The sequence below is a fragment of the Centropristis striata genome, chromosome 11 (assembly GCF_030273125.1).
Source record: "Centropristis striata isolate RG_2023a ecotype Rhode Island chromosome 11, C.striata_1.0, whole genome shotgun sequence".
Taxonomy (NCBI): Eukaryota; Metazoa; Chordata; class Actinopteri; order Perciformes; family Serranidae; genus Centropristis; species Centropristis striata.
The window spans coordinates 15,922,758-16,066,936 of NC_081527.1; the positions used below are offsets into that span (position 1 = coordinate 15,922,758).

Consider the following 144,179-nt stretch of genomic DNA (forward strand, 5'->3'; position numbering starts at 1 on the left):
ACACTGCTGTGTCCGCCATACAAATATGATTCAAAGACGTGCATGGTGTGGCTTTTGCCGTGATATAGATCATTGCTGCAATTAGACAAAAAAATGCAAGACGTTGCTAGTTGCAATTATGATGCTAATCATAGGAGCACTGGGCCTTTGCAGGGAGCACACACAAAATTATGCATATTCTATTTTTTGCTCTGCACATAAAAAAAGAATACAGAAAAAAAGCGCTACATGACAGCAGTGTTTCTGCTTTTGTGTACATTTCTGTTCTGCTACACTTTTCCAAAGTCACAGACTGTCAATCCGTTGCTGTGACGGCAATCTTAAACCGACACCCCCCCCCCCCCCCCCCCCCCCCAGTTCCACATACAGTGCTCTATAGTGGGCTGTCATCTGAGACCTGGCCCGGCCCAGCATGTGTCTTGCTTACACCAGACTCTCGAGTTGATCCTACACAGCCAGCAGGCTCTGGAGAGAGAGGGAGATCTGCCCCAGCAGGGGGAATGTAGGGATGAGTGGATGGATGGATGGAGTGGCGGATGGGTCATGTTACTCTCACATTAGATGATCATGTCAGTGTGAATGTGATCGTGGCTATTATTACAGCTTACATGATGAAATGGCAAAAAGTGCTGATGCGGCGTGCTCGCATCCTCGCTGTGACAGAGTGTGTGTAAGTGTAATGATACCGTGAGGCTTACTGCATTAAGAGGTCTGCTGGGTCGTGCTGCCCAGATTATCCTCCTTTAAAAGTCATCAATATTGTATATCATTTAGGTTTGTGGTTTGTGTATATTTTCTATAAATATTGGGGAGTGGTTAAACCACTCTGGGGTCTGTTGTGAGTTATTGAATAATAAATAATTCTACTGAACACAAGTGCTCTTTAAAGGAGTGGAATAACAAATATATGTATCGAGCGCCACTGCAAAGCCCCATTCTCCCTCTCCACATGGTGTCAACACCAACATACTGTTAGCAATATAGTCTTACACATGTCTTAGGTACAGATATAATCTCAGAGAACCCAAACACCAGAAACAAAACATTAGAAGATGCGAAAAGACCAGCTCTAATGGTGTCATAATATAGCAAGAATAAAAGAAAAGAGCAGAACCAAAACATTTATGAATACTCGTAATTCCATTTTGTTCTAATCCAAAACCAAAAGGAAGTCCATCCAAGTGATTTTTTTTTCTGTTGTCGGTTCCTTATACTTTTTTAGTTTTGGCAACGTAACTAATCCCCAACATCTCCTCCCTCCCCTTTCAGACTCTCCCCCAACCTCCATGTCCCAAACTCAGTCCCAGTTGGTAGATTCCTCCGTCAATTATCGCCGCAGCAGCAAAATGAGCAGTGAAAGCAGGTAAATGGCGATGCAGGGGAGGTTCTGGTTGGCGCTGGAGCCTTTAACCTTCTTGTTTTCTGGAGGATAAGGGTAGAGTATGGGTCGGTCGGTGACGGGGACGATGTGCGGGTCATTGGAACACATACCATCAGCGCACATGCCACTTCCTGAACCGCTGGCATCATCGCCTAAAGACAGAGGACATCACCACTTACATGCAATTTACGAATAGTGTTCCCTATGTATTCATAGTATGAACATATTAAGACCACTGCCACATACTTATTAAACATACTGTGTGCAGGCAGTGATATGAGACTCACTGTACAGGGGCAGGCCCCAGAAAAAGGATGAGAATTTCCCCTCCAGCATCACCTTATGTTACTTGCATTTTGTGGTACAAAATATGACCTAGATTATTCAAAAAGGCACTTCAATTTAGGCCAAGCATACTTCATTTTCCTTTTTCCTAGAGTTTGAAGCTAAGAAAGAAGTGTGCCGCCTCCTCAGATGAATAGAATTAGAGTTACTTCCCTTAATCTAGAACTTGTTAAAAAGCTTTTAATCATCAGTGAGTCATCTGGGATGAAGTTTCTTGTGAATGTTCTTCAGAAACGTGTGGGATGAAATGGTAGAAGTACTCACTGGTGTCTTGAAAGTCCACATCCTGGCCGTTGAGAGCGTTCCGCAGGCGGTGCATCATGATCTTCAGCTGCATTATCTGTTGGCGTATTGTCATGTCTGGTTTGGTGATGTCGATTTCCACTTCAGGGTTGTTGATCTGGCTGGCGAGGCCATCACCCATGACCTCAGGAAGGTACCTGGCATGCATTAACATTTGATTAACATATGAAGCATGCACATTTTATTTTATCTGTGACTGTGTGACTGTGGAATCTGCTGAAAGGTAGACCCTGTGGCCAAAAGTGCCGATGGCAGGGTAAAAGCAAACTGACTTTTGTCTTTTTGTTGTGCTAATTTAATGGTGTGACTCTGTAAAGCTCCGACAGCCATGTTGGTTACTGGGCTGATGATGGCCAGCTGGAAAATTTTAACATATCACCAAACTATCTGTAACAAGCTACAACCCTGATGAAATACCCTAATAAAAACAGAATTCAATGATTTGCAAAACCTTTGTAAACTATTCAGTTGAATATAGTACAAAGACAAAATATTGAATGTTCAAACTGGGAAACTTTTTTTTTTTTAGGAAATATATACACTCATTCTGTTATTATTTAGGTTTTACAAAGTGTCCTTTGGAATCAGGGTTATATGACGTTGTGTCAAAGGAATCGTTAAGTCAGCAAACCATCGCAATAATGTAGGAAACAATATCTCTCGAAATGCAGCTGAAACAGCAAAACCCCAGATTAAATTGAATTGAGCATGGGTGTTGTTGTATTGCTTATGATATTTTTTTAATGTAAGTGGATATGTTTCATGAGTTGTACTTTTGTATCTTATTTTGAAATGCATTTCTTTCGAGGTTTAACATGGCTCACCTGGCACGACTCATGCCGTTCCAACACTTCTCCTCGGCCCCTGTTCCAGTGGCCACTCTGTCGCTGCAGAGAACACTTGGGAGAGAAACCCAGTATGGCTGCATGTCCTTCAGTCTCATGGTTACATCAGAAACCTGAAGAAGGATTGGCAAGATTACATTTGTGAGCTTTTATACTTTTTTTCAAAATCACAGCATGGTGGTACACTCAAACAGGAGAGTAAGAAAAACTCCTGCTTCCTCAATAACCAACTGCAGTGTTCAGTCATCTGACTCATCCAAGCATTCATCCTCATCTAATCACACCATAGTTGTCTACGTAAAGGTGAAATGAACAGCAAAAAGGGTTTAATTGCCCATGATGAGCAATGGCTCTTGCGTCATAAACCATCAGTATGAATGGACCAGATTAGGCCATCAGAGAGCAATAACAAGGACACAGAATCAGTCAGGTAAATACTAACCAGTTTTTCCATTTTGTTAGAGCTGGTTCCCAACCTGTCCTCCACTGTCACCTTCCCTCTTTTCATGATGTCGTCGCCTCCTGTGCTGCTGGTTCCTCCCTCTCGGATGTTGCCACATGCCTGGAACAACTGGGGCGGAAGACAGTGAAGGAAACATGAATAAACAAAATGGACAGAGTGGATACATGAAAGGGGGACAAGTTACCAAAAGGGTGAAATGAGGCTCTTTTCTGAAAAATATTTCAGAAGTTAACGCAGCTTTCAAAACACTGCAAGAGCCAAAACAGATCTAAAAGCTTTAACAGATAATTCATCTTCAACTAAAGCTATGCAGTGAGGTTTCAGACTAAACCTGACTTTCCTACTGTATGTAGTTCATGTGTTGGTGTTAACTTATAGACTGTGTATAAGAAGTAGACATCCACTGTGATGCCAACCATTGGTTTGTGGACTTTGAAGCCTCAAGTTTGTCATTTTGACTGCCATCTTGTTTTTTTTGGAGCCAGAAGTGTTTATACTTGGACGAGCTAGCAGCTAGCTTTAGCATAAACTAGCTAGCTTTGTTACCAAGGTAAAAAAAATTAAGTTTATGAAGAGTTTATTTTTAGTACAAGCAAACAATGAACAAGGCACTTTTGGGTGACCAACATGTTACCATTAATTTTCATGAACTGAAAAACACTGTTAAAAGGGTTGAGTTCACACAGTGCACTGTGGTGGCAACTTCTCAATCACCAGATAGCCATGCCCTAAAGCTTTATCGTCCACTTTACTCTAAATGGGGTCATCATTTACAAAATCTGCTGTATTGAAGAAGACCTGAAACAAACATTAGACCATAAAGTCATTAGGAAAAGGTTTACTGAGGTAATAAATCAAGTGCGAGGTAGGGTCATTTTTTAAACAGACTTTTATACAATATGATAAATTTTTGCAACCAGTGGAGCCGCCCCCTATTGACCATTAGAATGAATGCAGGTTTAAGGCACTTCTGTATTGGCTTCACTTTTCAGGCCTGGAGGTTGCATCTTAGTGTTAGCAAGTCTGAAATCTGATGATGCTGAAACCACCTCTCAGAATAGACCTAAACTTACACTCACATTGCATCAGCAAACATTTCCTATGACCAAGTTATTTATAAAAACACAAAGAACCTTTGAGCATATTAGAACATACAAATCTCTACCTTTGAAAGCCAACAGCGACAAGTTGTATTGGTTATTCGCATGACCCCAAGTGTCAATCACAGCGTTGCTCCAGCAGAATGATTCACAGCTCAGAAAGCACTACTTGTCCCTGTGGGGCTTAGATTTTATAAATGGAGCCCAGGGAATACAGTAAGACTGCAGTCAATCTGTCATCCAATCTGGCCTGCTTAGAGGAGCCTCAAGCCTTTGAACCTTCACACATAACTATAAAATAATCCTGTTTTAAGCTTCCAGTCATGTCTGTCAGCAGTAGTGTTGTGCGGTTCGTAGGAGACTGAATGATGGACATGAAAACATGGACTCTGTTACAACGGAGTAGTGGCAGATAGACCTCAAGTGCATTTACTTACGAGCACTACAGTTTCTATATCTGTATGTGGGATGGTTTTATGGGGAAAATACACAACACAACATATGGCTTTCGATGTCAACAGATTATGTAAATAGGGGATAATCTGTCCTACACTGTGTCTACCATAATATTAGACTGCAGACATGAATTGACTTCTATGGGATCAACACAGCACTTTTCCCTAGAGATCTAGATCAGAAGCTGAAGCTGTGTGTGATTACCATACTGAACCAGGTCAGAGGCAGTCGGCCAGGCTCTATAACTGCTAACCAGCACAGAGGAAGCTTTGTCTTTCCTCTCATCATCTACACGGTTTTCCGCCTTCACCAAACAACTCAGTCAGATTTCCACTGCTGCCAGTGCCTTTTAAGGGTCGTATAAAACCGTTGCTCGAACACCATTAAACAGTGAGTAAACGCTTGGCTTGCAGGTTCTGTCATGACTCACATCCTTTTATTTTAAATCTGGTATATGGAGCATTGCAACAGCATTAATGCAGTGGTAGGATAGGTGTTAATTGTAAGATCCAATGAATGCAAGAGCAATAGGGTGGCGTAGTGAGAGGAGAGTATGAGTTTGCACCAAGATTTTTTGACTTCCTTACCACTTCTTTTACTGATTTACCAAGTGGTATAAATATTTTAAAGCCCCTGAAAACTTTTTCTCTTTTACATTAAATATGCATGACTAAATAAGCAACAATCGGCTAATCTGCTTCAGTGGGACTATGTGGGTGTGCTTTGAACAGATCTGATTGACAGTCGCCTGGCTACATAAGTAAATAATGGCAACTGTCATCCAATTTTTGTTCCAATATTGCTTAATTCTGATTGGTGTGTTGATTTGTGCGAGATCACTTTTTTTCCCAATGGAGACCCACCCACTTCAAACCACTGAGAAGAGCAGAGAGAAAAACACAAATACAGAAATCTTTCTTGTGAAAAAACAAAGCAGTAACTTTGGGAGAAACTTGAGTGTGTGTTTATGAAATCCCACCTGGCTCATAGACAGAAGCGAGAAATTGTTTTAAGGGCCTTTTAAAATACAGTGCCAGCCATTTTATGGATATATGTTGGCAAATTTGACTTGATTTACATCCCCCAAGGCAGAAAAAGACACACACATTTAAGTCTAACTGGAGATGATACGTTTCAGTTTATGCCATGAAGCTGCCATCCATCAGCTGGCTGATGGATGTTCTCACCTGTTATCACCTGGATACACTTTCTGCAGTTTGCAGTGAACATCTGTTTGTTTTTTTACACTGGGTAATCATTCTAATATGACAAGTGCAAACATACAGAAATACACAGTCCCGATATAAATCAATCTCTTTCAATATCACAATGAAAATGAATTGTGATTGTGTCTGAAAACAATTTTTTTTCCAACTTTATGGGTGCTCCAGTAGTTATATTTAGGGGTGTCACAATTCTCAAAATTCAAAATTTCATTACACTCTCAATTTATAGTTTGAGCTTTGATTCAATTTTATTCAATTATTTTTTTCCAGCACTGAAGGCCATGCCATTATTAGACTATTGTATCTTGATTTATAAAGAATAAATCATTGGTTTTGTCATTTACATTTTCAGATTCTTCTTTAAAAAGACATGGTTTGAAGTGTGATGTAACTTACCATATTTTTGTGGAATGTGCCAGACTAAGGCCACATGGTCAAATGTTTGAAGTTATTCGATCCTGCTTTTGATTTTGATTGAAAAACACTTTTTGATCGCTTATCCATCTACCTTGTGTATAAAGCAACCTGTTATCTTGTCTCATATTTATTCCAAAACCCTTTTGCAATCTAAATCATTGCATTACTGTAATACTGTTTTTAAATTGTAGCACATTATTGTTTCATATACATTTTCAGTCATAGAAATATTAGATCACCCTTGTTTTTGTTCAATGTATTGCTCATTTTAATGCCTGGTACATCTAAAGGTACATTTGTTTGGACAAATATAATGACAACAACAAAAATAGCTCATAAGAGTTTAATTTAAGAGCTGATATCTAGCCATTTCCCATGGTTTTCTTGATGATGATTTTGGTTATTATCAAGAAAACCATGGAAAATGGCTAGATATCAGCTCTTAAATTAAATTCTTATGAGCTATTTTTGTTGATATCATTATATTTGTCCAAAAAGTGTACCTTTAGTTGTGCCAGGTATTAAAATGAACAAGAAATTGAAGAAAACAATGGTCTAATATTTTTTCCCATGACTGTATAGTATACATAGTACTCAAATGTTTATAGCCATAAGTCTGTTTCTGTGAATGTGCCTCGAGTCAAATGCCTTGTATGTGTACATATACTTAACTGACCATTAAAGCTGATTCTCATTCAGATTCAGAAATCTGCCATTATCACCTTATTTGAAAATGGCATACATTCAGCACCGAATGAACTGGTACATTAGTTTCCTCTCAGAAAAAGCTTTTATGATAGAACCAGAGTGTTCTCCTCCATTAGTAAATTATCACGGTTGTGGCACAGAGTGAACTGCTTTAATAATCAAGGAAATGGGTGATTTGATTGGTCATGACTGAAGCAAGAGCACCACCTACGAATACTGTACAGTATGTTCCAGTGATGGTGAAATCTTGTTGTATGTCTGAAAGTGATTATTTAATTTTAAATCAGTAATAGTCAATATATATTTTGATACCGGGGATATTCACTGGCTATGATGGTTTTGTCATACATTCATGGAAAACATTATTAGACCATTGTTTTTTTTTCAATTTCTTGTTCATTTTAATGCCTGGTACAACTAAATGTATATTTGTTTGGACAAATATAATAATAACAACAAAAATAGCTCCTAAGAGTTTAATTTAAGAGCTTATATATAGCCATTTTCCATGGTTTTATTGATAAAAAACAAAATCATTTTCAAGAAAACCATGAAAAATGGCTATATATCAGCTCTTAAATTAAACTCTTATGAGCTATTTTTGGTGTGATATTTTTTTCCATGACTTTATGTTTGGAACATTGTGGTTAAACTCACATTATCATTTGATGTCTTTTTCATCAACTTTTTATTGCATTCTGTGTAGTAAAACAGTATTCTTTATTTAGCTGTGTACTGCTGTATATGTGTGCTCTCACCTTGCTGTTGATGGTCTCTATATTCTCTATCATAGTAGACATGGCTTCTGATATGCGATTGGGGAGGGAGAGGACAACGCTTTCCACGCCAGATGGGCCATCAAAGCGACCAGCCACCTGCATCATTGTGTCTACAAAGACAGGAGGTACAGTCAGTGTGAAGAATGTGTGAAATATTTCATATGCCGTACAACGTTAGAACAATCCTGCTGTATTTTAAGTAACATCATGTGTGGGGTGAGCCTTTGACCAAACATATGGCCGAGTTGGATGCATGTGAGAAATGTGTGTGTGCTCCCCACCTGCCAGATTCCTCCACTCGGAGTTGAGGTCAGCCTGGTTGGCCAGACAGCCCTTCATGACGTTGCTGCAGTAGTTGGCACAAGGTCTGGCCGAGGCCATGCCGCGGCAGTGGGGACAGTAAGTCATCCTCATCATGGCCCGCATGCACTCCTGGCTCAGCTGCACCTGGGGTAGGCCACGGACAAAAATAAACATCATGCATATATGATCTAATAGTTTAAAAGGTAAAAATGACAGCAGCAGTTGATCAAACTATATGCTGACCACTATCACAGTTAAAAATCCACTGCTTATACAGGATAAATAAATATATGTCATACTAAACTGTTTTAATAAGATGTGAGGATAGAAATTTCTTTTCCAGACAATGACAGTGGCAGAACCGTGGGAGGTCACCTCCCATGGTGACCTTTTTTTTCAGTTTGCACCAGACTTTCATTCAGCACAGTTTCCTTGGAAACCACTTTGGGAGAATTCGCTTTTTGTTTCACATGCGATGAAAAGGCCCTGACATTCATACAGTATTCTCAGTCCCTCACTCCATCCTTCCTGCTCCTTCCATTTCTCCCTCTATCCCACAAGACTGTTCCCGTAGGAAAGGGCCTTGGTGCGTGAAAAGTGAAACTGGGTTAATACCAGTAAGCTCTGTTCACAAGAGAGTACAGCTATGCATACAAAACCTCAGGAAGTGTGTGTGTGCATATGAGAGAGAGAGAGAGAGAGAGAGAGAGAGAGAGAGAGAGAGAGAGAGAGAGAGAGAGAGAGAGAGAGAGAGAGAGGTGGAACGAGCCCAGCTACGCATACAAAGCTCCTCTAAGCTGACATCTGGGCCAGCCTGATGCTTTTCCTGGAAACAGTTCTTCCAACAGCAAAGTCACAGTTAAAACCAGATTTTAACAAATATACTGAGGAAATGGGACAACAATAAGGATCAGGTGGGAAAACAAATCATAGAAACTTTGAACTCTTAGTAAGGATGGTCTGCTTGGCAAAAAAAAAGACCATTCTCAAATCATGGACAGTAGCCTTGTCCCCTGATTAATACTATCAGCACTAACAAACGCAGCTCCTCTTTGTCCTTCATGGTGTAATTCTTGTGTGCATCTTGGCATTGTATGCAGTTTATAGCTCCTATCAGAATGTCTATTGTGATCCACACTTTCTCTCACTTTTTAAATATGTTCTTTCATCAGCTCTAATGTTTAAATTCAGTTATAAACTTTCAAACAACCTTCACTATGTTTTGTTTTTAGTCTTTTTTTTCCCTTGGCTGTATTCAAGGACTATTTATGGCTGTATCAACCCAGTTTCCCCACAAGGATCATTAAAATTTAATCTAATCATATTTGAACCACACAAGGCAAAAGTAATTTATTATGACACTGTTTCAACTCTAAATGAAATCTTAAACCACATTAAAAAATACATAATACGCCTACATTAGTAAATGCATCTCTTATGTATAAAAGAGATCAATACAATTTGATAATTATTGCCAGTTGCACAGGGAGGACAGTATAAAGTGAAATAAGTGACAGGGAAAAGCAATAACCACACCACATTCCCAGGCTTAATCTCAAGTCATATGAGACATGAGTCAGATCCTCACTCCTGCCCTCCTTTTCTCCCCTCCTCCCATCCTTACCCTACCACTCATTAGCCAGGGATGAGTCAGACGAATGCTTCTTCGGTGAGGGAAAAGAGTGAGGGAAGGGTGTGTGCAGGGATGAGTGGAGAGAAAGACTGAATATGGGAGAGATAGGGGGATGTTAAAAAAGCTGCAGGATTCACCAAGGGCGTTGGCAGGGGAGTAAAAAAAAACACAGGGTGATGTTAATGAAATACTTATTAAGGGGAGACAGTCGTTAATCTTGTTTCTGTTACATCATCCATACAGTATTAATGCTGGGAATCCCAGGCCAAGCACAACAGACATGAAACAGTGTGTAACTCCTCCATGGGGCTAATTGGAGGTTGATGTTGACAACTTCCTCGGTAACCTTGGAACTGCAGTGCACCAGGCACTGTGAAGGAGGGGCTGTCAAATTAGAAACAGTAATAGGAGTCACTGACCTAGGGCTGCAACTAAAGATTGATATCATTATTGATGAATCATTTGATTATTTTTCTGATAAACTAAAAATGCCTATCCCAATTACACAGGGCATAAGGGGATTTCTCAAATTGTTCTTATTCTTGTTTATATAACTGAAATTAATCCAAAATCCACAAACGTGCTTTAAAGAAAATGTTGGTGGTTTATTGTTATTAGCTTATTTAAACTGTAACCACAGACGGTAAAAAAATAAGTCGACATAGCTTCTGGTTTGGAAAAGTGAAGCCAACTTAGAAGTGCCTGAAACCTGTACTCTTTCTAATTGCCAGAGGGGGCGACTTCAGCAGTTGCAAAACGATTCTGATTGTATAGAATTCTATGAGAAAATGACTCTACTTCTCACTTGATTTATTACCTCAGTAAACATTTTCATAATGAGTTTATAGTCTCAATCGCTCGGTTCAAGTGTTCTACAACACAGCATGATGTTCATTTTGTAAATTATGGTCACATTTAGAGTAAAATAGGCAATAACGCAGTATGCTTGAGGTTGTGTACCTTGTGAATGACAAGTCGCTACTGTGGCACCTATAAATATTTATGGCACTGTATATATTTAAAAAGCCATGAACTTGTTTTTGGGGTGCTTTTTTCGTCTTAGAACTTTGACCCTTTCAAAGTGTGTTTTTACACTCCAAAGTGCGTTTTGTTCATTAAAGTTAATTGTAATAAAACATTTTGGTCACCCTTAAACATCTTGTAGGCCTACTAAAAAAAGTACTTGGAGTCAGTTGCTTTTTCCGGTAAGTACCTTTAGTTTTAAGCCTGTTTTTCACGAGCTGAAATTAGCATTGCATTGCTAACCAAGCTAACTGCCAAGTGCCAGTGCTAGCTAGCTACCTAGCACTGCCATCAGTTGGTGACTTAGTGTTTTCTGTGGGGTGTTTGCGAGATGGTGACGGCCAAAATGCCAAACTCATAAAACCAGTGCTATATCCACTTCTTTATCGCGTCTGTGTTACTGATACAATTTCTGATGATCAACTGAGCACTTGATCAAAAAAATGCTTTTATGCTTATGCAGGCACTTTAAAACACACATATATACACACACACTCACACTCTGACCTGATTAGAATCATCTCCATACTGGCCTATCAAGAAATATCAAAAGAAACTTTTGGGTTTGAAATACTTTCTTTGAAGTTTGCACTAGTAGCTCTTTGACACGACTGTGTTACATTTTAAACACCCATACCCTTACTTGTCCTTGCTTCACCTTCACAACATGCTCCCCACACCTGTCAGTACTTTCTATATTGCTCGTGGCGATCGAGCCAAAGACTCTTCTCTCTCTCTCCCTCCCTCTCCCTCTCTCTCTGCTTGTCTTTCCTGTGTAATTAGTAAGGATATATGAGCGACCTCTCCCCCTTGTGTTATAGAGCAAGACAATCCAGACTCCTTGCCTCCAGAGAGAGCTATGTGGCGCGTGGCCTACTTCCTCCACTCCCTTACCCAGGGGAATAAAACAGTCCGGAAAAGTTAGGGACACGGCAACTGGTGCAGCCGGGAGCGAAGCAAGGGAGGAATGAATACTATTCCAGAGAACAAATTTTTTTTTTTTTTTTAACAGTCTCTTTTTCTGTCTCACATCTTGGTGTCTTGCTGTATTAATCCCCTTTCTCTGTAGTCCCTATTTTTCATGGCTAATCCAACTCAAACACAGCAGGGGCATACACAATGTTTCTTTGGTAGCAAACACTTCCTCGGAAGACAACTGAAGCACAGAGAGAATTTTATTTTCCCAGTGTTATACAGTGTAATACCTCCCCAAGAATCTTGTGGAAAACATCTTCAGTCACTGGGCCCTTTAAGCGGCGATACATAGCTATAAATAGGAGCGGTTGTCTCATTAGGAACCAATCAATCGTAGATAGAATTACAGGGGTAAGGAGGGGAACGCAATGATCCAAATTAGTATACCAAGATATTCACACAAAGGAGACAGAGGGCAGCGTAAAGGCACAGCTCTAGGAAATATCAACAGAAATGTTTACAATTTAGTACAATTTACTTGGAAATTAAAAGAGAGCTTTCTGGAGTTTGTCACAGTCTTTTTTCTCCTCGCTTGCTTTTCTCACTGTGTCATTTGTTCCCATCAAAGCACAGTGCTGTTCCAATCTGCATAAATACAGCACAGTGCTGATTGTGTGCTGGGGAAGACAGCGACACAGGCTGACACACAAATTATGAATTTGTAATTAAACAGTTGGTGAAAGTCTGTACTTCTTTCAGTCAAATTGTATCAAATGGGCCTTGACTTAGATGAAAAAAAATAAAATTAGACTTCTGTCTTCTTGCACAGTTCAGTGAACCTAAATCCTTCTTAACAGAGATTGACCAAGTGTGTCCATAGTGACCATTCTCGCAAAGCATTGCACTTTTTGCTTCAGTCTTAAGACTTTTGATGAGTGTGTGCAAAGAGGGCACAAGGCAATCCATGACCTTATTCAGAGTGGCAGCAGCTCCAGTGCCCTGGTATTAGCGCTGGGATGACATTTTGTAATTTTGTAAAAGCTGTGCTAATTATTAATACGGTTTCCCCAGCCAGCCATGTTTAATGAAGACAGCAGTCACTGTCTTTCAGCACCAACAAAACGGCATCACTCAGGAAATGTGTATTAAGAAGTAGTCACACAGGGGAAATGTGCATCACCGTTGGAGGGGAATGATCGAATTATGAGGTGTGTGTGTGTTCCTGTATCATTAAGCACTTGTGCGCTCGTGTACTTTAGTGTGTATATGAATGTTTGTCTAATAGAGATGCTTATCAGTTTAGAGTCCTGCTGGCAGCGCTCTGCGGGGATCATAAGCTACTCTAGCTGGTCCAGGGGAACACCCATGTGACACAAATCATTAACAGCATTTCCAACACAGTGTGCCACCCATGCTAATTCTGATACTTACTCACATTTGCTTGCTTGAGTCAAAGCTAGATACTAGTAGGTGTTGGGAAGGTTACTTTTGAAATGAAATAGGCTAGGCATTACCAGAAAGAAATGTAAGTACTGCAGCTGTTTTAATTACTTCATCAACTTAATGTTACTTATTACATTTTCTACAAATCATTTTGGATCATTATAATTATTATTACTGTAAATAATACCCCGAAAAATTAAGACAAAACCCTCTATTCATTAGATTAGATATCTTTACTGTCATTGTATACTGTCAAGTATAACGTTATTGAGTTTGTAACTCTCGTACACTGAGCAGTAAACCAATAGACATTAGTCATCAATATTATCCTTGTAGAACCTGATAATGTAATAAATTCCCGATAATGTAATAACCCCGTTAATGTATTCAAAATCTGCACTTAAGTCCATTGAAAATGTAATAAAACCTGATAATGTAATGACTTCCCGATAATGTAATAAAGTGCATTTCCCAATAATGTAATACACTTTTTACCAATAATGTAATAAAGTATAACATTAATGGGAGGTTATTACATTATCAGGTTAGCCTTCATTTCGCAAGTCCTGATAATGTAATAATTCCCCAATATTGTAATAATTTAACAGCAGACCACCCATTACTTGGGTTCAAGTGGTGATACTGTGTAGGCAACTCTAGCTCAAGAGCTCTAGCGCCACCAACAGGTCAAAGTTGAATGTTTATTAACTTTTGACCCGTTCATCCGTTTTTCACAAACGAGGTATCCATGACACACAAATGCATTCAACAGCTTCTTGAAATCTAAAGGTGCTTGGCCGTGACAACCAATCAAACTTAATGGCTAAGTTGCCAAACAGGAAGTTAACCCATTTCTCAGCAACCCTTTAACATATCTTAACCAAACTTGGTATATAGAGTCATGACGTCATCCTGGGAAGACCTAACCAATTTGGTAACCTTTGACATCTAGGGGGCAGTGCAATATCGAAAATGTGTTTTAACTCCTTTATCTTCATATACGTAAGTGGATTGCAAACTTATTTTTCAATGTCTGGTGATATTGCCAGACCTCTCCAAATAGCTCCAAAACTATTTTGCACATCAGAATTTGTCTGCCATTGTGATCTTTGAGCATCCTGGTGTTAAACTTTAACTCTTATTGACATTAAACCTGAAAAAAACCTGATCTCAACCTGGTGCCATCCACTATACATGCCCCCCCCCCCCCCCCCCCCCCGAGATGTCATAGGTCACCAAACTGTTTAGCTGTTCCCAGGATGACGTCATGACTCTATATACCAAGTTTGGTTAAGATATGTTAAAGGGTAGCTGAGAAATGGGCTAACTTCCTGTTTGGCGACTTAGCCATTAAGTTTGATTGGTTGTCACAGCCAAGCACCTTTAGATTTCAAGAAGCTGTTGAATGCTCAAGTGCAGATTTTTATTACATTATTGGGTATATTACATTATCAGGAATTTATTACATTATCAGGTTCTACAATCCTTAACACTTATCCGCACTCGGGTCGCGTGGGGCTGGAGCCGATCCCAGCTGTCATTAAGCGAGAGGCGGGGTACACCCTGAGACAGACAATCAAGCTCTCATTCACACCTACGGGCAATTTAGAGTCACCAATTAAACCTAAGTGCATGTTTTTGGACTGTGGGAGGAAGCCGGAGTACCCGGTGAGAACCCACACTGACACAGGGAGAACATGGACATTAATTATAGTTGAATGATTATAATAATATAATTCATTATAATAATAATAATAATAATAATAATAATGATAGCCTAGACTCTGAACACGCCTCCCATTTTTCTCAGCTCTAGGACACCTGAACCAGCTGATGTTTAAGCCCTTATCCAACAGTAAGAGCTGGTGAGTTGCATCAGTGTTTAAAAGACAACTCGAAGAATATGTTATTAACTACTATTGTTGCATCATTGATTTATTTTCCACTGCCCAGGGCCAATAACCTGATGACAATGACAGCATTATATTCGGTAGAGGGGCTACCTTGAAAACAATTGAATGTTATTGACTCGCAGTGTATAGAAAATTAACATTTATGCAGGCACATAACAAATAAGCGACAGTCTTCTTGAATGCTACATTTTTAGACTAGCTGCATCATCGCTTAGCTCCAGGTCACAAAGTTATAGTTGTCACAGTCACTGTCTGTGTCTTGTTATTCACTAACTACCTACTACAGCAGTCTAGCTGTGTTCATGGTTATTCCTGATTTTACTCCCCTGTGGCTGTGGATCTGCAACGCCTTGTGATGTTCAGGCTCTTAATTGAGACATCCTCGGGTCCCTTTGTGTAGGTGTGAGACGTTGCACCTATTTTCTGGGCCAAAGCGAGACAGAGAGAGATATGCTAGTCCAGGCTATCTCACTCTGGTGCTAGCAAACAGTACAGTATGTGCCACCCATAGCGCTAACCAGAACACATATATCAGAGTGAAAGGGAGAAGGATTATATAGATTCTTTCTTTGACGTGCAACCAAATGTGTGGCCTTGGAGTCATGTAATAGCACAAAAGACCTATTTTGTCATTCTTTTTCCTTTTCTTTGCTCTTTGTCTCTTCATGCTTACACACAGCCTGACCTCATAATATTTCTTCAAAGAAAGAATTGTATTGTAATATTCATCTCTGGTGAAGCTTCTTTTTTTTCCTCAAAGGATGCGTATATTTCTCATGGGGCCACTGCTCTCAACACCCTCCTTGCCCAGTGTCTGACAGGAGATATTTTTCACTGGTCTGGCATCAATACTGGCCAGCTCCCTCTCAGGAGCTGAAATGATTCCTCAGTCTTGCTCTGATCTTAACCTTACTCTTGTCTTATACACAGAGGGGGCCATTTCTCTTGGGAGATATTAACCCTCCCCGCGGCCTAGGGAGACATTTTTCAGCATGGAGCTGACATTAACTGTTGTTGCAGGGGCTGATTGTCTGAGCTGGGGGCCATACTTTACGGAGCCTCTCGTTTCCACCAACATTGATCTTCCACTGCGTTATACTATGCGCACAGACTGGTAAAAACCAGCCTGTGTGTGTATGTGTGTGTGTCTGGGTGTTCGTATCAAGAAAAAGAAATGGTGTTTACCAAGGGGAGATGAATACACGCCCTTTAACACAAGAATGCCATGTAGTGTGAGCTGAGAATATTAGCTTTGCAGGAGATTAGACACCAATAAAAAGGTAAGCGAGGCAGTTGGTCGTTTCCATAAAAAACAATAAACCTAACCAGCATGACCAAATGGGACTATAATTTTAAAGGAAAGAGACTAATTACAATTATTAGATGGAGGCTTTTAAAAAAAAAAGGGAAGAAAATTGGAGAGAAAATAACTGTGAGGTGGGAGGAGAAGTTTTACCTGGGAGGCTTTGCGCACCACCTCCCCGCTGACCACCAGTCCCTGAACAAAGGAACGTGCTGCCACAAAAGTGCGCGTGACCATCATCTTCATCACGCGGGGCGTGTCTCCGAAGGGCCGTAATGTCTCTATCTGCTTGGACACACACTCCAGGTAGTCCTCACCTGCAATCAACATACGGTTTCATTAGAGGGGACATATTTTTCCTAATTTTGTTCAAAAAACACATTGTTTTTCTCATACTGTCTGACTGAGTATACCTGTATTCATCCACTGTCTGTAAAGCTGTGTTTAAGCACCTGTCTCTTTAAGCCCCTCTCCTAAAAAGATGCCCAGCCTGCTCTTGGCCTTTGAGAAACATAGGTGACCCTTTGCAAAGGTAGTTCTCAAGCTGTGGGTCGAGATACTTAGATAGGAAGTGATATATTCTAGGAACATAGGAACATGTTTTCTGATCAAGGCAGTCAACAAAAAAACTGACTGTGTGGTCCTATTTCACAGTTTGTGGCACTCTGTACTCCAGTTTTGCTAAAATCAAATACAAATTAATCCTATAATCTTTACAACGTGCAAAAATACCATATAATCGTTGACATTGTCAATCACTGCACTATAAACACTGTACAATATTTCTTTAATTTAATTTATATGTCCAATACTCTCTGTGCAATGGTCCATATCAAACTGCTGACTCTGTCTACATTGTATATAATGTTCTTAAAGTTTTTTATTTTATTTTTGTTTTAATTGTAAATACTTTTTATATTTCTAGTTGTTTATAATGTAAATTGATAATACTTAAATATATTTTTACTTGTTTATTTGCTTATATTTCTAGTTTATACTGCTGTTTACTATTTATTGTTTTTTGCTATCCTCTTTATTGCTGTAACTCTTGAAATTTCCCTACTGTGGAATAAAGGAAATCTTAATCTTAATCTTAATTTTAGTCATTTCACATTTTCTACACTTATACTGTATGATATTACTACTGACTCAGGCAATAAATATGTGTTTCTAATACAACCCTGATGCATGAATGCTCTTGGTTGTTAAATGGTGGGCTACAAAGAGAGCTGGATGTACCTATGTAATATTGCTTGTTTGCCTGGTAGAAGAGCTTCTCCAGCAGCCTGGCCCAGAATTCGTTGAGCACCTCTTCCAGGTTGACATTGGAGCCTCGGTAGTAGTGCCTCAAATCCGTGTACAAGTCAGTGAAGACCTGCAAATTCTGGGAGTAGACAGCCCCCCAGGTTGTTGTGAAAGTCTCCTGTAGACTAATCGCTGAGCGGTTCAGCAACTCCATGAAGTAACCTAAAATGTAAAAAACAGCAAAACAATGGTTTAAAATACATATTTACTGTGTCAGCAATCACACAAAGTTTTATTTTGTTCTCACATTGTCGCTCTCACCCACTGTTATGTGTTGCTCAATATAAAGTCATTAATACAAGATGTATCAGCCTCTCAGAGCCATACAGCTGTCTCTAATGTTCCCAAAAAAAACTATTACAGCAAAAACACTTATGATTTTTTCCACAATTTCTCTCTCATTCTTACTGCTTTGTGCTGCATACCAACACTACCTCGTACTGTCAGTGAACCTGAAGCTGAAGTATGTGAGAGTGTCCCTCTAGGGGATGTAAGAGAATTGACAGCGCTTCAGGGTGCAGTATATACTGCTCCGAGTGAGGATTTACAGATATACGGTACAGACAGACAGACAGGAAGGCAGACTGTCAGTCTTGGAGAAAAAACAGGTAGAAGATTGTTGAGGTCTGACAGAGAAAGAACATAACAAAAAAGCAAATGGAAACAGAGAGGCAGACTGCAAATCTTCACTAATGGTCGAAATGCTTTGTCCAAATCATTTACATTCATGAGGAGGACAGGAAATTACCAATACTATAATAGGGCTGGGAGAAAAAAAGTTTTATTTTCAGTTACGATTTTGGCTTATAATAATTAGGGGAATAGGATAATAAAGATGAAATGATTATTGTGCTGCATTACATTTCATAATGATGCCGTCCTTTTGTATTGTGTTATAAATCCATTGCTCCCCTTCTGTCCTTTACTTTGCTGCACTTTCACCTATTTTTTTTACTTTTACTGATTGGAAAATGTTGGGTAGTTACAGAAAATGTTATGTTTACTTATATATATTTCACTATGTTCTGGGATACAGAATATACACGGTTGCTCATAAAGTTGGAATAAAATATTCTTTACCTCTTTCCATGACGATATGATTCTTGACAGATAAAGTGTATATCCTCTCAAAACTTTATAAATCAATCTCTATCAAACATATCACAATGAAAATGAAAAACCACGATTATATATATATATTATATAGTTCGAACTTTATGGGCAACTGTGTTTTTGATATAATTTTTTTGGTGTATTTTTTAAAATAATTTAATATTAATATTGTCATTTTTCAGTAGATTGTGGATGGGCACTAACATGACAACAAAGCTGATCTTATTGATAGTGATATATTTATATTTTATTTTATATTTTATATTATCTAAAATATATATATATATATATATATATATATATATATATATATATATATGAAATTATATATATATATTTTTACATTTTTATATTCATTTTGCTATTCGTTTTTCAGTTGAATAATATTTAAATTATGATATTTAAAAATCCAATATTTAAAAAAAGAGTTCAATAAATCGTTAAAGTTAATGAATAACTGTGTAAATAATCGCAATCATGATTTTTGCCATAATCTAGCACCTACTGTATATATACTATATATGTATTCAAGATAGAACTCCAATACTTATATATAAGTTATATTGTAATATAACTTCCGCCTCAGAAAAACAACAACACTGTGCTAATAAAAAATGTAACATTTTAAGTCGAAGAAGCTGTTGTAGCTAAAGCTGGTTACTCACTGTATTGCGGTTCATGGGTCATGGGTGAGTCTCCGTCAAGGCACATACATTTACATAACTGGTTTGTTTGCGAATTTCTGTGGCAGTTGCATAAACATTTTTACATCCATCTTGTGTGCAAACAATGTTTATAAATGAGGCCCCTGTACTGCCAAGTGTACGGCAGCAGAAGGTTCAGCACAACAACGCCATCCCCGAACCACCCATCCATTCAGGGCCAACATTTGCTCTGCATCCCCACGTACACAATGGGTTCAAACCTGGTGCATGTATGTGTGTGTGTTTATCTGTTTGTCTGTCTGTGTGCGTATGCATGTGTGTTTCTGCAGCGGGGAGATGGGAAGCTGCAGACAGTGTTTACTTTGTAGGTGTCTTATCTCTGCCTGCCACCACCCCAGATCAGGAGGAGACGAGAAAAGGGGAGGTTGCGGCCTCCACAGGGGACACTCTGCTTGGAGTTAGTTTATTCCCCTAATGAAGCATTTTTTAAAAGCATCACACAAACATCCACCACACACACTCCAGTATATTTAAGACAAAATGCAAACACACCCCGTCTTCTAACAGTTTCCCTGACGACAATATATGGAAAAGCCAAGCCAAGTTATACAGTAGCAAAACTTCAACACCCACATGTGCAGGGCCTGAAGAAAATGACTGCACTTGGACTTACATAACATTTTAATATGCTAAGCTCATCCTGACCCATCTGCGTGGCATTATCTAAGCACTGGCCTTGTTGGATACTGTATCTCTGTTCTGCTTTCCCACTCATTAATAAACACCAGCCGGCCTGCTTCACCGCTGCTGTTATTTGCTGCTTTCTTCTGGCATTTCACACACTGAAAGCTAAAAGGTCTTCTCTCATCAGAGCAGTTGATTTGCAAAGATGTATTTAGCACTTTATGTTAACAGAAATGTGCTCCTGTGAAGACTCATTTTTAATTCCACTCGCGGACGGCCAGTCTGACACATAAATCTCTTTATATTCTTGCTTAAGCTGCGTTTATTGGTCATTCTGTGTGCTGTTTCCAAAGGCTTACAGTGTATCAGAAAAATGTACCTTTAAAACATGAAGGAACACAAGTTCTAGCCAACTTTGTTTTGGTTTGGAAGGCTGTACACTCTGACATGTCAGGTCATGTTCCTTCCCCTATAACCACCAGTCTTGTTTGATGCTACGACCAATTGCACTTTGACATTTCCCTCAGTTGGGTTCACGCCCAGAATAATGTCAGTGTACATTATTTTTGAACTCGAGTTATAGCAATGTTGTCAGTTGTACGCTTTTTGATGCACACTCATGTTCGAAACATGAGCACTGGGCATTAATGTCTGCTTTTAGGGGGTTCAAAGATACAATAAAGGAGTGATATCCCTGATAACTAGACATGGGATCATATGAAAATGACAAGATGATCCTGGCAGAAACTTTTCAAAACACTGGAGGAAACAAACCAATCCAAGTAACAAGACAAGAATGGTGAGAGGGCAGGTTCAAATTGTGTGATATATTCTTTATAAATAAATAAAGGTAAAGGAAACAAGTCAATTTTCTAAATAGGGAAGGCTTGTGGAAATGTTTTCACCAAGATAGAGGAAAGCTTTCTAGTAAGCTCCTCATTATAGCTATAGACCTCAGAGTGCACAGCAAATGGCAACTTAATGAGTGGTGTACAGCCTACGTCTTTGTGCGTGACGTAAATCATTTCATAGATTATAACTCTCGGTGAGATAAATGCTTCTGACAGGCAGCAGCCGTGTGTCCGGCCAGCATTTGTTTAGCAGCGAGTCTTCCTAGCTGAATGACACATCATTCCCCTGTTCGCTGACCTCTTCTCACTCAAACAATCTTGGAAACACAGCTCAGGGCCAGCCTCAAAGTACCACAAGAGCTGCATCTGTGTCACTCACACGGGCATGCGCATTTGTGCAGGCCAATACACAAAGCATACTTCCAGGAGTCAGCAGAACAACATGTGCACACACATGTGCATGGAGAGACTTCAAAGTGACAGCACACACACAAGGATCAGAGACCAGCACACAAATACACACTATACAGGGTACACAGTGGCAGACAGACAGACAGACGGAGAGCTGCAGTGACAGGTGCAGCTTTGCTTTTAATCCCCATTAGAATTCATTCCTGCTGTGTACTGTCAGCCATACTGTACAAATGCCTTAAGTCTGGCAAAGAGAAATGAGTTCCAGCAGAAATATTTTTCTTCAGGTGATGGAGAAGTTATTTTTTATCCATTAAATTAATTATTCACTTTTCTATTTACAGTCTTTACGTGGTTAGGGCATGTTTAAAAGTGCTCTGGGATCACCACATGTGGAGGGCAGATCTTTGTAAATGGTATCATGCTGTCCAGTTCTCCTCTGCCCTTCAGCTCAAGTGAATAATGATCATCATTAGTATGACACAAAGCCCCCTGTGCATGTGTGTGCGCATGTGCTTTTGTGTGTGGACATGACCTTTCTCATTCTTCATCTGTTTGTGTCTCCATGATACAGGGGGGCTACACGCTCATCCCTTTCCCTCACCCCTCCTTCCTGTTACTCGCTCCCTCAATCTTCTATCATCCCGTAAAGCCTAACCTCCACCTTTTCTCCCGCCAGCATCTGCTCTCCAGGGAGGGAGCGATGGGAGAGGGCACCTAATTGCTTATATCCCAGCACATTGGCTGTGGAGGAGACAAAGAGGGGACAAACAATAGCTGGACAGTTTACTCACTTTCAGTGTATTAATCATGTGGACATTTTATCGCTCCTTAATGCAACCATTTAAAAAGTAATTTCGAGGAAATTATCATAGATTTCCTTTGAGGTGTTCAATAGGAGATAGTTCTTGTGAGTCCAGTCACTGAAGGCTTTTATCAGATCCCTATATTCAGATTCCTGTCCATTTCTGACACACGCCACAATAGCAGTGTCGTCCGAGTACTTCTGGATGTGGCAGGGCTCAGAGTTTTGAAGTCCGCTGTGTACAGTGTAAACAGGAATGGGGCCAGAACAGTCCCTTGTGGAGCCCCTGTGCTGCTCATCAATGTCCCAGACACACAGTTCCCCAACCTGACATACTGTGGTCTACCTGTCAGATAGTCTGGAGATCCAGGAGATGAAGGAAAGATCCACTCCCATCTCTGTCAGCTTGATTTTGAGTATGTTGGGTTGGATGGTGTTGAATGCGCTTGAAAAATCAAAGAACATGATTTTCACATAACCACCAGTTTGTCTTTGACTTCAGCTCTCAGTAGGCGTAGAATCAGCCGCTCCAAGGTCTTCATGATGTGAGAAGTGAGGGCTACTGATCTGTAGTCATTAAGTTCAGCTGGACATTTTATTTTTGGTACCGGCACAACACAGGAAATCTTCCACAGTGCCGGCACTCGCCCCAACTGTAGACTGAGGTTGAAGATCTGGTGGAGAGGTTGACACAGTTGGGCAGCACAGTCCTTGAGCAGCCTCGGACACAGAACATCTGGGCCAGCAGCCTTCCTAGAGCAAAGTCTTCCCAGTTCCAACCTCACCCCCATCTCTGTGACAGACAATGGTGGAGTCTCAGGTGTAAGAGGGTGGATGCTGCTTTGGAGATGTACACATGTTGAAGAGGAGGAGGAGGAGGAGGAGGAGGAGGAGGAGGAGGAGGAGGAGGAGGAGGAGGAGGAGGAGGAGGAGGAGGATTGGCATTGGGTGATGCCGCTGTATTGAATCTGTTGAAGAACTGGTTGAGCTCATCAGGTCTTTCGACATCACCCCACACTGTCTTTTCTTGTTGTTGTAACCAGAGATGGTGTTGATTCCTCTCCACATTTCTGTAGATTTCTCTCCAGTTTCTTCTTGTAAAACAAAACCTTAATACAAGTAATGTCAGTTATTTATGAGAATTGACATTTGCTATTTTCTATGTATAATTTCTTTTTAATGGTCTTATTAGAAATTAGAAATTTTATTTTTTTATTTTTTATTTGTAAAAATGTAAAATAGTTAGATAGCTTTCTGTGCACTTTTTCTTTTCACTGAATGGGATTGTCCAAAAATGTCGTACTTTGTAAAATGACATTAAAGATTCTGATCCTGATGTTTACTACAGGTTCCATGTGTTCAAAACTGAAGCACAGCAGTCCAGAAATGTCTGTAATTTAATATAATAACTTCAAGCCTAAAGCCAGAGCAATCTGTGTCACATGGTTATTTTTTGGCAAATTATGCTGCAGACCAAACCTAGTTTTGTTCTGAGTGTCGACTTGAAATCACAGAAGAACCTTTTGCTAATCAGCATTGCTATAGCCAATAAACTGATCCTCAACTGAGGAAATGCATTTCATATGCAAACTTGTTGAGCCATAACGTTACATTAGTAATGCCACCAATAAAGCCGTGGAATTACAGTGAACCTACAAGCATTCAGTCGGTGTTGTAAAAAAATCTCAGCAACCCTTTGCTCAGCCTTGTAACGGAGAGCAACCATATGGACGGTGTACTCTAATAATAAACATCAAAAGTTTTTTTTTTCAATATGACAGATTAGGTAAATCTCTCCTGTCACCCTCTACCTCCATCACATTCTGCCTTTCATTATTTCCTCACTCTAACACACACACCTAGAATAAGCTAAGTCAAGCATGTGTGTCTTAATGACTTTCTTCCTGCGGTGAGACGGGAGTTAATGATTTCATTTGTAATCACTCTGAGCTTCACATCCAGGCCACCTTGACATGTCAGAGGCTTATTTTAACTCTATTCCTACATTCACTTATCCCACTGCTTATAAACCTGATTAAACACAACGCACACACACATTTAAGTGTCCACAAACCCTTACGTAAAATTACACTCAAGTATTTCACCCTCTTCTACACTCTCTTGGTCTTATATCAATCAATACGGTGCTTTAAACCAGACAAGTAGCTGCTACCTCCACATGCCCTCTGTCTTTGTCTCTGTGGTGTCTCTCTATCCTCAATCCCCCCCACCCCCCACCCCCCTGACTCCTCACTCTGTCTCTCGTGTCAAATTGTGTTATTGACAAGAGATTCTGTGTAACACAGAGGTAGCATCGATGTTCCTCCACCTGCCAATCACTATTGGACTGATCCTGAGTTCCTTTCTCACACAGAGGTATTAACTGACCGAGGCTTGTGCTACTCATTCGAGGATAATCTAGATCCAGGGATCTCATACAGAGGGCTTAGCAGGTCTGGCAACATCTGCCGCTTTCCAATAAAGTAGCAAGTCACACCATCTGATTGAATAATCTGATCTAAAACAGGTTGGTGATTAAGTAATCACAGGCTGACAAGAAATCGCTGAATCTTTAACGACTTGTCTGTTCTCACCTAACTCTCTGGTCTCTCGTGAAAACTCATTTTGGTGTTTGTTTCCTCCAATTGGCAGTTAACATTGTCTTGAATGTGCAGGAAATGTTTCAAAGCACTAGGGACCATGCTGGAGGACTGAAAAAACTTGTAAAATATACAATCCAAATTATGGGAAAAGCTATAATTCTGAATTACAGGAGCAGCAGAATGACAACCCACACATTGAAATAGAAGAAAAATGAAAGTGCATACTTGCACACTGAATGCTTGTTAATGACCATAAATAGAAAAACTAGCTGAGAAACATGACAGATCAACTGAATTATGGCAGTGCGCCAGATACTGACATGGGAGGATAGAATAGAAAAGGAAGATGAGTGAAAGAATGGGAGGGAGTAAGACAGGAAAACAGGGCTGCAAAAAGCAGCAATTGTATATCTCTTTCATATCTGACAGCCTTAATTCTATTTGTCCATTTGGCAAGTGCTGAATGATCATATTAGCTGGATGGTTCTTTGGCAGGGAGGAGAAAGGCAGAGAGACGGAGAGTAAAAGATGCACCATATGCCAAGAAGAGAGGAGGAGAAAATCAGGTGCTTTGGTGCATTAAAAAAATAAAATTATAAAGTACTCAAAGAGCAAATACAGTCCCTCCATTGAGCCTTTACACTGCTCTCAATTTGTTATTTCAATCATGGGACATTTTAGGCTGCATCTGGATCTGGTCTGCATCAAAATACATAATCAAGTTTATTGGCTGGTGGCAGCCAGAACTTTTGGGCAACAGCCAAATCGTGTCTGGGAATATTAGGCGTTTTAAAACGGATGAATTGTGCAACATTCATGTGACTGGAACACAGGACGAGTGATTTATAGCTGTTTTGCTTAATCTTGTTGCCACTTGTTGCCAAGCTTAATGCCATCACATTTGTCAGGTATGCTCAGACTGTCACTGCAAAAGTACACAACACATATAATCAGCATTGAACAGTTTGACCAAAAAAATCTAAATGCCAAAAAATCATTTTTGGTCCATACAGATAGATTTGTCTTACAGCAAGGAATCCTATTTATCCCTACTGGTTAAGGAATTATTATCCAAAATTCACATCTTTTCATAAAGGGAAATATGGCAAAGGTAGTTTGTGGAAAAAGCTTTGAACTTCACACTTATTGTTAGGCGGCAACCTCTTGTGGCCATAGTAATTATGATGACTTAAAGAGGAAGTCAGATGATACAGAATAAAGAGCAATAAAGTCTGCTAAACAAACATACCTAGGACCTTGACCCAAAAGTCAGCACTGACTTATCTGAAGTTGCCGGAACTATGTAAGTAACGTAACTAATGAAAAAAATGTTAAGTAGTTAAGTACATCACATGCATTGCTAAATCACCTATTTATATATGGAAGTAAAGTAATGTAACAAGCATACTTACTTATCCTTCTTATAACCAAGTAGTTTTGTTGCTTAAACCTAACCGAGCTACAACCGCTTCACAACATTAAGCACATATTTGCACTGTAACATTTACTGTAAGTATGAGGATGTGTTGAACTTCTGCCAAAGCTACTGGTGATAGTTTAAGAACCTCTTTTGTGGCTCCCATAAGAGGGTAGGAAGAAACAGCCTATGTGGTCGTATAGGTTGCTTGACTTGTTGCAATATGATGATCCAATTTACACAAAAATGGCCCTTAATTTTAACCAAAATATGTTAATATGGTTCTGAGATATCCCATTAGTAACAAAACAGCTAGGAAAACATCTAAACAGAAACCAAATCCTCTCAGTATGAGGACGAAAGAGTACACTGTACCCATCTATTGTCTCTTCAGCTTTTGTGATCTCTACATTTTCTACCTGAACTACTCCTCATCCACAAGTACCCAGGATACTTTCCTTTCCTTTTGTTAGTTTTCCATCTGTGCAAGGACAATGCAGATATAAACGCAACCAGAACAAAAAAACAAAACTGCTGTCCTGGGTGCCCTGAATGCACAAATGATGATATGGGAGCCATTAGACTGTTTATGTGTCAGTCTGACTCTCCATCAATAACAACACTTATCACACACATTCGGTGCCCCAGGAGCACTGCAAGCCCCTTAGCCAGCATTTAGATGCTATTAAAAGGTCCCTTATATTAAACAAGCCGACACATCACATAATGCATGTCATTTATCAACAGGCTCTCTGTGGAAGCTTTTCTTCCACTTTCTCTCTTTCTCTCCACTGACTTTCCCTTGCTAACATTATGCACCATTTACCCATGCATATTTTTTTCAATCCATCTGGTTCTCTTTTCAGCTGTTTTCCCTTGCTTGTTACCTCCAAAACTCCATGCCATTCCTTACCCTCACTATCATTTGGTTCTCTTTTTCCCTCTATCTCATCTTACTTTCCATTGCTTGCCCCAATGCCATCCTCTCTATCACTGCATTATTTTTTCTTTTTCTCTCTTTCTTGTTTTCTCTCTCTTTCATTTTATCCTTCCAAGGCACCATCGCTCCTAGTGAGTAATGTGTTTGGCATAATTAGGCCAATGTACTCCAGGTCCCCACCGACGTGATTTGCATGCAGATAACATGAGCCAATCAAGCACCACAATGGGAGCAGATGTCCTTGTCTCTCATGACATCATCAGAGGTGACCCTGAAAGCAGGAAATTAGAAGGTGGGCGGCGGGAGGTGGGAGTGAATCAAATCTGTTGCTTAATTGTAGGAATATTGCAAGACAGATGTAGAATGCGCCACCAGTGTCCAATCTCAGTAAACATGGGTTAGTGATTTGGAGGTGAAAAGAAAGGAACACTGGGCTAAATGTTGTTGAAAACGATAAGTGGCCAGTTTATTAGGTAAAACCGCAGACTGTATAAAAGAAGGGGATATAGCCACCAGGAAGTCAACCATTGATTTGTGGACTACTATTTCGAAGCTTTGAGTTTGGCATTGTGGTCGTCACCATCTTGTTCTTTTTGGAGCCAGGAGTGACCATATTTGGACAAAAGGGTGGAGCTCTGGAGGAGCAAGGGGCATATCTGACTGAGAACCCAAGGACAAGATGCACACCCACCTATACCAGGAACCTGATGGCACCTGGCTCCTCGATATGCCATGCAATGTCAGAATGAGAATCCGAATCCGAATCTGAATCATGTTGCTGCTAACAAAGTCAGCTTCAATTTTTCAAGGTAAAACAAGCTGGATGTATGAATTTATCTAAATGTGATTCGCAGGTCGTAATGGTGGCGACATGTCAATTTCAAAATAGCCAAACCCTGACACATATCCTGCTTTATGTCTATTTTAATATAAATGGAACCATAATTTACAGAATGAACATCATATTGTATTAAAGAGGACTTGAAACTAGCGATTGGGACCATCAACTCATTAGGAAAATGTTTTCTGGATATTATAAATCAAGTGAGATGTAGAGTAATTTTCTCATAACCCTCTATGCAATCAAACTTCTTTTGCAACTAGTGGAGTCGCCATTGTAAATAATGCAGGTTTCAGGGTATTGGCTTCACTTTTCAGACCAGGAGGCTATGTCCACTTCTTTTATAAAGTCGACAGGTACACCTAGCTAAAACCAATTCAATCAAATACAACAACCTACAATAATCCTCTACTTATAACATTAGAAAGGTCTTGATTTACCTTTAAGGTCATTTGTTGAGTTCTGTCATTATTCTCAAATGCAAATCACCCAAACAGTATTTTCTCTGTAACAGAACTCCCAATAAGCTGACAGACTAAAGAGAAACAGCAGGCTGCTGCTTGCTATCGGCTGATGGTGATACAGACTTGTCCTTTGATCCAAGTTTAGGGCCTGTTTCCTCAATCTGATAGGATACAATTGAGAGTGCTTGATGTCATTCTCATGGATTGCTCCCCCTCAGTTTTTTTCCATGAGAGGAGATGGAATTACTTAACAGTCCAGCTGGGAGATGTTCAGAGGAGCTCTACTTAAATGAATAAATAAGCGAGTCCTGCTTGGTCATCTAGAAATGAGTGTACCCATAACCCAGCCAGCCAGCCAGGACTCTTCAAATCAGATTAAGCTCTACGACCACTGATCTGCCTTGGACTGAAATGGACTGGAACACACTGGCCAATAAGCACTGGGCTGCTCATAAGTACTGTCTGCCAGTGCATGAATGTGTGTGTAGCCTGTTGGTGTTGATGATTCAAGACCAGAGTCAAGAGTTAAGTTTCTCTGACTTGTGCTCTCTGTATCTACATTTGAATCTATCTGGTCGAAAGAAATAACAAAAGACTGTTAAATAGGCCTTATAAATTGTTTGATCTATAAATGATTCCCAAGATATTCACCAGAAAATGTTTGGCTTTTTCCCATGAAAAATGACTTTGATGAAGAATCGATTGTCAAAATAGTTCCAGTCAATTGAATTACATTTCAGCCGCTTTCTGAAGTCATGCTGCCATAGCCTTATACACAATTTAAACAAGAGGTCAGGCACAGTTTAAATGTGTTTGAAGTTATTTCTTAACATTAAACGACTGAGAAAATCAAATAGAAAGATGGATAGGTTTCCATCATTTTTAGCCAAATATAAAAGCTGTGTCCCATTTTGACCTTTTATTTCTAATCAAGGCAGAGACACAAGCCTGGTGTTAGAGGGAGTTAAGGACAGAATTTTGCCAAACTTCCTCCAACCCGTTAGCTTAGAAACCAATTGAATCAATGTTTCATTTGCTACATTCACAACCGTTTATCTCACATAAGGCGGGTTTGATCTGATGATTGGCATGTAGCACATCACATGGAATTCTGATGAAATTGTCACACTAGGCAGCACTGATCAAATCTGAATTAAGATTCTGTTACTGCATTGCATATTCATTCAAGTCTACATGAAGGTTTTCTAAATAAGCTCCCCTATCGGTGGTTGGAACACATAGTTAACATTGTGAAACAGTCACAGTTTGGTTAGGTTTGGGCAACAAAGTACTTGGTTAGTTTTAGGGAAATCAGGATAAGATCTTGTTTGTGTTAAAATAAATACATTTGTTAAATTTCTTTACTTTGTTACGTATTGTAGGTATATGTTGTAGAACATGACAAAGTTACGTGAAATGTAGTAATGTTAAGTTATCCATGTGACTTAAATTAAGTACATTACTGAAGGTAACTTATGTATGCAAGTTCAAATAATGTAACATTTAGTTTCAAATGGAGCACAACCAGCAGTCTATTGGGTAAATGTCTGTGTTTGTTTGACTCATCCCGCCAACTAGAGGTCGTCATCCTACAAAATACATAAGGATGTCATAATAAGCTGCTTGTACGCATTACCTAGGGTGTCATTTTTTTGGGGGGAGGACAGTCTTGAATTTTCATTTGAATGTAGAATCATACAGTGCCAAATCTAATCTTTAATTTTACTCTCTAAAGTAACAGGTATGGACGTTGAACATTATATTTTCTCATCTTGTTATTGTGTTTCAAGTCTGAACAAGTATCCCTGACAAAGCAAAAAAGTATGCTTTTGCATAAAGCTATATGTGGCAGCAGAACCAGTGAACACACACACACACACACACACACACACACATGAATCCAGATGCTAGTGATGGCACCATTAGGCCAAACACCACCTGCCAGGTCTAAGGCTTCCGTCTGTCTAACACACCTGGTTGCCATCTAACACAGAGCTCCCTTTGGTGCCATCACTCTCTGTGTCCTCTTTGACCTTTTCCCTCTCACTTTCATATGTAACCCCATCTCTCTTTCTCTGTTTATCCTTTTCTTACTCTGTCTCTCTTCCAGTTCCACCTGTTTATCTGTTGCCTTCGTCCTTGCTCTGTTGGCGTCCCTTTTACTCGGTATCTTTTGTCCTTCCATCTGTCTCGTTTTCCCTCTGTCCTCTCCTTCACTCTCCTTTCTCCTCCTCTGCATCATACACCACATCTTTGTTTTGTTTAATGTAATATATTATTTAGTTTGTAGCTCTCCATACAATATGAAAGACAAGAGATTGGGAGTACCAAGCGCAAACCACATACACACATACTGTATACAGAGACCAATCTAATTTTCACTCACTCACAGAGTGACACACACTAAATCACAAACTTAAAAACACTTGCATATAAACACACATCTGCATGCTCACATATACACACTCAGGCCCAGAGCCAGCTGTATGTGAGCATGCTGGTCCTTTAATCTGTGGCTTGGTTGGGGCTTCTTCCAAAGTCCATGGAACTAAAAAGGCCTAGTCTGCCTGGGCTGGAACAGTAACACCCTACACTTAGCTACATGGCGCTAGCTAGCCCACACCCTGCTAAACACAGCCAGATGTGCAGGGACTGGCAGAATGGTACAATGTCACTCTACTCTCCTTCAGCCATATGAACAAAAACCTCTCCTCTAAATGTGGTTTGGAAACAACTAATCCTCACCTATTTTTAACCATAAATATCAAACATCCTGAATATTTTTCCAAGTTACAAAAACCAATCCACTTTTAAAGGTTAAATGTCGTTTACCAAAGCCTGGAACAGAAGTGACTCATCTTAATTTGCACTTTTAAACAGCTTAGGATAACAACAGGATGTCTTTAGTAAAAATCGCTGGATCCTCCCAAATTGTGCTGATCATGTGGCAGCAAATGTAACGTATTATGGTCTAATTAACCCCAGTCTATTGCTCCGCTCTGGCCTTCAGAGGACGCCGTCAACAACAGATGGTTTTTAGACCTCGAGGTCTCAACACACATATACTTCTCTCCTCCCTCTGTCAGTTCTGCCATCCCCATCTGATGCTCACTGGGGTGAGATAAGGGGAGATGAAAAAGAGGAACAAAAAAATTGAAGTTGAGGAGAGGAGAGGAGAGGAGAGGAGAGGAGAGGAGAGGAGAGGAGAGGAGAGGAGAGGAGAGGAGAGGAGAGGAGAGGAGAGGAGAGGAATTTCAGAAATTTGTAAGAACACATCTGGCCAGCACACAGGAACAAAAACAAGCTTCAAATGGTTTCATTATGAGGCAACACAAGTTACCACGTTTGTCACGCGTCTGTGTATTTAACTACGGGTTTTTGGATGCAGATTAGAATGTTTAGAGGTCATAGCTGAGTGCTGCTTGAATGTGTATGTCTGTTGTCCGTGTTGTTTACTTGCACGCTGTGCTAAATGAGGTGTTTTCCTGAATAATGGGGAAGCTCAAGAACTGAAGGATGACATAAACTCCCTTGGAGACAATTTGGATGTCCTGGACAGGTTTGTATATGCATCTATGCATTTATATATGTGTGTGTGTGTGTGTGTGTGTGTGTGTGTGTGTCCTGCTTGGCAGGGTGATTGTATCCCTTTGGCACAGCAAACAGCCCCCTGTGTGAAAAGGAGGGACTATGAGAAAGAAGGACACAGAGCAATAGAAGAAGAGTAAAGAAATGTCACTCTGCCACTAATCACTGTGATCTGAAAAGGTCAGGCTAACTAGCCAAACTCAGAGCCCCGGCTGACAGATCCATTGTCACCGACTGGCCAAGGGGAACAAGTGGAGCACAGAGACACCCTTCTATTAACTGGAGCAGGTCATTAGACACAAATAATTGCCTTGGTGCGCCAGTGTTCTTAGATTGAAAATCTCTCTCTCTCTCTCTGTCTCTCTCTCTCATTTCGTCTCTAACATTCTGCAATTAAGTCCTGATTTTATATTCTAGTATTAAGAGCTTAAACAATATTTTGCTTTGCTGTGGAATAGATTTAGTGATTCAGACTCTTGCTCCATGTCACTACAACATTGAAACCCCAGTGCAATAAATGTTAACATCTTACTGGAAAATGTTAACATATTTTTAAATAGTAATGCATCATGGGACCAAGAGGCAACCTCCAGGCCTTAAAAGTGAAGCCAATTAACCAGATTGTTTCAAATGGCCGACAGGGGGCGGCTCCAATGGCTGCCAAAGAAAGTCTGTATGTCTGAGAGAATGACCCCACTTCTCACTGCATTTATTACCTCAGTCAAATACATGATAAAGGAAGGTATGCTTTGGGGACAGTTCACTTCCACTGTGCTTTCACATAACTAATTTTGAATAATGATTGTCCCTTGCTAATTAAGATAGCTAGTTAGCACTTGTGTCAGTTTATCCAAAGCGCCATTCCGGCTCCCAATCCAGCGCTGGTCGCAAAAAAAACCAATATGGTAATGGCCATAAACCAAGTTGGCGACTACCAGAGTGTCAAACTCAAGGTAGTGGTGGAAAAAGCATTCTGCATAACAAGCATTTTGATGCTGCTACTTTTGAGGCATCAAAATTCTCATTATGCAGAATGGACCAACTCAGATTGTTTCACATGCTAAATATATTTTCGGATTATTTATTTATTTATTTATGTAAGCAGCATTTACATTTTCTCAAAGTAGGGCTCATTTTAACTACGTAATATACTGTTGTGAAGTTTAATTTAAAAAAAATGTCTAATCATTTTAAATTGATTTGTGTTAAATCTGAAAAATTTAAATTTGTGTTTTTTTATGTTAAATCTTGAAAGAATCTGGTTGTTAAATGTACTTGAGTAAAAAGTACAGTATTTGCCTTAAAATTAAGTGGAGTAGAAGTAAAAGTTACATAAAATGTAAAAGTACAAGTACCTCAAAATTGTACTTAAGTACAGTACTTGAGTAAATGTACTTAGTTACATTCCACCACTGCCAATCGGTGACATCATTGTGACTCCCCCATTTATTTTTTATACAGTCTATGCATGGGAATAAGAATTTTGTTTAATGTAACTAAAGCCTTACTTGACTCAGTAGAAGGAATTCAAATAATGTCAAAATCCTTCCATGAAAGGAGTAAGTATTGATGAGTTGGATCACATTTCTGAGGATTTTCTGTAGATCTGACTTAAAACTCAACAACTTGGCATTCTGACAACAGCCCTGCAAGGCATTACCAACTCCTCTGTTGAAGCATGACAGCAGATCGATGCTCTTCATCGGTCTGTGGACTGTATGATAAAAGCACTTTGACTTATCTCTTACACTTATTGTCAGTCCGAATGTTTGTGTATGTCTGCATTTCTTTGTCGGCTGGGTATGTGAAAGGAAAACATCACAGCTGGAGAGACAATGTACTGTCAGAACTGAAACAAAAACACCCAGACTTGGTCCTTGTACATGTCAAAATGTGATGAGCTGATTATGTTTGTGCTCTCATCACATTCCCTCACTCACTCATACACTTATAGTGAATATACAAAGTCACCATCGAAGGCCTTGTACTGTCCAGTGAGGGAGGTCTGCAAGGATCGGCCAGCCTCTTTGAGTACTCCCTCCATCTCCCTGCGGCTCAGCATGGCCAAGCTGTCCTCCATGTCACTGGTGCAGCAGGTGTAACCCTGGGGACAGATGCGCAGGTGCTCCCCTGGAAAGGAGGACAGGTGGAGACAAAGGGGGGGGGGGGGGGGGGGGGGGGGGGGGGGGGGGTGGAGCAGCAGGAGAAAGGGAACAAATATGGCATTAGCATTTACAGGTTCCATCAATTCAGTCAACACTCAACGAAATTGAGATTAATAGTTCTTATGTTGCTGCTGTACAAAATACTCAGCAGCGAACATGAACATGACAGAGTGAATTAGCTGCAGTGGCTGTTTTTATGGCCTTACACTCCAAGCTGTTGGCAGTTGAGGTGGCAGAGCTGCATGTGCTCGCCCGCCTGATTACCTGGCAAGATGTGGAGAACTTTGAGGAAACGAGAGCAGTGGAGCACGAGTATAGCATCAGCTCCCATACAATTTTAATGAGCACTCCTGACACGCATGCCTGTGCATGCATTTGCAAACATGTGCATACACACACTGATACACAAACTCCCAGGCAAATAAAACAGATCTGTAAGCTCAGGATTTGTGCAAGTACACACACACACACACACACACACACACACACAAATACCATATGAGAGAATTTAAACAAGGGCTATCAAAGCTGGTTAAAACAGCAGTCAAGCTGCGGCTAAAATGTAAAAGAAATTATGTAAGATGCAAATACCGTCATCCACATCAACTCAAATTAGCCTAAGGCGAACAAAATTCATGTGATGTTCTGTTGCAGGTGAAGTGAGCAGATAATGCACATAATGATTCATCACTATTATACATTTCCAGACACAATATGAATTCTCAGGGAAACACGCAAGCTCACAAATGATTTTAAAAAAACAAATATGTCGAGTAGGGCACAACAATTTGAGACATTTGTGGTGGGAAGACAAGAGAAGGCTTTAGATAATTCTGTCAAAAGAACATAGACAAACAATCAAAAGACTGTAGTGAGTATGCAGATAAAATATACTATATAAATATACTAATATGAAATACTATTTTTTCTAACAAAAAGCCTCTATTGTGTCACACTGGGGCTGTTCGGAAATCCCTTTCCTCCTTCCTTTTTTTTTTAATCACGTGTTTTCCAAAATGTATAGAATTTACTTATCTTTAAAGGACATTTTCAAAAAATGAGTTTATTTCTCATACTCTGAGCCAGAAATCTCCACTTCAGCAACACTTACAAACACTTAACTTTCCAGTTATCTGTATTCTGAAGGTTTTTGCAGAGGGGCTTGTTCATGTATCATTCATGGCCTGATTCATGTAACCTTTAATCCCTAAAATCATAGCAAAAACTTTTTCGATTTCGTGGCTGTTGACAGTATTTTCCTATTTATTGAGTGATACAAAGAAATACACAAAATCAGCTCTGTAAAAACCTTTGACCTTGTAAAACAAGGATTTTGAACATGGCTTTATCCAAAGCAGATTCAAGATTAGCACATATTTAATCATAAAACATGTAATACAACATAATTGTCTAAATGCAAGAATCAACTAGGGAGGATTAATGGTGATTTATGTTTCAAAAGATACATTCAAACCCATAAAATATAACAATTATTGTCAAAAGGATTTACCTTGCTATTCTTTGTCTGGCTCAAGTGGGAATGTTAGATTCACAGGTCAAAACCAGGTGATAACAATAACAGTAGGTGTTATTGACTCGTCCATAGTCTGTATTACAGAAGCCAACATCTCATTTGTATTTAATATCAGTGTGCACTTTGTTGAGCAGTGTTTATAGATGGAGTGCAGGTTGTAGCATTTCCATTCTGATTGCATTACTCCCTCTATAGAGAAGGCACCTAACTGAATCTCTCTGAGTCTACCTTCCCACCCAAAGGCACTGCAGTGACAAGCATTCTAACTGCCTCTCTGTAATTCCCACCACACCAAACATTCCTTTCCCTTTCTTCTCTTCCCTGCTTGAGGGCCCTCTGAAATCCTCCTGCTTTCACCAGTCTCTCACTGTAGACTACATGGGTTTACTCAGATTTACATCAAAACATACAGACGGACACACATACAAATATATGGCAACAAACTGCTTTTGATCAGTTTTTAACTTGGAAAGGTTTTTCTTTATTATTTTTTGTGTGTTTTTTTCTGTATCACAGTGTCAAAGTTAATATGAAGCAGGCCACTGCCATGTATTTTAAAGGCCCCATATTGTAAAAACTGAGATTTCTGTCTTTTTTTTAATTATAAATCAGATCCAGTATCCAGTATCCAGTATCGATATACTCAATCCACACAGTTGAGTTTTCATTCTATTGTATTTTCCACTTCCCACGCAGTTTAAATGAAGAAATAATTCAGAAAGACTTTTATTGGAAATTGTGCGTCGTACAAAGAAGTGTATGATTCAAATGTTTCCAATGGTCTCGTGTTGAAAACTAAACAAAAATCGGCATACATCTTCACACAATATCGTAGTTATAAAAATAAAATAAAAATACATATTGAATAGTCACGCAAAAAATGATGGGGTTTTTTTAACATTAAAGCACGAAAAAATAATCCAGTGGCAACCTAAAATATGAAAAAGTATGAACCTAAAACGATCCTAATATGTCTTCTTTAAGCAAGTAAACGGCAAAATGATATCATGAAAAACTAACAAACTTTATTTTTTTTTTGTAATTTAGTGTTCTAATACCTTACTACAAAAGTTATATATATATTTGCCACATAAAAACTGACAATGTTTTTTCATGTACATAACATGGACAGTAACAATCTCAAGATCTTTGTCCCAATTTTACCTTTTTTAATAGATCTTATATAAGGTCTAAGTCTCAGTGGGATCCTCAGAACTCTGCAGTCAAGTCATTTTAAGTCAAGTCTCGAAAGGTGTAAATGTTTAATCACTGTAATATGTCCGCATCATTGTCACATCACTGAGCTTTGGCAAATACAAAGGCAGGATTAATGATTAAATGTCCCTCAGGCTGTTATTAGCATGCACCTGGTAAAGGTTCCACTGAGGTTAAGTCTAAAGGCACAGCGCTGCCATCGATAGGATTGATCCTGCCATCCTTTTCATCGTTAGCTAGTGATTTTTGTGTGCACTGGCTCAACGGTTACAAGCTAGCATTTCAGCTTCATTTACTGTAGCTGTAGGCTGAGTTAATCACTGTGTATGCCCCCCATCCAGTCTGCCATCTCAGCTGTATTTTTATAGTCAATGCGTGTATGACAAGAATCCATGCACTTCACTGATTATGTGTCAACCAAGTTTCTGTAACTGTCCTTTAAGTGCTTCGTCGAGGCCAACTCTAAAGTGCAGCAATTAAAGGCGATTTTCCTCTTCGAACACCAAAGTGGAGGACGGGCTGCCCAGCTCGGAGGAGAAGGTGACATTGAGCATCTCTCAGCACCCTCTCACTGGTCATGGTGTGACTCACATCCATGCACCGAGTGAGAGAGAGTGTTTGGACCTAGAGAAGGGCACTCGTATGTAAGTCTGTGGGATCTGTGCGTGTCGCTGGGAGGAAAAATAAATTGAATGAGAGGGTGAGAAAGTACAAAGAAATGGAGAAGAAGGGAAAAAAGGGAGGGAGGATTGGAAGAGTGAGAGAGATGCTTGATGGAGGAATAGCATACGGTGCTATCAGGGGTCAGCTGCAATCTGTCAGCCCCTGGGACGGCCGTTTGAATGCCTGGACTGGTTTTAGTGTGTATGTGTATTATGGGCCTGTGGCCATTTCTTCCAGTGCAATCTGCTTGCTGCCTGCCATTTGAAGGACATCTGTGCAAAGACAATACACACAAGAAGCACAATATGCACACACACACACACACACACAGATAGTAGGAGGTGTTAGGCTTCCAGATGCAGCCAGGCAAAAACAGCCTCTTCAGAGAGACTTTTTTTTTGTTATAAAAACATGATGATTTTCCATTTAGACTCACAACATCTGCAGAGTGGACAACAAACGTGCAGTTTTAAACACACACACACACACACACACACGCATGCGCACATGCACACACACAAATACACACAGACACACAGACACACACACGGTGCTGGACACACATCTGGGACACAGCAGGAAAGGTCACCTGTAACAGAGCATTACGTTTCCAGTTGGTTAACCTAACAGTTGGCTAATGTTACAAACAGGGCACTCTCGTCCATTTGACTCGGTAAACTGGAGTAAGTGTGTGTGTGTGTGTGTTTGTGTAAATCCGCATGTGTCTATTTGGGTGAGAGCAACAGTAAGCCACTCTTGATCAAAGTGTAGAGGAAATGTATCCTTAACAAGCAGTCATGGCTCTCCCTTTAACACTAAGACTTTTTTTTATTCTCTCCTTCTCTCTTTGACACACACGCACACACACACACACACACACACACACCCACACACATTTTCAGTCTCATAGCCAGAGGATACTAGAGTAATCAGCAGAGGAGGACAGCTCAATCTGGAGAAGAGCTGTTTTAGTGGGAGGCTCCAGCAGTAGCATCTAAAGGGCCACAACAGAGAGGGCAGCTAATGCTAATGCTTGAGACGTCCAATTTTCTGAGCTTACAATACCAGACACAACCCATTTTCTGTACTTAGAGATAGCTAAAAAAAACATTCTTTCATTACATACCACAAGACCACTCTTCGTACATTAGAGATTTACTCTGCATTAACCAATTTCCAGCCTTCCCTCGCCATTTCCTGTCTCTATTGTTCCCGAATTGTTCCTGCAGTCTGAATAAACTCCATGGAATGCATGATAAACTTGAAAAATACGGTTGTAATAATAATATGGTATGTGTCCCGCGAGAGGAGAAGAATTACAGAGTTAAAACTGATTGCACAGAGATGGAATAAAACCACACATGAATAAGATCTGCTCAAAAATTAAATGATCTATTCAAATATATTCAAATTGACAGAGTAGGTGTTCTGCATTAATCAGCCACCTTCTGCGAGGCCAATCAGCACAGAGGTAGCAAGCCAATTACATGGCCTCTCCTAAAATTACACATATGCATAAACCAACCACCCACACAACAATTAATCCATGCGTGGGTCAAAATTAGGGGAAACTGTACACCCTGTAACATTCCGCCATCACTTCTTTCCCTCTTTCTTTGACAGACACGGCTGCTGAATGGTGAGCAATTCCCGAACCATTAGCTTATCACTGTTCACCAGGGAGGAAGGCTCCTATTAAACAGCAATCTGGGAAGGCAGAATAAGGTCGCGGACAGTGTGATAAAGCATGGGAGAGACCGACAGCCAGCGGCTTTAAGAGATGGTGGGAAACACAGAGAGAGGAGAGGGCAACAGGAAATTAAGAATGACTCAAAGCCAAAGTGTCTTCGTCATTCGTCTGGGAGTCTGTGAACAAAACAGGACAAGTGAAAATGCTGGCCTCTTTTTCCAGTTATGTCAGCATCACACTACTTAGTGAGCTTTGTTTCTTTCTGGTCCATGGGGACTAAAAAGGATGACAATAAAATAAACACTCGGGTCTCAAAAACATAATGCAAAGCCATTGCAGCAGTTTATTTTCAGGCAATTTCACGCCTGTGGTGAGTTTTGATGCAACATTGGTTCCATCTATTCAGAATATGTTAACCTGTGCAGGTGTTATGCTGATTGAGATATGCAATTTTGAGCTGGGCAATTCAGACTTGGCACTATTCAATGTGTTTATGGAGGATTTTGAGCATGCCCCCAGTTGTGCACCATTTATTCAAAACCCTGGTTTCTTTGTCCTTCACGTTGGTATGTTGGAAAATTGGAATACATAATACTATCTTTTCATTGTCGTCGGCTGAGAATTTTATTTAATAGTCAACTATTACCACAGTGGCAGAGCAGTAAACACAAATGCCTCACATGAGGAAAAAAAGGCTTCCTAAAACTTTACATTTTTGCATGAAACTTGAATAATTTCCTTTGTGCTTGCAGGTAGACTGGATAGACTGTATTCTACACCCTGACCATTTGTGGCAACAGTTTGCATTAGATTTAGGGGGGCAGATTGCCAGGAAAAAAGAGGTTACAGTTTACCTGGAGTAAACCAAGGTAGTGGATACTGCTTGCTCTGCAAATACACAAAAGAGCTCAATAATCAAGTCCCCAATCAGCCCGAGCGCAGTAGGAATCTATTAAACTGAGCTTTCAAATATTTCTTGTCCTTAATAGCACTTTCTCATTTCTTGGTTATTATTTTTTGAATAAGCATATCAATAGTACAGCATGAAGTGATTACATGAATTTATCCCATTCTAGCTCTAGTGGTGTCACTAAGGTATTATTCACTTTTTTGTACTTTGGTATTTCACATCCTATTTGTTGTTGGCATCATGGTAGGGATTTGGAATCGAAAACCTATTACAAGTTGTCCAATACATTGGAATGGTATGCCACTGAGCTTATCAATTCCTTTTATTGATGCATGGGCATGTTTTTCTGACAGACACTTTGCAAAACAATGATGTCAAACTCCTGCGAGAAGAAGAAATAGCTTTTTTTCACAAAGCAAAGCAGTGCTGCTCTTGAGGTCTGTAAAAATGACAATTTTTGAAATGCCAGCATTCTGATGAAACATCTTTCCACACAACATGGGCTTAAATTCCAAGAATGCCATGCATTTGACACTCTACATATGAATACCACTGCTTTCCAACCAAGCAGCTGTCATGAAAAAAGACAGTAATGAATGCTAGATTTCACAGTGAAGCTAACTAGACCGGAGTTGTGGTTGTGTTTTTCCAGTCTGACACTGCTGCCTCTGAAGCTTTGGAGAAGTATGCATCTAGGCATTTAGGACACATTACATGTGAACAGCTGGTAAATGGCCATACTTTCCTTCTGAAGCACATTTGACAAAATGGCCTGATGGCGACCACTCTGATATGCTGACACACATAACTGAATGCCATTGCATAACTGACTGTTTCAAAGCACACTGTACAGTATGTGTGTGTGTGTGTGTGTGTGTGTGTGTGTGTGTGTGCGTGCATGTGCGCGTGCGTGTGTGTGTGTGTGTGTGTGTGTGTGTGTGTGTGTGTGTGATTGCACGCATGCATACGTGTGCACACATGCAGCGTGATCTAAGAGATTAACAGTCTAATCCATTCATTGGTGAGAGTGTGTGGGTGTGTGTCCACAGCTAGGTGGATTATTGCCAGTGCCAAGGAAAACACCCATGGACACCAGGAATCACACACATGCACACACACCCACACTTGAGCAGTGGATTAGGGTTAAACAGATGAAAAATAACAGGGCTATCTGGCAACACAGCAAAACATGCCTCATGCACCAACTGTACACACTGAAAATTCACATACCGAGAAAACAAATGCTCAATACAGGCAACACAGTGGCCTCTGTTTAACTGCTACCACCCTGCATTCGTGTTTGCTGTCAGCCTGTCTTTGTGCTCCTAACTTTCTCACACACAGGATGACCTATGGGCGACCCAGGCTTTAACCTAGACCCTAGATGCTCACCAGTCTGGTAATGTGAGCCAGGCAGAAAGTCACATAAATAGCTTCCTTGAGCCAGACAAGGTGGCGGCCACACAACATGTTAATAACACACAACTCCATGGTGCTTCCTTCATACCCACACTTGCTATCTGGCTAGCTGCACTGCTGGCTGAAATGATTGTGACAATGTGATTTATTCTTGACCGATAAAGTGTATACCTTCTCAAAACTTTATTAATTGATCTCTTCCGAACATATTACAACGAAAATGAAAACACAATTAACAGAGGATTGTGACTGAAAACAAAATTATTCCAACTTTATGGGCAACCTTGTATAAAAAAGTTTTCATAATGGCACATATCGGACAGCATATAGTCAAAAACGATATTCCTTTGATAGGCCAATATCTGCCGATAATATCAGTCAACTGATATATCTGTCGGGCTGTAACGTTAATATTATAGGCCTACTACTGTGGTAGCAGACTCATGAATAACAACTGTTAATACTGCTTTTGACTTTTACACTAATCAAACTTGGATCTGACTCATTTTAATGGGCTGGGAAAAGCTGGAAGAGCAACTCATTGGAGAGAAGAAGAATGGCTAAAGGAATAACGTAATAAAGTAATTATATGGGCCATGGGGAGGAGAATACTGGGTTAGAGTTAAATAGCTCTGGTTATGAGTCAATGGTCAGTCTGTTCACAATTGGGCTGAAGAGAAAGGAGTTTAGTCGGGAAGAAGAGTATAGCAAAGGACAGGGCAGGTTGAGACAGGATTGTGACAACAATGTACATACAGGAATCACAAGCCCCATACCTTGAAAAATACCAATATTCAATACCATAATCAATACAAATAGGAAAAACGGACACATTGCGGGCACCACACTGGTTGTGGCTGTAGCTGTCGCAGTTAACACAGCAGTTTTACAACAGTTTGCTGAATGAAAGGTTGTTGTGGAAAAGTCAGGAGTTCACCGTTCACAGTTTAAGTTCACCATAAAGTAAAGCGTGTGAACTGAAGCTGTGGTTCCCAAGGTATTAAGTATAAAACCACCTTTAATAAGGTTGCACCATCACAAAACCCGAAGATTATTACATTGAAACTGAGCCAATGAGATGAGAGATGAGAAGATAAAGATGTGAGTAAGTCAGAGAAGGTGGGGCTATGTTGGCACTGCTTAGTGTGTGTGTGTATCAAATGAACTGACTGTCAGTGAGAGGAGAGCAGAAAGTGCAGATGGGACCCGTGCAGGGTTTTTACTATCGTTATCTGCAGCACACAAGCCAGCTGAATCGTTGTAAAATCAATGTGAAGAGAAAACTAACTAAATAACTTTTACAACAAGTTTTGTTTCAGTCTTTTTATACAGAGATATCATAACATAAATGGTTCAAAATTAATTGAAATTGAATATTATTATTGGGAAAAACTTAACCCCCTGCCAAATATGCATACCAAAATATTCTACAGACCTTAAAGCTGTGTTATTAGACCAGAATATGTATTGGGGGAAAACAATATTTTTAACAACACTATTTGACAAGATAAGACAGGATGCTGCATCATGTCATACTATGAATAAGGTCCCTACATGGTGTGTATGACCACCTACAATTTTTTTTGTTATTTTTACCAAAAAATATGTGCACATGGTGAAGCACCATTCACATCAACTTTTGTCCTATCCCAAAGGGAAAATACAATACCTGCTTTATTACATAAAAAACGCCAATACAACAATTTAGCTCTTAAATAAATCAGAAGGAGTGACCTTTCAAAGTAAAAACAAATAGATTTAGTGTGAGGCTGAAAAGTGACGAATGTATGATTAGGTGTGAATTGTGTCCATGTTTATAATATCTCCCATAGCAACAGATGTGAACCAGATGTTTGACTGAAAAACAACAGTGATAGTGTCATTGTTTACATATCAGAATGGATTAGTGATGGCAATTTCTAACATGACAAGAAAGGGAGGGAATGTGAGTAAACTTACTGAAACTGAGTTTGTGTTTGTTAATTGGAGGCACAAAGTTAAGTGGAAGAAAATGCAAAAGATTAGAGGATTGTGATGCTGCGACATTGGCGCTGGGCTGTTCAGAACCTGCAGGATTCTGTTGCAGCTCTCTAATGGGAGTTGTGATTTATAAGGAACATGATGGATTACAACAGGTTTTGTAATTAAGTTGCTGTAGCTCTGAGAAACATGCTTGACTGCTCACTCTGATAAGACATTCACAAAGTGACGCACACACAAATGCGCACAACTGCATTTGCTCTTTGTCCTCTCTCCTTCTGTGTCTCTCCTTTTCACACACACACACACACACACACACACACACACACACACATATATAAAGCCCCACACAGACACTCAAGTCCCAGTGGCCAATGAATAACCAAAGAGTGTGAGAGCTTTAAATGCTGGCAGCGGCCTGTCCCATTCACTTAGCAGGTACAGTCACAGTGCTGTCAAAGAGGCTGATGTGGTGTTGTAGCTTTCCAACCCGGCCTGCCAGCTTGCCCAACCATATCCTGCCTTGTTTAGTGTCATCTCCACTCTTTATCCATTCCCATCATTTCTTTTTGTGTTGACTGCGATTAAATCAGACTGACCTGGAATGCAGGAGAATGTAATTTACTCAGACAAGAATAACATATCCAACAATATACTGTACAGTCACACACTGTCCTAGTTACACCCTAAAACCCACCCTTCTCCTGTCTCTTACAGACATGCCTTAACTTGAGCTTGTCTCTGTGTTGACATCTTCGCTGAATCTCAATGTGTGTGAGGAAAAAATAAAGGAGACAAGGAGTGGAAAAAAGTCTGCGAAAAAGTTATTCTAAAGAAAGTTCTCCTGCTGATGTGTATCCGAAACCATATCTTAGACACACACTGTATCGTCGGCCATCTCAAAATAAAAAGGAGGAACTACAGGCTGCAGAGAGCTGACCTCATTTCTGTGTCTGGAGGTATGTGGTGTGTTGATTCGGAGCGCATGTGTGTGGGTGAGTTTCCACGGATGATCTAGCAAAGGTCTTTGACAGGAAGTGTCAACAGTTGACACACGTCAGGCGGAACATCCCGTCACATGATGCAGACTGACGCCCCTGCCTCCTGTGCAACTGCACGCAATGAAGTCAAGAAGCTTGACAAAAACTCTTCGAGATGAGGGAGGGATAACAGAAAGCTCTTTCCACACAATAAGACTGCAACATTTCTGGCTTCAGACATACCTGAAAAAGTGTCAGACTTTTTGGCATTCACAGTTTCCCAGAGAGGAACAGAGGGAAAGTATGTTCAGGAAAAGATTTGGTTGCAACACTGCACAAGAATAATTTGGATTAAAGCACATGAGCATTGTAAGATCTCAGAGTTGATAATCTTCTTTTTTATTGCTACTGAATGTTTATCTCTCCAGTTTGATTGCTGTACGCTGGTGGTGGTAGGGAACAGTGCACCACTTCATTTTTCCAACATTCTTTCAAAGCTCCACGTTGATTGTGCGCAAAACAAATCTTAAATGCGATTGCAAATAAAGTCAATGCAAAGACACAAATAGACTTCGAGTCATCCAGCATTAATAACACAAATATGTGAAACTCATCTCAAGGAAGTCATTTGTTGAGCAGTGTTAATACTCTCATGCATAGGTCATACAGAAAAGAAGAAGTGCTTTTGTGAATTTGCTTGTCTGCTTCTCGACAGACCTGGTGCATCAACCATGACTTTATTTGATGATGTACAGTACTGTGCAAAAGTTTTAGGGAGGTGTGAAAAAATGCTGTAAAATAAGAATGCTTTCAAAAATAGAAATGTTAATAATTTATTTTAATTAAAAAAAATGAGTGAACAGAAGCAAAATCTAAATCAAATCAATATTTGGTGTGACCACCCTTTGCCTTCAAACATGCCACAATTCTTCTAGGCATTTTTTCACACCTGCCTAAGACTTTCGCACAGTACTATAGATATAAGGGCATACTTTTGACTCATTTATTGCAATTAAAACACAGCAAAATCTGATGCCACTGTAGTAGAGACAGCCATCCAAATGCAGCTTCTGGAGGAGGTGCTGAAATTCACCAGGTGACGTTATTAAACATAACAGATTTCCTGATATATCTAGGACTTACACAACAGTTACAAAGCAGGGGTGGCTTGGTCATTTCAGCCATGATTAATGACAGAAAGAAAGGGTGGAAAAAAACACTGACGTGTCTTGCATGACTCATATGAGTAAACGTGGTTCAGCAGTCAAACTCCAGCAGATAAAATTGTCTTTGCATATGGTCTGAACAAACCACAATGCACTTCATTATCAGCTATGTAAGATATAGACATGTTTTTCACATAATCAGACAAACCCCAAGCCATTAACTGAGACTTTTCCCTATATGTTGCTCATAGTTAAGCATTAAGTAGCTAAAGAGCCACATAGGTTAAAAATGTTATAAGGTTCTTAATAGACAGAGCAACAAAACCTATTTAAGAATCATGTTGACATGTAAAATTGTTACAATTGCATGTGTGAAAGGGTCTAGACAAACAAAGAATGGGAGAGCTTTTACAGTAAAGTATATATGTGCCTGTGCCTGTATGCAGGTATTCGTGCATGTGCGTGAGAGGGAGCTCACGGCTTGACTTCTATAAACGCGCAAGCTTCCCTTTTGTGGCAGGGCTGTCTCCTGATGGTGAAAGAACAAACAAAGCAGCCAGTTCCCCCTCTGCTCTGTGCTGCGAAGAGGTGGAGAGGCTGACAGATAGAAGCTGACCTGCCGTTGTCAGGGCCTGTCAAAGCAACAAGAGCTAGAAACACATTGAGCCAGGACTGAGTCAGAGCCACGGACACAGCAGGTGGTGGGTGATGCAGCTGAGAGAGATGCACGTAGGAGAGGAATGGGAAGGTGAGCACATGAAAGAGCCGTGGCAATGTGAGAGAAAAAGGCAGAGAGGATGAAAAGTTTTCACAAAGGAATCAAAGACACGCTGAGAGAGATGGAGAGCAAACAAATGCTGGGCAGAGTAACGGAGGGAGAAGGCTGAGGAAACAAAAGTGACCTTCTACTAACAATTGTTTTCATTATAAGTTAAAGTGGCTATAATCCATTTTTCTCTACCGAGCCTTGTAGCATATTTCAAATCACTGTTTTGGTTTTTACAGCCTGCAACTATTTTGGTTCTCTCTTAAGGCTTTCATCAATGTTGACAGGCAATGTATCCTCGTTAATTGGTTTGTTTGATATCTTGTTAAATGTGACTATTTAAAGCACACTGTTAACTCCGTGAGCCGGCACTACATTGTTAGTTTTAAGCATCAAAATGACCTAGTTGAGTTCGGGGAAAAATCAGAATCTGAAATACTTTTGATCCCTTGAGGGAAATTTGGTTTCAATCCAGTTACTCCAACAAATAAAATAAATAAATACAAGTGTGTATATACACTACTGTGCAAAAGTCTTGTGGAAAAAATGCTGTAAAATAAAAATGCTTTCAAAATAGAAATGTTAATAGTTTATTTTTATCAATTAACAAAAGTGCAAAGTGAGTAAACAGAAGAAATCCAATCAATAATTGGTGTGACCACCCTTTGCCTTCAAACCAGCATTTTTTCCACACCTCAGTGTTTTTGCACAGTACTGTATATAAAAATAATAGAAACATATAGAGACTTAAGAAAAAAACTGTTATTGCACAAGTAAGCATTTGACATAATACATGATATACCTACATACAGATCTTTATTTACAGGTTAGCTTATGACAAGCCCATGACAAAGTCCCATTACTACCCACAAAGCCCTAATGTGATGTCTCAAGATTGCCAACTTTCCCTGACAAGCAGCCAAAAGCAGTCATAAAAATGTTTAATATCATACTGAAACAATAGTCTCTTTGAAGCCCTAAACATCAAATATATAAAACATTCTGCCAGACGTCTAAACAACTGGTTATAAAATCTCAATCTTGTAATTTTCTGCCAGTTGATAAATGATTAATGAGAGAATCTTCTCAGCAGCACAGCTGTTATCTGCCAAGACCTTTAATACTTTAAAGTCACCTCTTTGTTCTCACCCTGTTTCTCACATGAAGAGTTCTTAAAATTGCACAATGCACAATGTAGCAGTGCAATTTCACGCATTGTGCAAAATCACATTGTCTCTGCATCTCGTAGTGAGAGATTTACTGCTAGTACTATGATTACTCCTTTATAGAGAGTAAATATGAATTGCTACATAAAAATAACAATAATAATGATAATAATTATAATTATACCACTTAGCCCTCCTGCATTTACATGCTGTCAGTTAAGACGGATGCTTTCAGCTACCACTCCACGGAAAGAATGAACAGGCTGTTCTCTCACTCTCATTCTTTGGATTGAAATGCATTTTTAACAGAACACAAGCGGCACGTATGATGGAAGTCTCGAACGTAATTCTACTATTTAATCCGGCTCTTTTCTCACTACTGCCATAGTACAAAGGCCCCCACAAAAGCCATCAATCATCAGCTTTTAACCCACAGGCACACACCCCTGCCACTCCCATCCAATCGCTTTCAAAGCGTAGAAAGTAGAAAGGTTGTCGAATCCTCGATCAGATCTTCTTTAATCCTCGATAATGAGTCAGATAAGTATTAAATGTTGGCTGATCTGATTATAGATCAGTGCTCGGAGAAAATATGACAGACGCTCTCTGCCCCGGCGACCAGATCAAAGCACAGACAAGTCTCTCAGTCCATCCCTTAGTTCACTCATCTCTACCCCCCCACCCCACCCCTCGCACTCTCTTCCCCCCTTTCCTTCCTTCGCCTCTGGCTGGGAATCTGGCCAGGGAATCTGGGCTTCCAAAGAGCAGATCCACACTTGCCCAGATCCTCAAACACTGGCATGTTTTATTTATGGCTGAGACTAGACATCACTCTTCACCTTAGGGGCTTTTCTCTTATCTGTATTAGTTTGTCATTTGTCTAAGTTTAATATAAATCAAGATAAATAGTATCATTAGCTGTCAATTGGTGGCATTGTTGGTTTGATGGGCGTTAAATTGCACAACTTACTGGTTATGAAGTTAGATTGCATCAATGAATGCAATAAATGAACTGCAATAAAATAAACAGTCTAGCTTTGGTCTGATCACTCAACAAAGCACCAACAGCAGCACTTTAATCAGTGAACCAAAAGACAGAGCGGTGTATTCCAGTGTGTTTGTTCCTGTTAACTGACAGTCACGCATTATGACTGTGGGCCTCAATGATTGTTCTCAAACGATCGCTCATAACTCTCATTACCAAGTGAGTCATATCAAAAGCCAGATCCAGAACAGGGGCTGACATGGGAACTGACGCTGTACAAGGAAAGCCCTGTTTTGGCGATGTTGTGTGTGCATGGTGTGCGTGCCAAGCTGTCTATTTTGAAGTCAGGTCAGAACAGGCTAGCACTTCAGGCCTCACTTAGTCACTGTGAGTCAGTTAGATGCCTTGACAACAGACAGATAGATGAGGCTAACTGACAGCCAGGCCAAGAGAGCGAAAGGCAAACAAACAGAAACATGAAAGTCACATGGCAAGTGGGCAGCGGGACACCAGATTGGAAGGGATTTTCTAGAGAGGCAGGCAGGCAGGTAGGGAGACAAAGCAAACAAAGACTGATGGAGATGACAGTCAACACATATACAAGCCACTGGAAAGCAACAGCACTGCCAAGGCAAGATAAAGATGCTTAGAGAATGTCAGAACTATTAAGCCTGTGGTCTCTGTTTTTCCTCCTCGCCTCCAACCAGCCCGTTCTCTCAACAAACCACAATGACACTCCATGAAACATCACAGAGCGCCATTCGCCACAGTAGCTCATTTCAGAAAACCAGGACACCAAATCATTGTTCTATGTAGGCCACCATCGCTGATGTCACACACTTCTCCTGCCTGATGCAAAACAGCATGGGCCTTGACCATTCACAAATAATGACTGAAGAACCACCACCCCCAGCTGTGCCTGTGCTCATTGGGTGGGAAAAGGGGCATTATGGGAAGATGTCATCTTCAGGATGTTAGTGGTGCACCAACAGTGATGCAGTAAAGATCGTTATGCAGCTTGGTTAAGGTACAAAGCAAAGCATCATATATTTGTTGGTATTCCATTGTGCCTGCATTGGAAAACATCTTGTTAACAAGGAACACATATTACATTTCATTACATACAATCATTATATCTTCCAGCACAAAACATTTGGCTGCCAACTGTTGCTTGCTGTGTGACTGCAGGGTAGACTTAACAAAGGGCTTGTGGTTTTGAGCGTGCGCATGCAAAAAAGAAAGGCCTGATAATCATCTGAGAGCATAAAGTTTGTCAGCGATGCAGAGAAAGGAAAAAAAATAAAATCATATCAGATATTGGGCTGATATTGCCTGGAATAGCTGGATCAGGTAATCGGTGACAATGAATAGCTGATCTATCCTATCAGTTTTACTTTTATGTCTGATTAAACATACTTCCTCATGTGTCAACAGCGCCACGGTATACAACATATTTGAGGGAGCTAACAACAAACATGGCAGCTGTTTGGAGGCATTTCCCGCTACGCCAACAAGTGTTGTATCTGCCAAGCCAATGTTTCATTATACACGGATGCCCATAAATTTGGAATAATTTTGTTTTCAGGCACAATCTTCTGGTAACCCTCCTGTTATGTTTATCTCTTCAGGAACAGCAATAACCTGGTTCATGATCAATTATCCAAAAGTGTCAGAAACTAAAAAGTCTCAATAAACATTGTTTATATTTCATTAATAACTCCATTACTAACCATTCAAATCAATATTTAGTGCAACGGTGTTTGATACCTCTCAAAGATCATGGTTCAATGAGGATAACTCGTTTTTTATTTAAAAAATGCATGTGTGCAATTTTTTTATGTACACTGGAAAGACCTTCATATAAAATGCAATGGTTTTACATGACATTGATTTTTTTTAATTTTATTTTTATTTAATTTAATTTTAATTTATTTTTTTATGAAAAATACTTTTACCTACTACTTTTAGATTTTTAAACTTTTAAACAACATAACAGGAGTGTTAATTGTGGTTTCATTATCATTGTGATATGTCTGGAAGAGATTGATTATTGAAGTTTTGAGAAGATATACACTTTATCCGTCAAGAATAAATCATATTGTCACAATCATTTCATGGAAAGAAAAATGTAACCAAACAACGTGTAACATGTAAAAGGTTTACACTTAATTCCTCCTAATTTTGAAGTTTGCAGGTGCATGTGTTATTATTTTAATAATAAATACAAATTCAGTAAATGTGCATCTATGTATGTATTGGTTACATTTTGTGAAGAAAGTTAGGAAAGTAATGTTTAAGTCATGCTTGATGTTGCCTTATATATAAAAAGGAATTATGCCAGTCACACAGTGAGGCATACTGTCTGGTATCTGATCGGTATCAGGACTAAAAAAGTCATAAGGCTGCATCCATGAATAGTTACAGAATACTGTACTTGTCCTTCATTCTCATCACACAAAGCTGAGCATAATTACACTGCCAACTATAAATGACCCCTGTTATCACTGGGAGAAACTGCCTGCAAGACTAAATTGTGCCTTTACATATTAGATCAAACATTCAGTCAAATACAAATGCACCAAATGGATGCTGTATATACTGCCCTACAAAGTCTAACTGCAGTAATTACACAAAGGGTAAAATTGAGAAAAACTGCTTTAAAGATTTTTAACGTTTTTTAACTGGCCAGCCAAATGGGTTGTAAGTGATATGACACTTATTTCTATTGATGATGTCATTTAATGCTCAAAAACATGACAAATTAGTTGACCATTGATCCCAAAAATGATGCTCAAACAGAGTGCAGTTACTACAATTTTGTTGTCGTCTTTCAGCTTTTATATTTTGTTTTCAGTGAATAAACATTTTCAAATTGATTTTGTTATACGAGTATTCAAAAGTGTTAAACAACTCTATTCAAAGACTTGAATATTTTAGACTTAACACTATGAAGTTATATTATATTTTAGTTTTAATCTCATATTATCTCTTTTTTTTTTATTTAAATCACTATGTAGATGTATAATAATAATAATAATAATAATAATAATAATAATTTCCCTATCAAACAAACTCATAACTTCTATTCACTATTCAACACAATGAAGAAATACAAGGCTACTCTGTACCACAGTCAAAGTGGACTGTGCAATTAGTCTGTATTAGACTGTAGGTAAGTGCAAGTTCATTTTAAGTTATAACTAAATTTCGACCAAAAATGTAGTTACTGCAGATAGGCTTTGTAGGGCAGAACAACCACCTTTAAAGAGACAAATAAAATATGAATAAAGTAAAGCAGATGCCTTACAGTGTTAAATAAAGAAAACCCAGATATTGATATGTTGACTACATTAGCTGCCATGTTGTGTCCATTTGCTATACTGGCTGGCCTTGATGGCCTCACAAATGCTTTCATAATAATCTTTGACTGGAACCAACAATGAAGTCCTTTCCTGGAAGAAAGTCCATTTAGACTGTAGGTCAGGCTGGACCACTTGATCTCTATCAAACCGCGAGTTTAAAAAAAAAAAAAAAACATAAAAAAGACTCTCACACATTCCACTGTTGATAGCCAAAACTCTAAATACTACTGAATTTGTCATGGGTTAGTACTTGTTAGCGTGACAGTGCAAGGCTGACTGGTCACACAATGACCCCTCAAGTGCTGGAACAAGCTTAATGATGTAAAAATCATTAGTTCTCTCACTCCGCTGACAGGGACCGTGGACAGTTTATGTGCAGTTTGAGAATTTATGTTTCGCGCAGCACAGTCCAAGCATTCTTCACAGATGGATCAGCGAGAACCACAGCAAATTATTCTTCACCATAGCTGCAAGGGAATTACATCCAGAAGGGCTTGGAACTGATGTACAACTCTGAAGCTGAAAGGTCAGACTAGAATGTAACAGTCAGAGGGAGAGGAGAAGATATGCATCAGGCTCCAAAGACTGTGATTTACTCTATTTATGATTTACATTTTAAAATAATATCTGCAGATTGAAATATCTAAAAATGACATAACCTATGTCATGAATTTTGTTGAACTGTGTACTTACATTATCCCAAATGTTTCCAACAATTTTCAAACCCAGAGAAATCTGTTATTTGAATTAAGGTAATGGCCCATTTCACTTGGTTGCCTGTCAATGGCTTGATATCCCCTTTATATCCAACTTTTTATCCAGTTTAAAGCCACAATTTTTATGATACACTTTTCAGATCTTGTTCCTTTTACTATACATTATAACCGGATGAACAATTTTAGTAATTGAATGTCTGGACCTTAAGTTATCACAGAAACTAGCTGAGCAAAAGTTATCTGCAGCTCAGCTCCAGCCCCACTGCCGGTGTGCCGAACAGCATAGGAGAAAAGTTTATTTTTAGCATCAAATTGCTTTATTCAGTGTTTGTACTGGTTTAAATCACAGAGTCCATTTATTATGGAGAGGAGGAGACCTCAGCAGATAATTCGGCTCTCAGTAAAAACCTCCTGAATGTCTGGATGATAAGTTATCAGAGCAATGAGCTGAGCAAACATGAGCAGAAGTTCAGCCGCTCAAACACTGAAGGTGAAACTGTTTTATTAAGTGTTTTCACCAGTTTTATTCACCTGTTCTATTTATTTTGGAGAGGAGGAGACCTCTATAGGTAATTCTGCTCCTGGTAAAAACTCCCTGAACAATGAGCACTGAGTAGATTTGCAACCAAGAGAAACTGCCTGCAATGACTGATTGCCTCATCTTTTAGCTGTTTTTGATTGAGAGACCCCTAGGGGCACGTTTAAATAGTCAGTGTATTGAATTGAAGATCAGAGGTGTGTACATATTACAGAAAAATCATTGCTATTTGGTTATAATCGAAAATTATTTCCCTTAACAAAGACACAGTCCCTCTGGTGTTAAAATTTTCCCAGACAGCTCTTAAGACCTTTAGAATTTCACATCTTGGCATATTGCCCATGTTGGAGCGGCTTTATTGCAGCGCTCTGACAGGTAAATGCACTAGATGTGTAAAGGAATGTTTGTGTCTTTCACTCGCTATGCCTCTGTCTAATCCCTCTTTCAGTCAGGGCCTGAAAGAGGGCTTTTCATGGGTTCTCTTTTGAAAAAAGAAAACCTAAATGCTTGTCAAATCTGCACTCCTGAACTTGGATATTGCAGCAGTTCTTGCCTTCCTCTTGTCCTGCTTTCTGTCTGCCTCTGCCGCGCTCTCATTCCTTCACTCACTCGCTCTGTCATAAACTCACACTAATGTTATTCCTCTCAGAGCTCATGTGCCTGTTGACTTCAAAGTTTCAGATGTTTTCTCGTCGCTTGTCACAATCTTGTGGTTTTCTGCCTAGCTTTGCTTTAGACATTGAGCTTGAAACTCCGTCTTTCTCCTCTCAGGTCCCTTTATCCCCACATTTTGTTAGTCTTTTATCATTTCTACAAACATCCGATTTTCTAAAACATCCCTTTTTTGAGTTTCTGTCTTTGTCAAGACCTCCAACTTCCTCTTCTTTCTGAATTTGACTCCTCGTTCTTGACATCAAAACTTTCCCACCTGCAGTGTTACATCTTGCACACTGTTACATCTTGCATGCTTGGTCTGATGGAAAATATGGTATTTCATCATTCGGTGCAAGAACAAAAAAAACAATGCTAGGCTGATGGCTCCAATGCAGCGGCAGCTTCTTTTCCATTTTGAAAGGACCATTGACATTTGACTTTAGCTCGAAGTCAAAGTTTAAATTCTCTTAAATTGTAGTTAATTATAATCATTGAACTCAACCTGCCGCCCTTTAAAACAGCTCCACAAAACTATCAAATTAGCAAACATATTGAGCCATGTAAGCACTGGTATCAGATTAGCTGACATATAATTTTGACAAGCCAGGGTCAAATTTAAAGAGGCAGGAATCTTATCTCATCTCATCTTGCCAACACATTAAATTAAATGTCATTCTCTGTGGTGCTGTCGAGACATTAAAAAATGGTATAGGTTTCCCCCTTTTTACCCTCGGGCTGCTGAAATGCACAAGAGTGATTGGGACAAAGCTTCTCCACTGTCCTCCCTCACTGGAAACGGTCATTAGAAAGAGCTGGCCTGTGCTGAAAGGCTAGATGGTTATCCTCCCAGAGTGAGATGAAGGCAGAGGAGAAGGAGGGAGAGAGAGAGCTGAGAGGGAGGCCACAGGGAGACAGATAGGGCACTGGCTTTTGCTGAAAGGGTAGATGGTTATCCCTCCGAGCAGGGAGGGAGGAGGAGAATCGAGTAGAAAAAGAAATTGAGAATTTACAGAGCACGGGGGCAGACAGAAAGGGAGAGAGAGAAAAAGAGAGAGACAGTAAGAGACAATAAGAAAGAGAGAAGGACTGAAGGGCTCTCTGTGGTTATCTGTGCCACTCCTCTGCGACTCTGGGTCTTATCTGCAGTCCAGATGCCAGTCAAAAACAGCCACACGATGGTTTGGAGTCTGCAGCATCACTGCACAACCACCAGGCTAATAGTACAAGGAGGCATGATCTACTGAATTAGCAGAATTGGTATCTTTATTGTAATATGAGACTATTATTCATTATCTCAGTCCTGAGCAATTAAAAGGAAATCTGTTCATTCTACAAATGCATTTTCCAGGAAACAGACAGGCATAATTTTCTACTTCATTATTGTCCCAATAATCACAATAATTAGTTTTAATAGACAGACAATTGCACAGTTTTGGTCCCTTATAATGAAAGGTTTCTTATTCATCCAACATATTTTGTTTTTTATTTTTTGGTAATATTCTTATTTGCATTCTTGCAGAGAGTTAGGTGTTATCATTATGTCATATCATATGATTGATAGCATTCTCATGTCTGTAAGGTTAATATTAGGTTAGTTAGCGTATTGCAAAGACAGGACACAGATGGAAAGAGCTAGCTTGTGTCTAATCTCTAAAAACTAGTGTAATGCAGAATATCAAGATTTGGTAATGGAACATTTTTGGCTCTTGTTTATAGTCTGCTTGTAGATTGTGTTTGAGTGGGTCCTGCTTAAATGCAGGTAAACAGTCTGTGTGGAGAGCAAAGAGGAGAACCCATTGATTAGAGTCTCATAATAATTTTTTTAAATTCTTTTATTTCAGATTTCGTCTCTCAACTCCAACTCCAATCTCCTGTCTCAAGTTGCTAATCAGACTGTAAAAAAGTGAGTGAAGAGAAGAGAAACGTTTGGCCAGGCCACTGTCTGTCCAAAGATAACAAATCCATCTACCTGCTCTAAAGCCCACTATCTAAATTATATGTTATTTTGTTTATTATGTACAAAAACCAAAGTGTAATCATTAAAACTTGTCATTCATGGCAACCTCACAATTACAAGCCTCCAGGAAGTTACTGCACCCAGTCAGAAAACAGTCCAACATAGTTTGAGCCAGGATTGCTGTGGTTCTTTGTTTCTTTGGCTCTTTGAAAAAAAAAAGCTATCTGGCTTCTTGTAATAGCCTCATATTTAGCTTATAGATATGAGACTGTTATCATCCAACATCTTTTGATGGTGTAGAATAGAGGAAGGAATATTAAACTACGTATGGGGGTTCTTAATTATTCAGTGCACTGAAAGTAGAATAAAATGTTTACGTTTGCTCTAAAAGGAATAGTGACAAAGATCTTAACATTTTTTTTTTACTTGTTTTGGTTAAAACTCAGGCAGCTGCACTGTGTGAGAGCTTAAGTCTTCTTACTGATTTCTTGGCCCTGTTGAATGATTTAATCTAATTTAATCTCCGATGCAGCTGCAAAGTGTATGAGTCTGACATATAACCCTCTTTGAAAATACATCTGACTTTTAAAATTACCCTCCACCGTAGTATTCACAAGGAATGCACTGCAGCTCCTCCTGCAGGATAGATTTACACCACCTGCTCTTCCCACTCCTCCTCATCCAGCTGTGCGAAGGTGTTGTACATGCTTTGAGGAGGACCACTGGTCTAGCATATATGGACCGAAGCCAGCACTTCCCTGACATCATGTAGCCTCTCCCTACATCACAGCCACCTACAAAGCCCACCATTGTGTCAGCCAGCCCATGCCCTCCACCCACGCCCGTCACACCACCCAGATCCCGCTGCACTGGCATCAGTCAACGGACAAAAGAGCACTTTTAATTAACTTCAAATCTGTCAGCTACCACTGAGCCATGCCAAAGCAGACATGTCAGATCATGCCCCATTTGATCTTTATGGGGATTTTTTCCCCCCAGAATTAAAAGTAGGGGAAAAATCCAACATAAAAAGTAACATATGTGCTACTATATACAACAGGTGTGTGTGTGTGTGTGTGTGTGTGTGTGTGTGTGTGTGTGTGTGTGTGTTCCTGAGGTATTGTGTGTACAGTAAGCTTCTGAGCAAAAAGTCCTGGCTAGAGAGGAATGGGTCGAGTCTGACAGATCTATTCTCCATAATGCAAAAGGAGGAAAAGGTCAAAATGTCGAACTGTTTTCACAACTAATAATCCAAAATACCAAGAACAGTTTTTCCGTCTGCACAGAAAAAAAAAGAAAAACCTGTGTGAAGCAGAAAATAGAATGCGGCAAAAATTAAAAACATATTCATATTCCCTCACTGCATTTTTATATCACACTGGTGAGAAATGACTTTACGACATGGTTTTATTATGTTAAAATGTTGGATGTTGTTCTGATTTATCTATTTTTTATGAATCAAGAACAACTATGGTAAATGTTGGGATGTGATGATGTTAACATATTTACAAGCTTCATCTCCTGTTTGTTGTGACAGATTTGGGAGTGGAAACAATCTTCTACGGATTAATTAGTCTTTACAGCTTTAAAATGCAATTAAAAGTAAAGGTGCATGTCTGCAATAACTTAGTTTAATGTGCGTTCTTGTGTTCCTTATATTAACCTTAATGTATAAAGTTATTTTTATTACCCCCTGTCACTGGAGGTGAAAATATAATAAAGTGAGCTTGGAAACGACCTTTTCTCCTAATTACCTGTCTCCTTAGCTTTGCAAGTGTTAATCGCAAGCCAAGGTTGCGATTCAAGCCACAAGCTGAAAAATGGGGACAAAAAAAGGAGAACCTCACTTTAACGCAGAGAGAAATATAAGCTGTAATAATCTAACAGCTGGCTGAACACAGTTGTCACACAAAAAAAATAGCAGGGTGTGAAGAGCAGGTTTTATTTTCACCTGCAGTGGTTAAAAAAAAAAAGAAGGAGAGAGGGGAAATAGATGGGGTGTTTCTTTTGCAGCAGAGCAGCCTTATTTCAGAGAGTAAAGACACTGAACATCAAAGCCGGCTTTGGGCTAGATATAGTGAGAAAGAAAAAAGGAGGGTGGAGGGGCAGCACGGACTTACAGCCAATGGTCCCTAGAAAAAGGGAAAAGAAGGAGGAAAGAAAGAGAAGGTCCTTTTAGAGAAAGGAACATGAACTTGACAGAGTCTTATTAAGGTGGCTGTCTCCAGACAGTGTGAGAGGTTCCCTTTACAGACTACTATAATAACTACAGGGGTAGTCGCCAGTTAACTGCCAGGGCAGATGTCTGTATCGGCAACTACTGCTGCAGTGCACGACCAAGTGCTACAGGGCGCTTTAACTACAAGGACAGACTTGCTCATAAAAGTAGGTATCTCCTCCACGTCATTCCACACAAACACACACACACACACAAAAACTACATACAGACCGCAAAAACACCTTGAGGTACAATGAAAATCCTAAACCGTGACAGATTCTGTTTGCTAAACAAGGCAGAGACAATATAATTCTGACAAGAAGACAGACGAGTTTCCGACGCATCTCCACAAGGACACAGCCTTGAATTGCATTCATCTATTTCCTCTTTCCCAACCAGGAAAAAAAAATCATTAAAAGCTCAAGGGTTCAGACGTAAGGAATTCATGGGGTCTCTGGGAGACCGGAGTTGCATTTGTGGACAGGCTATGAGTGTGCCAATCCCAGGGAACTCAATTAGAGCAGATAGGGATCTAATCTGTGAGTAAACAGTCAATGGCTAGAGTAAAGCCGCAGTTTCCTTGGCTGTCTTTTTTTTTTTTTTTTGCTTTGTTTATCTGTTATTTGCCACCTCAGCTACCGAGGAGGGGAGATCTTGAGGAGGATATTCTACTTCCTGACTAGAATCAACACAATTAAACAGCAGACTTAACTCTACGCTGGGTTTGCAAATGATGATGCCCTAATGTGGCCATCTAATTGTGTAAATCCTTTTACTGGTACAGAAATGACATCATTTGAACCTATAACAAACAACATGATTAAGAAAATGTCCTGGTTTTATCATTAAGTTTATTTGATCTCACTGGGATGAAAATCTTTTTAAAAATCTGACCATGAGAGCAAAAAAAGTAGAATGAAATGAAAAGTGACACATTGTTTATTTTTGCAAATTTCCAAAAAATGTAAGTCCCCCTCCAGGCATGCTTTAAAATTTCTCTGCAATGATTAATTTTTTGTTCAACAGGGTTTTCCCATATAAAAAGTAAAAAGTCTGGAAAGAGGCTGGAACGTCTGGGCTTTCTTCTCCTTCATTGAGAAAGTCTTCCAAACTATACGACCATGAAGCTTGTTTTTTACTATCAGATATAACCCACAAAAGAGTTTCCAAAATTAGCACCGCTACTGCTGGCAGGAGATCAACACCTCCTCATACCTAAACATAACAGTTGCTAATGTCAGTAACGTTGTGAAATGATTGCGGTTTCGTTAAGTTTAAGCAAAACACACAGGCAACACACGGAAGTTTAGTTACGTTACGTTACAAATGGTTTTACATGGGACACAAACCGGTCTTCTGGGTCAAAGTCCTGTGTTTGACCATAAACGGACCTTGTTATTCTTTATACTAATTTCTGCATTTGTTCTTACACTCAGTAACACTCACTTTCACCCAAGCATCCTTAAAATTAAAGTATTATGGCCAGTAGAGGCCACTAACTACAAATGTACATTAATTTTAAGCTGCTGCATAAAAAAAATTGGGGGCACTTTTGGGGTGGAGGACAATCCCAAAATTTTAACTCGGGTGACAAACTTTTCAGAGACATTGTCAGTATGGTCAAGGTCAAAGATTTAATGGGCGATAAGCACATTTTTGAGTGGAGGTGGACTTTAAATGCAGGACATTATTCATTTGAAGTACAATTTTAATTTAATCAACATCTTAAACAAGCACATGTGTGTAATGTGGAGAAAATGACTCACTCCTTTTCCAAAAAAATGAAAGGTCCAATGGGCCAAAACCTCTTTGAATTTTTTAGGAATGAGAATATATAGTACCATGTTGGGTTTGAAAAGAAAACCGTATTTGTTTAAGTACCCACTTTCACCAATGACAGCTTCTTTTTTGGCTTTAGCAATAAAAATAATTTGAACAGAACTACACAAACACATAAAGACGGCATTTCAGCAGAACATTGATCAAAACAGCTTCTGTTCTGGGGGCAATTAGGCAAACAATTGTGCAAAAACACTTACAGCTTAGGCGGCCATATCTTCATGTTAAACAAACTGTACTGGCACATTATCCATTGTTTTTCACTTTGGTAATAATCAGACACACGGGACAAAATTATAACTGCCTGTCTAGGACCATTCGGAACAGCAAGACTCTACTTTCACTCTCATGATGCCCATGACAGTAGGTGGAAATAAAATAATAATCACATAACAATGGAAGTGTGAGCATGGTCTATGGGAAAGAGAGTATTTATAGCAGTGTAATGGTGCATTAGGCACCGTGTTCCCAGGAGAGATGGAGGCCTAGCTACAATTTGCAAAATGGGTGATGTGGGAGGTTGAAACCGTTAAAGCAGCCTCTTCTAAGGACTGCTGCATGTCATTTAGCTTCAGAAGAGCTGGTAGGCTACCACATAGAATAACTTTCTATGCCTGTTTGAGGGAAGCAAACTGGGAGAGTAAGAGAGCAAAGTGCTTTTAGAAAAGGTAACAATATAGTGAAAGGGAGGGTACGGCAACTTGACAGTAAATGCATCACATCAGAAGAAGCGGAGTGCTTTCCTATCACAATGGGGCGATGTCCTTGGTGGGTTCTCTGAGATACATTTAGCTTTCTTTAACATTATTCTGCCCATCCATGGTACTTTAGAGAAAGCCTGACAACTATAACAGTCATGACAGTCAAGTGTTGTTCTTGCCAGATACATTGTGTAAGTGTGTATGCGCTATTGTTCAATGGGTGTCAGTGTACAGGTATGTGTTCACACATATTTATCAAAGCGTACAGTCCTCGTAAGCATGTTCATATTACCATGACTGATGGATAAGTACCTCATACAACTCCACTTCAAACTATCTCTTTAACTAAGCAAGGAAATGTGTACCATTTCCAGCTTCTTTAATGTGAGAATTTGCCACTATCCTCTGTTTTATGTGATGGTATTGTAAATCCCTTTAGGTTTTAGAGGACATCACCTTGGGTTCTGGGGATATTGTGAAGGACATTTATCACTGTTTCATAGAAAAAACAATAAATTAATCAAGAAAATAACCAACTAGTCAATAATTGTTCATTTGTGGGGACGTAGTCTTGCAGTGAGTATAAATGGTGGATATTACAGTCAGGGCGAGAGGGGGGTGGAGGACAAGGGTTCCTGTCCGTGTGAAAACCAAAGTAAATTACTTTTCATGTAACTTAGGTTTTTTACGTAATTTCCGCAGCTCACATCACCCTTGTAACTACTTCAGTTCCTGCATTTACGTACATTTATTTGCACATTTAAACTTTCCTTTATAACGTCTTACCAGGACATTTTTTGCCCGAAACCTAGGTCAGTGGTTTTGTAGCCTAAATTCACCCAAACTGCAGCATTTTTACAATTGCAAACCGTGTGTGAGTGTGTGTGTGTGTGTACTGTGAGCGGCGAAACGCTCATTTTGAGAAACGCTCATATGTGTCGTAACAGGAGGTATTTACAAACTGTCTATTCTGTCATTTAGATTGGAGATCCTGTTTGTAATTTCACAAGGGTTTGGTATTTTTGCTTCCAAAAATATTTTATGTGATTATCCAATTTGTAAAACTGTAGATTATCTCTCTTTTTCTATTTGATTCTCTGATTAATCATTTTAAGACACATACGCCACATCCTGCATACCACACCACAAAAAATATTCCACGCAACCCATATTGGCTGCATTGTGTTACCACATAATACAGCAAAAATATACAACTAACCATTTTTTTTTCTTCTTGGTATAATGTTTGCTGGAATCCAAATGTATTGGTTTTATCAGGCTTGGAGCAGTTAAAGCATATGGTATGCTCAGTGAGTATACAGATATTGAAAATTGAGGGCCAACAAGTACAAGTGTGCAAGTGTGTGTGTGTGTGTGTGTGTGTGTGTCACAGCATACTGTCCCATTGCAGAGGTCATCTCACCCTTCAGCTCTACTCCTGCCCAGCTAGCAGTGGATAAACACAGACAATGGCGAATGATTAAAGTTCCCGTCACCTCAATGTCACAGCCCGGTCTGCCATGGCCTCGGCCGCCTCCGTACCCCGCAGGTACACATCTCTGCCTCACAGAGTGATTCAGAGGAGACAGTGCTCCAGTGCCAGTCACATGTATTAGTTTCCTCCTCATCCAGCCAGCAGACACTACCATTAATAAGAATTTCATCTCATTCGGCTGCCAGAAGATAAAAAGATAATAATCGAGTCCGTTATAAGAAACCGAGGGGAGGGATGTGTTTGGAGAAGCAATTTGTGATTGATTTTAATTTAACGAGTATGCCTCGTCACTGCATACTTGAATAAACATGCACACTCACACATGCATGTATTGCTTGAATGACCCGAGTCGAAGCAGTCAGAAGAGACAGCAGAATCGCCTCTGTGTCCAAGGAATAAACAACAGTTATTGACGTCACCCAAAAAATCAACAGGGCCAGGGCCTGAGAAAGACAGCCAGCCAATTTATATAACAATGTGAAAAAAAGAGGGGCTTTGCGATGAGCGCGACAGCTGTGCTTAATCACGGGAACTAAGCCAAGAGAGATGTGAAGGGACACAGAAGGCCTGAAAGAAGGTGAAGAAAGCTGGAGAGAGGAAGCGTGAGCTTGAGGGAAGAGAGGAAGATGGGATATAAGACTGGAGAAAGGGAACAAAGTCTGAACTTTCAAACTCATATCTCAAACACTGAGAGCTTGAAAACGGGATGGAAGATTTAAGAAGAGGAGGGCTGTTGCACTGAGAGTTCATCCCAGTGAGCGCAAAACTCTCCTGACAAAACACCCCAATATGAAACATCAAAGAGCTGATGCTTCTCTTTATGCATCACCGTCACATTGCAAAGAAGTGCTTATTTGCCAGAACCAAGACAGGGATAGAAGGCTGTTGTTTTCCTTCACCAAACTGCTGTACCTTGAATATAAAAAGTTTACTTTTCTCACCTCTATTCCATGGGGAAGATCCTCTATTCTATAAATATGACAAGATGATAGACTTTAAATGTAGCCTTTGTTTAAAAAAAGATCTTTACTTTTTGATAAAGTGATGTCAAGTTTTCAAATAAAATGACCTACAACAAACTATAATCAATACATAATTACATAGAGCCCAGGGAAAAATCTGAATTTCCAAGTTCATAGTTCAGGAAGAAACTGAAAGAAACTCATAGATTTTAGTGGTTAAGCACATAGTTCCACTTTGGAAGGGTGGATCAACCTCATCACACCACAGATGCTTGCTGTGTATTATGTCTGCATGGATGACCTAATCAAATTATACTTGGCAATCAGATGTAGCATTAAGAAAGTACTCATGATTTTAGCCTAGAAAAATCGATTATTATCACAAGCATCTGTAAGTTGAACTGACTGAGTTCTTTCTCATAAATGTATCACTTGAATCTTTAAAAAAGGCAAGATTTGTCTTATAAATGTACAGCTTTGTTCTTTGAAAGTTTTTCTTACACTTTTCTGTTATAGGAGAGCACTCTACACTGCAATTCCTCCTGTGAAGAGACCTACAACAGACCCACTTTCCTTGGTTCAGTCCATCCTGTCCTCTAGACCCTGGCCATTCATCAGCAGACATCACATGACAGAGCTGAGCCATTCATCCTGAGCCTCACAGTCTCCTCTGCCCAACAGGATTTGTGATTCAATTTGACTGAGTGATGCCCTGGGCCCCATGACTGCAACTGAGGCTACTGGGGTTTGCTGGGAAAGTAGGGTGCAGGGAACAGGGACACTCAGGACACAAGCAGCCTACCAGGGGTGCTAATACTTCTGCTTCACAGCTCGGATGTGCATAACCAGCAAACATTAACACAGACATACAGAAAAAGAAGCGTGAGAGGAAAATTGATATTTAAAATGCCGCACTAAATATGCACTGAAAAAATGAAGCGCTAGCGTGGATATAACATGTCATATATCAAACAATGCCAATATCATGTTTTTTATTGTTGTCGTTTTTTTTGGGAGGGGGGGTTGCGCATCTGAAAAAGTATAACAATGTAATAATAGTAACAAATGAGGCACAGAATTATTAAACCCAAAATAACATTTATAAAAATGTATTTTCTGCACTGTCTCTTTAAGTAAACCTGCGGTCCACTTATTTTTAATTTTTTTTTTAAATGTAACAACTAAATAAATGTCCACAGGTAAACAAAATACTTTATTTATTTAATTTAAAAAAACATATCAAAAACCCCTTATGAATGAAAAAAATAATTACAGTTCTCATTAAGTTATTTTTTAAATGGCAATAATTTGCCTAAATAATTGTTGGATCAATTAATCAGCCTACCGCTGGTACTAAGAGAAAAAGTAATCATGGTGAGGTAAAATACAAACGAAGCAAGGCATCTATAAATATAAAGAATGAAAGGATGAAAGAGAAAGTGGGCGAATGTTACTATTATTTTATAAGCCTTCGCATCATTTCTGTCTCTCACATCATCTCAGCAGGACCGTAGCAAGAGCATGAAAGATTTACAGAGAAGGCTTTTAGTTTAAACCAGAGCCAGGCCCAAAGACGCACACTCTCACACAAAACAGAGAAGAGAGATAGTGGACTACGCCTGAGGAAGCTTACTCTTACAATCACTATATAAAGTCAGTGGATATAAAACTGGAACATCCAAACACAGAGACAGTTGCGAGCACCGAGCATGCCTCAGGTCCAAACAATCCTAATATGACACTGTTGAGTCAGGGATTCCAGGTGAAATCCAGTGCTGCGAGATGCTGCACTTACTATATCACCTGGTGCAGCTCAGACACATTTAAAAAATGTATAAGGGGTAAAGACATGCACTGCCTTAAAACAATATGATGTCCCTCCTGCAGATCTGTGTTGTGTTCAGTGAGCGGAGGAGGAATTTCTGCAGGTGACATTTGGTCTCGGATTGAAATGTTCACGATAAAAGCTTTCGCCTTTCCTCACCAGCTACTGTCGAACTGACCTTGAATGGCACTTAGCATCCAACTATTTAAATGAAATTGCTTATAATTATACTGTAGCTCTCACTGATTGGCATAGTGTTCAGCGTGCTCCCAGAATATATAACCAGCATGTATATTATGTACAGCATGTAATTCTGCACAAGCCTGCAGGTCGTTGCAGTAAATAACATGTTCTGAGTCGCCTCGTCTGATGGAATAACAGTCGAATAAACAAATGATAAACATTATGCAAACAGGTCTTATGTGCGTACTTATGAGGAATATTCACGCAGAAACGGTATTCGAGTGATGCAGCAAGACACATTTCTACATGGTATTCAAATACACAGTCAAACACACATACTATACATAAACACATTATACGCATTAGAAACACACAAGGCAGCCAGCCATGCGCTAAGCCTGAGTTGACAGAGTTCATTTGGAAGATGTAAAATATTTATGAGAGAATACTCTGCAGAGGAGGAAGAAGAGATGAAAATAGTGAGGGAGCAACGGAGGAGGGATGGCAAATAACAAGACGAATGAAAAGATGACGAGCGGGGCCCAACTGAAATGCCCTCTGTTACGGCTGAGTGGAAGAAATGCAAGCTAAATAAGTCATTGTCATTTCAAGTTCATTAGCTCACTGCGTGACATCCCCTCCTGGGAGGAAGGAGAGAAGGGGGAAAGGTATATTTGTACAGCAGTGGAAATCCCTGAGCTCTTGTACAAAGGAAAACAAACTCATATTTATAATCGCTTTATGACTTTTAGGCTTATACTTTTAATACGCTTTTTCTTACACGAGAAAACACAGCATTTACATTTCTTTATGGCAAATCCTTTATTGTTCATTTCCAGTTCCATAAATAAAGCCATGTGGAATTTAGTCAATTGCTGCAAGACGTGTGGAGTTAAACACAGTCACAAATGCAGTGAAATATAATAATAATAATAATAATAATAATAATAATAATAATAATAATAATAATAATAATAATAATAATAATAAGTTGAAACAACTATGGCTACTTGAGTGTGAAAAAAAATCATAATGGCAACTATTTTAGTCAATATTCGAATAATGATTTTTTTTTTTTAATCACAAATACTCTGGGCTTCGGAGAGTCGATTTTCTTAAAATTTTAATCCAATTCAGCTTAATAACAACAAAATAAATGTAAAATATGGCATATAACATAAAACATAAAAAAATTAAAATAAATATATGAAAAATTATAAAATATAAAAAATAATTATATTTATAAAATATAAAATAAATATATAATACGGTGTGTGCTATATTTATAACACAAGACAATTTTTTTTTTAACTTTTTCTATTTTTCATATTTTAGCTGCTGTTTTTGACTTAAGTACTTGTCCTGATCTACATCTACATATAAGTACTTCCTTTGTTCTTATGCACCAAAACACCACAGCTAATTACTTTGTATGTGAGAACTTGGAAATAAAAATATTCAGATTCTGATCCTGAAAACAAGAGCAGCATTGCAAAATCAAATGTGGCACAATAATAATTTTGTCTTTATTATATTGTTTTCATATTCGTTGGAAGCAAAAATCATATTGAACATATACTTTGATTAATCCCTTGAAAGAACATTTCCTTCCATGCTTCCTTTCCACTATTCGTCCATCTTTTAAGGTCAACAGATATACAGAATGCATACCATCATCTATATTCGGGATGGGCGTTTGGAAGAAACCTGCCAGCTCGAGCATCTATAACGTTAACAATCAATTAATCAATTAATCACTATGTATAAAAACATGCATTTATGGGCAAAATAATATATATATATATATATATATATATATATATATATATATATATATATATATATATATAGATAGATAGATAGATATATATATATATATATATATATATATATATATATATATATATATAGATAGATAGATAGATAGATAGATAGATAGATATACAGTACTATGCAAAAGCCTGTTTTGATAACGAATGCTTTTATTTTAAAAGGACGAAAAGAGACTTCCTGTCGATCGTAACTAACTCACTTGAGATGATTCTGTAAAGATAACGTCAAGGAGTTCAGTGCTTTATGTTTTAGCCCCCAAAGAGGTATGAAGTTAGTTTTCACAGTAACCTTGCATATTTAAGTGTGTTTTGTGTGTTTTATTATTATTGTCATTATTGTTATTGCAATTTTCCGTTTGCAAACTGTAGCTTTATCCAACTTAATTCTCAGCTCATTGGCTTATTCATGTACGGCCGCAGAACTGAACGTTTGGCCGTGCGTTTCAGTTCAGTGAGTACTGATACGTGGTCATAGATGAAATTCAAATAAAAAAAAATACAGATCAAATGAAAATTCCATGTGATCGACCAAATTCTTAATTACCATTAATCAATCATCGATTAGTTATTCCCATCACTAATGCCAATAACTGGTTGAAATGGTAGATGTATGTGGAAGATATGATGCTAATATATGTATATATATCTATAAATGGCTTCCAGAAAGTTGCTCTTATAAAATGGGACATGCATTAAAAAACGGACTAGAATTAGTAAAAGGGCTCCTACAGGGAGTGGAAAATGGAAATAACAAAAAATAAATAAAGATTTAGGTAATAAAAAGCTAATCCTGTCCCAGCAAACAGGATGACAATTGACAGTAATTACATATTGCCCCCTGTAATTATGAGCTTTTTTTATGCGCCCCTCTTCTCATACGGCTTAAGTAATCCTCTGGTCATTCCCGCTCCTCCATCTTCAGACAGTCACTCTACCTCCAGATCTAAATAGCCCAGCGTGGTCAAGCCAAATAAGCAAACCACCATGAAGTACATGGGGCTTTCCTTTACCACAAATAACGCTTGAGAAAAAATGATGTCACATAAAACCAGATCTCACTATCTAATTACAGAAAAATGTGCGTAGAAAGCAGAAAATCCAACAGGAGATGAGAGTTGGAGTGGACTCAGAGAGAATTGAAGAAAGCTGCTTCACCACAAACTGGGAGAGGGAGATATAAAGAGGCTGCAGTGCACAGCGAGAACAACCCATTTGGGTATTCTGGTTGCGAGAACTAATGTTACGGAGGGGGCCAAGGATCTCTGCAGTTTAAGCCAATTATATAGTGGAGATCCTGAAAATGTACCGGATGGAGAAGGAGAGATGCAGTGGGATTGCAGAGCACTGAAGCCTGGAAAAACTGTGCTCGCTTTGGCCTCCAGGAAGCCAATAAAACAACACAGAGATTTCACTGTAATTACATTCAAACTCAGAGGGAAAGGAAGTTGGGGGACGGCTAAAGTGAGTGTGAGAAAATGTATTCCCACAGGAGGATTTTAAAAGAAAACTAACAAGATGCTCCGTAATTCTACAGAATCTTTCAATGGCAACATTTTAAGAACTTATTCATCTTATTCCCACACGACTATCCCGAAGCCCAGAAGACAAGAGGAGTCCCAGGATGCTGCCATGTGTAGCTCCATAAACAATGACAATTTTTTTTTTGTAGATCTTTGAATTGTATTCTTGAAACATATGGTTTTAATATTCAGACTATAAAATGCATGGTAAAATTAGATCGCAAAAATATGGAGTCATAAAAATCATAGACAAGCAGCAGAAACAAACTAGCAGTGTTTTTAAGGGAGCATCTGTGAGTATGCAGTAAATTTCACATGAAAAATAAATGAATTCACAACTTCCTCTGCAGGAGCAGATAGGGGAAGAATGAGAGATAAAGCCTCAAAGGCAGAAACGACTTAGGGAGAGAGAGAAAGAGGGGAGGAAATAATTACGATAATGGAAACTAGTGTGAAACAGTTTATCTAGATGAGAGAAGACCTTCAGGAAATTATGAACGCCAAGTAACAATAAAGCAAAAATAACTATTGTGTGGAACCACTTGCCTGCAGCGGCTAAAAACAAAATCCTCCAAAATGACCAATTTAAAAAGCCAATGAGGGGACTGACAGAGAGCGGCAGATTTGATAGAGATGGGGAGAAAGTGGCGAGTGTTCTGCATCCCAAGTGTGGAAACATGGTTCTAGTTTGGGATGAGATTGTGGAGAATAATGCTGACACCTCACAGGAGAGGGGGGGAAACTGGAGACAAAGAAGATATTCACGAGTCTTGAAACACCTGGGATAGATGCCTCACACCCACATGCAGCAACATATACACATAACAGAAGGCTTGATAACTCGCAGTCCAATTTTTGTTCTGCTACTCCTGCACCGTTTTATTCTGCAGATGCAAGCTATAGTGTTTTTTAATAAAACCCTATGTGTGGAAGAAAGGGCTACTGTTGCACAGAGCAGAACAGAAATGATTGCTTATCAAAGGGAAGTGTGTAGTTGAGGGATATGTGTACCACAGCGCCTGTGTGTCCTATCTTTATTAAATCTGTATTGTGTGTGCCAGGCATCTGAGCGGCGAGGTGCTGGACACATTTCAGGCATTCAACAGTTAGACGACACCTTACTGATTTTATCATCCGTTCCAATCTTTTTATATACAGGCCCAATCTCTCATCTCTTCAATTCCTATTTCCTCTTTTTTTATACGTGGGAGATAGGATTCCGAAGGCTGTCTCCATCAGAGAAAGTCCATCTATTTTGGCAATTATATTGGGTATCGAAAACTGGATCAGAAGTGGGGGAAGCACTTAAAAGTGTGGCGGGGATTCACAAAAGATGTAGATGGTGGTGTGGAAAAAGTATTTGCTGAATACAAATTGTTTCGAAACAATAGAGGACATGGCAAAAGTATTTCCAAAATAAATGGCCCAGAATCAGCAGATGCTAGATCTTCTCCTATTAGTCCATAAAAAGGTCATGGTTTGGATTCAATAAGTAAGTGAGCTGCTGAATGATGACCTATATGACCGTTTTGTTCTGCTTTTTTCCATTATAGATGAACCCTTTGCAAATTTTCTTGATTAATCGTTAGGTCTTCAACATATCAGAAAATAGTGAAGAATTCTATTCCAATTTTTTTTTATGTTCTCAAATGTCTTGGTTTGTCTGGCCATCACTTCAAAACTAAAAAAAAGCTTAGTTTCTGGTCACATCTAGCATAGAAAAGCATATATATGATTAAGAAAAAATAATCACGAGTTAAAGCTCTATACAAAAAAAAAACAACACAAGATATAGAATATTAATGTTCTTCTTCAGAATCTACGGCAAAATACCCTTTTTTCCATGAAGAATGACTAAATGGCAGCCTAAATCTGACAAAAATGTGCCTTTATGAAAATAACTAGAAAAGTGTTTAACAAGAACCAGAATCAATAATCCGAATCAGAGTCAGTAAAATCTACAAGCCCATATACGGGTGTTTGTCTGTCCCTGCGGGCCTGCTGAATTTGTTGCCATAGTGCCATAGCCACAGGATTTCTCAACAAATATTCCGGTCCACAGCTGCAGACAGTGCGTGTGTGTGTGTGTTGGTGTTGGGCGTGTCACCCAGTAAAATTCATACTGCATGCCCTCACTTAATATGGTAGTGGGCGTCCTGGCTTGGGTCTGTACCATCTGTCAAGCAGCGGGAGGGCAAGAGGAGAGGTAGCTGGAGCAGAAGCGGAGCCACGCTGAGAGCTAAAGCCAGTTCCTTGTCACTTCAGATACTCACCTAGTCTACAGAAAGTACTGCTGGAGGGGACATGAGCCACAACAGCTTGCCATGGCACACGTATGCATTTACATAACAGACTTCAAAAAAAAAGGGGGGGGGGGGGGGGGGGGGGGCAAGACAAGAACGCCAGAGATCATGCACGCACACACAATGACAGCAAATGGAAAGGAAGCGGTTTATTAACATTCTCACTCGACTTCAGAAGTCATGCAGAGTCCACACACATATGTGGCACACACACACAGATGAATACTCGCTCGTTTGCTTATGGACACATCGGGCACATGCACACACATCTGCGCCCAACCACACACACACACACACACACACACACACAATGAGAGACATTGAAGGGTCTCGCTGTGACGAGGGAATAATTCTCCTTTTGACACAACCAATTCCTCTGAAGACAAAAGAGGAGTCATACACCAACACACTGCAGCCCTCAGAGGAACAACGCACAGGCCCCCCTACCACCGCTACACACACACTTATACGAACACACACACACACACACACGCCTGTTGCAATGACACTGCAAACCCCTGTGGTGACATAAAAAGACTGGCCTATGCTGTCATCTGCGTGTCTCTGTGTGTGTGCTTGCCAACGGAGGGCTGTACGTGTGAACTCCTACTCTCACATTAGACAAGTGACAGGGAACAAAAGACACGAGGAGTGTGAGAGAACAGAGAGGGGTGGCAGCAGCTGAAGTGCATGCTGGTCAGAGAAATGGCAGCTGATACTTGTCAAGGTAGTGCACTATATTCCAAAAAGGAATCTTTCTTGGAAGTCAATTTCCTACTTTTGCCGCACTGCGATAAATTACTGCAATTTTTATCTAATCCCTTAGAGGAAATACAAAGGAAAATAACGACTTTATCAGCACTTACATTGTTCTGTCCAAAAATGAGTTATTGTGATTATCTGACTGTTTTCTTGTGATTTGTGAAAGTAAATAAGATGGTTGGATTTTAGTCTGACCTTAAATCGTTTTCTCAAAAAGGATTCTTAAAATGATTTTTTGAAGTGTGTTAGCTATAGAAGCCAATTTAATATAATTTTATGTTTACGATATAGTAAGGATATTTTTACCACTTCATGGGGAATTGAAGCCATTACATCCGTCTAAGCCACCAGACTCCTTTGACATAAACACTTATTTTAAATTGCATAGCACAAAAGTTGCAGGTCTACCACTGCCTCGATCAGTTAGGTTATTGATGTTATTTAGTGACTCAGATGTGTTAGTCCGGATTCACCAAAGTCAGACAATGATACAAAAACTAACAGAACATGGGAGGTGCTGGTCTACCGCTGCCCCCATCGGAGAGGTACAATTACTGCTTTTATCAAAGGAGTTTGGTAGCATAGCTTGGATGGCTAACATATGTTTTGCTGCTGCCCCTGTCCAAAGCAGTACATTATTTAGCTTCTGTGCCAGTACTCCTGTCCACTTCTCCAAACCGGAGGCTTGCCCACAGCCATCCAATGCAGGTAATACACTGATTACAGAAATGCATCTCATAACTCCACTTCAAAAAAATCTGAACTATCCCTTGAAGGTGACTACTTCATCGTCTGTGCTTTACTCGAAAAACGGGTAAGTTTGGAATCTGTAGAAAGGTTTCTCCATCAACACACTATGCAGAGTTCAGAGCAGCTGAACATGTTTGGGCAGACTGTCATCCAGATTTCCATGTTTCCAACAGACCTGAGACTGAAATCGATTACATAAGAAAATGCAGTGCAGGAAACACATCTTAAAAGGAGCTATTTGCTTTAAACCACTCCAAATTTTCTCTTTTCTTTGTGTGGTTCTTTCCTACATATAGCCCGTCAGAGGGCGGAGAGGGGACTAGCAAAACCAAGCAGACCAGAGCAGCCCAAGTCATAGTCAGCAGTCCATGCCATGGGTTCTCTCTCTCTTTCTCTCTCTGTCTCTCTCCCTCTCTCTCTCTCTCTATGGTGGACATCAAACACACTGTGGTCTGTTTCATGCTCCCTGCAGCCCATTATGGCTTAATGCTTCAAGAGGCTTCTTACTGACTTCAGCATTTTAACAACTCCAGCATATTCAGTTGGTAGGCAAACACACGTACACAAAGACACGTGCACGCTCGCAATGACACACACACACAGACACACACACAGATACACATAAACAGGCACAGACAGGAGCCCAGATGCAGGGATTCACACACTTTAAACTGCAGCAGAGTTATGAGCCTGCACACTGTGATACTGCAACAACTGTTGCTTTTGCTTTAATCTGGCTGGAGAGGAAGACCAACACATGGATGGGGGCTTTATGCTGACATTAACCTTCAAATAAGCCTTGGTCCTCTTATCTCCACATTGGTTAATGAGTTCCATTCACAAGGCGGCAATATGTAATTCAGTGCGATCAATTAGTTATCCACCATATGGAGAATAAGAAAACCACATCAGCGGGGATATTAATGGGGTGGAGATAAGGCCACAATGACAACACTGCAGGCTTATCTCTACAGACACACACACACACACACACACACACACACACACAGTATTTACTATTTATGGTTAAAAGTTCGGTCTGTCCAAATGGAATACACAACATCTTTTGCTCTATGTGTTGACGTGCTGTGAGTCAGACATATGGTAGGTTTGCAATTTGGAAATGCTGGTTTGGTTTCTGGGTTGTGCTTTATAAGCATTCAATCACCCATAAAGCTGGCATGAATGAAAATGTCTGTCCTTTCTCAACAACTTTCTGTGATTCGTGGAGATACACTTTTTATTTTCTTTGAGGATAAAAACTCATAAATTTATTTTTGCTCCCATTTAACCTTGCTCTGTTGTAACCTATGCATTCAATGTGGCATTCAATTCAGATTTATGTAATGTTGGAAGCGTTTTGAATGAGTCCTATGACATCCAACTAAGTAAGAATTTAATTTACAAAAATAAAATGGCCATGACATGGGTGGTCCTCGTCCAACGATCCAATACTGGTATGACTATAGGGCCAATTCATTCTATTTTATTCTATGTTTTACACGATATGCATTCTATACTGGACTTGATGTCTTTCCAATTTGCTGGTGCATGAAAAATTTGTAATTGATTGAGTGGCTGCTAGATTTTGGAAACTACTCACTAAAGTAGTAGGTTGACAAAAAAGTTTATTTCCAACCATGGTTGCCAATGACACTGTCAACATGGAGGAAAGCCAAACATCGTTCATCTGCATATAAATATACACCATTTGTCTTCATATACTGCCCACGCTTCAATGACAGAAAGCTGGTTTTACTTTTAGTCCCCATGCCAGTTGTTATGGAGTCGTTATCATTCTGCACAGACAAATAAACTAAGTTTTAAGGTTACTAAATAATTGATAACACCGTGAACATATTTTTTATAATCCTAACTGGCGAGAGATTACATTGCTGAGGGGACAAGAATGAAGTGCCACCACAGGTCAAGCAGCCTCGCAGGGAAGCTGGAGGGTCTTAAGCTAACACCAACTGGTGGTAGATATAGAGATATGGTATAAGTATGTCCACAGAGATTAAGAGCTTAAATACGTAAGGCATTGTACATGGTCTGCATTTTACTCTGGATAGACTGTAAACTTTCAAGTCGATGGGCCATTGGGATTGCAGATCATGCAGATTCTGAGAGTTGGGTGTTTGTATAAACATGAGGGTGAGATAAAAAGTAAAATTAGTATGACCCCTTCATATTTTTGCTGTTGTGTTGTTGGTTTTGCAGCCTCTCCCTGGCTAGCCGGCTATGTTTTATTCTGGCAGTGGACTCCTATCTCCATTTAACCCTCGGCTGGAAAGTAGTGTAGGGGGCAGCAAACACACCAGCAGCCATTATCTTATCATTACCCTGAGTCAAAGGGGTGAGAGAGTTGCCCGAGGAGAATTCCTACCCAGTGTGTGAAAACACATGCTTTGTTTTTTCGCTACAATGCTGCTATTATACAACTCAAGACTTTTACCCAAATTCACAGGCAAACTGCTCACTTCAAAACATTCCCATACTTTTTCACTGTGGGCTGCCATACTGATCAGCCCATATTTCCAGCCACAAGCCAGTCTTTAGTCGACAACAGTTCCTAGCAAGCCTGGTGAGCTGCAATCCCACTGTATCATTAGCCAAACACTGGTTAGAGATGACACTTCAGAGCACTGAGCGTTTCGCAGTGAGCCTGTAGCAACCAGCAATCAACAACAACACAAATACAGCATGGGAAAAGCCAATGCCATACCAAAATGTTACCAGCCTTCCTGCAGATGTCTCATGCAGCTTGTCTCTTTGTATAGGCTTATATGTCATTGAGCATCTAACACTCATTGGCTGCCAGCTGCTTTCAAAGAGCGTCTGGCGCCTCTCTCTTTTTAAGAGCCGATGAGAGAGAGAAACAGAGAGATGAAGAATGTCATCCCCTGAAAGACAAAAAGATAAGTTATCAAGACTGTAATGATGGGGTGGGACAGGGAGGGGGCAGCACAGGGAGGAGACAAATGAGCCCCATAAAAATCAATCACCCATTTTTGGTAAATACCAACAAAAAAGCTGTTTCCAAAACTGATTACACTTGACGGAGTTAAACTAGCATCATCACACTCATTTTTGATTACTGGAGAATCATCGCTTTCCATTTCTGCACAACTGATACTGTTCCCATGGTCCAGTAGACACCGCTTCAGCACAATAACAAACAGCTCACCCTTAACTCAATAGCTTTCTTCCGCGTGGCTTTTTCTCTAGGGCAAATTACTTAAGAACAGGGGACTATCTAAGTTGTTATATGAGGCGTATCGATGTGAAAGCAATATCTAGGAATCTTCTTTCATCGCTGACTGAACATAATCAAACAGGGACTGTGATGAGGGATGGGGCTGTGTAGCTGGGTTTTTTCTTTCTTTTTCTTTTTACCTCACACGTTCATATTTCAAATGTACTGAGCAGAGGCAAATGTAAAGTAAAAAGTATATATATTTTTATAACACAAAAAATTAAATGGCAATACATTATGAGCTTTAATAACTTTTTAATTGCACACTTTCATATGCATATGCTTCCACAGTGTGTACATCTATAAATGAGGATATAATGTGCTTATTTTTAGGTTAATGCTTGTATTTTGAGTTTCTACTAGAATATGTCTAAAAGCACATTATTTTTCTCATATGGTCTTCCTGAACATACCTGTATTCAACATCTCTCTGAAATATTTTGTTCAGTCATGTGTCTCTTTACACCTAGACTAGAAAAGTCAATGTAACCTCATGAGCAAATTCATATGAATTTTAATGAAAACATATTCAACACTGTTCTAGGATATCCTATTAAACAATGGTTTCTGTTGAAACATGTGATGGCTGCTGTTTTAAACAGGTTGGTAACATTTTCATTGTGAAAGTTAGGGTTCAGCAACAAACCCACTTGTTTGAGGTTAGGAAAAAAGAACAGGGTTCGGCTTAAAATAATCACTTTTGTACAGAACTACAAACTTTAGGACTGAAGTTTCCGATGTGACATGAATACACATCCCATAGGTCCACCACCCGGACCAGCTCTGGTCTGTATGTTACATAAACAGAGACAATTTTGTGGGATTTCTACGAAATTCAGTGCATTAATTTAATAAGAATGACTAACAGTCAAACTTGCAGAGGCTCTGGTGGTTGTTTAAAGGCACAGTTTGGATTGAGAGTTTTGCTTTATCTGCTTTATAATAAAAAAAACACATAGAAATCTCACTTTTTACAACATGGGAGCATTAAGTTCAGAAGTATATTTACTACTTTGTGTGCCAAGGAACTTTATCTCATATATTGTGCGGCGGCATTGAAAAGGGTTTGAAGGTGCTGCTGCTCATTGGTAGAGTTGTGATGCGGCCCTCTTTCTCTGTCCTCGCACACTGGGTCGGGGGTGATGTACTCAGCATGTGACCTTGAGTCAGGCCCAGCCAATACATTCAGTTGATCAAGCCCTGGTGTCACAGCAGGAAATATCCTTCTGCAAATGTCTGGGATCATGTACAACATTCAGGTGGCTCATCATTTGGAGGCATAAATTAAAGCTTTCATATTTTACTAAGGTGTTTAATATGCCAGACTGGAGCAGATGAGCGGTTATTTATGCTTGAAAGCAAAGAGACGGGGACATGGCCAGAAATATTGTTGAAACCAAACCCCCTCCTCCTTTCCTCTATCTCTTTCTGTCCCACATCTATCCACTTCTGCATCTCTCCTTTTCTCCCTCAGTTTTCTATCTATCTCTTCCTGGCACTCAGTGTCTGTCTCACTCCCTTATTTTCTCTCTTACTAAGAATGCATTGACCCCAGACTTAAGTAAGCTCCACATCATTGATTGAAACAAGAGGAATAGCTGGTGTCATGACAAGACAGATTTTTATCTTTAAAGCATTATGGATTACAGACATTTGGAAGAAAGGGGGATTTCTAAGGGGCCGGGGCTGGCGTTAATTCTGTCAAATGATTTATTCAGTATGGTCGATCAATTAAATTAGAAGTGTCCAGTTACTACTTGGCCCTCACTGCCTTATGATGTATGGCGTGATGACATGAGCTAACAATTTCATCACATTACCGCCCCACCCTCAAATCTTATAATCTCTCCTATCCTATCAGTGATATCAAAGGGAAAGATCTAGTGTATATCTTTGCATCGGTTATCATGTTCTCAATGTTAATACTCGATTTATGCATCTTAGTGGGAGCTCTATATATGAAGAAACCAGGGTGATATCATGAGGAAACACCTTGAATCTGTTGGGTGAAAAGCAAACCCTACACACGTTGTATAGATGCTATTTCTGTCACGACACAATGCTTTTTCTGCAACTGTGCTGTGCCGTGAGCCCATACACTTTCAGAAAATAGAGCACTATCTACTTTAGGATCATTCTGAGCGTGTGACCTTTAGGTGAATACTGCAGAAAGTCACCCTTGTACGTCTCAGCACCATTCGGCCAGTGCTAATGGACAAACATCTCCGTCTTCACAGGGGAAGGAGAGTTTATCTGCTGTCACAGTAGTGTAGCACTCTGTGGAAAATGAATTGGACAACATGGAGAAGGTGACTGACGCAGAGTCTGGAGGGGCTTTTAGAGGAAAGGGTATGTTATCAGATTGGGAGGAACTGTGGCAGTGTTACAGTAAGAATCATAACACATGTCCACACTCATTTCTTGCTGGAAAAATGCTGCAGATTACTTCAAATATAAGGGTTGTGCTTTCTGCTCTTTACTACTGGAAAATAATTCTTTATATTCACTAATTTGACAGTTTTAGGACAGTGAAAGTACAACATTTCCTTTTAATATGTTTGCGGGAAAGTGGGTGTGTGAGCATGCAGTCTCCTGTCTTGTTCATGCATGTACGGTACTGTAACTGTAGAACCTGAAATTGCAGTAAACTGCGTGTGTGTTTGTGTGTGTGTGTGTGTGTGTTTGTGTGTGTGTGTGTGTGTGTGTGTGTTCATGTGTGTGAAAGCCCTGCACTGAATTCCAGAGGAGGCACACGTGTAATCATCTGAACTGCAAGAGGGGCTTGTGACTGTCTGACATCAGACCATGAATGACACAGTGAGCAACATTATATTTGCGTGGTTACGGCATATGGTCAAGTGACTGTCTGGCAATCTGTAAGAAAGAAGTCCGAACACATAAAGAACCAGACAGTTTAAGGAAGAGCAAAGATTAAGGAGTGTCTTCAGGAGAAGCGGCTCAGTTTAGAGGCAAACTGAGGAACAAGATCAGAAAGAAGAGTTGCTGATCCTGCATCTGTCTATCTAAAGATGTCAAGTGTGGGAGAATTTAAAGGGACTTTCTTTCTCGTATTTCTGATCAGCGATCAAACAGCCAGATTGTCTGTGGCGTGTTTGTGCTGTCTTAATATCTTTTCAAAGCAGTGTTTCATCTTGAGAAATAGCCCAGAGCTAGAGCTCCTCTGCTTTACCATGTGACGTGAAATCAGTGTGACTACAGGTTCAAAAAGGTATAAAGATAGAAACTGGGTTTACTCACTCTCATAACAAAACACAAGACAAAAATACATCCTTTTAAGCTTGCGGGTAACGAGACATATTTATAAGTTACAGTTTCCTGCGGTGATGTGTGCGGTTTGTGAACCAAATTAACAACAATCCTTCATTTTCTGGATCATTCACTTCTACAGGAAAGGTCAGATCTACTGTACACACCAATACAATAAATGGTGCTACTGCAGGTGCGACTTTGGCCCCAAAATAGACTAACATTCCTAGGGGGGACTTGCAGAGGGATTATGGTTCTCAGTGGCAATGAGTTTATAGCAACTGTATGGGGCCTCACTGTGTGCTGAACATTTTAAGCCATGATTCAAAACAAAATGTTGTATAAGGACAGGTATGATCCTGAAAGTGTGTTTGGGTTAAGGGGTAAAGATCACAGATATTTTTGTGCGCACAACAGACTTTAGTCTTTTAATGGAGCTTACCTGATATCTCAGACTGAGGGACACCATCCAGAGCGAATCCTTTCCCGCTATAAAACTGCCTGATATCCGAACAACTCCGGGCTTTGCTGGTCCCTTTGTCCCCATAGGCTGGTGCCGTTAGAGAGCACACCGCCAGAGCCACTATGATGAAGGAATCCATCCCAGCCGACTGCTGTATGTGGACTTAGTCAAGTGCAAATCCGACCAAGAAAGGAAGCGACTGTGTTGAGTCCGAAACGGAGCAGGAGACTCCCGCGTGTCAGACAGGGCTACTGACTGCTGCTGTGCGTAAAATATCGTCCACCTTCCTATATCCCTCCTGCCCCTTTGGTGCGTCTGCTGAGGCTGCTCTCCGCGCACTGCTGCACGGCACAGGAGCGACTCTTCACAGCGCAGAGGTCCCGAGTACTTCCCACTCCTAGGGGCAGCTGTGGACAGGACAGGAGCTTTAATATTTTTCCCCAAACAGTTGAATGCAGATCTCCTGATTCATATATCCACTGTTGTTGTTGTTGTTGTTGTTGGGCTTTTTTAGTTCACCTAGAGAGAGAGAGAAAGAGAGAGGCAAGAGATGAAATAATTAGGTTACGGCTGAAATTATTTAGGTCGTGTCAGAAAATAGCACAAGTATTGCGCTGACGCGGTGCAGCCAGGTTTCTGTCGCCGCACGCCTACCGGCTATGACGGCCCGGTGGGATCTGAGTAAGGAGGTGCGCACAGGCAGCTACCGCAGCTCAGGATATTCTGAACGATGCTATGCCAGCGCTGCCACTCTGTGGAAAGAGGAGGAGGCGGGAGGGGAAGAGAGAGAGGCAGACAGAGAGTGAAAGAGAGAGAGAGTAGACGAGGTTTCGTATTTATTAGTTCCTCCTCCGTTTCATTGTGTCTCATCTATATGTTATTTTTAGACATAAGTCAGAATAAAAACAGGTTTGAATCGTGGGTTTGGAAAACATTTGTCATTTTCATTTCACTCCATGTGCTGTTTTGTATCGTCTGGTTCTGAGTGAAAGAATGCGCCCTACGCGTCCTAACAGCGTGATCTCCAGCAGCCAGGTGTCACAGGTGAACTGTGGGCGTGTCCTCGACCCCCAGGAACCAACCCACCAATGCAGGTCAGGGCTGACTGAGTACCTCTCCTCCACTGCGCAGAGAGTGGCTGCACACATGCGCCGTATCACTCCTCAAGGTGCAATTAAACAAGCCTCTACCTGCCCGGTGCAGTCAGTTTACCTGTCACCTGCTGAATGCCTTCATTATCCGAGTTTCTGTACGTGTCTGTGAACTCACCTTCAGTAGGAAATGTGTTTGCATGTAATTTCCCTCTATTTTACGGGCTGTTTACCTCACTGCCTCTGTTTGGTGTAAGCCATTTCTATAAAATGCCTTGTTTATAAAAGTAGGCTACATTTTACACATACTTGGGATTTTTCAGTTTATTCATGACTTCTAATATGATCAGTTCTTCCCGGTTCCCAGCTCCAGACCAAGCAAGTTGCAGTGCCTTGTCATGGCCAATGGCAGCAATATATCCATAACTAATGCATATTTTTCCCCCCCTTCGTTTTTGTGAGTGAGAGGGAAAAGTTCACTCAGTTCAGGTTGGGACCGTCTTTCTATGAAGCAACTATTGAGTTTAAAGGTCTTATGTTGTAATGAGCAAACTGATTACACTTTGGAGATTACTCTAGTTGCAAATGTACAAAGCTTATGTATCCTGCAATGCAGAAGTTTTTTTTACACATCAATTGTTTTAGTTACATGGAAAACTAGACAAGAGAAATGTATTAGAAGGATAGTAGACATTTTCAGATTCTAAAAGTTATAGATTTGTTAGATTAGAACAGAATCTGTGAACTACAGAGAGGTGAAGCCCCCTTCTGGTCGATTATCACTGGACCTTACTGGAATATGTAAAGGCTAGTAGTTAATGGCAAGGGACAAATTTTTCACATCCAGTTCAAATATTGCACAGGTTTGTCAATTTAAAATATCATTTTGCAAGTCAATAACGTTGCAGTTTCTCATAAAAATGTTGAAGTATAAGATTGAAAATATGTAATTAGGAAGACTTCACACCATCAAGTGGCAACATAAACTTCTCACTGAAGCTGTTCCTGTGTGTTTCCTACTGGGATGTACTCTCAGAAGAAATGGGTCTTTGACCAACTGGTCTTCTTTCGCCTCCCGGCTGATAAAAGAACAGGAATAAAACACATCAGGTAAGATAACTCCAGATTTGTGCATGGAGCATAGCTAAGTTACCAAGCTCACTCGCAAGCAGTGAACGTCAGCAAGATGTATATTTTGTGAGACGAGAGATGTCATCCACAGAACGGTTTCACATAAAACTTAATGGCAAACTGCGACTTTCTTGACTTGCAAAACAATCTTTAAACTGACAAACATCATGTTTGTAATTAATGGCATAATCCAAACAGGATCAGAGTTTTTTGTCTCTCGCCATTACCTACCAACATATTTTTTCAGAAGTAATGTCCAATGGTGATCCACTGGACAGGAAAGGACTTGGACTCTATTATTGATGTAAGAATACAGTTGCAGAGTGCCATGTACCCCACTTTTGGAATAACTGCTCTAAAAGCCATGCAGATGAACACATCATGAGTCTCTAAAAAGTGTTACATGTTTTATATGACATTAGAAACCCATAAGAGACTGTGGTGTAAACCTTACATCCTGTTGTAGAAATAAAGAGACATCCAGTTCTCTCACTTAAAATACTCTCTTTAGTCATCTCAGTGTGTGAAATTGAATCAGACAGTATTTGATGGTGTCACTCCTGTGGGAGATGCTTTTTAAGGATTGTTTGCAGAAGAAGATGCCACCGCACATTATCGCAGTGACACATGGAAAAACTCCAGTGCAGCCTGAAATAACCAGCCGTTACACGATAGATAGACAAACAAAAGTAAGAAGCAGGGACAGGGAGAAGGAGAAGGAGTGAGCCACATGGCAACAACAGTCATTTTCTGCCTCCCAATCATCCTTTTTATGAAGGCAGACATTGTTTATGAATACATTAGGAAATGTTACTCTATAATTAGTCTGTTCCTCATGACTGGATGAGTCCAAACAAAGAGGACAGAATCTCACATATCACTGACAAATGGCTACATTCGCTTGCCATTATTACAGCTCTGAAATGAGTAGGCATGAATAACACCTTCAGTGTGCAATGTCAAGTGTTTTACTCATTTTACATCCTGTGCAAATCTGGCATTACACCATCGCAGTTACTTTTTTGAGTGTTTTAACTGTGCCACACAGCAGACAGAAACCACTTTCTAATTATGTGTAATAGTGTTGCTTCACTTTTCTAGTTGCTGTGGGGGGAATACCGGGCGGCTTTAGACACATGTGGCCAGAGGTTAATAAGCCTAGTGGCCTCAAAGTGTGTGTGTGTAATGATATGTCTGTCGGTATTATATATGGGTTTGTGTATGCATGACCTTTATGTGTGTGTCTGTGCACATTTCTTCTGTGTGTCAGAGGCAGTCAGTGTGGGTAATGTGAGTTTATGTGTCTGACTGTGTCCCACATGTGGCCATAGGTCGCCAATTCTGTTGGAGAAACTGATTGGCCCTCCACTGTCTGGTGCAGAGATCATGTAATTAACGCTCAGTAAAGCCACAGAACAGCCATGTTTTCTTCAGGCTGCCTCCCATTGAAGTTTTATTGGCTCTGACCATGAAAGGCCTTCTAATGAGGAGCAGGATGCTGGGGGAAGTTGGGGAGACCGGAGAGAGAGCAAAAAAAGGGGAGGCAGAATGGTAGCAAATAGAGAGAGGGGGGTATGGGGTGAGAGACTGTACAGCTAAGCAACTGTCAGCTTTGTGTACACATGCAGTTATTATGTGGTGAGCTTATTCGGGGCTTGATGAGGTTTTCCAGTGAAAATGACATTGCTTCTACAAAAATACTACAGATGTTTCACCAGCAATTTCAGGAGAAAAAATGCCCCCAACAGTAGATACATTGGGGAAAATACTAATATAACACAGATATTTCCTTGTAAATGCTCTAATGCTAAATCTGTCATAAATAGCCACTCAGCCAAACAGGGTAAGCTCAGTCAACTCTCGCCCACTCTATAGGGCAGCAGCTAGTCCACTTTTCATCCACATGCATTTGGTGACAGTGACTCTAACGTAGCCAAGAATAGCTTTGTCAGAAAGACTGCTCTCAGTACTCCTCTCCGGCTCTGGTTTGGTCACTACAGCAGACCTTCACATGCAGTGACTCATGTTCCTCCGCTGCTGACTACAGCAATGACAGCCTCCGTTGTTTTTCAAGTATTGTAAGCTTAAATTCTACTTGCTGTTTTCCACTACGGGAACTTAAATACCTGGAACCTGGAGCTTCCATAACCTGGATTTGTAGGAACCTGAAGGTCTTGGTACTTGCTTTCCACGGTGTTTCACAAATGACTTTTTTATTGCAACATTGGATTACTGTCTTAATATATGGATGAAGCAAGACATCCGTAACGACTAAATATTGATTGCCAATGACTCCCATAACAACCTATGATGTATATAACATTGTGAAACAGTTGAGATTTGAAAAGTGGTGAATGTTGTAAAATGGAACTTCTTGATTAGGTTTAGGAAAAGATCGTTGATGGAGAAAAACTGTACTCCATTTTGACCTATTCAGGTGTTAGACTATAGTCAGAAGTCGTTAAGTTAAAACATTGTTGTGCAATAGGCTGTTACCATCCTCTGGTCTTATGATTGTTCTTAGATACCGCGTAGGCGTGCGCCGTCTGGAGAACATTGAACTTCCTCTTGTCTCACATCACCAGACCAGCTGCTTCACCAGACCAAGTCGCCAAGTTTAAGACTACAGGATTAAGTAGAAGTTCAACTAAGGGACTAGATGTGTCTATTAAAAAGTGTTATGCTCCTGATATGGCTTTGTTAATTTGCTTGTACTCTGAACTGCGTGAACCCAAATGGATTTGAATTAAAGTGACCTTTATACTGACAAAAGTGTCTCCGACAAGATTCTAGGTATATTTTTAGAGAATAATCTAACATTCATGGTTTGGGTTAAAAGAGGTAGCAGAGTGGTTACATATGTAATGTACGTGAGGACGGTTTGGGATGAAGGGTAATCCAAGGATAAACACTAGGTCCAATAGCAGAATAGAGAGAATAAGAATAAAGTAGCATGTATCCTTCACCTTCAAATTGACTCACTTACAGTATTCATAGTATGATTTATTTACATTTTACGTACAAAGAACAATTAATCACATTGATTATTGTATTTATGTCCTTTCATGGCATTAGGGGATGTAAATAAACTATAAATGTACTCATCATTAGTATTCTACAATATTCTGCAGGTAAAAATATTCATAACACAAACATGATTAATTGCTGATTGCACCAAATCACTGCTGACAAACTAGAGGCTTCAGTGTTTTCGCATTTTTCTCTGCAATCAAACTAGTTTTGAAACATTCTGATGCATTAAACATCGTTAAAGTCAACTCAGTATTTCCCCCCAATGCAACTGGAATGCTTTATTGTGAAGTAGCTACAGGAAATGGTAAGGGAGCGGAAACTCTTGTTAGGGTTCGTTTTTTTAACAGATGAGAGGAGAGTCATATCCTTTTGCCTATTTATTTAAGACAATAATGAAAGAGTGAGTGATGTACATCGACCTTCTCTGTTCAGAAATCACAGGCTGCTAAGCAGTTAGCTCTAACCACCTCCCAGGAAAGGATGCCTTTAGTTTTATAATGTGAATGTGCAACTATCTGATTGGTCAAAACTGTCTGGGCAGCACCATGGTTTAGACTCAAGGCTAGTCCTAGCCTCTTGGTGCTTCAGCTTCCCGTCACCGCCCTGTGGAAGAAAAATAGCTAACAGCACACTTCTGTATCTTGTCTAGTGTTCGTCAGTGTCTATCTCCACCTGGGCTCATGACCTTGAATTGTAGCACCAAGAGTGCTTCAGTGTTTCATCTGTTTGCCCTCAAATGTGTGGTCATGTGCAAGCGTTATGAGTATGTCCTTTCTGTTGATACTCCTTATTTCTGTGTGCTGTGCCTGGCATATAAAATGTGTGTTTTATGCTTTCCTGAATACATTTCTAAGCAGCATTTTACTAAAGGTCATAATGCAGATTATTGCTAATTTTACTAATCTCTAACACTCTCATTGTCATCTCATCGTTCGGACAATTAAGATGCACATTTGTTCCCAGATTACTTTTTAATGTTTTTATGGGAGGAATGGCAAAAGCAGATGTTCACTGAGGTGATAGCAAAACCTTTAATGATGTTCGTCCTGTCATACACTATAGGAATTACTTAGTATCCCATGTTCACAATCAACAATTTCATATTCCTAACTCATCGCATACAGAAGTTTATTCAGGACTGCTTGGCGTCACTTTTTTAACACCCTACACATCTAAGATGTTCCACTACAATCGCAGTTTTAAACAAGGTTAACATCATGAATATGAACAGAACTACTTGGTTATGTTTAGGCAACAAAACTACATTTTTAAGGTTAGGAAAAAGATCATTTATGGGCTTAAAATAAAGTTTCTTACGTTAGTAAAGTGGCCAACGTAATAACTCAACAGCCTGGTGTGTCTCATACAGACACTAAAGACTGTCTTGTGCGTCATTATCAGACCAAATGTAGTATTCAATGACCTGGCAATAAGAACATTCTGTTACAATATGTAATTTCAAAAATTATAAGAACATATACAGAGATTAGAGAAGCTCTATTGAAGCTCCTGTAAACCAAATAAAAATGGTTCAAAGAAGGATTTTCTCATTTTTCTCATTCTCATACTGTGGCATTGAAATGTGCAAGTACAGAGTGCTCTCACCCAACACATCCACGAGTTCAATTTTATGGAGACATTAATGACAAAAAAGAGCGGGGTACAGCCAGATCTGATAGAAGACACACACACAAACACACACAGAGTGATCCAGGGAGGGAGCAGCAGGATTGGCCAGTGTACACTGCCGGGTCTCAGCAGGGTTTCTATGTAAATATCAGTGTGCTGTTTCAACAGATGTAATCAGCCTTTAGCGGGAGATCATTGTGTCCTCTCCCTAAAACCAGTCTCATCCTGGGCTCTTACAGATAGCATCGATTCTGCCCTTTTTTCTGGGTTTTTATGTCAACCATTACCCTGACTTCAGCACATTCACCGGAGTGCTTGAGTGTGTACACATTACTCACAGAGTCTATCGCTTCTCATCCTCGTTTCTTGTTCATTGTGTCTTTTCTTCAGCCCATCTCGTTACTGTTTTCTCTCTAGTACGCACACTCTTTGCTTTTCTGCCTTCCGTCCTCTTCCCATCTTGGCCTCATGAGAACATGATCATGCCTTCATTGCCTGTTAAAACACAGTCATGCATAAAAATGAGTTGTTTTAACGCCTGCCTTCTCTTCTTGCCTGTTTGCCATTTTGCAATGCTACATCTTCCCTTGATCACATTTACCCAGTGTCTGTCTGTGCAAACACAGCCTCCACAAACAGTAGATCTGCATATCTCCACAAAAGGAGCCCTCCCTAGTTGCCAGAGACAGATGATGACAGAAAAAGGAGAAATTTTGATGGTAAGTGCAAAGGATAGACAGATAGTATTGTCGAGAAAAATGAGAAATAGCAAGGGAACTGGGAGTGGGGGGGAGTTGAGCTTATGAGTCAAGATAAGGAGGGAGAGAATATGATGATGGATGACATGGGGAGATTGACAGAGAAGTGCGTTGGGGAAAAAAGTAGCAGGGAGAGATTGTACATACAAAGTGGAAATATGAAGTGTTGGAGATAAATAGAGTTTTCAGAGGAGAGGAGTGAAAAGAAAATGGTTTGAATTAAGTGAAAACAAACCAATGGCTAACACGATCTGATCCTTGAATTCTTGGGGTTGTTCTTGTAAGCAGGCGCTGCCGTGGATGAGAAACGTCCCCTGTGGTGTGTTGGGTTGTGCTTTTGTATGTCTCAGTGGGCATCCTGTCCCTTTTTCTGTTGAGTAATCTCCGTACATTCCAGTCTTCTCTGAGCATGGACACATGAGGAGATAGAAATGTTCCGAACATCTTACGAAAAAATAAAATCCAAAACAAAACACCACAAATGAAATTAGAAATTAGTACAGAATGGAGCGGGGCGGACATTTGTAGATTATGAGACAACAGGGCTCACGGCACAGACATGCAAAAGGGCCTACTACCTCTCCTACATAGAAGCAAGCCACGCAGATGTCGTTCAGTGTCTCTTTGAAGTCGATACACATTTCTCTGTCACTTTGTAATTGTTTTGGTCTTTTTGTAGTATTTTTTTTCCGTGGTTGTTTTGCACCTGTTTGTAATCATTTTGCATCTCTTTGTAGTCATCTCGTGTCTCTTTGTAGTAATATAGCCTCTTTTTAGTTGCTTTGTGTACCTTTGTACTCATTTTGAGTCTCTATGTGGTTGTTTTGCACCTGTTTGTAGTCATCTCATGTCTCTTTGTAGTAATAGTCTCTTTGTAGTTGCTTTGTGTATCTTTGTACTAATTTTGTGCCTTTTTGTATTTTCTTTTGTTTTAGTTTACCTATTTGTCGTCGTTTTACATCTCTTTGTAGTAATCTTGTGTCTCTTTGTAGTAATAAAGTCTCTTTGTGGTTTATGATGTTTTGTAGCTGGAGGCCAAGGGGTCGCCTCAAACTTTGGACCACTGGCACTGTAGCCTGTTCAGTAATCCATCCATGGGGCTAGAATGCATTAAATCTGATAGAGACACCACTTTAATCTGAATAATGGCAACTGAATGCAATATTTTAATATGCATTAATTTACAGTAGCTTATGTAGTCACTGATATCTCATTAGAGATATCTAGATCTAGACTCATCAAATATGAGCACTGCACTGAATCAAACACTGACCTTCTTTTCTCTCCTACCATGCTATCCCAATAATATCTTTCTGTTTCTCTCAATGGCAGCCTGTACCCCACTGGCAGTGGCGTCTCCTCATTCCTGTGCCAACTTCATCCAATTACGATGTTCATTTGCCTGCATGCTGCTCTCATATAAATATTTCACCTCATCTATTTGTCATATGTCTTAGAGGATAAATTAACCACTCTTTTCCCCTGCCTCTTGCCGTGAGAACTCATAAACTCGTGACAAAAATGAAAGTCTCACATGACTTCTTATGACCAATTCTCATGCCAGTAATTGTTTGCTGCGCATTAATATGTATATAATCATTAAAATCATGGTGGTAAGTTCTATGTCCTGTGCTAGAAAAATAATAGAGTTGGTGGATAATGTTTTTCTGAGAGCAACCTTGACAGTGACCTTGGTATTATAACACATTTAAAAACATTGAAACAGACCACAAGTCTTCTCTGAATTTTAATGCATTCGAATGATCCAGAGTCAACTAACCTCAACTCGCTTCATGTTTTATGTGGTTCTATGGCGCATCTGCATCCAGATTGGCAGCATCTCCCTCCACGTGGACTTTGGAAACAGTGGGAGGCCACGTCTCTGTGTGGTTCTCAGCCCCCTATGAGGAGACCTTCATTATTTTCCCACTGCCACTTTAGAATATCCACACATTCCTTAAACATTCCTCAGCCCTCCCCTGTACAGAAGCACTTTATCACATTACTCCTCCTCACACTTCTCCAATTTGTTTTTAATGAGCGAGACTGCGTAAAAAGTGTAATACATCAGTGCTGACTCAGTTTGATCACCAGACACAAATACAGTAAGTGACTATGTGAGGACTAATTCTTACCACTGATATAAACTGCCAGCTTTCACAAGCAGTTATTTTTCTATTTTAAACCACCCACTTCTGAAAGCTGCCCAGCTTTAGTGCTGGCTTGGTTTTGTCTGAATCCCTTTCCCTCGCCCCTCTCTGATCAGAGTGAAACTGCTAATAGGGAATTGCCATTTAGACGGATGGTTCTCTCAGCACTCCCTTCATATAGCGTTGTAAACTGGATTGTAAAACAAATCTAGCCTGTAAATCTGTCGGCTGAGAAACTGTCTGTCTTTGGTTGGGTTTATATGAAGTTGTGTGTGTACATTTCCCGCAACCGTAAGTGGAAAAACGATGTGCTCATTGATGTAAAGGACCCTCTTGAGTAGTGCATCATTTATAGTAGCAAATGTAAGGTGTGCTTAGCATGTAACTTTGTCACAATCAATAATACATGTTTTACAAGGTGCCTATAGAGAGAGGCTTTTTCCTAGGGACATTAGAAAGGACTGGAATTATTATACAAAAATTAAATAGTGTAAACTCTGGACAAAGTCTCCAACATGCACATTTAAATAACATTTGGATTCATTTTATATCTTTAACAGATTAAACACTTCTCATTTTAGTGTTTTAAATCAATTTACAAATTGGAGTCTTTGGAGACTTTTTTCCTCTAATAAGAATATCAAAGTGCTATTGCTGTTTCTGTTTAATGGGCATCTCCCCCTTCACATCCAATAACAATGGCAATAACTCTGATCAAGACTTCTGCCTGTTGCAATGCATTGGTCATAAAGAGCCGTGTAAAATAGGCATATTAATATAGCACATTCCTACAATATGCCTTGGCTTATTTTTGATGTAGGCTTGTATTTTATATAGGCCTACACACCATAAAGTTGGAATAATTTAGTTTTCAGACATAATCCTCTGTTAATTGTGGTTTCATTTTCATTGTGGTATGTTAGAAGGGATTGATTGACAAAGTTTTGAGAAGATATACACTTCTGTCAATAATAAATGACATTGTCACAATCATTTCATGGAAAGAGGTAAAAAAAAAATACTTTATTCCAACTTCATGTGCGACCCTGTATTTTGAGACCATAATCCACACATAGTACTAGCATGACCCCTTCACAAGATGCAACAAGCAAAAAAGCAACTCACTTCACTGATAAACAATTGAAAAACAGGATTATGAACATTAAAACATTACTCTGTTACCATTAGAATCAATTATTAATACACCATCCATCTGTGATTCCAGCACACTTATCTTATAATTAACTTATAATACAGGAGTCACCATGTTGCTCTCCGATCAGGAGTTTGATGGACGACTGACAACAGCATGTTAGCGTGCTGCAGGGATTATAGGTTAGGAGGAAATTTGATTTAACTCCAAAGTTGTCATACCGGTGTTTATCGTGTCTTCTTAGTTGGCATGCTAACATTAGCGACTGGTTAGCTTACATTCAGCCACGCATCTGCGCACACAACGTCCGGTGTTGTGAAGACTATTTTCCTCCGACCCGTCCGGAACTAACGTCAAACTACCTGTTGGTGCAGTACTTCCAAACACCGTAACCTGACTGCTGGTTAAAACCACAATGTCTGTTTTTTCTGTGTCTACACATTGAAAAGCTTACCGAATAGGTGATGTGAGGATGTGGCTCTGTACTTGTTACACAAATGCGTTGTTTAATTTATTTAATAAGTTACTTTTTGAATGGGTAGGCTATTTTTAAAAATGTTTCAAGTAGCTTGACTTAAACTGGACCACTGGTTATGTCAATTTCATGTATAAAATATATTGCATTTCCAGTTAAATACATTTAAAACTTTGAAGAAATACAGTATTAGATCTATTTCTGATATTTTTTGTGTGGATTTTTTTAAACTGACCTAGCAACAAAGAAATGTTTACAAAAAATAGCTTTTCATTGCTTATACAGCATGCCCCTATGTAGCAGTAGGCTCTATGTATGAAAGTCTCATTATATTATAAATGATCTGCTGCAAGGCAATTAAAGTATTTGAAATAACAGGTGGTGATGTAGCCTATGAACCTTATCCTTGAGGTAAGCTACATTATCATTTTAGTGTAGTTGTTAATATACTGTATGTGTATGGTAATGTCTACATTCACATGGTATCTGACTATCTTCATCCATTGGAGGGGTCTATTGCTGACGATCAATCAATCCAACAATCGACTTACCTTCAGATCAGTCTACATATTTATCCAACAGATGTATGCACCATGCATTTGGCACAAAAAGTCATGCACATGCAAAAAAAACAAAGAATCATGGCTTATGACATAAAGAGAATTGCTGGATGGGGGTGAGTTGTCATTAGAATGTATTGTTTCTTAATAAGGCTTTGCAGAGGGGCCTGAACATTAGTCACCATGAAAGTCTGCCTGTTAGGAAAACAGATTAACTATGTCGCCACATGACAATGGCCAGCCGGAGAGAAATGTGGCCGGGAGCATGAGACCCCATTCCAATTAGACTGGTGGGGTCTGCATTAGTGTGTGTGTGTGTGTGTGTGTGTGTGGTATGAGGCGTGATTGAAGAGTTTAAGAAGGAGTTTGTGTGTGTGTGTGTGTGTGTGTCTGTCTGTCACACATGTTCAAGGCTGGCCAGCATCTCATGTTGAATTCTCTGTCAGGCTTACTCTGTTTGGCATGCTACAGGCATCCTCCTTCCTCATGTCCCGGAGATGGATGAGCACCAGTGTGAATGTTCCATGGCTCCCTTGGGTGCCATTCCACCTTTCCAACTCTCTCTCCCTCTCTTTCTATCTCTATCAGGATGGAACAGAATTCACACACTCTCCTGTATGACTATAATATTAGTTGCTTTCTGTCTTTTTAAAAAAAAAATCTACTTCCCTTTGTCCTGTTAGGTTTTTGCATATGTCCACTGAATACCTGATTTAAGCGTGTCGTATTTGCATGAATGTTAACTTATTAATTTGTTGGTGAATATGTGTGTGGGCATGTTGTCCACGTGTGTGTGTGACCCAGGATGAATGAGGGTGCTGGGAGACAGGAGCATCATTGATTGGCTCTGATTACGGATTCAGAGAGGCCTGCTGCTGTCGGATTCTGCAGGTCATGAGAGAGGGGAAATCAATGTTGCAGGGCCACTAGGCCTTCACCCTCATACATATAACACACAATATCCTCCTGTCCTCATACCAGACGGGATTTGGATTACATTAATGACACTGACAACACATTGCTGGTTGAGTTGACTGCTGTTGTGCCAACAAAAATCTGCTGCATTTTTCACTGTTGACCTGGCATTAAACCTGGAGGAGAGATGACTCTAAACTGGCATACTTGTGTGTATTGTATCTCTCCAGTGGCTGATAGTTTTGTATTGGATAATGTGGGGTAAGCATGGGGGTTGTGGTTGGGGTCAAAGTAGCCAGCTTCTGAAAATGTGAGTATATTTCCCATTCAAATTGGTTTACATGTTAGGCAATGAGCTTGTTAGCTGTATTTCTTGTACTATGATGTACAACATAGTTAATCTGTTTTTCTAACAGGTAGACTTTCATGGTGACTAATTTTCAGGACCCCCTAGTAACCTAATTAAGAAACAATACATTGTATTGACGACCCCTCCTCATCCAGCAATTCTGTTTATTTCATTGTCCAGGAAATAACTTCCATTGCATCATAAACATCGATTTGGCATCACGGCAGGTGTGATCCCATCACAAGAAGAGGACCTCTTGCTTTATCAGGTTTTACATGATCTCCGTTGCATTTTTTTTGGCAAAAGCTACACAAATTAAAAAGTGTGATCCATTGCATATAATTGAGTGTTTTTGCGTAGGTTTACAAGTGAAATGCCATTGCAGTAATGGCACGTATTTACTTCTGCCAAGAAGCTTCATTAGTCTGCACAATAGAAGGAGCTGGCAAATGAGAACACAGTGATGCTCTATAAGTAGTGTCCATATGTTGTGTTGTCATTGCGAGTGTGGTACCCCCAACAGGGCTTATGTAACGTTTTCTATCTTGCTCTATCCAAGATGTGTTATCTCTTCTCTCTCATCTGCTTGAGTGATGGTCAGGGACACATGTGAGCAGAGCCCCAGTCTGACTGCCCACCCACCTTCCCTTGTGTGATTTTGACAGTGAGTGGTGGGCAGCAGAGTCCAGAAAACGTCCTCACCTTTTGGTGTCCTCAGAGTGGTTAGAAAAGGGTCCATGCCAAATGCCCAGTGCTCTGGCTTGTGGTGTGTGAAGGTTTATGCCTGCCTCTATTTTTCTTTCATAACAGGCAGAATACATTTGGATTCTTGTGGGATCTTAGATTATTGCACAGCTGAATGGCTGTTCTGCATTATTGCGTTCATATTCGGTGCTGTTCATACTCATCCAGAATTACTTGCCAGAGGGAGCTGTCTGCTGAGTGCAGAATGACTTGTGCAATCTTAAACTTTCACAATCATTGGTATGCATGAATATTTTGCACATGCGTGTTGTTTGATGTATTTCAGTCTTTAATCAGGAACCAACTGTTGTGTATTGCCCCACAATAGTTTTCTAGACAGAAAATAACAACAAATTCACAGTAGCTGACAGGAAGGTAACACCTCCTAGCACTGTTTACCTGCCCTCTGCCAGCAGTACAGTGCATGATGGGAAACAGAACTGACAAGTGAGGCCAATCAGCGAGTAGGAGGAATCAAGCAAAAGTTCTTGTTAGAGATTTGATCTCTGTCAGTGTTGCTGAGGCTTTTTTTGATGGTCTGTCATGTCGAAAATTTGTTTAATTGGGCTCAATTAGTCAGCTCAAGAGCTCATTGAGCATAATGCTAATTGGTCAACGGAGAAGGGTGACAGAGGGAGAATTGGCAGTGACAGCTTGTGTTAGCCTGTTGTGAGGGCATAGGGAGCTCTGCGCAGAGGGGAATGGATACAGTTGACGACTTGAAACTCAAGACGGAGAGCTGTGGTTAACAGCAGCCGCAGGTCCCCCTTTCGTTTCCCTTCTACCTCACCCAATTGTTCATCTTTGAAAAGCTATTTCCAGCACCTCCCTTCTCCTAGTTCTAGCTTGTCACTCTGATCCTCAGGCTGAAAAGGTAAGACAATCTGGGAAAGGGGGGTGCTCCACTGCTGTCACCCTGCTACCGCACAATCAGGTTGACTTCAGGGAAGATTTGTTAGAAAATGCAGTTATGCTGCTGAAGGCTCTTTTCACTGTGTGTGATGCAACTGTAAATCATCTCTGGATGTGTGAATTAGTGTTAGATCTACTCTTTACCAAGGCAAGAAAGATTTCAATGTGTTTGAGTGTGTGCATTTAGGTGTGGACTTGGCCAAGCCAGTGGGACAGAAGCGCTGATGTGTGCTACCGTTTAAAATAGCCCAGACAGACAGCTGAGCAGCTGTGACCTCAGGTCCCCGGAACTCTCAGTTACACTTACTGACCACACTGCTCCTTGCAATGTGTGTATGTCTATACCTACAGTAGGATACACTGAATCATCCGAACCCATTTACCCATTACACTCTCTTTATGAAGCTAACCTAAGAAAGAAAGCACAGTTCAAAGTAATTTTAAGCCCAACTCTCTTTCCGTGTCTGAGTTTTGCTCCCATTATTGTCCATATTTTAAAGTCATCCACGGCTTTCTGCATCAGTCAGCGAAGGTTATTAAAGGAGGACAGACGGCTTTGGTTTTGTCAGGCAGGGACAATGCAGTCCAATTACAGCTCAGGCAAAGAGGAGGCACGATATCCTTGGACTGGGCACTCTCTCCGCGCTCGTCTGCAGCCAGCCAGACACTCAGTTTCACAGCAACAAGCATGAAATAGACTCCAAGGATCAAATACAGACTGTGTGCAATTGGAAGTGTACAACTGTGGGACAGGGTGTGTGAATGAGATCACCGGTGTGCATTTGTGATGATTTTTGTGTTCATAAAAGTCTATGTGTGTGTGAGGGAGAGTCAAAGAGAGTGAGAGGGAGCCTCATGGACATTGTGAGCTTTAGCCAGGAAAGTGCTATTAGTTATGTACTCCCAAGCTAATGGCTAAAACAGTGGGAGGTGTGGTGAGACTTGGAGGGCCACTGTCGCCTGATACGTTGCCATCAAATGCTTTTATAATCACTGTGGAGGAAAAAAGACCAGTGTTACCCTGAAGACCAATTACAAACATTACTGTGAAATATTTTTGCTTCAGTCCCATTGTACTGTACGTCTTTATGATGTATCCTAACGTGTCTGGTCAAGCTAAAATAATGCAATAAACATGACAAGCACCTGATTTAGTCCATAACCTCACTCTATTTGAATCTCATTGTGGGCTAGTCTGTCTTCACCATCAGTAGCTCCTTTAATGCTTGCTTTGTGTTTATATGTGTCCTACATTAGCTAAGCTAGGCTAACAGTGATGCTAACGCTGCAGCTGACAGCACAGACTAATTTGGGGCAATTATAGCCCATGAATAGGCAATGTTTCCCCTGCAGCAGCAGCCAACGGGTCAGCCACACATCAGCTGAGCGAGCAAACTGTCACTGTCGACGCCGCTGTCATCACGACTGACTGTCCTTTCGAGAAGCAAACCTTTTCATGTCTTCTGCACTCTCACACTCCCCTCTGCCTCTATTCCTGGTGCAAACACGGACTGATATGTTTAGCAAGAGGCTTCCTGGATGCAAATAGAGAAGGTCAGACTGTGACGGCTTGCCCTGCCTACGCACTCATAACTCACAATCTAGTATGAAAAAGTGATGTGTTTTTAGGGACTGGAAGCCAGCTGGTTCGATGTAAGCATTGTTAGTAAGTTTCTTGGTTTAAGTAGTTGAGCATTTTGGAGAAAAATATATGTCATACTCACTTATTTGCTAAGTTAGATGACTAGATCAGTACCACTCTTTTATGGCTGAGTTAACTAAAGAGCCTAGGGAGAAACAGACAGTCCATCTTTTTTTTTTTTAACTTCAAACATACTTTCTAGCACCTATAAAACTCACTAACTTGCCAATGTTGTTTCTGTCTTCTTCTTCTTCAGAAACACAAAAGTCATACACATCAAAATCTCCCATCTGTTGACAATGCTTGTTCATTTTTACAAAAATTTACAAATTGCATCAATAATATTCCTATTTATATGCAGCCTTGGACAAGGATTTTTTTTTGCCTGATTTTTGAGTTCTTTGACCTAGAAATGTAGCTTTCCTCTTTCATTTCTTCATTTACCTTTCTTGAAAAGGTTGCCACTGCAATATTTACACATATTCAAAGATCTGGTGATATCGAAGACTTTCATGATGTTCAAAAGTAGGTGTGTTTTCCCTTCTGACCAGAATGTGGAATTTTCTTTCGGGCATGTATCTGTACCCCAGTCTTGGAAACTGTTGGTAAGTTGGTTTGTGCATAATACACATGCTCATTGTCATGAAGCAAGAGGCTGCGTGATGAAAACTTCCATAAAAACATATCCAGAATGCACTGTATACATGTCCAAAGAATGCTCCTAAAACATGAATAATGTTGTATGAGGCATATCCAACATGACTTCATTGGGAAATGCTACATTTGGAATAAGACCTAATTCTGAATATAGAAATGGAATATGCTGTGGACATGACTCATCAAATCAAATTCAGAATTTTGTCATTTTCAGAATAATAGTGGAATATTAGTTTGTAGGTATATATAGTCAATGTGCTGCACTTGGCAAGAAAGTTAATTAAGTGTGCTTCCCGAAATGTCAAATTCTTCTTCTAAAAGTCTCAGAAAGTGTCACTATGTGTGAATTATGTAGTCATCTCACAGTTTAATATTCTTTTTGAGGACAGTGACAATGTGAGTGCTGTCAGCATGAAATATTTCAGAGCTGCACACCTGCACCTGCCAATAAAGCACAGTCTGTACAAGCCAACACAGTCCTCAGAAGAGGACTAATCAGGAAAAACAACTAGGTGTGTCTGGCCTTTAATAAACATCTTACTCTTGTTTATCATTGTGACTTATAAAGAGAGGCTATTAAGGCAAGCGACAAAGCAGAGCACCTTTAATAGAGCTCGGCTGCACTGTATCAGACTGATACAAAAGAGGCGAAATGAGACACAAAACAAATGCAGAGTGACTTAAAATATGTACATTTATACACATGCGAGGGTAAAGGGCTGTAAGTGATCTGTGGGATGAACGACAGTCATGGACAAAACATACATGGAGCAAATCATATGAACTAAACAAATGTGGTTACAGAACACAAGATGTGACACATTTAAACAGCTAAAACCTAACATAGCTGCAGTCATTGCCATTCCTCATTAACTGCAATTATTTAATGTATAATTGTATGTATATGCAAGTAGTTAAGCGGGTCATCCTTCTTCCACTTTTAGGCAGAGTCAATGGTAAATTACTTTTCAGTCAGGAGAGGAAGAGTTGTTTACAATAAACACTAGTTAATGGAAGAGGTATTTCACTGCACATAGACCCATGTAAGTGTATAGACCTATTTAGCTTAGATACTGTATCTGTGTAGCTTCTAGGCATTATTTAATACTGTATTTGCATAGCATTGACCAAACATTCTTCCTCATTCACACAGGTACTTTACTGTACCGGTACATTAACCATCCTCATCTACAGAAGAGAGGAAACAGGTATACAGAAAAAGCCATTATAGCAGTCACACATTTTTTTTTTGTTTAACTTCCCTTTTGCTCCATCCCCATGAGGAATCATTTAAAATAAACAAGGATTTGCTTTTATTTTGTTGGAATTCCAAGGAATGGTCTGCTTAAGAGTGAGTGAAGTGACATTAGAGCTTATTTGGCAAAATGTATGATAAATCCATGAAGAGGGGCTTACACAATGGCTACCTCTATATAGCGGAAAAAAGGTTGCACCCATCGTTGTAAAATATATTCTACATGTATTTTTGTGTATATGTTAATTCTTATCTGAATCTGCATGTGTTGGACCTGCAGCCAGACCTTCCTCTGGCTTTCAAGTTCCAAACTGTCATTTGAGAGAGGAAGATAAAACCTGACGTTACACCATGAGCAAGATGTACTGAAAAAGGCAATATATGACTTTTTGATGCTTCCTCAAATAAGGCATTCATTTCAATTGTTATCAGCCCATTAAATGGCTGTTATCAGTTAACATCAGCCTCAAACATGGATTAAAAGGTGCCTGTTTAGCCTACTATAGGTGCAGAAGGTTGCTATCAGTGCCAAAATTGTATGGTTAAATTTAGAAAAAAGGAACTACATGGTTTAGTGTAGTCAAAATAAAAAAAAAAAGGTTTGGATTAAATATAATACGTTACTGAATTTACGCACATTGGGACATGACACATGAAAGACTTATAATGTTACTTTTCATTGCAAACTTTGAGTTTCATCACATGTTGCAAACCCAAATATCCTGGGTATAAGTACTGCCATCAACCACCTCAACCTTCTTTCTTGCGCGGACAATGCCGCTCCTTATACTACGTCACTTTCTTCTTTGCTCTTGTAAGAATCTCTACAGGCACTAAAAGGTCGACACCAAACAATAAAAGTTAATATTGCAGCTCACTTAATAGGCTGACAACGAGCTGCTGAACCTACTTGAAGGTGTAGCAGGCCCCTTCTACACGTACCTATGAGGCTGATAACTGTTGGTAATGCCTATTTATTGCGTGATCACATTTGAACCGGTTGAAGAAGGGCCTGATCCTACCATAACATTTTTGATAACTTGGTTGGTAAACATGCATTAATGTGCAATTCAACGAGCAAACACACAAAACTGGATGCACAATAAACATTAGATAAATCAACAATGTACAGGCTTCAAACATCCAAAATGTATCCATTTATGTCAATGGCTTGAGTTGGAGAATGATGTGCATTCCTGCTATAGTTCTTACAGAAATTAAATCTCTATAGGTATTTTTTTGCATTGTTTTATATGTAGTATGGAGCAGACAAGCCCAGTCCATTCATAGCTATAGGAAAATAAAAGAAAACCTCATTCAGCTCAATCAGTTAAGAGCTTTTTGTTGAATCAGAACCTCATACACTCCATCAAATCTTTCCACCTATATACAGTTACATACTATACACACCTAGTTTGTCTGCACAGTGTGTTCCGCCGTGCAAGTGTGCCCGTGCTCTACCTGTGAACTCATTACATTCTAATCCCCGCCAAGGTACACAGTCATTAGAGTATATCAAATCTGCTGTTCTGGGCCAGGCACCGGGGATTGATCTATCAATCTATCATGCATTCCTTAATCCTCGAAAAGAAAATGAGTTGAGTTTTTTTTTTTTTTTTCAAATGAGCTGAATTCTTCTGCCTGGCTGGCAAATGGTGCAGTGGCCGTGATGAGGTTTTTAGCCTGACAGGATAAGTAAAAACCAACAGCAGAAAAAGAAGACAGCTGTATTTCTACTGTATATGTGAAACTTGTACGCGATGGTGCGTATGTGTAAGCGATTTTAAGTAAAATCAGAATGCTGCAGTCCCATTCTGAACTACAAATGGTGTGTTTGTGTGAGTGGTGGGGCTGTATTGTTGTCTGTATACACAAACATCTAGCCCCAAAACAGCCCAGAAGAAGCAGCCAGCCTAATCTTTGTAGATGAGCGTGCATGAGATTAGCTTGTGCAAACACCCACATCGGTGTTGTTGCAGGACAACATGTTCTTGCAAGAGCCCCCTCGTCTACAGTCTCCTACAACGTTGTACTCTCCTGTTCCACACCTTCACTTGTTTTCCATTCTTCCCTCGTTACCATCCATTCACGTATGTTGAGGACAGGAGTAAGGATACTATGCGTGATATGTATATGATATGAGTGTCTCTGTGCATGTATGTGGTTCCTAAAAGGGGGCAGGGTCGGTGGGGGATTTCACAGAGGGCGCTGGCATCAGAACAGGGTCCACTGCAAGCAAAGTGCAGCAAAGAGCAGTGCAAGGCTCCAGGGTCGTGCCCAGCTGGCAGACGACGAGCCCCCTATCACCCTCACTGAGGGGGGCTTAGATGGGTTCTCATGTGAGCTGTCAACTCCAGGCTGTCTCCCAATGGGTTTTCCTTCACTGGAGGCTTCTGTGTGTGCTGTAAGAGAGAGAAACAGATAGAGAGAAATGATTTGACTCATTACTGTAATCATGGTAATCTGCTTTAATGTTCCGAGTCCTTTGGGCTTGTAAAATTCTATATACAGGGCTTATCATCATCCAATCACCATTCCCGTCATCTCATTCCAAGGGTTTTCGAAAACAATCAGACATTAAAATGATGTACGATTATGTCCGTTACAGTTAAAGTGAGTTCATATGTACATCAGAAGAAGAAGCACAGCTGTTGGTGTTTCAGTAGAAAGCAGCAATAATTCATGTTTAAGAGTGCTATAAAACATTTCAGAAATGCATTTACTCTGCCACTGTATTACCATTCAGCTAGCAACTAGGTTTTAAAGCAACAATTTACCTTAAAGTAAGGGTAACTAGCTTCAAAATCATTTGATGCTACACCGACTTGTAATTGGGAGAATGGTGCCTCAGTCATTCCCACTCTGCACATTTAACACCTGATCTTTCACTGTGACTTTGGTGTGTGGGTATGAACTGCAGTGGGTGGCTTTACTGCAATAATACACCACCAGCTAGTCACTGGTTTTGGTAAAACTGTATTGTTATTTTATGGAGAAAATGTTTTTCTGGTTTCCCTCTGATGTCCTTCGATGGCCTCGGCACTTTGTGATTTATGGACTATCCTAATGGTAACAAAGCTTTACATGTTACTAAAGTAAAGCTAACCGCTATCTGCTGCTGTAGTTGTGATAGCGGGGAGTGTTGCCGGTTTTGTACCAGAACTGGAGCCAGGTGAGCAGGCAAAGGAAGCCTCTACGACATGAAGAGAACCCTGACGGAGTAGGATATTAAAAGAAAAGGAGAAATTATTTTAAGCTGGCATTTCTTGCTGTTGCACTAATAAGTAAACTTAGCTGACTTGCAATGTCTTGTGCTGTTGCATTTGCTTGATGTTTGACTGTGTCAGCAAAGTTGTCAACTTGTTTTTTTACCATAAGCAAAGTAATCAGAGCAAATTTGTACAGCTGTTTATATCGATGACAGCATTGTAGAAGTGAATTGCACTCTTAACTGAACCTGTTACGTAATTGTCTTTTTCTAAGCTATATACAACAAACCTTTGCTGCTATTTACTGTGTCTTTCTGCCCGATGGGACACAGGAGAATACAAACTGAACTCCCACCTTCATCTCTCCACACATATCATGATGGAGGATGGACTGGGTGTCTAATCTCCAGCAGCAGATGATGGACAGCCCTAACTGTGTCATTACAGCCAATCAGAGATAAATCAGGTTGATGAGGCTAGGGTAGACATTAAGCACACATTTTATCACAGTCCCTGCAAACACACATATCAAGTTACACACACGAGCGGTTTTCTGCTGACATTGGGGAAATCCTTGCTTTTCTTAAAGAGGACTTCACTCGTGTATCTATGACTCACTGTTCTTCCAGTCTCTCTAAAACTTCATCATCACCCTGGTTCTGAATGCATCTTATTCCTCTCTTGATCTCACTTCCCTGTGGGATGCAGCAGTGTGTTGATGCCTCTAAAATCAAAAGGAAATTATTCCTTCTGCTCATTACCCATCCTTCTTTCCTTTCCTCTTTATGAATCCCAGACGGACCCAACCCAACCCAGCTATGTATATCAGTAAGACAGATTACCACCCTCAGCACACTCTCTCAGCTGCCAATTAAGTTAACCAGAATCACTAAGAACTTACAAGTGCCATACATTTAGTGTGTGCCCATGTGCCAGTGTTAGGGGTTTTGCAAGCCTTGCGATAGCTCCTAAAGAGGGACAGGGTGATACCAGGGAGGGCGGATCCCAAAGGACACAGAAAGAAACAAACAGAGACAGGGTTGAAGAGTGACTGTGTGTTGTGATAGCTAGTTATCAGAATAGTGACACTGCCAGAGCCCAGTGTCAAAATGTCTCTTTAAGCTGTCACTGACAAAAACAGGACAAGTTTGCAATGATTTCTACCACAGTGTGTTAAACCGATGTGTCTAGAATTCAGTTGTCTAATTAAATACAGTTACCGTCTCCCGTGTGTGGCGACTTGACTGTCAAGCAAATTGACAGCCAGGTGTGTGATAAGTTGTAAGATATGACACCCTTATAAAAAGTGAAAATTTAAAGCCCTCCACGCAAGACCTTTGAATACCTGACTAAATCACTTCTTTGCAGACATAAAAGTACAAAATGTGTTACTCTTTTAAAGCTGTCATGCACTAAGTTTTATTCCTTTCATTCTTTTGTAGAATTTCGAATGCATATCAACCCATCCCCACTGTGCACTCGGGTTTGTATGTGTGCATGTGTATGCATGTGTGGATAGGGCTAGTCGGGGCTCTAGAGAGAGGAGTGTTTTCCGTGCCAATGGTTTTTGTTGTTCCAGTAGACAATAGACAAAGACATCATTTATCCCAAATCAGATTGCTGTTATTGTTTCAATGGAAATGGGCTGCATCTCATCAGGGAGATGTCAGAAAACAGCATTTGAATGGGCCAAACAACACATATACTACTACTCCACTGCAGGCTAACCAACTGGCTAATTAATGGAGCGGGCCCATGCCAGAACAACCAATAACAGCACTGCCAATTTGTTAAAGTGTCTGTTTTTAATACATACATAAAAGGTAGGCATTTTGGAACGCATGGTTTTGGAATGTTTTGCAAACTTTGAAATACAATAAAATTGGATGCAATAAAATGAAGTTACAAGGGTACGAGTCAATACTCATCCAACTAATCATCTAACTAGGTCCGTTTAAAGGCGAAGCCAAAGTAAGTGATTGCCTAGAGTGCCACCAGCTGGGAGGAGTATAAAAAAAGAGAAACATGAAAGAGAAATTTACCTTATGTCTCACTTACTTTCAAATGCCTGTTTATTTATAAATTAATTTATGACATCATAATGTTCTAAAGAAGTTCTGTTAGCTAATTATGCCAAGATGAGATCCTGGAAAAGTCCCAAACATGTAGAAACAGATAATGTATCCCCACTGAGGATGGAGAAAACGCCTTGATTTCTGTAAATTATTATCATTCGTTTTTAAGATAATTAGTGAAGTATAGTCTAGACCTGCTCTAATAAAAGTGACGTGACCTGATGCGTGGGACATTGTACACCAAAACTGCTGCTGCTGTTGTAACCTGGACTTAACTCATTTAACACTGACTACACTATGTTTTATAAATATACTAGATTTAAACTATTCTTAAGATAACCTTGTTGGCAAAATCATCAGTGGTTTGAATCCTTGAAAAGAGATTAGTAACAGTCTGTAAATTACATTTTTGCCACATCGCGTAGCAACAGTCTAACATATTTTAATTATTAAAGTTATGAAACAGAAAAGAAGAGGCAGTGGATACTTGAGAAAAAGAGTATTATATGTGTAATAAGTATTCAAAAGCAAGCAACAACTTGAGGTACAAAGAAATGAAAAACCAGGAGAGCAGGAGGATAATGGAATGTGATGTTGTTGTCACAATGAGACAATGTTAGCAGATAAGCCGTGCTTCATAAGCTGGCTCGTGTGTAAATCCCCCAAATATGGTTGGGGGGGGGGGGGGGGGGGCAGAGGGTGAGAGGGAGTGAAAGATGACGGAGAGGGTTAGAAAAGGAAGTTAGTTTGGCTTTTCAGTCTGAGGATGAAGATCCATCGTCACTCGTATCAAGGCAGATGGAATCAATCACCCCGGGGAACTTCAAGGCTTTGCGATGGCACGTTGACATGCTTCTCCCATTACAACAACAGTCAATGACATATGTTCCCCACCAATAAAAGACAAATGTGATTTGATTGGTAAAAAGCTTTATAATAGGGAACAAACAGTGACAGAGAAAAACAGGGTGATGGAAACCAGAGAGATAAATAGAACTGGAGTGCTAAGAGGTCTGTACAAGACCACAGGCCTTAATGTCTGTGATGAAGTGTGTAAATATGTGTGTGTGTGGACCCTAAACTAGTATAAAGAATGGGTTGTGGTAGCTTTCATTGGTCATTAAAGCCTGCAGAGGACAGGGTCATGAAGATGAAGTGGATGGAGATAACGTCACTGTACATCTGAACATTCATCTGATATATAATAACTACACAGACGGTGAAAGGAAGCAGCACAGCAAAACAAAAGCCTTTAGCTGCTTAAAGAGGGATGTTCTGTCTTTGCCACCTTGTTGACCTCAGTGTTGGATAAGTGTGTGAGAAATGGTTCATAATGTCCTTTGCAACTAATGCCTCTCCAGATGGGCAGATTGTGTGTTTGGAGAAGCCTCCATTTCCCACTGGCCAAGGAGCAACAACAGCTGCTTCTAACAAGCCTGGCCACGGCACAGAAGAAGAGGTGGACCTGGGGCTAAAGCCAAGAGGAAGGAGGGATGGGAGGGCAAGGAGAGAGGAAGGGAGGAACAAGGGGAGGAATAACAAACGCCTTGGCTATCATTTGTTCGGAGAACTCTGAGGGACAGAAATTTGCATGATGGTTCTTTAGGCAACCATGTTAGTTTGCTACTGCTGCTGTCTGTCTCCCTCCTTTTCTCTTTTCTGTTTCTACCGGGTAGCAGGCACAAAGCTGCTGCTGCTGCACGTATTAAAGCCTCAAACTTAAGCAAAGGGAAGAAGCAGACTGTTCTCAAACAATCCTCCCACTGTCTTCAACTGATAAGATTTAATCTCTCTCTTACTCAGCGCGTCATACGTACTGTAGACAAGAACACACACACACAAAGACACACAGTCTGCACACGCACACACTCATGCACTCATTCAGAGAAACAGTACTGGGCCAGCAGGGCAAAGAATTTATTAAGAGACAAATCTAATGAGTTAGCTTCAGAAACTATGGTCCATATGTGTTGTGCATGGTTGTGTGTGTGTGTGTGTGTGGTGTGTTGTGTAAGCTTACATTGGAGTCTTGGCTGAACGCTAGCTGCAGAGCTGTAATCCAGTGAGGAATGGTGCTACTGTATACTGGGGCTTTGCAAGTTGTCACATTATATGCTATCAAAATGATAGGGCAGTTTTTCCGGGCTCAACGCCGACTTACAGCCATTACAAACATAAATATGTGTTCTGTTCAATTCAGTTGTGCTTATTTCATTCTGATTGGCCCACATTTGTGTTGTACAGTGTGAACTACTGTTGTCCAGTATAACTCAGAAGCTCAGAAGCTACATGTGTAAATAGAAGACTTTGACCTGTTTATCATCTGCTTTAAAGCACCTGTGGCAGTCTTCAGTCCTCTACCTGCGGTGTACAATTATAAAGACGGTCAGTAGGTGGAGGTTTGATTTAGAGCACATCAAGGGATTGCGGCGGAGGTGGGTGGAGGTCAGTAACTTCCTCCTGCTCACTCTCCTTCCTCTCTCCCTGCCTTGACCTTCAGGGTCTTCTCTCCACTAAGCAGTTGATAGGAGACGGATGCAGGGGGAGGGCGAGGCTGTAAAGCAGCTCATTGGTCTGGGTTTTGACAAGGCCATTGGATCTGCCTGACGGCGATGTTTCATTGAGAGGGGTGACCTTTGACACAATTTTTTTACCACTCACACATAAATGTGAGCATGCACAGAATTGCAAAAATGTACACATTCCAACTGAGTGTTTGACTTTAGTAGTGAGTCGATATGTGTCTCCATAACATTTGCTGGTTCCAGCAAAAAGCTGCATTCAAACCAGATCGTTCATTCATTCATTATCCTTAACCGCTTATCTGTACTCGGGGCTGGACATTGGGCGAGAGGCAGGGTACACCCTGGACAGGTCGCCAGACTATCACAGGGCTGACACATAGAGACAGACAATCACGCACTTAATCACAGTTATTTAGGGCAATTTAGAGTCACCAAATAAACCTAAGCTGCATGTTTTTGGACTGTAGGAGGAAGCTGTAGGACCCAGAGAGAACCCAGGGCGGAATCGAACCAGCGACCCTCTTGCTGTGAGGCAAGAGTACTAACCACTCCTACACAACCGTGCAGCCCTCAAACTAAATCATAAGAAGTTAAAAACAGACTCTTTTTAGACTTTGGATGAACACAAGCAGACCTAATTCTGTGTTGGCCAATTACTTAAATGGCGAGTCAGTGAGTCACAACATGAAGTCACACGAATGGGCCATTTAAGTCACACTCCCACACCGTAGGCTGTATTTACATCAAATCAGGCACTGTCACATCTAAGGTTCAAGACTTGAGCATGACTGTTCCCTTCCTGTGACAGCTCTGCCAAGCAGCTGAAAAATGACACTGTTGATTTTTTGGATCAATCCTTATTTGTTGTAAAACAAGATCTTTATGCAATAGCCAATATGTCTTTGAAGCGTGGGCGCCAACTCACCATTTCTCAAATGCAGTGAAGTCAGTAAAAATGATTTTTACCATTAGTCTCCGTTATTAACGGGGACAGAGCATTCTTCTCTGATCCAACCTGATGTGTGACCTTTAAAAGATATTTGCTACCTGCCATGTATGCCTTTGAGAGCGAGAGGTGCTCTGTTTCCCAAGTGAAGACGGAGAAGAGACACGGGTGTGCTACAGTGTTCTCCTTTATTTTAAGCACATATTTCACTGCCGTTTTAAATTTTCATGATTGTAGATTTGCCCGAGTAATTTCACACACTTACGCCAGTTTGTGTAGCTAAGCTGTGTGCTTGCGCTCATTTGAGGGTTCAACAATATTAAGTTATGCAACACTGATGCATAGAGGACTGAAACCACAAATCCATTCAGTTAACATTCTTACTCCTTGGTTGCAACATTATCATCATTTTCACACAAGACTTGAATGCATGTGGAGGCCCGTACACACCAACGAGTCTCTTTTTATTCTTTGGTAAAGCAAGCATTACTAGGACACAGAGCTATCAGTCTGCCTCCAATCAGACCTTTGGACACCAATAAAAGACTGATGCTGCTCTTGGTGGCGATGGATCACGGGTGTCCTGACATTGTTGGGTACAGCTGGAGAATGCTAAAACTCCCTGGGTCACTATGTTTTTACAAGGCTTCTCTTTCACTGTCTCACAGACATTTACCTTCCCATGTTTCCTTATCTCTTTTCGCACACACTTTCTTACAAAGAGGGGTAAGGTTAGAGAGTGGAGAGAAGGGGAGGATAAATTCACACAGTTCATTACAAGCCATCCATCTCTGTGCTGTTTTTGTCCACGACTCACTCTTTATGTGGTGCCATGTCAGGCGGGGGCTCCTTGTCTTGTCAAACTAATCTTCCTATTCCTAATTCTCAGTAACGCACACACAAACACGCCTCTGGGAACTGTCCCTCTGGTTCACAGACAACTTATATAGGAGAATCCAGGACTGGTACTAGGTCTCTGGCAGGCCACTCGAGGGGCTAACGGGACAAAAATACAGGGGCACCAGTGGGGAACACATCTTAGCCTACAGCTAACCTAGCAACGGGCATAGCAGCATGGCAACTCCAGAGCAGGGATCAGTGCAATGGAATCTGCCCAGTGTGATTCTTGGCTGTACTAGACTATTAAGCTCCTTGGCAAGATTAAGATTTACTCCCCTATACACACACACAAACACATACACACGGAAACAAATAGGCGAAAGGGGCCCTGGGAGGACAGTGACCTCCACCAGTCAACGTGACAGATTCTCAAGATGGAGGAGAATCCTGAGGAGAAAGCAGCCTCTGTGCAGGAGAGAAGTTAAAGGCCCAGTACAACTCCTCCCCATGCTAAAACACTGATTTAGGATATTCAGCCACACACACACACACACACACACACACACACACACACACACACACACACACACACACACACACACACACACACACACACACACACACACACACACACACACACACACACACACACACACACACACACACACACACACACACACACACACACCTCACACTACACCTGTGTGCGATCAAACACCGGATGCCTCATTGCATTGGCAGGTGTCAGGTTGTCCTTGTAGACAGGCAGCGTGAAGGATGCACAGATAAACTCACATTCATATTCTTTTGCTCTTTCCCTCCTCCTTGCACACATGCACGCACACACACACACACACACACACTTCATCGCCATCCATTATAGTCAAGAGGAAGAGCTCATCAGGTAGCAGTCGAGAGATGCTGTCACCGCGTCTGTCTCATGACATAACATTTCACACATGGATCCCTCCCCCTGCCCACTGGATCCACCCAAGCAGTGCAGAAGTAATCTGCTTTCATACTTTTTTCCTCACTAAGATATTGTGTGTAGTCTTGCATTGAGTATCAGGAATCCACTGACACATCCAACCCTTTGGAGCTTGCTGTTGATGTTCAAGTGACACTAACGACCAAGTACAGATAAGAGACTTCAGTGTGTAAAGTATTATTAGTGTGCTACCTGCTCAGTGACACCAAGAAGCAGCAGCAGCAGTGCCCAGACAAAAGTAAAATGCAGAGAATAGAATGCAGTCTTGTGTTGCGGCATATGACGAGCCTCCTCTGAATTAAACTGATCTAAGTGATACTTGCCTTTTCAACTTCAAAGTCAAAAATCTGTGTGGGATAGAAAAAAAAAAGTTGTGATGTTATAAATGTTTGATTTTGTGGGGGTGAGTCAAATACTTTGATGTAAACTCGGGTTGCATAACTGACTGCAGTTTTAGAATCAAATTACTCAGAACGGAGCACTAAGTACACTGTCAGTGGCCCTTCTTGTCTGATCTGTAATCAGCTGAAGCCGTGAGAGGTCAGCCCCCCTCCAAGCCCCGGGCCTGACAGTCTGTTCCAGGTTCAGCTCTAATTGCCACATCAATTATGGATAAGGGAGAAGGGCTTTGTCGTTCTCACTGCTGGTCAATAGGATAGGCCTTTTAATGAAGTGACTTGTCTTGCATGCTCGGCCCTTTGATGCATACACACATATAAAGCCGCACTGCAGGTAGTCGATACAAAAATTGGCTCATTGCTACCAACCTCCATTATCTAACCACTCATGCAATGCTAATGCACCTCGGCTATCTGAAGCAGATACTTTGATCGTGGTTTTGCTTTAAAACAAAAGTTCACATCTTTTGAGTTTGAGATAGAAGTACCTGCTTCAGTGGGAAAATCCCACCTCAAGTCCTTCCATGCTTTCTCTCCTCTTCCCCTCTCACCTAGACTGTATTATTTTCCCCTGCATACCAGGCTGAGCTGAGACAAAGAGGATCAGACTCATCCCTGCTTATCCTTCTACTGTATTTTTCAATATCAGTGGAATGTCTGCCTGTATTTGCTCAGTGCTGTGTTACAGCAGGAATGCCAGTTACTGTGTTAGTCTCCAGTCTCTAGGACTCCAGGAGAGTCAAGAAAGTCAAAGGGAAGGGAGTGTGTGTGTGTGTGTGTGTGTGTGTGTGTGTGGGTGTGGGTGTGTGTGTCCAATCCCCATCCCAACCCCCAGCAGAGAAGTCGAGGTATGGGCATTAATAAAGCAGCCCAAATAAACTAGGACCATCACTAAGTTGTTTCAGCTGTAGGTCTGTCTGTTAGTGTGTGAAGCCAGCAACAAAATATTTGCACAAATTCATTGAATACTGATTAAATCTGGTCCCCATAAAACCTTGAAGGTTCTGTCGAAGCCTGAGTGGTGACCGGAGCGGAAGTTTGGTGTGCAAGAGTGTTCTGCACACAATAAATTCAAGTCTTATCCATTGAATTTGCAGCTTTCAATAAAGAACACTTTATGAGTCTGGACACCATCTTTAAAATGCCATTTACTGCTTGGAAACCTGCATATGTTGTAAGGAATTCTTGTTATATTAGTGAATAACAGCTCCTTCTGTGGTACTGTAGTTAAGAGTTTTATTAGGCAACGGTATCAGAGCACTGAGTCATGAGCATTCTTTGTTCCTCTGCTGGTAAACTTCGTAGCAAACAAACAAAATGGTGAATTCTCTGTATCATTTTCACAAACTTCCCCTCCACTTTCTCCAGTTTATAACCTGTTGCAATACTTGAGATACTTGGTGTTTCCAAATGTCCCAAAGGGGTGCTGGGGATGTTTAATCATAAAGGCCTCGCTGATACTGCTTAGAAAGGAAATGATGATGCTGGCTAATGAGAACCATTCTCCTCTGATGGCCGCGCGCCTAGGGAGCCATTCAAGCTAATATGCTCTCAAAGTGCCATAAAAACCACAGGGCAGAATATGCCAAGAAAGGAAGAAAAAGTACATCACTGTAAGAAAAGGTGGAATATGGTATAAAAAGGGATGGATGGGCGCAGCAGGAAATGGGAGACAGTTGATCACAAATGCGAATATGTACAATAAAAATTTGTGATACAGTGACTATAATAAAACAAAATATCTGTCAGGTAGTTTAAGTGTAACAAATGGGTCTGGACAGATATTCGTTTGAAGAATTATTCAACTATTTGTTCTGTTTTGAGGCCGTATTTTCCTATAATGATTTCATAGGGAGTAATACTGAAAATCTTTTGCAGATTTTCTCAAGGCAAGTGTTGAGAAAATTACGCAATGTCACAACGTCAGATAGAACAAATAGATGACTCTGCATATCTGAGTGAAAATATGACTCACTCCTCCCACGTCCATCCGCGAACCAGACCATCTTCCTGCCCAGCAAAGCCGTCTCTGATCCTGTTCCTTCTCCTCCAACCCTACTCTGCCCTGCGGAGCTTTTGCTCAGCCCCTTGAGCTCCAGATGAAAGGCTGAGGGAAATGGCAGTCCTACTGGTAATATCCGCACCGGGACGCAGCCACTACATCTGCTGGCCAGCCGGCCTCTATGCACGGCAGTCCCAAGGGGCCCCGGCTCAGTCCAGGACCCAGAATGGGAAGATCAAGGGGCTGGGATTGGTTCTACCCAACCTGGCAGAGCACACGAGAACCAAATCCTCCACCCGCTCTCCTAACCCCCGTCTCTCACGGTAGATTGAATCATAGGTTTGTATGTTGCAATCGTCTCTTCTGAACCTCTAACATTTTGTTCTCATGTTTCATGCCTCTGTTAATCTTGTACTATAGCATCACATCCTACAGCTCTAAAGTATTACCCCTTCATTGCTGTAACTGTCGCAAACCATTTTCTTTCACCTCTACCTGTGACCTTGTGTCCTCTCTCAGACCCCGATTTGCAGCACGTCACCCTTAATCTCTGCTGTTCTCTCCATCATGCGGGCTTTCCAACATGAAAGGCAGGTGTGTGCTGTGTCCAGAGCAACAGAAGGCTGTACTGGGCTTGGGGCCGATCCAGTGTAATCCTGCTAACACTGGTGTAGGTTGGCCATATCCTGCCCAAGCAGCCATTCATTTTAGGAATGTGCTTCCCCTGCCAGGGTGAACAGCTGCCGCACACCTTTATGGCCTTTTCGGCTTTGGAGAGTAGTTCTCTCCCCACTTTTGACATTCAGGTACAAACACACCAGCATCCCTCGAACATTATGAGGCCGATATGTGGAAGTGGAATCACAGTTCCGCTCAGGTTCAAGGTCATCTATATAATACTATGCGGCCTTTTTTGAACATTTAAGTGGTAGAAACGAGATCCCCACAGTTTTATCCAACTGTGGATAGCAAAATAAAAATTGCATATTACACTGGACATTGATAGATGGGGAGTGCAGATTTTGCTCCGGTGCCCTTCAGCCTTAAATTCAAAATCTGCTGATTGGAGCCTTCTCATGCTATACAGACCCACCTCCCCATGTCTTTGAATGTGTGTGTGTGTGTGTGTGTATTCACAACTTACATTACATTACGTTTTGTTAGGGAAAAAATGTCCACAAAACTAGCAGCTGTGGATTTAAAATAGCGTTCAGAGTTTACTTCCCTTGGGGTCAGGTTTACACTCATACGCACACGCACGTACAAACAATTACAGCCAGCTGTTTCCTTGGGGTATGCAAGGAGCGACAAGAAAAAGTTTATATATTTGTCCTTCTGCTCAAGAGTAATAGCAGACTGATCCAATCTTAAATCTTTCCATCTTGTCATATTTAGATAATTTGGTTCATTTGACAGGATGGCAAAGCAAAACAATCATTGCCAATGGCTTCATGCTAATAGAGAGGTTTAGCTTCTGAAGTGCAGAGTGTGTGAGCAATGCCGGGGGTGTCTTCACTTTCTTGATGAGCTCACCAGTGTTTCTGACAGATGGTGTTTGTTACCAAAAGAGAATTGTACTTTCATGGCTGTGCAATTCACACTTTTTCGCAGCGCATCCCTCCGGCTCAATCACAGGAAGTGTTTATCCATGCATTTACTTCTCCTCCTCCTCTGAGATGGATAACCTGCTTTCTCCTCCTTTTGTTTTTATAGCTTCTCACACCTTTGTCACACAGACTGCCTCAACAGCAGCATGAACAGCAGTATACTGCAGTCAATACAGAGGATGGAACAGTAGGAATGTTTTCAAATCTCCCACGTTACATCCTAAATTACTTTACGGTTTTAGAAAAAAAACTAAAAGCAAACTTTTACAGTATGGTCACTCTCAGTTGAAGAATGAGAACATGTTTTCTCTTTGGTCTGTTTTTCCGCATTTTCACAAAAGGCCTGAACAGAAAAGACTGCGGTTACCCTGCCAGAGACTCACACAAGACTGCTGGACTCACGGAAGCAGACAGACAAATAAAGTACTGTTCTACCTTTTAAAACACAGACATTTGGAGTCTCCTCTCTAATGGAGAGATAGTGGTCTAATGTTCCACTGTGGGTCTTTTAGAGATTAATACGTTAATGAGCTAGCTACAAATGAATAGCTCCTTTGGAAGGAGCAGCTATAAGTGTTCCCGGGCTAATACAGTTAATAAGCCATAGTCACGCCACAGAATGTACCACAGAAGAGACTCTCATAGCTGCAGGGGAGAGAGATGATATGGTTCATTAAAGATTCACTGATTTATTCTCCTGTTCATGGCTGTGGTCATGGCAGTTCCTACATGACTAGGCCTTGTTTGGTTGGCACACTAACTACACTAGCATGTCTCCAGGCAAGAGGAGCAGGATCTGAACCAAGATCAAACAAGCATGACATCATGCAATCAGACTGCACTTTCTTTTAGAAGTGGAGAGCTAATTGAAGTATGTGAAAAGAATGTGACTCTTCAAACTCTTGTCTTGTAGTCTTTTCCCCAACATCTCTGATGCTTTATTAAGCAATAGGAATAAGCAATAGCTCGTCTAGGGTATGCATATAGAAGCATCTGTATCAGCATCCTTAAACATGCTTACACTATGCAGGAGGCTATATGCATACTATCTCCTCAGCAAGGCTTGCAGGAGTTCCATCACATCTGAATGATGATAGAAACAGTGAGTCTGTTCTTTGCAGATTAGCGTTGTTCATTAGCCTGGTAATGAAGTCTCTCTTAGCATAACAGTGGGTGGTCATGCCCCCTTTTAACATGGACCTTGGGAGCTCTGCAACAGCTACACTGAGGCAAACAATCGCATAGACTGATGGAAGGTTAAATATGCCTCCTACTCGCATAATTCATTTCAGCCTCACCCAACTAAGGGATTCCTATAAAAGTCTAACCAATATTGGTGAAGTGAGATAAAACATTTGTTTTTTTTTTACTTTAAGCTTACTTCCCCACTACTTTAATGTTAATCCCATATTGCATTGAGATGCCAACTTTCAAAAGAGTTATAAATGCTGTATATGTAGAGAAAACCCTTTGCCTCAAACTGGCAGCTTCAAAGAGCTTGTGTGAGTACACCATGTGACTGAAAAACAGAATTAAAGAATGCTTATTACCATAAGCGTTCTCAAACTGAAAGCTTTGGAAATTGCCAAATAGCTGAACATACCCACAACTGAGTTCAAAAAGCCAGGCTTGGCTGCTGTAAATCAATGATGTGCCAAAAAAATGGACTGTCCATGCATCACAGGACAAGTGTTAGCCAGCTCTTGGCATCAGTCTTCAGAAAAGCAAATGCCTGTGTTTTGTCAGTGTTGTCTAATACTAAGACCAATGCTGTAATTTGTCTTTATAGATACCAATAGGCCAATCACACCTCTCCAAGAAGCATACTTTTGTTACTGGATGACAAATATTCTTTTGAAAGCTAAAGGACAGTTGCACAGGCAACAGGGCTCACCGGGATATGGATTTATACTTTGAGCACAGACTAATGGGTTTTGTTCTGTAAATCTCAGACAGTGGTTTTGATTGATCATTCCCTGCTGTTGGGATACTGCTGCTGCCGTTGGAGCTCTAAGAAATGCTGGCATGTTTTATCCGCATCGCAGCAAGGATCAGGGCAGAAAGTATCTGTTCAGAGCTGTGTGTAACTAGGAATGTAATGGCTATTGATTGGTGTATTAGCTGCTTTGTGGTGTGGATAGCTTTCTCGTTACCCTTCGGTAAAACCTGACCAGTAGTTTTAAGATCATCTATTGTATGCTGACTCTTAAAGCCATTATGTTTTGTGAGTATTTTTGTGTTGTAGTGGCTTATAACTTATAATGGGATCTTAGTTTTTGGTGCCAAAACAGTTTAAGCCATTTGCTTTGACTATTTCTGTTTTTTACTTTACTTTCTGGACTAAATTAAGCTGCAAGTAGTCAAGTAAAACTGCACCAGGCACAATATATGTTTGTTAAGTACAATGAGTATTAAATTATCAGCTGAGCAATTGTCACACAGCCAAAATATCGTGAATGTGGCCATTGCCATCTTGTGCTGGTGATGTCATTTGGAGTGCAGCAATGACATAGAGTAGAGCTGTGGTATTGAGTTCCTGAACAAACACCAACCCAACCTGTCAATCATGATTTTTCACCTCTGTTTTATAGTAGCAAATATCTAATGAAAAATTAAAATGATTAGAAAAAAACCCATGCACATACATCAATGTGATAAGAACTACCAGAAGTGACAGAAACCAAATTTGGGACAAGATTTTTTTGGTTTGGCCAATGTCCTATCCACTAACATGGGGGCGGGGTTTATCACCTACAATGCAGCTAGCCACCAGGGGGAAATCAAGATGTCTTGGCTTCACTTTTAGGTAGCTATCATGCTGTCCATCTTTATATACTGTACACTCTTTGAATTGTCAATTATTGGAGAAAACGTTGATTTTTTATTTTTGTGACTTTTTTCTGTCTTGTCCCATACCTATATGATGGCCCTGAGATTGCAGCATGTTTTCTAAAGGCCACCATAACATACAGAGCTTGAGAGCTGCAGAGGACAGTTTGTCTCCTAGCAGCTCTGTCTCACCTGCATTGTTAGACCAGGAGGATGGGGACAATAAATTTGACACGGTAAAATTATTATGTAGGACAGTATTAGAACTTGGAAAATGTTTATTTCACTGTGTCTTTAAAGTGTTGGAAATGTTTTTATGTAAATCAAAATTTGCATTCACGTCAATGTCTACTGAAAAATATTCACAATGGGGCAAGTTTCCAAAAATGTTTGACGAAAGCAAAGCAGTTTTGTTCCAAAGTAGTAAAAATTCCATTTAAATGATGCGGCAAATTTTATGATGCAGTGACCCAAGAAACTCAAAAGAGATAAATGGTTTTTGGTACGTGAAAAGACAGTTAAATGCCTCTAATCTTTTTCAAGGATACTTAGGGGATACTTAGTATTTTTGCTGTTATTTTGATAACAGATAGTGGAGAGGTGACATGCAACTAACAGAGAAAAAGGACAAATTAGGATGTATGACATGTAACAAAGGTCCTCAGCAAAATTCAGAATGGGAATGCCAATTGTGTTTAACTCTGTGCTCATCATGAGGCACCTGTTAATGTTTGTAGCTAGCCCTCTGTGCAAGATATGCTTGTGTGCATTGATGTTGGACTGAGTAAACATGGTACACGATATGCATGAAGAGACTGCTGAATCAGCTTCTGGCATTTCTGCAGTCTTGCACAAGAACTGGGGAAGCCAAAGAGGATAGGTTGACTCCAGGGAGGATCTTATCACTGGGCCTGTGTTCATTGTGTTTGCCCGTCTGCTTGCTTGGATATCTCAGAGCACAGTCTAGGTTTGCCTTATTACCAGCCACATGAAACAAATTTAACCATTACACCAACCTTGGCCCCTGCTGCTATTGTAGGCATGTATGTGTGCATATTTGCTGCTGCATTTTCCCTCCATGCAAGTAAGACACTGCTTTGTGCCTGACTCCTTTGTTTCACTGTGGGTGTAGGTGGAAAAAACATGATAATTAGGGATGAATAACAAAAAGCTTCTGCAGGAGATCAAATAATTGTCATCAAAGCCAAAACATGTCCCAGCACCTCCTCATTGCCTTGTGTGTGTGTGTGTGTGTGTGTGTGTGTGCGTGCGTGCGTGTGCTTGTTCTTGACCAAGGGCACCTTTAGGGACAGCTTGATCAACTGGGAACAAAAGTGGTGTCTCCAATTGGGGGGAAAAAAAGCAGATTTAGGGGCCAGTGATTAATATTAGTGTCTAGGAAATTAATGTCAGTCATTGTACCCTCACTAACAGTGACATAAGTAAATATGTTTGGGTGTGCTTGTGTACCCGCTAAAATTAACTGGCTTGCTGTCTCAGGATCTGAGTAACCTGCCATGCCGCCACCTTTGCTGTAACCTCATGCAGACACAGTACGTGAGGATGAGAATGTGTTTTAAAGTGATTTTCCCTTGCTATGTAGGAGGTGAATTAAAGAGTGACTTTGTATAAAACAATTCAAGGCTCATTGAGCTGGGAGAAAAGAAAGAAAGGCCACTGCCTTGTCAGAGGCAGATCTGTCCTTGGTTACACTGTAAACCACACAAACATCAATCCACAAGGTAAAATGTAGAGCACAATTAAGATTCTAAGAGAGATGAATCATCACAAAGATTTGTGTTGACAAAATGTTAAACGTGGGTGCCAAAAAAAGTATGTTCTTATTTGCCAAGTGGAGGAAAATCATGTTTGCCAACAATATTGCAATTGACAAAGGGAAAAATAATTAGAATAAAGGGGATTTGTGTGCATACATGAGTGTTTGTGCATGTGGGTAAAGGCATGCATTACTTACAGGTCTGGACTGGACCGTCTCCTGAAGCTTGACATCCATCTTCATCATCACAGTCTGTGGTGCTGCCCTCTTCTGTTTCCCCGCTGCCCAGTTCATCCCAAGCCTCCATCTGGCCCAGTTTTGGAAACCTCTCCTGGGTCTCCTGAACCAAAAACACAGTAATACAAGGTTCATCACACACTGTACAATATTCATTTCACTGTTTTTACAAGCAAACCCGATTCTCAACCAGGTACATTTTTCCTCAAGATGTCTTCAGTTATCATATATAAACTAAGACTCTACTCTGTACATCAAAGAGGCAACAGAAATGCTTATGCAAAATACATTTGCATAGAAAGTTATACGTCTTGCAACCGGTGAACAGAAGTGTATGCCGTTGGAACATTATGTTTCCTTACGTCCCCTGTGTCTCTTCTCTTGTTCTGACATATCACTCCCTGTAAATGTCAGCAAGGGCCCAACGGATGATACATGTACGTAGCATCCTGGGGGAAGAATAGAGCAGTGTGGGTGGTGTTCAGGGCCTTGGGTGGTAAGATGACGCGCTGCATTTAATTACAACCACATTTTAAGAGGAACATTGATTATAAGGTTGAGAAAAAGCCTCCAACACAAAAGGGAGATTTACAACTACATACTATTTCTTTTCGATAATTGGTGAAGTTTACAGGGAACCAAATAATCTGCCCAATACTGTAACACTAGTCATATTTTAGGAGTATTCTTTCTTTGTACGGTAACTAAAATGTCATCATGATCATCATCATCTGTATTTTCACTTCACTTCTGTATCTGTAGTCTGTATAATTGTAGTTAAACACCTGGAAATAGAACACATTTCTGCATAAAGACTTTTTTCAGCCTATAGCGTGAAACACCACTCGATATGATGTTGGTCCCTCTCGGCATGGGGCTGACTAATTGGACCACCTGCTGGTCCTTTCCTGCTGTCCACCATCTTCAAGGTGGTCTTTGTTCCATCGCACCATGTCTGACAAGAAGCTCTCCTGACACAACAACAAATGATCCTTTGGAGTATAAGGGTAAGAAAGTTGCATGAATATCAGATCTGTCGAATGTGTGGAACTATAGAGACACTCTCATTTTGACCATCCTTAAGGGCTGTATATGCACACACACACACACACACACACACACACACACACACACACACACACACACACACACACACACACACACACACACACACACACACACACACACACACACACACACACACACACACACACACACACACACACACACACACACACACACACACACACACACACACACACACACACACACACACACTATTAAACATTCATGAGAAAGCTGACGAGATCAATCCTGGTACACAGCTGACCTTCATATGTTGGGAACAACCACTAAAGACATGTTGAGAGGTAGCTGGGAGGAAGGGGGTTGGGTTTGGAGTGTTGAGGGATTTCTAACATCCTTGCCATTGACACTAGACTCAGTCTGTCACTCAACACACCTGACAGCAAAGGTGACCTTTAACCAGTTGTCTGCTGAGCCTTCAACACAGCAAAAGACACATTTCATGAAGTCATGTATGTATACTTACAATACTATATGTATGAGCAGACCTCAAACAAGAATAAGAGTCTCCAACCAGGCCATACTTGCTGATGCAACAATTTAGCTTCTACGCTAGGGTTGTTTGCTAACTTGCACTAAAAAAAAAAGGCAGCTTAGGCTGATTTACCATGCACAGCAGCTGGAATCTTGCGATATCATGAGGTTGCACAAAAGATTGCATGACAACAAGATAACACAGAAATCCAGCTTCTCTGGCTTCAAGTTTTGCATTTGTATTGGAACCACCAGTGGTTTGGAACAATCAGCATCCTGTGAGGAGCTGCTGGCAACTTCAGTCAGGGCCTGGCCTTTTCCAAACAGTTTCCAATGGCATGACATCAGTTTTGGAAGTATTTGGTTATAAACCAATATATTGGCAATTCTGACCTGATTTTAACCTGTGCTCAATGAAAAGTAAGGGGAGCACCCAAGTTAATGTCTGCAGACCAAAGATATCTGTACTTTTATCTGTTTGTCATCATAATCCAATATTCACCAAAACATTTAAAAGAAATCAACCTCTTTGTGGAACTCAAAGAAAAGAGAAAGGATCACCAAAGTAAAAAAGATTGATTCATCTAGAGTCCAAGAATATTTGTACAAAAGTTCATTGCAATTCATTCAGCAGTTGATGAGGTATTTCACTGACTTGGAAGAAAATATATTAAAGAGTAGATGCCCAGACTGTCAAGTATTTAAACTGACGTGTAGAAATAATGAGCAGCAAATAATGAAGAACCCACATAAAACTTGGCCGATGTTGACGTATAAATGTTTGATTGTCAGCAGTAATACTGCGGCAGCTCAACTGGTGTCAAAGCCATCAGAAGAACAGTTATGAATACATTGGTATTCATTCTGTCATTCTTACCAGAGCAGTGATTACCACTGTCTGTGAGGCAGAGTGGAAGAGGAGACTAGACAGATCCTGACACCAGCGGGTACTTTGGATGTTGTAAGTCATTACACCTGTCGTGCATTCCAGTTTTACTTAAAGCGAATGCTCCCCCCTGTCGCTGAGGCCTGAGTGAGTGAAATGAGTGCTACAGTGAAATGAGTCATGTACAACCATAACACAAGGCCGGGCTTCGTGAAACTGGAGTGGGCCCTTTAGGGGGGAGCGGCTAGAACATATCACTTATGCTCACCGCAAAAAATGAAAGCCATTGACAATAGCTGGACGGCTCAGTTTTTATTGATGCACAGATACGTACAAGAGGATTACTTAGAGGAAATGTGAACAACATTACACGCTGGTTACAATAGTGCATTTTATGGTTATAGATTGTCTCACATTACAACCTGTTGACAGGCTCTTTGAGTGTCTGGTTCTTGTTCTGCCTGGTTTGAGGCTGCAATGTAATACAGTATGAAGAAGGAGAAACTTTGGTTAGGGAATTCATTAGCTTATAGGAGACACTAAAAATCTGCTAATCCTCATTACACTTCGAAGATACTATCCTGTTGCTGCAAAATACAGGAAGAATTACAATAATTGTGCAAATAAAGAAAGCAAGGATTTAAGTGTCTATCTGCTGCATCAATCAACATTTTAGCTGAAGCCTGTAAGGGAAAGATAAGTGATAATGGAAGATAGACAGAAAAAGAGAGAAAATATCTCCCTTGGCTCTGGACAGCAACCATGACAAACCCATTAACCTTTCTTTATTATGTAAAGCAACAAAATAGATGCAATGCACATTCCTCGAGTTTATGTGGAAATGCTCTGCTGAACAGCACAATGTTGTGTACCAACACCATCCTGATAACCACTTGGGCATTAAGCTAATAACCGTGCCGTTCAGGGGACTTTTAACACAATGTTGCTTGGCCCAGCTGTCCTTAAAGCATGTTAATTAGAGAAGGATTCAATTAAGGCGCTGTCGCTGTGGAAACCACAGTCGGGCCGTTGTAGAATTGTCGGTTGGCTGCCGTCCAATGCATTTTGTTGGTTTGTTTTGACTATGTCAGGACTGCAAAACTGCCAGAGTTTTCGGTTATTTCTTTCTGTTCAAATTAAAACTCTACTGTGGTCATTTCAGAAGTTACACGCAGAGAACTTAATTGTGATAGTGAAGAAGCAAATGTCTAATTTGTCCTAGGAGCTAAAGGAAGGGAGATACACAATATTCCACTATGAGTTCTAAAAGACAGTTGAATTCATAATGTGTAGTGAATATTCTTCTCTTTCTCTCTCTATCTACTTTCTGATAGACTGTTGCTGCACTGAAGACCAGCTCTGGGTTTCAATGAGTGTCTTAAGTAGTTTCTCAAATTGGCTTTTTTCCCTCCCAGTTTTCTATCTTCTTTGGAGAAGACGCAGAGCATGCATTATATGCTAAGCTGTGCAAGTTAATTTAAAATACAAATAGTAGTATAACTGTGAAAATAATATTTTCTTACATCAAATTACTAAGGACACATACGTGGATGAACAATGCAGTATGTTAAACACATCACAGGAGGCTCTATTTATGGCCTTGAAAAACAACAAGCTTTCAAAGACTCGTCCTCCTGATCCGTCACACAGTACCATATGGTGGATGTGAGCAAGTGGGCAGAATATTTCAATAGCAGCAGCCTTTATGTAGCGTACAAAGCAGAAATCTTCTGTGCCTTTTACCCTACAGGGACAGATGTCTTTGTTACCACATGACTTGGCCTTCTCACTCTGACATCTAAAACAATGCTGACTATCACTAGGCTGCTATATTAGAAAGAGCTTTGCTGTTTCAGGACAGTCGATTGATAACGAGAAAGTGCTTCTAAGGTCCTATATTTCATATGAGATCATATTTCCATGTCTATTTTGATAGTAAAGCAGGTCTAAGTGCCTTTAAACAAGCTGTCAGGACTTCTGTAAAGTTGGGATGTCACAACTGTACTGTAAATAAGTAGAAAGTGCCATTACAGTGCAGTTACAGTCATTCCCCTGCTGCAATGAAAGTACAGGGATGCTGAGGGTGTAGATACGGAAAACCTGGAAAAACTGACCAATCAGAAAAGACTGGGCTTTTTTAGGAGAAGGGCTTAAAGAGACAGGCACCAAAACAGTGCATTTCAGACAGCGAGTGAATAAAGGTACATTCAGAGAGACAATAAAAGAAAAATAATGGGCTTTTTGAACATTAAAGCATGTCAACATGTTGAAATAGAAACCCAAAATACAAGTAAATACCTGAAAATTAGGTAAATATGTCTCCTTTAATATGAAATAAACAATATGTATAAGGCATGTACAGTTAAATCGCTATTTCCCTTATTTAAAAACAGATTGAAACTAAACATAGTTGAAAAGTTGTATTAAAGCCTATAATTCACCTGTGTAATCCACTTCTTCCTATGGGACCTGTTGTGAGTAGCTGAGAATATTGAGATAACTATTATTAGTTGACCATTTTTTAAAATTATATATTTCTTCTTTTTTTTTTTTAAATATCATTTGGCAGGTTTAAAGTGTGGCCATGTTTCTTAAATACTGAGCGTCAAACACAATAATCTGACAGGAAAATATATAAATATAAATAGTTCAAGGTGATATGATGAAGTCCATCGACAACAGTACAAAGTGCTTGCCTTTGTTAACACATATTTGAGGGTGAATTCTCCTTTCATTTTCACTGACAATATGAGAACTGAATCAAGAAAATTGGTGGGATGTGAGAGGGTGGAAGTGATGCAACTTGTTGGAGTGTTGCTAAGATTTGCAACTTCATGTTTCAAGTAAACAGATTAACAACAAAAAAGAAAGAAAGACAGGCAGAGATAGACAGAAATAAAAAGGGGGGATATGAGAGACAAACGGAGTGAAAGATTGAGAGTAAACAAATGATAAAAGGGGTTACACTCTGGCAGGAAGACTGAGCTTGTGGTTATGCAAACAGGTGAGGGAGCTGAGTGGGGGTGGAGGGGGATAAAAAAAGAAAATGCCAGCCTTTATACTTAAGGCCTGCTTTGAAATTACCCTGACATCCAAAGACAAATCAGGCATTCCCATAAGGCTTTGAATAAAATCCCAAATCATGAAATATGTTCTCCTTCTCCACTCACCCTGCCAACTCATTCTCCTCTCTCTTTCGTTTCAAAGGCATTCTTCGGTCAGAGGATGATGGGGCAGGTCTGAGAGCATCAAGGGCTAAATTCCTGCATGTATTTGAGGGCATCCTAGTCACACTAAAATCTGTACTGCCAGGAGTAACCAATCACCTTCTGAAGGAGCTTGGAAGACAGACAAGGCTGAGGGAGTGTGTGTGTGTGTGTGTGTGTGTGTGTGCGTGTGTGTGTGTCTGTCTGTGTGTGTGTGTGGCTTAACCAGGAAGCTACTGTGGATACACGTTCCAGTTTTATGTGGAAACAGAAAATCTGATTCTGAAATATAAAAATGTGAAATGTAGTCACCAGGGATGGGATATGAATACTGCAACTGTCGCAGTCGTCGTCTAAATGTGTATGTGTGCGCACGCGTCTGTGCGTGCGGATTATGTGGGAGACTGCTGTCAAACTAGTGAACCAGGATCATAAGTCATAACCTTTGTAAGCCCACATCCAGACATATGCTCTTTTTCTTCCCTGACAATTTGAAACAGTATCACCTCATTGAGGGCAGTCGTGGTAATACTGCATATGTGGACAGAGAAAAGGAGAAGGGAAGGAAAAAACTGGAGGAGACAGAAGGAAAATGTGACAGCGGTAGTCTCGAAAAAGTCTGCAGAAGTCCTCCCAACTTTTAAATTAAAATTCTCTCCATTCTCTCACATACTGTACAGGCTCATAATGCTTTTGTGTAAAAGCAAACATCGTCTGAGACACAGAGTAAGCAAGTACTGCATCTACAGTAAGTGTATGTGTGTGTCAGTATACGTCCCTAAAATAGCTGCTATTTTTATACAGTACATCTCAGACTGTCTGACCAAGAAAAGAGAACTGAAAAAGAAGAAAGACGTGAGAAAGTGAGAGAGCAACCAACCATAGTTGTTGATTCTGGAACAGATAAGACGTATTGTTCGTGTGGATTAATAGTGCGTGGTATGGCCAACCATTTTCCAGACAGTTCATAATTAATAGATAGACTTTGATTGACAGATTAAGAAAGTTTTGGGCTGGACATTAATGGTAGTTGTCAGAGTCTGGACTATAGCAAAAGCCTGCATTGCCATTCACAACATGGAAAATGAAAGTGATTCAAAAGTGAATTTAGAATCAAAGGGGTAACAACACAGTGGGCCAAGTCCTTTTCTGCTGTTGTCCTTTTCCATGGTTAACGATGGAGCCAATACAAACCCTTCCTCCAAAGCTGACAGCCAGATCTTTTGCCTTGTTGACTTTTAGATGTGAAATCCATATCGACACCAGTATGATTCTCAGAAGATCACTGACCACCATGCCACACAAAAACATACAGACTTCATGCAGTTATCTTATCTAGACAACATATCGGCTCAGGTATTTAAAAACAAAAGTCTTCTAACATACACACACTCTTTGACCACATGCACCTCGGCCAAGGCCACACAAGCCCAACTCCTGTCTCAAAAAGAATCATGCTCATGATTTGTGAGGCTCTGCAACTTAAAACTTAAAGCACTTTGAATTGCCTTGTTGCTGAAATGTGCTATACAAATAAACTTGCCTTGCACCACCATATTTTTGCAGAATATAACAATGGTCATCTTAATTTGGTTGCAACTGCAAATGGCAAATTGGGCATAATTTAGAACAAAATATTAAAACATCTGTCTATTTGTTTTGGCAGAAACGTCCCTGGGTAGTTGCTGAAAGATTTGTCTTATACTAAGGAATTCAGAAAAGCTTCTTCCTTCTTCCTGCATCTCCAAAACATTTTTGTCCACCTGGTTGTGTTTTGTGCAGTAAAAACTAATCAGTTCTTCATGTTCCAATATCCTAACTTTCCACCGAATTTCATGCAAACTGTATAAAATTTGAAAATCTGCTTCTACTTTTGAGAATAAACACATATATTTCCCAAGAGGTCTGAGTAATACTTTGAACATTTTTTAAACAAAGGCAGAGTCACACGCCCCTGCACTGCAAGCTAATACAAGTCGATTCTCTTGCTAACAGTTAGTGACACTTTATTGGCCCTGACCTCAAGTAACTCTCATGAGTCAATCACTGCAACGCGCTGCGGCGTTGTGCCCGTCACACCCTGCTCCTGTCAGGCACCGACCGAGGCGGATTGTGTTTGTGTAATGTATGTATGGGTGAATAAACTTTGGCTTTTGTCGGGCAAGTGATAGAGATGTTGTTAAAAAATGTATGACAGTTGGAGTGACACTGGCGGTTTTCTGAGAGCATGTTGAAACAGCTACCTAGCTGCTGAAAACTCTGTTGTATGAGATGTGAGGGTCAACAGGCAGAGACAATGAAGGCTGCTGCTGCTGTGTTGCTTGGAAGCAGAAGACTTCAAACTGGGCTACAGAAGTCCTTATAAGGTAGCAGCACAAGAGGTTTGAAGGGCCCTTCTGATATAGTACTACTCCAGGTCACTCCTCATGCCCTCCCATCGTTATAGGTATCATCGACCCGCATAGTGCAATAATCAATGCAGGTTATACAATACATACAACTTTAATAGAGTGCAGGTGAGACAAAGAACAAGAAAAATACTATAGTGTCCTTCTTTTTCTTTGTCTGTCTGTCTGTCTGTCTGTAACTGGACTGTGAAAATAAATATTGTGATTTTGAGTTGAGTGTGGTATTGATCATGAAATCCCAACAGCAGTCTTTACATGCAGCTGTATTTACTTAACTGTGTGTTTAAGGATTCACAGTGTGTAAAATATTTGCATTATGGAAACTAAGTTATTACTATTTACACAAATAATTAAAAAACTTTTACTATTACTACTTTTAATGATGCACTTACGTGTGGAATAAAAAAATAAAGTAAGTTCCCAGGATACATTCTGAGAAGTGCTCCTGTATTTAGGCAATGTTGGTATTTCTCTGATGTGAATCTTGTTCAAGAATTTAATTAAACTTAACTGAGTTGAATTAAATCAGATTTAATTAAATTGGAAGTTTTGGAATCAAAATGTAATCAAATAAGGGAATCATTGCCAATATACAGCCAAAATTGAGAACATGTTAGTCCGTCATCCCACCTTTGCCAAAGAAAAAAAAACAACAACTAATAACTAAAATCCCCACCTTCCTATAATAATGTTTACTAAATATGTGAAGACACACAAGCCTATAATCCTTGTAGCAGACAACCTTTGGAACATAGTGTTTTACTTCACAAAAGCACACCATATCACATCACAAAAGGGGATTTTCACACGGTAACTACGTGCCTGTAAGAGAAACATGTCACGTACAGTACTTCCTCCACATGACAAGAATCACTGTCTGCATGGAACTGAAACCAATGGGGAGAGTAAATATGACCCAATATGGAAAATAGTCACAGTTCACTGGATTTTTATGAGCTTTGCATCTAATTATGATGGGAAAAAAAATGTTATGCTTAAGTTAAAGTCTGGTTTCATGAAGTTTGGTTGCCAAGCTGACAGAGAAGCCTGGGCAGTGAGACTTGTTGCTGTATCGTTGCCACAGCAGCAGCAAAGAGCAGCAGAGCTCCTGTGAAGGCCAGCTCCATCATCTTCTTCAAGTGGAAAGAATCTGTCCCCTCCCTGTGACGGGCTGCCAGCTCAGCCCAAGCTCTTTCTTCATCCCCAACTCTGTAAAGCTCAAACACTCTCTGACTGCTACAGGCACTGCTCAAACATAAAAGAGACCTATACTGTGAAAGGCAGATTGAAGTCAGAAAACCAACTGTGGGTTTCTCATAAGTCTAAACCTTTGCTCTTTCAGAGTTATCATAAAAACATTTTATTTTGTTTATATTCAGTCTTCCAAAGAGCATCCACAGCCTGTCCTCACTAACAAGAGCACACATTAACTCTGAGTCTCTGCAGTAGCTGATGGATCCATGGATCGACTGGATCCACACAGGGGTTGTGCTGAGTGTGTGTTAAACACGAGTAAGGCTTCTCTGATGTGGAACCTGGCCGGGCCACTGGCCAAACCAGACAGCAAAGCGGTAGTCGATCTCATCAATCACACATACAACTGGCCTCTCTGTACTGGATTTTGATGCTGGAGTCTTTCCAACTCTCCATCCACCACAGCTTTCCCCATTTCTAATGACTAGTGCAGTGTCCGTTCAAACGGTGCCTGTTCAGAACAGGCCATTAACTTGCCATGCCGTATTGCTGCTTGCAGCTTTCAAGTACTGTTCACCCAAAAAAACTTCACACTCGATACTGTGTTTCATTGGGTCGTGAGCAATACACCTGCCATGATATAGTTGCATTCCCTAGCAATGATAGAGTGTACCATGCCCCCAGGAACAGCTTTGAAGTTAATTTGAAATAGTGGCCAAACTGCGAAATACAACTTCAGGGTCCATTGTGTGATTCACTCTCCCCCATAGACCTACATTAGGAAAGAGATGCTTGCAAATCAGCAGATTTTTTTCGTACATTAGCTTCCAAGTACGAACATTTTAATAGTGCTTTTTCTAGGTCCTTAAGGTTGTACAATTCACTAGTCGAATCCAGAGTTATTTTCCTTTTTCCATTCATTTGAATTAGCCTGAGACCAAGCGGCTGGAAGGCGGGGCTTAAGGAAAAGCTAGTGTGTTTCCTCTATGGGCCCACAGAAGCAGAAGTTTAGGGTATATTTTTATACACACAAGTCAAACTTTTTTCGCTTCATGTGCCACTCACTAACTTGTGTAGGAATGAATGAGGCTCCACCTGAGCACTGTCCTTTTGTCTTTTTTTTCATCCATGGAGGATACGCATCATTTGCTAACAGCTAGCTATATGGGACCAGGCTATTTCTGGGAACATCAGTGTTCATTCCCAAAGTTACATTGCTGATGCTTGAACTGCTACATTGTAACATCTGTGGTCTATTCTCCATCAGTTCCTGAATGTAGTGTAGTGAGCAATGGAAACAATGGAGTGTGTACATTACACACTACTAATAAATATGAAGATCACATGACACTTTCTTGGGTTTTCAGCAATACATCCACAAAGTGTAAAATCGATCAGATGAATGATTGTAGAGAAAATCGAAGGACATACATACATACATACATACATACAGAGAGTCCATCCAGTTTAGTTAGATGTTGTCTATGTTTGGTGTGTGTGTGTGTTTCCGAGAAAAAAGAAGCACACGAATGGTCGTCTGGGATTTCTTTTTCTCCAGAACTGCGTGTTGCCACTGACTTTGCATTTACCGGAGTGCAAATTGACAAACTGACAAATGATCTGGCCTCAGTGCTCGCATGGAAACAGATAGACCATTGTGAAAAAGATCCCCACCCTAAAACAGCTGGACTGATGGCCGGGAATCAAAACTCCACTTTGAAACATTTACTGTCCACATTAGCAATATTTACAGGCAGAGGGAAAGAGAGCGAGAAAGAGGATAGTCAGAGGAGATACACAGGGGAGGAACATAACTTGGGCCGACTCACTTAATGGACCATTTTATAGGAGGTCAAGAGATTAGGCTTGTCCTGTATGCATTTGTGTGTTATTTCCAGTTTCTGTTTCTACGTGGAGATGTGTTAAACATGAATGTGCAAGTGTGTGGGATTTCTGTGCCCTCTTCTACCTTGCATCCTGTCTACCACACGTCACCAGTTTGTGTGTGGATCAAACATGATTGTGCATACCAACACACTCACATTCATTTTGTATGCAGCTCTGAGTGCTTTAAGAGGAAAATGCCATGGGTAGATGAGGGGTCATAGTCTGTGATACATCAGCAGCAGTTTCACAATCCTCTTAGTGCCACAGTGCTTTGGGTCTAACTACTCTCCAGTAGGTAAAAATATACACGTCTTAACCTCACTAATCCCGGAAATGGAGGTTATTCAAATTTGGAAAAGCTCAGATTAGCGATTCATTGGAATACCTGCAATACCTTTTAAGTAAAAAAAAAAAAAAAGGGGAAAAAAAGAGACTATCCATGCAATTTAAAACAGTCCAGTGTGTATTTTTAGATTTTTATTTTATTTTTTACTTTCAGTGAAAATAACAACAGTCCAAGGATGAAAGAAAAAACGTACAGAGACACCTAATCGTACTTCTAACAGCAGGATAAAATTCAAATCTTAACCCTAAATAGATCATTTGTATCAGTCTTCACTACTTCAAAGGACTAGCTCTTCAAAAATGTCCTCGCTGTGAACGTCTGAAACTCAAAGTAGTTTTTCGCAAGGATAAAAGTACAGGAACACACACAAAGAAGCAAAATTAACAACTGTAGGGACATTAGTTTGAGGCATCTCAGCAAATGCATTATTTAACGTTTCTTTCTGTTAAGCTTTTTCTGACAATCAAGGTCAGGATTTTTAATACCCAGTGTGGGGCTGCCAGAATTTCTCCTGCTGTTTAATAAGAGCGGATCAGATGTTTAAAGGAATACATTTATTCAAAGATGTAATCAGTGATACTTTACTGGCTCTTTCCACAGACTTGCCATAACATATCAGCAGGAGCTTGCAGGTGTTGTTGATCAATGCCAAGCCTTTTTACTGTTCGCTCCATGGCTGCTGAGATTTCAAGCGTTCTAAATAGACAGAGCCGTGCCGGGTTTGTATATTTGCTGGGAACGTTCCACACTCCCAGTCCCCCTTAACTACTGACTGTGTGCAGCGCTCTTGTTTTCATTTCTCAAAAATCAAAGAGAACAGCAGTGTAACATTGTAACACCCAGAGATCTTAAGACTCTGAAAAACTTTGACTTTCATGCCTCCCGCCATCATTCTACAACTTGAACAACTTTTCTGGTTCACTAAGCCAAAAACGAACAAAATCCACATAGTGATTTCTATTGATTATTGACTTATTATCGATTTATTCAGATCATTTAATGTTATATTACTGACTAATTATGGAGCTCATGTGCAAAGTCATTGAGCTAAGTCTGGTTCTGCACAAACAAATATAAACTGTGTGAATCAACAATGCTTTGTGTCTGTAAACGACTCCCTCCTGATTGGATTGCAATTAACTTTACAGCCTAAAAGGCGCCAAGTGTGTCCAGTAAAGTTTGTAAATTGGAGAGGGATCCAGATGGGCTTGCCAAAACCAATCTGAATAGGAACTTATTTTGTGAACTGACTCACCCACCTGGAAGATTATATATAATGGCCCTGTCTCCAAACATCTGTTGAGGGCTCTGCAGCAAGGATAAAGAGAGCCGGGGACAAGTGACGACCTTGTTTGCTCGAAAAGCAGAAAACAGGACAGGTGACATCATTATGCTGATATTTGTCTTGTGGCTTGTAATTAGGGATTTTGGACAGGATTGTGATTTCCTCCTATTTATTAATGTTAAAGTCACTACAAGGACTTTAAAATTGGATATGTAACAGTCTAAATGTGATACTGATGCCTCTATATGACCTACATAAGCAAACGAGATGAGACCATCAGCAAGAATATAAGCTATTTCTATAGTTATTCTTAATGGGTGTCACAGTGTCACTGGGACAGATTCTGACTTAATCAGATGAAATTATGCAGGTTCGCCAGAAACTCCTTCTGCTCAGACTCCAGCAGGGCCTCTGGCAGTGACAAGCCGCCACAAACAGACCCAGATCCGGCTATAATCCAAGTTCTCCCCCAGCCAGGACCAGAGCTGCCCCGCTGCTGGTCCCAGTTGGGAAAGACAAGGTGGTTTATATTTTTGTGGATGCAGAACCTGGAGCTCACTGCTCACTTCCTAGGAGCCAACACTAGTTGTGTTTCCATCAATGAATTTCTATGCACATCTTTGATGATCTGCATGAAAACACCAAATTCGATAAAACTTTCAAGTTTAATGCTCGATTGTGGGGTTTTTTGTCTTTTTCCAAAAATAGTTAGTATGCAAAAGAAGAGATAGAAGCGATTTTTCCAAATAAGTTCTGACGTAGCAAACATCTCACACATGACTGATGAGCTGTTTCCGCTCTGCCGGTCAAGACGAGCTGACATGAAAGGACAACTAAAAATTATTTTGTTTTTTTGCTCTAAACCAGTAGATGGAAACATATTCTTTAATGCAACATTTCAAAATTTTGCGTCAAATTCGCTTCGACTTAACTTCAACTAATGGAAACCAGGCTAGTGATGCTATGCTGCTGGAGGCTCACACCATGTTGCTGTAGGAAAGGGAGGCATGGGAGAACCAGAACCAGGACTGAGCGGGTCAGACTGTCACACCCTGCTGCAGTAAAATGAGATGTTTTCTAAAGAGAGTCTGGTGCTCATGGAAACTCTACCGCTTCTGTCAACAGTAAATGAAAGTTCCTTGTGGATAAAATGACAATTAACTGAATATCTGACTACAAATCAGGTTTTTCCAGATTAGTCAGTTAAGAAGAACTTTAAACTACAGTTATGTGGGAAGAAATTTGAGGGTGCTACAACAAAATTAAGGAGCGTGCCTTTAAGCCTATCATAGGCCTTTTAAGCCTGAAATGGTATTAGCCTATAACATCATTTGGCAGAGGATTTAATTCTTAACAAAACCACTTTGATCTAAATGAATCAGTTTGGATAGTAACCAGGGTTAGTAGCAGTCACAGGTGAGTGCCAAAAAGGAAAATATTTAAAATCAGAAAGACTTTAAGCAAACATTATGCAATGTCTGATGCTGCAGTTCAATTTACTGCATTGATGCAAAACTGTCTGTACGCATGGAGGTGTGCGCACACGTGATAAAATACATTTCTGCACTCGTGGATTCTTAACTGTTGTGGATGCGCCTTGGAAAACGGTCACATTATGCAGTTTAACACTCTGTGATCCTTTGCTCTTATCTGGCACAAACACAAAGCTCAGCCAAGCTCTGCCGCCTGGTCTAGATTCAAGGTAGGCTTTTCAACCCTGTAAATGTCAACAGGACACCCGCTCAACTCTGCATAGTTACCATGACAACGGGGTACTTGACAGCCACCGTGCACAATGGGATGCTGTGGTCGGACAGAAATGATCTTGAGCTGTCAGTGGCAGACAGGTGGACAGACTGGCTGGGAGATATATGTGAGATACAAGATATATGTAGACGGAGGGGGAAAATAAATGTATGGATGTGAGAGGGAAAGGAAGGGGATGGCGGTAAAGGGATGTATGCAGATATTGATAACGAATTGTCATGATGTAGAGTGGAAGAGGAGCAAAACAGAAATGCATTAACAGAGAGATTAAAGACACGCAAGAAAAATGGCATTGAAGTGTTTGATGTGTATTAGAAGCTTCAAATGGGAACCAAAAGGATGAAAACTGGGGAAAGAAAGAGGGATATAGATTTAGAAAGTGAGAGATGGCTGGTGTAGTATCTGTGGGCACAATTTTCAGGGCAACAAAAGGGCAGACAGGCAGAGGGGAACCGAATCCTAGTCCGTTTGTCTCCTCAAATGGCCTCTAGGGACTGTGTGAAATGGCCCTTTTCTTCTTGGTCCTTTTCAGCCCTAAACCCCATCTACATGACAAACAGTGTCACTTTGAAGCTGCTTGTGTCATCCCTGCCTATCTGTCACTCATTCCTGACCTTTTGCTCCCGCCTCTCATCTTTCTCTCTTTTTTTTCTCCTTTCCACAGTAATTCACTTTTTTTGTCACGGTCTCCCTTTCACCCGCTATCCTTTTCATTTATCTTTGATATCTGCCTCTGAGCTCAAAACAAGACTTTGGATCTGAGAAAAATGGCAAGGACATTTCAGCACTTCTGGCTATGTGTTTTATTGTTTGAGACATACTAACTAGACAAAAACCCTTTCAGTTAGGACTTAATTGATTTTGGTTGCATAATACTTTGGGTGACTGATAACTTTTGACCTGCTTTAATGTACATGGCCGCCCATAAAGTTGAAATAACATTATTTTTTTACCTCTTTCAATGAAATGATCGTGACAATGATATTTATTCTTGACGGATTAAGTGTATATCTTCTCAAAACTTTATTAATCAATCTCCAAACATATCACAATGAAAATTAAACCACAATTAAAAGAGGATTGTGGCTGAAAACAAAATGCTTCCAACTTCAAGGGCAACCTTGTATTTAACACTGGAAACAGGGAATATAGGCACAAAGCAACCAACACTAGTTAAGTCTGAAATATGTATTCACTTATGATGTTTCATTAGTTTACATCTAATCAGTAAAATGTTATCTCCTGATATTATGTGTGACATATGGATGAACAGATATCTGGAAAACAATTTTTACATGCTGAAACACAGTGTTGATGTGTACAAAACAACATGCTCCATATTTAACTTTATTAAAGTTGAGGGAAGTCGTCATAATGATGAGTAATGATCATCCTACCTGGTTGAAGCGCTCCAACCTCTCCTTGACCTCAGCCATGGTAGGGTTCGGGCTGCGAACTTTGACCTCTGGGTTTTGCCTCTGGGCATGTAGACCGTTTCCTACAACTCTGCCTGTATAGCTGTGAAGAAAAAAGGAAAAGGGAGTCAGATATTTGGGGGAAAAATCAGGAATTGTAGAGACAAAAAGACAGTAAGTTGTAGTATTAATGACAACATGTGGTTGCTTCACAAAACACCAGCCATGTTCTGGTTATATTTTGCTTTATTCTGCCTGTTAACATGCAATATTGTATGTATTTGTTAGTGTGGGAATCATTATTCTTTTGAGTTGCTTGGAAAATAAGCTTTTGCTTTTACTGTCAAATAAATAAAAACCGAGTTTATCATGTAGTCCATCAATGTCCGCATTTAAAAGTCTGCCAACTTTACTGCAGCTCTTCAACATAAACTAACAACCATTAGGACCTCGTTTGTCAAATACGTAACACAGGGCAAGAGGCACGGAAAACATTAAAAGCTCCATTATGCAATATTTTGTGCATCAAATGTGGTCAAAAATCACTTAATGCGGCTTTTATGATCGTCTGTGATTGAAAATATTTTTAAATGAAAATATGACTGAGCGCAGCCTTGTTAAAATGAAATAGAGAGACATGGTGAGCTGGACCCTTTAATCCCTGGCATGCTCCGTGGGCCTGCAGCTCGGCGGGGATTATAGCTGTTGATTTTGTCAGAGCTGTTGTTGAGCTGATGTCAGAGAGGCTAACATTTCTAGCAGCTGCCTGATGTAGAGGGGAAGTGTTTTAATTTAGCATAATGGACACAAAAGTTGTTTTGGCTGAAAACTAAACAAGTATCATGACGAAGCAAAGCACAGTTAAGGCTCCGTAACAAATTGATTTAACATTTTATAGATTTAGCGGTAAAAAAATGTTTAAACCATGGAACGGATTACATTGCTGTTTATTGTTTTGAATGAGTATTTGAGGATACAGTACAGGCAGTTCTACCTCTGTAATAAGTCCAGCTGGGAAAATCTGTATTGGCGTAACACACAGAGACACACACAGCGTCACACGGAGCCATTCTGTCATTTATTTCCCGTAAAGCATTCAGAAAATTGGCGCTATGATTTACTTCTTTATACTATCCTCTCTGTTAAAGGTCACTGAAAAGTACCACCATTTACTGACAGTCACTAATGGAGTAAAATAAAGTGACCAGCAGGTAACACTGGAACTGAGTCACAACACCCAACTTTATCTATTAGATTGGGTTTAAGGGACAAACAATTTGACTAATTATGACAACCAGTATGTTTACAATGAAAACTTGCACTGGTAGAATAGTGAGTAGAAGCTAACTCTGTATTTTAGGGACGTGATGAGACAAGAACCTATTATAAAGAAGTTTATTAGTGCTTTTCTGGGAAACATAAAAGTATATTATGCTATTAAATCATATCCTTATACCTTCTATATCTACTAACTATTTTTCATGCTAATACTGCTACACTATATATATATATATATATATATATATATATATATATATATATATACATACACACAGATATTCACTCATCCCCCTCCTACTCCAGACTCATCCTTTAGGCGGAGACTCCCTGAGGTTTCAATGTAGAGCCACTTTCTACCTATATATAGTATAGTTGTGACATCACAACCTTACAGAACTGCTGACAGCTCGTTTGAAGGCACAGCTGCAAGTAAGTTAGCAAGTTAGGAAGTAAATAAGCATTTTAGTGTCATGGGGTTTCCCCTCTCAAACTTAGATTTTTGGTTAGATGTCTGAAATAATGTCTGCGGTTGTAGGACATTAAATAGTAAATCCCCCCACTTGCTACAGTTTCACTGGTTAGACTTTTTACATTATGTGACCTTTGAGCCCTTGCCTTACATACACAAAGTTATTTTTTTTATAATCAAAATTAATTTGAAAATTATTTGTTGATGCTAATCTTCCATGCGTGGAGGATTTAACAGCATTGGAAAGGAATGACATGTACTGGCACCAAATCAATTGATGCTCCTACAGGCAGTACAAGGCTGATAAAGTGATTATGGATGGTGTAAGTGAATGTGTTTATGGGCCTGTGCATGCTTTTTTATGTGGATGCGCATGCACACACTTGTATATATATATGCATGTGAATATGAGTGGAGGCAATCATAAAAGTGCTGAACTTGAGAATCTCTGGCCTGTGATCTAAGCAATGTCTCAATAAGGTCTGTGCTCCCTCAACATGCTGAAACAGCGCTTTACGGATCGGGGCCCATAAAAATGCAAAAATCTCTCGCTTAACCCTCTGTCGCTACACATTACTTTACATCCCTTCTTGTTTATTTCCTCTTGCTCCTTTAATTGCTTCTTTCACTTTGTATATTTGCAAAGTGGCCACCCCCCTCTCAACCCCTTCCCTCAGCCTCTTACAGACACACACATAAACCACTGTCTGCTTTGACAACAATTGAAGCTTTTAATTGCCAGCGGCTCTGAATCTTCTCTTGTCAAGATGGAAACAATCGATAGCTTTTGGACTTTCAACCTCCCCCTTTGACATACATGATAAATTGACGAATCAAAGAGCTCCCTGAGCAGTGGTTGAAAGTAGGGGCTTGTGTGTTAGAGAGCATATGTGTGTCTGTCTCCAGGCTTGGCTTGGGATAACAGTGTTGGCGCGGATATGAGCTCATCAGATGGGATGCTAATGAAAGGGAAGTGTCAGGGTGACTTTTGGCAGAGCGTTAGGCCCGCAATCTTTCAACGCAGGGTATGTTTGATATCATGTAGGGGAAGTGACAACTGAAGCAGCAGGACGTCCCAAAGCTGCTTACCTGATAGACAGACAATCAATGCTGCAACTTTCTGCACGGATCTGGAGCAGACATAAGATGATAAGATTCCTGCCGACTGCTATAATGTACTGTTGCAAAACTTGACTGTTAACATAAAGCAGAAGATTCTAAAAGAAAAATGAAAGACTGCAGCAACCAAAAGATATCTCTCTAGTGTGGATACTAAATTAATAACATCTTTCTGCAATCATCAGCCTGTGCTCTCTTCTGGTGGTCTCATGCCTCAACAAACATCCAAACTGTATGCGAACACATATATGGCTTCTGACTCATGGCTCTGACTCCTTTCTATGAAATTGACTCACTCCTCAGTGAATGCCCAATTGATGCACTGTCCTAAAGGCAGCTTTGTGTGTTCCCGTCTTGTCAGTGACCTCCACTCCCCGGTGCTGACCCCAAACTGAACTAGTTTCATCTTTTCCAACGCCTGCAGGAATGCTCGTGGGTTGTAAGGCAGAAAACAGGAATTAAATATTCAGCTTTCAAGGTGTACAGGGAGATAACAGGGGGAAAAAAGTGCATTTTGAGTGCACTCATGTGCCTGAACAATTCGGTATATGTGCTGTAAACAAAGCTAGGCTTCAGCATGAATAATAACATTTTGCGGGTGTGTAAACATTTGATAAAAGGTATAGAGAAGGCTGGTCATAGCCAGAGTGAGGGGGCGTCTGGTAGACTGGCCTCAGGTAAAGTAGATGCTGGTTGCCTTTCATGTGTGCTCAGTTCTTGACGGATCACAGAGGTCTGACTGGAAGGTTTAATGAGCCCACAACACTCACTAGGGATTCAATTAACTTGGTGTTTTGTGTATATACAATATGTGTATGTGTCTCTTTAACTACAGGTAAGGATTCATTTTGCAATTCATTTTTGCATTTATTTTTTTCTGTAAAACTCATCATTTTCCAGTAAAACGAACAAAGAAGAATACCTTTTTGGCATACCTAATTTTTAACCTACCATGAATACTGAAGACAAGACCCATAGATACTATAAAATAAACATACAGAAGTTAGGCCTGTTGGATTTTAATTTGTCTAATTGCATAATTGCATTCATATCACAAGCTGCCTACAGAGATTTTTGCCAGGATCCCAATGGTTAATGAGATTATCCACTATTATTTGGCAGAGAGAGAAATGGCGGTACATCATCTCTGAGATGATTAAAGGCAGTTTTGTTGATATTTTTTGATGCGCCTCAAAATTCACATCAGGATTAAAAAAGCACACCAAGGTTGCATGGCGTGCTCGGGGGCTTGACATTTTGTGCCTGGAATTTTAAGTACACTGTTTATCTGGATCTTTGGCTGAGTAATTAGAATCAATAATCATCTTTTGCTCACTCAAAAGCAGCACATTTTTATAAAATCCTCAAGTTTATTAGATCAAAGCTCAAATGCAGTGTATCAATAGGATAACATCACTGAATAATATAGAAATATACTGAGCAGCGAGTATTATTTCTGAAGCTTTTAAAATCAATCTGGCAAACACTGATATTACTTCTCATTGGCAGTGCAAGTTAAATAACTTAAGTCATTATCAAATGCTTTATAATGTGTTACGATTATTGTTTAAAAACATTACAAATACGTATGAGTTCTTATAACTACATTTATACAATGCTATAATCAGATTATAATGCATTATACATGTTTTCATGTCTACACCATTATAGACATAGATGTCATAGAAGGTGTTACCAGAACTTTATATTTATGTCATATATCACATATCCTATACTATGTATATCTCTGCATATATTTAAATATATTTATTCAGTGATGTTCATACTACTACTACTACATGCAACACCTTATTTAACCTATTTAACATGTTAAAATATATTTTCTCCTAAAACGGTGATGACTGTTGTAATGTGATATTGAAATGTGATTCTAAATAAAGACAAAATGTAAAAAAAAATATATATATATATATATATATATTTTCTCCAAATTGAAATATCTGTTAAATGCAAAGTACTTTCAGGAAAACAAACAAACACAAAAAATGTATATCAATCATAAATACCAAATAGCAGAAATGGATGTATAGAATGTGTATAGAATGTATGTACAGTATGCACACCATCCAGCACATACACATTGAACATTGATATTCGCTGGAAACTATTCTAATATTATTGGAGAATCGAACCTTGTACCACACTTTAAAATTCTGAAAGATAGGTAGGCTAAATAGACTAACAGATGAGATGAGTCAGGTGTGTAAATCCAGAGTGAATTGCATTACTGACCAGGTGTAGGCCTATCACACAATGGGGCGGAGCTCCCCTAAAAGGCGTCCGATCAGAAACACTGCAATGCCGCAACACGTCCTACGTAAATAATGATATTTTGAAAAATTAATTCAAAAATCTTCAAAATCTAGGATGCACACCTTCGTGCCATGCGCAAGCCACATACAAAATCTTAGGTCAGTCTGACGAATGGTCAGTGATATATGCCCTAGACCAGGGATGGGCAACTTTAATGCTGGAGGGGGCCACACTTTTTCATGGACACTACCACAGGGCAACATATAGGACCGTGCACTAAACCAGATATGATGAAATTGCAATTTTAAATAAGTTTACAGTGCAGTAACTTAACATATTTCATGCTCAAAGGCATGTATAACAGTATAAATAGGTATACAAAAGGTTTGAAGCAAATAAAAAATAATCACTTAATGTGATTTCTTTTTTCAGTGCAAGAGCAGCAGACCAACATTAATTGCAAGAAATAATTTTGTGCATTTTTACACTGCACTTTTAAGATTTCATGCTCAAATGCATGTAGTTGTACTGAGGGCCACTTCAAGTGAGGGTGCGGGCCTTATGCGGCCCCCAGGCCTCCAGTTGCCCATCCCTGCCCTAGACACACATCCACACTCACACACAGACGCTTCTTGCTTTTATAGATAGACCAGAAATGAAACATGTTTGAATCTTTGGCGGTCACATTTTTACATGAAAATTGATTTAGGTAAATGATTCCTTTGAAACAAACATCCGGCTGAATCAGAGCAAACTGCGGAGGGGAAAAGTGTCAATGAGCAATGATTAAGAGGAGATGAGATCGCTTTCATCTGAGTGACTGTGTGTATTTTGGTGGCTGTGGGTGGTACTATTTCAGCTAGGGAGGGCATTGGATTAGAGCTGGTAGTACTGCTGTCAGGGTAAACACCAAATTGTTGGTTCATCATGATTAATAAAGCTTCTCCACACCCTCCCGGCTGTTGTGGATACACAAGATTGAACATGTGTTGAGGTTTATGATTAATACACATTGGGTCATGCCAGCTGTAGATTTTAAAGATGTCATCTTTGAGGCTTGGCACTCTTTATGACGTGTTTCGTGAAAAAATCTTTGCAGCTTTTTTTTTGCAGCTTATCACGTAGATAGTTTCACATTCAAGTATTGTCAGCATTACACTTTTAATGTGTGTTCCACCAAAGTGGCAATTATCATAACATTATCATTGCAATATCATTTTTTTCCTGCAATGTAGCAACAAAAACTAAAGATGTTAAAATTCTTGCACCGCAGCTCTTTCATTACACACAAACAGCAGTACGAAAAGAGTCTAACCTGAGGGGATACAATAATATTTATATCCAAGTCAAAACTGATTTAACTGATAGCACATTCTTTACTACCCACACTGGTAGATTCCTGTATTTGTGTGCTGTGTTTTTCTTAAATGCAATGAAATAAAAAAAAATGTAATTTTCTGCAGCTCTGGTCTCTCAATCAAAACAATCACAAAAGGCGGAGTGTGGTGATGTTGTGACATAGTGAAGATATGTGTTATTGTCTTCACCACCATCTGCATCATTACAGTCGATTTTCTCCCAGTTAGGATTAATTAAATGTTCATTGTTCAGAAGGTTTTTACCAGAAAAAGCAGTAAATAAAGCTGTTTTAGGTTAGAAATCAGTCTTTCTCCGATGCTGTTCGATGGACAAAGGACGTCCCGGCTCAGGTTGCTCAGCTTGTTCCTGTGAAAACGTAGCATCCACATGTTCAGGAGGTTTTTACCAGGAGCCGAATTATCCGCAGAGGTCTTTTCCTCCTCAAAATAAACAAATGCTGTGATAAAAACTGGTAAAAACACTGAATAAATCAGTTTCACTTTAAAAGTCAGTCTTCCTCTGATACTGTTTTGCAGACACAGCTGTCGCTATCATTTGCACAGTTTGCCTCTCTGATGACTTGAGGTGCCTTGTAAAAATGTGGATTAAAACTGTATAAAAAGTGAATTTATGACAGCTTCTGGCAGCAACAACGCTGATGCATTTGCAAAGGGGATATGATGCAATTGACAGGCAACTCAAATGGTAACGGACCATTGCCCTGATTAAAATTCCTGACCTAGGTTTGAAAACTGGGATTATGGGATAATGCAAGTACACAGTTCAATAAAAAATATATGTCTAATCAGTTTTAGACATTTTAAATCTAAAAAGTTACATATTATACTTTGAAGGTTTGTCATTTGTTAAATGATACAAATCCCCATGTGATGAAAACATACTACTCACTAAGCCCATGACATTGTAAAATATAGCATAACAACTTTCTCTTCCTGGAACAGGAGGACCTAAAGTCACGAGTGAGGCCAGTAGTGAGAGCACGGGAGGGGTTGAGTAGATGTTTGTAGCCAGCTAACTTTACGAGCAGGGCTTGGACATGTTGAAATACTCTGAACAGGAGGTTTTGTTCTGAAAGGCCAGGCTGTTCTCACACACTGCGTGCCATTAGGAACCATTCACTGTACTAACACCGAGCTCATGAACAGGCAACTGGTCAAAAGCCACTTCTCCAACATTTAATCAACATGACATGTGTGCACATGCTGTCCCTTGGATGGTAAACATGGACGTATGTAAACACATACATACTTTCGCAAGCCTGTGCCCCCTAATGCAATGTGAACACACACACACACACACACACACACACACACACACACACACACACACACTTACCACAAACCCTTGTGGTGGGTCTGAGTTTATCGTAGGTTCCCGATGATAAACACAGTGAAAATAAATATTTCAAACATGAAGCTACATACAAAATTAAGCACTGGTGAAATATTTGGCTGCTTTTTATAGAAGATATCCAAATGTGCCAGAGCTTGCTGTGCTTCAAAGACAACTTTATTAGTGAGGAAATACTCAGATCATAAAATGTGCACTGGGAAACAGCAAGCAAATCAGGAGAGGGCATCTGCAGGGCAGGCAAGCTCAAACAGTGTGCTTTTCTTTCTATGCTCTATTTCCATCTCTTCTCTTTCCTCCCCTCCACCTATTATTTTGCGTTCTTTAACAAACTCTCAGAGTCCAACAAGAGGCCAAGTCTTCGGTTCAAGTCGTCTTTCTTCTTTCTCTTGATTTCTCTGCCCACGACCACACACTCCATTACATCCTGCTTTCTCTACCCTTTGTTCTCATGGCTGTCTTTAGTAACCCAGCTGGTAACCACATGAACAAGCTGAACGCCACCAGTAGCTGCAGTCACTTGGAAGTCTCAGCAGTACCTGGGGCATGCAGTCTTGGCTTAAATTTACTTACTCTCTATTCACAAAAGCTCTGTGTTTTTCCTCTCTCTTTATCTGTCTCCTCCTATCTTTTGACCTCACCTCTTCCTAGTTTCAGCTGGCAGCTTGAGGGTTTAGGAATGAAACAGTTCTATAGCCTGTATTGTCCAAGGGAGACGGCAACCTAAGGGATGTTGAGTAACACTATGACAATGTGGATAACAAGGAGAGGAGTTATCCCAAGTTCAACCACTAGGAAAACAAAAAAAACTCTTCAGTTGAAGTTCTGGTTTCCACTGCTGAACGTAGAACTTTTGATTGTGGTTCCAGGCAACGAAAATTCAAATAATTTGACAGAATTTTGTGAAGCTCCCAGTTACTCTCTTTGAGAGCTGAGTCAAGGGTGCTGTGTGATTTTGTAGACCTGGCCGGTAGCCCAGTGGGCCCTCTGTCATGCTTCTTTGCAGCCTGGCAAGCTTCTGTATTGGGTGATGAGTCAGACATGAAGGCAGAGTCAGGGAGGGTCAGGAATATAAAGAGCAGCGCAGGCACAGCAGTAATGTTGGCAACTCCAAACAAGATCAAAAACATAGTCAGCTGCTGAACCCAGCAATCTCTTGTTTTGAAGTTAGTTGGAAACTGTTGTGATGATTTCATACTGGCTAGCTGCTCCTTGTGTTTGGGAAGTGTCTGCATGACTAATCATGAGATGATGTGGAACTCTTTAAACTTGTTTTTCCAACTTAATCATTTATCTTTGGTTCATCACTGTGTCAAACTGTGTCCTTCTCTAGATGGGAATGCTCGGGTCAAAGAGTGCCTTGAACTTACAGTAACCTCGAGCATTGGTTCCAAATGTTTTTGACCTGTAACCCTTGAAAACAAAGCAGTGTCTTCTTATAACAAGTTGCATACATCTACCAGATGTGATCTATCCAGAAAACGAGCTGAATCTGCCGAGCTCATGTTTTATTTGCTCTGACAGATGCGCAAGATCCCCCTCCGATCAAACAAATTTCCACCAGGCCTGGCCGGCATGCTCCATACGGTGACTGGCATCCAGTGCAACTCACGAAACTCATATCAAACTGTGAAACGTGACATTTTAGAAGCTGTGTTTCCATTGAAGTCAAATCGAATTTTGAAGTGAAATTTTAAAAATGTCGCATTAAAGAAAATGCGAATTAGGGATGTTTTCATCAACTGGTTTAGAGCGAATAAACAAAGCTGCATAAATGTGCTTTGGTCAGAAGAAGGCAGTGTTATGTATTGGTGTCGGCTACATGTCAGCTTTAAGTCAGTAAGCAGTAGAAGAAGAACAGAGTGTGCAAGAAAGAGCCAAAAAAGAAGTGATTGAGCAAAGAGAAAAAATTATTTAAAAAATAGGTTGATAATCAGACAATTTTGGCCACCCTTGACAGAAAATATGTCTTCAGGAATTAGATTATATTGGACAACTTATAATTGTTTCCAGTCAGCTTGATTAGACCGGCGAAGCAGAAACAGCTGATCAGTCATGTGAGTTAAATGTTCGCTATGTCAGAACATATTTGTAAAAAGCGTTTCCATCTCCTGTTTAGTGCGTTAACTATTTTTTTGAAAAAGACAAAAACCACCTCAAGCGAGCACGAAAAGTTTAATGTGAATTTTCAAAAGTTTTATTAAAGTTTGGTGTTTCTGTTTCACTTTTCTCATGCGAATGTGATGGATGGAAAGGGTTAGGGTTAGGGTTAGAGACGCGACTACTGTAATATTTAGCTGATATTTAAGAAAGTTTGTGACCAGTCCACTATGTTTTTCGTTGTGAGCTTTGTTGCACTGTAATGTGTCTATCTGTAGCCATTTTAGTCCACGCTCCTTGAAATAAAAAAAATCTACTTGTGACCAGTTCAACCAAAGAGTGATTATTTTCCTTCAAAATAATTCCCAATAAAAAGGCAAAGGTTGAAACAAACTATGAAAGAAGTAACTAATTGTGTGTAGCAGCTGTTTTTCTAATCTCATATCCTGTTAATCATCTTGCGACCTCCCTGGGGGTCGTTGCCCCATAGGTTGGGAAGCGCTAACCTAGAGTAATTGCAGTAAGTGCAGAAGACATGTCCTTTTACTATTAATGATGGGGCTCCACATTCAAACACAAACAGTCCACAGGCTGTTTCCTACTCCGGTAACACTAACTGCAGGGTTATGTCATTCCAGCCAAGATGAAACATTCTAGTCCGGGACATTTATGTTAATGAATCTTTACTGTTTTTGTCTTGGACTTCACCTGAGGCACGACACCTGTGCTGAGCCTGCTGTATATCTGTCTTTGTGGCGCTGTGGACCAGTGAAATATGGCTGTTTATGGCTGTGTGGTTGGGTTGGAATTACACACCACTATGTTGGTCTCAACTGCTTTGCCACTTCTTAAGAGGTCCCAGGGTGATTTTACCAAGACC

General features: G+C 40.1%; 2 protein-coding genes across 3 annotated transcripts in view; both read right to left on the minus strand.

Moving 5' to 3' along the window:
* Positions 1 to 358: 358 nt before the first annotated feature.
* gpc1b (glypican 1b) lies at positions 359 to 80,241 on the minus strand. 2 transcript variants are annotated; one of them, XM_059344202.1, is made up of 11 exons: positions 80,140 to 80,241; positions 79,465 to 80,004; positions 34,215 to 34,373; positions 17,796 to 18,023; positions 16,710 to 16,873; positions 8,305 to 8,470; positions 8,003 to 8,133; positions 3,317 to 3,445; positions 2,854 to 2,987; positions 1,991 to 2,166; positions 359 to 1,533 (listed from the first exon to the last, which is right to left on the minus strand). In XM_059344202.1, the coding sequence occupies exons 2-11, from the start codon at positions 79,622 to 79,624 to the stop codon at positions 1,328 to 1,330; spliced, it is 1,653 nt and encodes a 550-aa protein (XP_059200185.1). In that variant the 5' UTR covers positions 79,625 to 80,004; positions 80,140 to 80,241; the 3' UTR covers positions 359 to 1,327. The 2 variants fall into 2 exon arrangements, with proteins under 2 accessions (XP_059200185.1, XP_059200184.1); XM_059344201.1 differs by having other exon boundaries at positions 79,465 to 80,189.
* Positions 80,242 to 97,271: 17,030 nt separating this feature from the next.
* gpc5c (glypican 5c) overlaps positions 97,272 to 144,179 on the minus strand; it is a 112,840-nt gene continuing 65,932 nt past the window's right edge. The window contains exons 7-9 of the mRNA XM_059344104.1: positions 133,309 to 133,429; positions 117,334 to 117,475; positions 97,272 to 100,341 (exon numbers count right to left, since the gene is read on the minus strand). Of these exons, the coding sequence (XP_059200087.1) occupies positions 100,154 to 100,341; positions 117,334 to 117,475; positions 133,309 to 133,429 (451 nt within the window). The 3' untranslated portion in view covers positions 97,272 to 100,153. The remainder of the gene's footprint in view (positions 100,342 to 117,333; positions 117,476 to 133,308; positions 133,430 to 144,179) is intronic.

Excerpts from the sequence above, each read along its gene's own strand:
- gpc1b (XM_059344202.1), bottom strand. The coding sequence starts at position 79,624 with ATGGATTCCTTCATCATAGTGGCTCTGGCGGTGTGCTCTCTAACGGCA. Across the intron at positions 8,471-16,709 it reads TGGTGCGCAAAGCCTCCCAG|GTGCAGCTGAGCCAGGAGTG; the intron begins GTAAAACTTCTC and ends GGCCTACCCCAG. Across the intron at positions 2,167-2,853 it reads AACGGCATGAGTCGTGCCAG|GTACCTTCCTGAGGTCATGG; the intron begins GTGAGCCATGTT and ends AATGCATGCCAG.